Raw genomic sequence first — 137,859 nt, 5'->3', positions numbered from 1 at the left:
AGTTCCTGAAGAGAAGTCCCTGAACCTTTTAGATCTTTAAAGAGACGTCCCTGAACCTTTTAGTTCTATGACGAGAAGTCCCTGAACCTTTTAGTTCCTGAAGAGAAGTTTGTGAACCTTTTAGTTCCTGAGGAGAAGTCCCTGAACCTGTTAGGTCTATAAAGAGAGGTCCCTGAACCTTTTAGTTCTTGGAAGAGAAGTCCCTGAACCTTTTAGTTCTATGAAGAGATGTCGCTGAACCTTTTAGTTCCTGAAGAGAAGTTCCTGAACCTTTTAGATCTTTAAAGAGAAGTCCCTGAACCTTTTAGTTCTATGACAAGAAGTCCCTGAACCTTTTAGTTCCTGAAGAGAAGTCCATGAACCTTTTAAGTCTATGAAGAGAAGTCCCTGAACCTTTTAGTTCTTGGAAGAGAAGTCCCTGAACCTTTAAGTTCTTTGAAGAGAAGTTCCTGAAACTTTTAGTTTCTGAAGAGAAGTTCCTGAACCTTTCAGATCTTTAAAGAGAAGTCCCTGAACCTTTTATTTCTATGAAGAGATGTCCCTGAACCTTTTAGTTCTATGAAGAGATGTCCCTGAACCTTTTATTTCGATGAAGAGATGTCCCTGAACCTTTTAGTTCCTGAAGAGAAGTCCCTGAACCTTATAGATCTTTAAAGAGACGTCCCTGAACCTTTAAGTTCTATGACGAGAAGTCCCTTAACCTTTAAGTTCTTTGAAGAGAAGTTCCTGAACATTTTAGTTTCTGAAGAGAAGTTCCTGAACCTTTCAGATCTTTAAAGAGAAGTCCCTGAACCTTTTAGTTCTATGAAGAGATGTCCCTGAACCTTTTAGTTCTATGAAGAGATGTCCCTGAACCTTTTAGTTCGATGAAGAGATGTCCCTGAACCTTTTAGTTCCTGAAGAGAAGTCCATGAACCTTATAGATCTTTAAAGAGAAGTCCCTGAACCTTTTAGTTCTATGAAGAGAAGTCCCTGAACCTTTTAGTTCTATGAAGAGAAGTCCCTGAACCTTTTAGTTCTTGGAAAAGAAGTCCCTGAAGCTTTTAGTTCTTGGAAGAGAAGTTCCTGAACCTTTTAATTCTCAGAAGAGAAGTCCCTGAACCTTTTAGTTCCTAAAGAGAAGTCCTTGAACCTTTTAGTTCTTGAAAGAGAAGTCCCTGAACCTTTTAGTTCTATGAAGAGAAGTCCGTGAACCTTTTAGTTCTTTAAAGAGAAGTCCCTGAACCGTTTAGTTCTTTAAAGAGAAGTCCCTGAACATTTTAATTCTATGAAGAGAAGTCCCTGAACCTTTTAGTTCTATGAAGAGAAGTCCCTGAACCTTTCAGATCTTTAAAGAGAAGTCCCTGAACCTTTTAGTTCCTGAAGAAAAGTCCCTGAACCTTTTAGTTCTTTGAAGAGAAGTCCCTGAACCTTTTAGTTCTATGAAGAGAAGTCCCTGAACCTTTTAGTTCCTGAAGAGAAGTCCCTGAACCTTTTAGATCTTTAAAGAGAAGTCCCTGAACCTTTTAGTTCCTGAAGAGAAGTCCCTGCACCTTTTAGTTCTATGAAGAGATGTCCCTGAACCTTTTAGTTCTATGAAGAGATGTCCCTGAACCTTTTAGTTCAATGAAGAGATGTCCCTGAACCTTTTAGTTCCTGAAGAGAAGTCCCTGAACCTTTTAGATCTTTAAAGAGACGTCCCTGAACCTTTTAGTTCTATGACGAGAAGTCCCTGAACCTTTTAGTTCCTGAAGAGAAGTTTGTGAACCTTTTAGTTCCTGAGGAGAAGTCCCTGAACCTGTTAGGTCTATAAAGAGAGGTCCCTGAACCTTTTAGTTCTTGGAAGAGAAGTCCCTGAACCTTTTAGTTCTATGAAGAGATGTCGCTGAACCTTTTAGTTCCTGAAGAGAAGTTCCTGAACCTTTTAGGTCTTTAAAGAGAAGTCCCTGAACCTTTTAGTTCTATGACAAGAAGTCCCTGAACCTTTTAGTTCCTGAAGAGAAGTCCATGAACCTTTTAAGTCTATGAAGAGAAGTCCCTGAACCTTTTAGTTCTTTGAAGAGAAGTCCCTGAACCTTTAAGTTCTTTGAAGAGAAGTTCCTGAAACTTTTAGTTTCTGAAGAGAAGTTCCTGAACCTTTCAGATCTTTAAAGAGAAGTCCCTGAACCTTTTAGTTCTATGAAGAGATGTCCCTGAACCTTTTAGTTCTATGAAGAGATGTCCCTGAACCTTTTAGTTCGATGAAGAGATGTCCCTGAACCTTTTAGTTCCTGAAGAGAAGTCCCTGAACCTTTTAGATCTTTAAAGAGACATCCCTGAACCTTTTAGTTCTATGACGAGAAGTCCCTGAACCTTTTAGTTTCTGAAGAGAAGTCTGTGAACCTTTTAGTTCCTGAAGAGAAGTCTCTGAACCTGTTAGGTCTATGAAGAGAAGTCCCTGAACCTTTTTGTTCTTGGAAGAGAAGTCCCTGAACCTTTTAGTTCCTGAAGAGACGTCCCTGAACCTTTCAGAGCTTTAAAGAGAAGTCCCTGAACCTTTTAGTTCTATGAAGAGAAGTCCCTGAACCTTTTGAGTTGCTGAAGAGAAGTCCTTGAAACTTTTAGATCTATTAAGAGAAGTCCCTGAACCTTTTAATTCTATGAATAAAAGTCCCTGAACACTTTAGTTCTACGAAGAGACATCCCTGAACTTTTCAGTTCATGAAGAGAAGTTCCTGAACCTTTTAGTTCCAGAAGAGAAGTCCTTGAACCTTTAAGTTCTGTAAAGAGACGTCCCTGAACCTTTGAGTTCTATGAAGAGAAGTCCCTGAACCTTTTAGTTCTATGAAGAGAAGTCCCTGAACCTTTTAGTTCTATGAAGAGAAGTCCCTGAACCTTTTAGTTCTTGGAAAAGAAGTCCCTGAAGCTTTTAGTTCTTGGAAGAGAAGTTCCTGAACCTTTTAATTCTCAGAAGAGAAGTCCCTGAACCTTTTAGTTCCTGAAGAGAAGTCCTTGAACCTTTTAGTTCTTGAAAGAGAAGTCCCTGAACCGTTTAGTTCTTTAAAGAGAAGTCCCTGAACATTTTAATTCTATGAAGAGAAGTCCCTGAACCTTTTAGTTCTATGAAGAGAAGTCCCTGAACCTTTCAGATCTTTAAAGAGAAGTCCCTGAACCTTTTAGTTCCTGAAGAAAAGTCCCTGAACCTTTTAGTTCTTTGAAGAGAAGTCCCTGAACCTTTTAGTTCTGAGATGAGAAGTCCATGAACCTTTTTGTTCCTGAAGAGAAGTCCCTGAACCTTTTAGTTCTTTGAAGAGAAGTCCCTGAACCTTTTAGTTCTATGAAGAGAAGTCCCTGAACCTTTTTGTTCCTGAATAGAAGTCTGTGAACCTTTTAGTTCCTGAAGAGAAGTCCCTGAACCTCTTAGGTCGATGAAGAGAAGTCCCTGAACCTTTTTGTTCTTGGAAGAGAAGTCCCTGAACCTTTTAGTTCCTGAAGAGACGTCCCTGAACCTTTCAGATCTTTAAAGAGAAGTCCCTGAACCTTTTAGTTCTATGAAGAGAAGTCCCTGAACCTTTTGAGTTGCTGAAGAGAAGTCCTTGAAACTTTTAGATCTATTAAGAGAAGTCCCTGAACCTTTTAATTCTATGAATAGAAGTCCCTGAACACTTTAGTTCTACGAAGAGACATCCCTGAACTTTTCAGTTCATGAAGAGAAGTTCCTGAACCTTTTAGTTCCTGAGGAGAAGTCCCTGAACCTTTTAGTTCTATGAAGAGAAGTCCATGAACCTTTTAGTTCTTTAAAGAGAAGTCCCTGAACATTTTAGTTCCATGAAGAGAAGTCCCTGAACCTTTTAGTTCTATGAAGAGAAGTCCCTGAACCTTTAAGTTCCTGAAGAGAAGTCCCTGAACCTTTTAGTTCTATGAAGAGAAGTCCCTGAACCTTTCAGATCTTTAAAGAGAAGTCCCTGAACCTTTTAGTTCCTGAAGAGAAGTCCCTGAACCTTTTAGTTCTTTAAAGAGAAGTCCCTGAACCATTTAGTTCTATTAAGATGTCCCTGAACCTTTTAGTTCTATGAAGAGAAGTCCCTGAACCTTTTAGTTCAATGAATAGAAGTCCTTGAACCTTTTAGTTCTATGATGAGAAGTCCCTGAACCTTTTAGTTCTATGATGAGAAGTCCCTGAACCTTTTAGTTCCTGAAGAGAAGTCCCTGAACCTTTTAGATCTTTAAAGAGACGTCCCTGAACCTTTTAGTTCTATGATGAGAAGTCCCTGAACCTTTTAGTTCCTGAAGAGAAGTTTGTGAACCTTTTAGTTCCTGAGGAGAAGTCCCTGAACCTGTTAGGTCTATAAAGAGAGGTCCCTGAACCTTTTAGTTCTTGGAAGAGAAGTCCCTGAACCTTTTAGTTCTATGAAGAGATGTCGCTGAACCTTTTAGTTCCTGAAGAGAAGTTCCTGAACCTTTTAGGTCTTTAAAGAGAAGTCCCTGAACCTTTTAGTTCTATGACAAGAAGTCCCTGAACCTTTTAGTTCCTGAAGAGAAGTCCATGAACCTTTTAAGTCTATGAAGAGAAGTCCCTGAACCTTTTAGTTCTTTGAAGAGAAGTCCCTGAACCTTTAAGTTCTTTGAAGAGAAGTTCCTGAAACTTTTAGTTTCTGAAGAGAAGTTCCTGAACCTTTCAGATCTTTAAAGAGAAGTCCCTGAACCTTTTAGTTCTATGAAGAGATGTCCCTGAACCTTTTAGTTCTATGAAGAGATGTCCCTGAACCTTTTAGTTCGATGAAGAGATGTCCCTGAACCTTTTAGTTCCTGAAGAGAAGTCCCTGAACCTTTTAGATCTTTAAAGAGACATCCCTGAACCTTTTAGTTCTATGACGAGAAGTCCCTGAACCTTTTAGTTTCTGAAGAGAAGTCTGTGAACCTTTTAGTTCCTGAAGAGAAGTCCCTGAACCTGTTAGGTCTATGAAGAGAAGTCCCTGAACCTTTTTGTTCTTGGAAGAGAAGTCCCTGAACCTTTTAGTTCCTGAAGAGACGTCCCTGAACCTTTCAGAGCTTTAAAGAGAAGTCCCTGAACCTTTTAGTTCTATGAAGAGAAGTCCCTGAACCTTTTGAGTTGCTGAAGAGAAGTCCTTGAAACTTTTAGATCTATTAAGAGAAGTCCCTGAACCTTTTAATTCTATGAATAAAAGTCCCTGAACACTTTAGTTCTACGAAGAGACATCCCTGAACTTTTCAGTTCATGAAGAGAAGTTCCTGAACCTTTTAGTTCCAGAAGAGAAGTCCTTGAACCTTTAAGTTCTGTAAAGAGACGTCCCTGAACCTTTGAGTTCTATGAAGAGAAGTCCCTGAACCTTTTAGTTCTATGAAGAGAAGTCCCTGAACCTTTTAGTTCTATGAAGAGAAGTCCCTGAACCTTTTAGTTCTTGGAAAAGAAGTCCCTGAAGCTTTTAGTTCTTGGAAGAGAAGTTCCTGAACCTTTTAATTCTCAGAAGAGAAGTCCCTGAACCTTTTAGTTCCTAAAGAGAAGTCCTTGAACCTTTTAGTTCTTGAAAGAGAAGTCCCTGAACCTTTTAGTTCTATGAAGAGAAGTCCGTGAACCTTTTAGTTCTTTAAAGAGAAGTCCCTGAACCGTTTAGTTCTTTAAAGAGAAGTCCCTGAACATTTTAATTCTATGAAGAGAAGTCCCTGAACCTTTTAGTTCTATGAAGAGAAGTCCCTGAACCTTTCAGATCTTTAAAGAGAAGTCCCTGAACCTTTTAGTTCCTGAAGAAAAGTCCCTGAACCTTTTAGTTCTTTGAAGAGAAGTCCCTGAACCTTTTAGTTCTGAGATGAGAAGTCCATGAACCTTTTTGTTCCTGAAGAGAAGTCCCTGAACCTTTTAGTTCTTTGAAGAGAAGTCCCTGAACCTTTTAGTTCTATGAAGAGAAGTCCCTGAACCTTTTTGTTCCTGAATAGAAGTCTGTGAACCTTTTAGTTCCTGAAGAGAAGTCCCTGAACCTCTTAGGTCGATGAAGAGAAGTCCCTGAACCTTTTTGTTCTTGGAAGAGAAGTCCCTGAACCTTTTAGTTCCTGAAGAGACGTCCCTGAATCTTTCAGATCTTTAAAGAGAAGTCCCTGAACCTTTTAGTTCTATGAAGAGAAGTCCCTGAACCTTTTGAGTTGCTGAAGAGAAGTCCTTGAAACTTTTAGATCTATTAAGAGAAGTCCCTGAACCTTTTAATTCTATGAATAGAAGTCCCTGAACACTTTAGTTCTACGAAGAGACATCCCTGAACTTTTCAGTTCATGAAGAGAAGTTCCTGAACCTTTTAGTTCCTGAGGAGAAGTCCCTGAACCTTTTAGTTCTATGAAGAGAAGTCCATGAACCTTTTAGTTCTTTAAAGAGAAGTCCCTGAACATTTTAGTTCCATGAAGAGAAGTCCCTGAACCTTTTAGTTCTATGAAGAGAAGTCCCTGAACCTTTAAGTTCCTGAAGAGAAGTCCCTGAACCTTTTAGTTCTATGAAGAGAAGTCCCTGAACCTTTCAGATCTTTAAAGAGAAGTCCCTGAACCTTTTAGTTCCTGAAGAGAAGTCCCTGAACCTTTTAGTTCTTTAAAGAGAAGTCCCTGAACCATTTAGTTCTATTAAGATGTCCCTGAACCTTTTAGTTCTATGAAGAGAAGTCCCTGAACCTTTTAGTTCAATGAATAGAAGTCCTTGAACCTTTTAGTTCTATGATGAGAAGTCCCTGAACCTTTTAGTTCTATGATGAGAAGTCCCTGAACCTTTTAGTTCCTGAAGAGAAGTCCCTGAACCTTTTAGTTCTTTAAAGAGAAGACCCTGAACCTTTTATTTCCTGAAGAGAAGTTTCTGAACCTTTTAGATCTTCAAAGAGAAGTCCCTGAACCTTTTAGTTCTTTGAAGAGAAGTCCCTGAACCTTTTAGTTCCATAAAGAGAAGTCCCTGAACCTTTTAGTTCTTTGAAGAGAAGTCCCTGATCCTTTTAGTTCTGAGATGAGAAGTCCATGAACCTTTTAGTTCTATGAAGAGAAGTCCCTGAACCTTTTTGTTCCTGAAGAGAAGTTTCTGAACCTTTTAGATCTTCAAAGAGAAGTCCCTGAACCTTTTAGTTCCATAAAGAGAAGTCCCTGAACCTTTTAGTTCTTTGAAGAGAAGTCCCTGAACCTTTTAGTTCTGAGATGAGAAGTCCATGAACCTTTTTGTTCCTGAAGAGAAGTCCCTGAACCTGTTAGGTCTATGAAGAGAAACCCCTGAACCTTTTAGTTCTATGAAGAGAAGTCCCTGAACCTTTTGAGTTGCTGAAGAGAAGTCCTTGAAACTTTTAGATCTATTAAAAGAAGTCCCTGAACCTTTTAATTCTAAGAATAGAAGTCCCTGAACACTTTAGTTATACGAAGAGACATCCCTGAACTTTTCAGTTCATGAAGAGAAGTTCCTGAACCTTTTAGTTCCAGAAGAGAAGTCCTTGAACCTTTAAATTCTGTAAAGAGACGTCCCTGAACGTTTGAGTTCTATGAAGAGAAGTCCCTGAACCTTTTAGTTCTATGAAGAGAAGTCCCTGAACCTTTTAGTTCTATGAAGAGAAGTCCCTGAACCTTTTAGTTCTTGGAAAAGAAGTCCCTGAACCTTTTAGTTCTTGGAAGAGAAGTTCCTGAACCTTTTAATTCTGAGAAGAGAAGTCCCTGAACCTTTTAGTTCCTGAAGAGAAGTCCCTGAACCTTTTAGTTCTTTAAAGAGAAGTCCCTGAACCTTTTAGTTCTATGAAGAGAAGTCCCTGAACCTTTTAGTTCTATGAAGAGAAGTCCCTGAGCCTTTTAGTTCTATGAAGAGAAGTCCCTGAACCTTTTAGTTCTTTAAAGAGAAGTCCCTGAACCTTTTAGTTCTATGAAGAGAAGTCCCTGAACCTTTTAGTTCTATGAAGAGAAGTCCCTGAACCTTTTAGTTCTATGAAGAGAAGTCCCTGAACCTTTTAGTTCCTGAAGAGAAGTCCCTGAACCTTTTAGTTCTTTAAAGAGAAGTCCCTGAACCGTTTAGTTCCTGAAGAGAAGTCCCTGAACCTTTTAGATCTTTAAAGAGAAGTCCCTGAACCTTTTAGTTCCTGAAGAGAAGTCCCTGCACCTTTTAGTTCTATGAAGAGATGTCCCTGAACCTTTTAGTTATATGAAGAGATGTCCCTGAACCTTTTAGTTCGATGAAGAGATGTCCCTGAACCTTTTAGTTCCTGAAGAGAAGTCCCTGAACCTTTTAGATCTTTAAAGAGACGTCCCTGAACCTTTTAGTTCTATGACGAGAAGTCCCTGAACCTTTTAGTTCCTGAAGAGAAGTTTGTGAACCTTTTAGTTCCTGAGGAGAAGTCCCTGAACCTGTTAGGTCTATAAAGAGAGGTCCCTGAACCTTTTAGTTCTTGGAAGAGAAGTCCCTGAACCTTTTAGTTCTATGAAGAGATGTCGCTGAACCTTTTAGTTCCTGAAGAGAAGTTCCTGAACCTTTTAGATCTTTAAAGAGAAGTCCCTGAACCTTTTAGTTCTATGACAAGAAGTCCCTGAACCTTTTAGTTCCTGAAGAGAAGTCCATGAACCTTTTAAGTCTATGAAGAGAAGTCCCTGAACCTTTTAGTTCTTGGAAGAGAAGTCCCTGAACCTTTAAGTTCTTTGAAGAGAAGTTCCTGAAACTTTTAGTTTCTGAAGAGAAGTTCCTGAACCTTTCAGATCTTTAAAGAGAAGTCCCTGAACCTTTTATTTCTATGAAGAGATGTCCCTGAACCTTTTAGTTCTATGAAGAGATGTCCCTGAACCTTTTATTTCGATGAAGAGATGTCCCTGAACCTTTTAGTTCCTGAAGAGAAGTCCCTGAACCTTATAGATCTTTAAAGAGACGTCCCTGAACCTTTAAGTTCTATGACGAGAAGTCCCTTAACCTTTAAGTTCTTTGAAGAGAAGTTCCTGAACATTTTAGTTTCTGAAGAGAAGTTCCTGAACCTTTCAGATCTTTAAAGAGAAGTCCCTGAACCTTTTAGTTCTATGAAGAGATGTCCCTGAACCTTTTAGTTCTATGAAGAGATGTCCCTGAACCTTTTAGTTCGATGAAGAGATGTCCCTGAACCTTTTAGTTCCTGAAGAGAAGTCCATGAACCTTATAGATCTTTAAAGAGAAGTCCCTGAACCTTTTAGTTCTATGAAGAGAAGTCCCTGAACCTTTTAGTTCTATGAAGAGAAGTCCCTGAACCTTTTAGTTCTTGGAAAAGAAGTCCCTGAAGCTTTTAGTTCTTGGAAGAGAAGTTCCTGAACCTTTTAATTCTCAGAAGAGAAGTCCCTGAACCTTTTAGTTCCTAAAGAGAAGTCCTTGAACCTTTTAGTTCTTGAAAGAGAAGTCCCTGAACCTTTTAGTTCTATGAAGAGAAGTCCGTGAACCTTTTAGTTCTTTAAAGAGAAGTCCCTGAACCGTTTAGTTCTTTAAAGAGAAGTCCCTGAACATTTTAATTCTATGAAGAGAAGTCCCTGAACCTTTTAGTTCTATGAAGAGAAGTCCCTGAACCTTTCAGATCTTTAAAGAGAAGTCCCTGAACCTTTTAGTTCCTGAAGAAAAGTCCCTGAACCTTTTAGTTCTTTGAAGAGAAGTCCCTGAACCTTTTAGTTCTGAGATGAGAAGTCCATGAACCTTTTTGTTCCTGAAGAGAAGTCCCTGAACCTTTTAGTTCTTTGAAGAGAAGTCCCTGAACCTTTTAGTTCTATGAAGAGAAGTCCCTGAACCTTTTAGTTCTATGAAGAGAAGTCCCTGAACCTTTTAGTTCTTGGAAAAGAAGTCCCTGAAGCTTTTAGTTCTTGGAAGAGAAGTTCCTGAACCTTTTAATTCTCAGAAGAGAAGTCCCTGAACCTTTTAGTTCCTAAAGAGAAGTCCTTGAACCTTTTAGTTCTTGAAAGAGAAGTCCCTGAACCTTTTAGTTCTATGAAGAGAAGTCCGTGAACCTTTTAGTTCTTTAAAGAGAAGTCCCTGAACCGTTTAGTTCTTTAAAGAGAAGTCCCTGAACATTTTAATTCTATGAAGAGAAGTCCCTGAACCTTTTAGTTCTATGAAGAGAAGTCCCTGAACCTTTCAGATCTTTAAAGAGAAGTCCCTGAACCTTTTAGTTCCTGAAGAAAAGTCCCTGAACCTTTTAGTTCTTTGAAGAGAAGTCCCTGAACCTTTTAGTTCTGAGATGAGAAGTCCATGAACCTTTTTGTTCCTGAAGAGAAGTCCCTGAACCTTTTAGTTCTTTGAAGAGAAGTCCCTGAACCTTTTAGTTCTATGAAGAGAAGTCCCTGAACCTTTTTGTTCCTGAATAGAAGTCTGTGAACCTTTTAGTTCCTGAAGAGAAGTCCCTGAACCTCTTAGGTCGATGAAGAGAAGTCCCTGAACCTTTTTGTTCTTGGAAGAGAAGTCCCTGAACCTTTTAGTTCCTGAAGAGACGTCCCTGAACCTTTCAGATCTTTAAAGAGAAGTCCCTGAACCTTTTAGTTCTATGAAGAGAAGTCCCTGAACCTTTTGAGTTGCTGAAGAGAAGTCCTTGAAACTTTTAGATCTATTAAGAGAAGTCCCTGAACCTTTTAATTCTATGAATAGAAGTCCCTGAACACTTTAGTTCTACGAAGAGACATCCCTGAACTTTTCAGTTCATGAAGAGAAGTTCCTGAACCTTTTAGTTCCTGAGGAGAAGTCCCTGAACCTTTTAGTTCTATGAAGAGAAGTCCATGAACCTTTTAGTTCTTTAAAGAGAAGTCCCTGAACATTTTAGTTCCATGAAGAGAAGTCCCTGAACCTTTTAGTTCTATGAAGAGAAGTCCCTGAACCTTTAAGTTCCTGAAGAGAAGTCCCTGAACCTTTTAGTTCTATGAAGAGAAGTCCCTGAACCTTTCAGATCTTTAAAGAGAAGTCCCTGAACCTTTTAGTTCCTGAAGAGAAGTCCCTGAACCTTTTAGTTCTTTAAAGAGAAGTCCCTGAACCATTTAGTTCTATTAAGAAGTCCCTGAACCTTTTAGTTCTTTGAAGAGAAGTCCCTGAACCTTTTAGTTCTATGAAGAGAAGTCCCTGAACCTTTTAGTTCTATGAAGAGAAGTCCCTGAACCTTTTAGTTCTTGGAAAAGAAGTCCCTGAAGCTTTTAGTTCTTGGAAGAGAAGTTCCTGAACCTTTTAATTCTCAGAAGAGAAGTCCCTGAACCTTTTAGTTCCTAAAGAGAAGTCCTTGAACCTTTTAGTTCTTGAAAGAGAAGTCCCTGAACCTTTTAGTTCTATGAAGAGAAGTCCGTGAACCTTTTAGTTCTTTAAAGAGAAGTCCCTGAACCGTTTAGTTCTTTAAAGAGAAGTCCCTGAACATTTTAATTCTATGAAGAGAAGTCCCTGAACCTTTTAGTTCTATGAAGAGAAGTCCCTGAACCTTTCAGATCTTTAAAGAGAAGTCCCTGAACCTTTTAGTTCCTGAAGAAAAGTCCCTGAACCTTTTAGTTCTTTGAAGAGAAGTCCCTGAACCTTTTAGTTCTGAGATGAGAAGTCCATGAACCTTTTTGTTCCTGAAGAGAAGTCCCTGAACCTTTTAGTTCTTTGAAGAGAAGTCCCTGAACCTTTTAGTTCTATGAAGAGAAGTCCCTGAACCTTTTTGTTCCTGAATAGAAGTCTGTGAACCTTTTAGTTCCTGAAGAGAAGTCCCTGAACCTCTTAGGTCGATGAAGAGAAGTCCCTGAACCTTTTTGTTCTTGGAAGAGAAGTCCCTGAACCTTTTAGTTCCTGAAGAGACGTCCCTGAACCTTTCAGATCTTTAAAGAGAAGTCCCTGAACCTTTTAGTTCTATGAAGAGAAGTCCCTGAACCTTTTGAGTTGCTGAAGAGAAGTCCTTGAAACTTTTAGATCTATTAAGAGAAGTCCCTGAACCTTTTAATTCTATGAATAGAAGTCCCTGAACACTTTAGTTCTACGAAGAGACATCCCTGAACTTTTCAGTTCATGAAGAGAAGTTCCTGAACCTTTTAGTTCCTGAGGAGAAGTCCCTGAACCTTTTAGTTCTATGAAGAGAAGTCCATGAACCTTTTAGTTCTTTAAAGAGAAGTCCCTGAACATTTTAGTTCCATGAAGAGAAGTCCCTGAACCTTTTAGTTCTATGAAGAGAAGTCCCTGAACCTTTAAGTTCCTGAAGAGAAGTCCCTGAACCTTTTAGTTCTATGAAGAGAAGTCCCTGAACCTTTCAGATCTTTAAAGAGAAGTCCCTGAACCTTTTAGTTCCTGAAGAGAAGTCCCTGAACCTTTTAGTTCTTTAAAGAGAAGTCCCTGAACCATTTAGTTCTATTAAGATGTCCCTGAACCTTTTAGTTCTATGAAGAGAAGTCCCTGAACCTTTTAGTTCAATGAATAGAAGTCCTTGAACCTTTTAGTTCTATGATGAGAAGTCCCTGAACCTTTTAGTTCTATGATGAGAAGTCCCTGAACCTTTTAGTTCCTGAAGAGAAGTCCCTGAACCTTTTAGTTCTTTAAAGAGAAGACCCTGAACCTTTTATTTCCTGAAGAGAAGTTTCTGAACCTTTTAGATCTTCAAAGAGAAGTCCCTGAACCTTTTAGTTCTTTGAAGAGAAGTCCCTGAACCTTTTAGTTCCATAAAGAGAAGTCCCTGAACCTTTTAGTTCTTTGAAGAGAAGTCCCTGATCCTTTTAGTTCTGAGATGAGAAGTCCATGAACCTTTTAGTTCTATGAAGAGAAGTCCCTGAACCTTTTTGTTCCTGAAGAGAAGTTTCTGAACCTTTTAGATCTTCAAAGAGAAGTCCCTGAACCTTTTAGTTCCATAAAGAGAAGTCCCTGAACCTTTTAGTTCTTTGAAGAGAAGTCCCTGAACCTTTTAGTTCTGAGATGAGAAGTCCATGAACCTTTTTGTTCCTGAAGAGAAGTCCCTGAACCTGTTAGGTCTATGAAGAGAAACCCCTGAACCTTTTAGTTCTATGAAGAGAAGTCCCTGAACCTTTTGAGTTGCTGAAGAGAAGTCCTTGAAACTTTTAGATCTATTAAAAGAAGTCCCTGAACCTTTTAATTCTAAGAATAGAAGTCCCTGAACACTTTAGTTATACGAAGAGACATCCCTGAACTTTTCAGTTCATGAAGAGAAGTTCCTGAACCTTTTAGTTCCAGAAGAGAAGTCCTTGAACCTTTAAATTCTGTAAAGAGACGTCCCTGAACGTTTGAGTTCTATGAAGAGAAGTCCCTGAACCTTTTAGTTCTATGAAGAGAAGTCCCTGAACCTTTTAGTTCTATGAAGAGAAGTCCCTGAACCTTTTAGTTCTTGGAAAAGAAGTCCCTGAACCTTTTAGTTCTTGGAAGAGAAGTTCCTGAACCTTTTAATTCTGAGAAGAGAAGTCCCTGAACCTTTTAGTTCCTGAAGAGAAGTCCCTGAACCTTTTAGTTCTTTAAAGAGAAGTCCCTGAACCTTTTAGTTCTATGAAGAGAAGTCCCTGAACCTTTTAGTTCTATGAAGAGAAGTCCCTGAGCCTTTTAGTTCTATGAAGAGAAGTCCCTGAACCTTTTAGTTCTTTAAAGAGAAGTCCCTGAACCTTTTAGTTCTATGAAGAGAAGTCCCTGAACCTTTTAGTTCTATGAAGAGAAGTCCCTGAACCTTCTAGTTCTATGAAGAGAAGTCCCTGAACCTTTTAGTTCCTGAAGAGAAGTCCCTGAACCTTTTAGTTCTTTAAAGAGAAGTCCCTGAACCGTTTAGTTCTATTAAGAGATGTCCCTGAACCTTTTAGTTCTATGAAGAGAAGTCCCTGAACCTTTTAGTTCCTGAAGAGAAGTCCCTGAACCTTTTAGATCTTTAAAGAGAAGTCCCTGAACCTTTTAGTTCCTGAAGAGAAGTCCCTGCACCTTTTAGTTCTATGAAGAGATGTCCCTGAACCTTTTAGTTATATGAAGAGATGTCCCTGAACCTTTTAGTTCGATGAAGAGATGTCCCTGAACCTTTTAGTTCCTGAAGAGAAGTCCCTGAACCTTTTAGATCTTTAAAGAGACGTCCCTGAACCTTTTAGTTCTATGACGAGAAGTCCCTGAACCTTTTAGTTCCTGAAGAGAAGTTTGTGAACCTTTTAGTTCCTGAGGAGAAGTCCCTGAACCTGTTAGGTCTATAAAGAGAGGTCCCTGAACCTTTTAGTTCTTGGAAGAGAAGTCCCTGAACCTTTTAGTTCTATGAAGAGATGTCGCTGAACCTTTTAGTTCCTGAAGAGAAGTTCCTGAACCTTTTAGATCTTTAAAGAGAAGTCCCTGAACCTTTTAGTTCTATGACAAGAAGTCCCTGAACCTTTTAGTTCCTGAAGAGAAGTCCATGAACCTTTTAAGTCTATGAAGAGAAGTCCCTGAACCTTTTAGTTCTTGGAAGAGAAGTCCCTGAACCTTTAAGTTCTTTGAAGAGAAGTTCCTGAAACTTTTAGTTTCTGAAGAGAAGTTCCTGAACCTTTCAGATCTTTAAAGAGAAGTCCCTGAACCTTTTATTTCTATGAAGAGATGTCCCTGAACCTTTTAGTTCTATGAAGAGATGTCCCTGAACCTTTTATTTCGATGAAGAGATGTCCCTGAACCTTTTAGTTCCTGAAGAGAAGTCCCTGAACCTTATAGATCTTTAAAGAGACGTCCCTGAACCTTTAAGTTCTATGACGAGAAGTCCCTTAACCTTTAAGTTCTTTGAAGAGAAGTTCCTGAACATTTTAGTTTCTGAAGAGAAGTTCCTGAACCTTTCAGATCTTTAAAGAGAAGTCCCTGAACCTTTTAGTTCTATGAAGAGATGTCCCTGAACCTTTTAGTTCTATGAAGAGATGTCCCTGAACCTTTTAGTTCGATGAAGAGATGTCCCTGAACCTTTTAGTTCCTGAAGAGAAGTCCATGAACCTTATAGATCTTTAAAGAGAAGTCCCTGAACCTTTTAGTTCTATGAAGAGAAGTCCCTGAACCTTTTAGTTCTATGAAGAGAAGTCCCTGAACCTTTTAGTTCTTGGAAAAGAAGTCCCTGAAGCTTTTAGTTCTTGGAAGAGAAGTTCCTGAACCTTTTAATTCTCAGAAGAGAAGTCCCTGAACCTTTTAGTTCCTAAAGAGAAGTCCTTGAACCTTTTAGTTCTTGAAAGAGAAGTCCCTGAACCTTTTAGTTCTATGAAGAGAAGTCCGTGAACCTTTTAGTTCTTTAAAGAGAAGTCCCTGAACCGTTTAGTTCTTTAAAGAGAAGTCCCTGAACATTTTAATTCTATGAAGAGAAGTCCCTGAACCTTTTAGTTCTATGAAGAGAAGTCCCTGAACCTTTCAGATCTTTAAAGAGAAGTCCCTGAACCTTTTAGTTCCTGAAGAAAAGTCCCTGAACCTTTTAGTTCTTTGAAGAGAAGTCCCTGAACCTTTTAGTTCTGAGATGAGAAGTCCATGAACCTTTTTGTTCCTGAAGAGAAGTCCCTGAACCTTTTAGTTCTTTGAAGAGAAGTCCCTGAACCTTTTAGTTCTATGAAGAGAAGTCCCTGAACCTTTTTGTTCCTGAATAGAAGTCTGTGAACCTTTTAGTTCCTGAAGAGAAGTCCCTGAACCTCTTAGGTCGATGAAGAGAAGTCCCTGAACCTTTTTGTTCTTGGAAGAGAAGTCCCTGAACCTTTTAGTTCCTGAAGAGACGTCCCTGAACCTTTCAGATCTTTAAAGAGAAGTCCCTGAACCTTTTAGTTCTATGAAGAGAAGTCCCTGAACCTTTTGAGTTGCTGAAGAGAAGTCCTTGAAACTTTTAGATCTATTAAGAGAAGTCCCTGAACCTTTTAATTCTATGAATAGAAGTCCCTGAACACTTTAGTTCTACGAAGAGACATCCCTGAACTTTTCAGTTCATGAAGAGAAGTTCCTGAACCTTTTAGTTCCTGAGGAGAAGTCCCTGAACCTTTTAGTTCTATGAAGAGAAGTCCATGAACCTTTTAGTTCTTTAAAGAGAAGTCCCTGAACATTTTAGTTCCATGAAGAGAAGTCCCTGAACCTTTTAGTTCTATGAAGAGAAGTCCCTGAACCTTTAAGTTCCTGAAGAGAAGTCCCTGAACCTTTTAGTTCTATGAAGAGAAGTCCCTGAACCTTTCAGATCTTTAAAGAGAAGTCCCTGAACCTTTTAGTTCCTGAAGAGAAGTCCCTGAACCTTTTAGTTCTTTAAAGAGAAGTCCCTGAACCATTTAGTTCTATTAAGATGTCCCTGAACCTTTTAGTTCTATGAAGAGAAGTCCCTGAACCTTTTAGTTCAATGAATAGAAGTCCTTGAACCTTTTAGTTCTATGATGAGAAGTCCCTGAACCTTTTAGTTCTATGATGAGAAGTCCCTGAACCTTTTAGTTCCTGAAGAGAAGTCCCTGAACCTTTTAGTTCTTTAAAGAGAAGACCCTGAACCTTTTATTTCCTGAAGAGAAGTTTCTGAACCTTTTAGATCTTCAAAGAGAAGTCCCTGAACCTTTTAGTTCTTTGAAGAGAAGTCCCTGAACCTTTTAGTTCCATAAAGAGAAGTCCCTGAACCTTTTAGTTCTTTGAAGAGAAGTCCCTGATCCTTTTAGTTCTGAGATGAGAAGTCCATGAACCTTTTAGTTCTATGAAGAGAAGTCCCTGAACCTTTTTGTTCCTGAAGAGAAGTTTCTGAACCTTTTAGATCTTCAAAGAGAAGTCCCTGAACCTTTTAGTTCCATAAAGAGAAGTCCCTGAACCTTTTAGTTCTTTGAAGAGAAGTCCCTGAACCTTTTAGTTCTGAGATGAGAAGTCCATGAACCTTTTTGTTCCTGAAGAGAAGTCCCTGAACCTGTTAGGTCTATGAAGAGAAACCCCTGAACCTTTTAGTTCTATGAAGAGAAGTCCCTGAACCTTTTGAGTTGCTGAAGAGAAGTCCTTGAAACTTTTAGATCTATTAAAAGAAGTCCCTGAACCTTTTAATTCTAAGAATAGAAGTCCCTGAACACTTTAGTTATACGAAGAGACATCCCTGAACTTTTCAGTTCATGAAGAGAAGTTCCTGAACCTTTTAGTTCCAGAAGAGAAGTCCTTGAACCTTTAAATTCTGTAAAGAGACGTCCCTGAACGTTTGAGTTCTATGAAGAGAAGTCCCTGAACCTTTTAGTTCTATGAAGAGAAGTCCCTGAACCTTTTAGTTCTATGAAGAGAAGTCCCTGAACCTTTTAGTTCTTGGAAAAGAAGTCCCTGAACCTTTTAGTTCTTGGAAGAGAAGTTCCTGAACCTTTTAATTCTGAGAAGAGAAGTCCCTGAACCTTTTAGTTCCTGAAGAGAAGTCCCTGAACCTTTTAGTTCTTTAAAGAGAAGTCCCTGAACCTTTTAGTTCTATGAAGAGAAGTCCCTGAACCTTTTAGTTCTATGAAGAGAAGTCCCTGAGCCTTTTAGTTCTATGAAGAGAAGTCCCTGAACCTTTTAGTTCTTTAAAGAGAAGTCCCTGAACCTTTTAGTTCTATGAAGAGAAGTCCCTGAACCTTTTAGTTCTATGAAGAGAAGTCCCTGAACCTTTTAGTTCTATGAAGAGAAGTCCCTGAACCTTTTAGTTCCTGAAGAGAAGTCCCTGAACCTTTTAGTTCTTTAAAGAGAAGTCCCTGAACCGTTTAGTTCTATTAAGAGATGTCCCTGAACCTTTTAGTTCTATGAAGAGAAGTCCCTGAACCTTTTAGTTCCTGAAGAGAAGTCCCTGAACCTTTTAGATCTTTAAAGAGAAGTCCCTGAACCTTTTAGTTCCTGAAGAGAAGTCCCTGCACCTTTTAGTTCTATGAAGAGATGTCCCTGAACCTTTTAGTTCTATGAAGAGATGTCCCTGAACCTTTTAGTTCGATGAAGAGATGTCCCTGAACCTTTTAGTTCCTGAAGAGAAGTCCCTGAACCTTTTAGATCTTTAAAGAGACGTCCCTGAACCTTTTAGTTCTATGACGAGAAGTCCCTGAACCTTTTAGTTCCTGAAGAGAAGTTTGTGAACCTTTTAGTTCCTGAGGAGAAGTCCCTGAACCTGTTAGGTCTATAAAGAGAGGTCCCTGAACCTTTTAGTTCTTGGAAGAGAAGTCCCTGAACCTTTTAGTTCTATGAAGAGATGTCGCTGAACCTTTTAGTTCCTGAAGAGAAGTTCCTGAACCTTTTAGATCTTTAAAGAGAAGTCCCTGAACCTTTTAGTTCTATGACAAGAAGTCCCTGAACCTTTTAGTTCCTGAAGAGAAGTCCATGAACCTTTTAAGTCTATGAAGAGAAGTCCCTGAACCTTTTAGTTCTTGGAAGAGAAGTCCCTGAACCTTTAAGTTCTTTGAAGAGAAGTTCCTGAAACTTTTAGTTTCTGAAGAGAAGTTCCTGAACCTTTCAGATCTTTAAAGAGAAGTCCCTGAACCTTTTATTTCTATGAAGAGATGTCCCTGAACCTTTTAGTTCTATGAAGAGATGTCCCTGAACCTTTTATTTCGATGAAGAGATGTCCCTGAACCTTTTAGTTCCTGAAGAGAAGTCCCTGAACCTTATAGATCTTTAAAGAGACGTCCCTGAACCTTTTAGTTCTATGAAGAGATGTCCCTGAACCTTTTAGTTCTATGAAGAGATGTCCCTGAACCTTTTAGTTCGATGAAGAGATGTCCCTGAACCTTTTAGTTCCTGAAGAGAAGTCCATGAACCTTATAGATCTTTAAAGAGACGTCCCTGAACCTTTAAGTTCTATGACGAGAAGTCCCTGAACCTTTTAGTTCCTGAAGAGAAGTCTTTGAACCTTTTAGTTCCTGAGGAGAAGTCCCTGAACCTGTTAGGTCTATGAAGAGAAGTCCCTGAACCTTTTAGTTCTATGAAGAGATGTCAGTGAACCTTTTAGTTCCTGAAGAGAAGTTCCTGAACCTTTTAGATCTTTAAAGAGAAGTTCCTGAACCTTTTAGTTCTATGACGAGAAGTCCCTGAACCTTTTAGTTCCTGAAGAGAAGTCCATGAACCTTTTAAGTCTATGAAGAGAAGTCCCTGAACCTTTTAGTTCTTGGAAGAGAAGTCCCTGAACCTTTTAGTTCTTGGAAGAGAAGTTCCTGAACCTTTTAATTCTGAGAAGAGAAGTCCCTGAACCTTTTAGTTCCTGAAGAGAAGTCCCTGAACCTTTTAGTTCTTTAAAGAGAAGTCCCTGAACCTTTTAGTTCTATGAAGAGAAGTCCCTGAACCTTTTAGTTCTTGAAAGAGAAGTCCCTGAACCTTTTAGTTCCTGAAGAGAAGTTTCTGAACCTTTTAGATCCTGAAGAGAAATCTGTGAACCTTTTAGTTCCTGAGGAGAAGTCCCTGAACCTGTTAGGTCTATGAAGAGAAGTCCCTGAACCTTTTAGTTCTTGGAAGAGAAGTCCCTGAACCTTTTAGTTCTATGAAGAGATGTCCCTGAACCTTTTAGTTACTGAAGAGAAGTTCCTGAACCTTTTAGATCTTTAAAGAGAAGTCCCTGAACCTTTTAGTTCTATGACAAGATGTCCCTGAACCTTTTAGTTCCTGAAGAGAAGTCCCTGAACCTTTTAGTTCTTGGAAGAGAAGTTCCTGAACCTTTTATTTCTGAGAAGAGAAGTCCCTGAACCTTTTAGTTCCTGAAGAGAAGTCCCTGAACCTTTTAGTTTTTTAAAGTGAAGTCCCTGAACCATTTAGTTCTATTAAGAGATGTCCCTGAACCTTTTAGTTCTATGAAGAGAAGTCCCTGAACCTTTTAGTTCCTGAAGAGAAGTCCCTGAACCTTTTAGTTCTATGAAGAGAAGTCCCTGAACCTTTTAGTTCAATGAAGAGAAGTCCTTGAACCTTTTAGTTCTATGATGAGAAGTCCCTGAACCTTTTAGTTCCTGAAGAGAAGTCCCTGAACCTTTTAGTTCTTTAAAGAGAAGTCCCTGAACCTTTTAGTTCCTAAAGAGAAGTTTCTGAACCTTTTAGATCTTCAAAGAGAAGTCCCTGAACCTTTTAGTTCTTTGAAGATAAGTCTGTGAACCTTTTAGTTCCATAAAGGGAAGTCCCTGAACCTTCTAGTTCCTGAAGAGAAGTCCCTGAACCTTTTAGTTCTTTGAAGAGATGTCCCTGAACCTTTTAGTTCTGAGATGAGAAGTCCATGAACCTTTTAGTTCTATGAAGAGAAGTCCCTGAACCTTTTTGTTTCTGAAGAGAAGTCTGTGAACCTTTTAGTTCCTGAAGAGAAGTCCCTGAACCTGTTAGGTCTATGAAGAGAAACCCCTGAACCTTTTAGTTCTATGAAGAGAAGTCCCTGAACCTTTTGAGTTGCTGAAGAGAAGTCCTTGAAACTTTTAGATCTATTAAGAGAAGTCCCTGAACCTTTTAATTCTAAGAATAGAAGTCCCTGAACACTTTAGTTATACGAAGAGACATCCCTGAACTTTTCAGTTCATGAAGAGAAGTTCCTGAACCTTTTAGTTCCAGAAGAGAAGTCCTTGAACCTTTAAATTCTGTAAAGAGACGTCCCTGAACGTTTGAGTTCTATGAAGAGAAGTCCCTGAACCTTTTAGTTCTATGAAGAGAAGTCCCTGAACCTTTTAGTTCTATGAAGAGAAGTCCCTGAACCTTTTAGTTCTTGGAAAAGAAGTCCCTGAACCTTTTAGTTCTTGGAAGAGAAGTTCCTGAACCTTTTAATTCTGAGAAGAGAAGTCCCTGAACCTTTTAGTTCCTGAAGAGAAGTCCCTGAACCTTTTAGTTCTTTAAAGAGAAGTCCCTGAACCTTTTAGTTCTATGAAGAGAAGTCCCTGAACCCTTTAGTTCTATGAAGAGAAGTCCCTGAGCCTTTTAGTTCTATGAAGAGAAGTCCCTGAACCTTTTAGTTCTTTAAAGAGAAGTCCCTGAACCTTTTAGTTCTATGAAGAGAAGTCCCTGAACCTTTTAGTTCTATGAAGAGAAGTCCCTGAACCTTTTAGTTCTATGAAGAGAAGTCCCTGAACCTTTTAGTTCCTGAAGAGAAGTCCCTGAACCTTTTAGTTCTTTAAAGAGAAGTCCCTGAACCGTTTAGTTCTATTAAGAGATGTCCCTGAACCTTTTAGTTCTATGAAGAGAAGTCCCTGAACCTTTTAGTTCCTGAAGAGAAGTCCCTGAACCTTTTAGATCTTTAAAGAGAAGTCCCTGAACCTTTTAGTTCCTGAAGAGAAGTCCCTGCACCTTTTAGTTCTATGAAGAGATGTCCCTGAACCTTTTAGTTCTATGAAGAGATGTCCCTGAACCTTTTAGTTCGATGAAGAGATGTCCCTGAACCTTTTAGTTCCTGAAGAGAAGTCCCTGAACCTTTTAGATCTTTAAAGAGACGTCCCTGAACCTTTTAGTTCTATGACGAGAAGTCCCTGAACCTTTTAGTTCCTGAAGAGAAGTTTGTGAACCTTTTAGTTCCTGAGGAGAAGTCCCTGAACCTGTTAGGTCTATAAAGAGAGGTCCCTGAACCTTTTAGTTCTTGGAAGAGAAGTCCCTGAACCTTTTAGTTCTATGAAGAGATGTCGCTGAACCTTTTAGTTCCTGAAGAGAAGTTCCTGAACCTTTTAGGTCTTTAAAGAGAAGTCCCTGAACCTTTTAGTTCTATGACAAGAAGTCCCTGAACCTTTTAGTTCCTGAAGAGAAGTCCATGAACCTTTTAAGTCTATGAAGAGAAGTCCCTGAACCTTTTAGTTCTTTGAAGAGAAGTCCATGAACCTTTAAGTTCTTTGAAGAGAAGTTCCTGAAACTTTTAGTTTCTGAAGAGAAGTTCCTGAACCTTTCAGATCTTTAAAGAGAAGTCCCTGAACCTTTTAGTTCTATGAAGAGATGTCCCTGAACCTTTTAGTTCTATGAAGAGATGTCCCTGAACATTTTAGTTCGATGAAGAGATGTCCCTGAACCTTTTAGTTCCTGAAGAGAAGTCCCTGAACCTTTTAGATCTTTAAAGAGACATCCCTGAACCTTTTAGTTCTATGACGAGAAGTCCCTGAACCTTTTAGTTTCTGAAGAGAAGTCTGTGAACCTTTTAGTTCCTGAAGAGAAGTCCCTGAACCTGTTAGGTCTATGAAGAGAAGTCCCTGAACCTTTTTGTTCTTGGAAGAGAAGTCCCTGAACCTTTTAGTTCCTGAAGAGACGTCCCTGAACCTTTCAGAGCTTTAAAGAGAAGTCCCTGAACCTTTTAGTTCTATGAAGAGAAGTCCCTGAACCTTTTGAGTTGCTGAAGAGAAGTCCTTGAAACTTTTAGATCTATTAAAAGAAGTCCCTGAACCTTTTAATTCTATGAATAAAAGTCCCTGAACACTTTAGTTCTACGAAGAGACATCCCTGAACTTTTCAGTTCATGAAGAGAAGTTCCTGAACCTTTTAGTTCCAGAAGAGAAGTCCTTGAACCTTTAAGTTCTGTAAAGAGACGTCCCTGAACCTTTGAGTTCTATGAAGAGAAGTCCCTGAACCTTTTAGTTCTATGAAGAGAAGTCCCTGAACCTTTTAGTTCTATGAAGAGAAGTCCCTGAACCTTTTACTTCTTGGAAAAGAAGTCCCTGAAGCTTTCAGTTCTTGGAAGAGAAGTTCCTGAACCTTTTAATTCTCAGAAGAGAAGTCCCTGAACCTTTTAGTTCCTGAAGAGAAGTCCTTGAACCTTTTAGTTCTTGAAAGAGAAGTCCCTGAACCTTTTAGTTCTATGAAGAGAAGTCCGTGAACCTTTTAGTTCTTTAAAGAGAAGTCCCTGAACCGTTTAGTTCTTTAAAGAGAAGTCCCTGAACATTTTAGTTCTATGAAGAGAAGTCCCTGAACCTTTTAGTTCTATGAAGAGAAGTCCCTGAACCTTTCAGATCTTTAAAGAGAAGTCCCTGAACCTTTTAGTTCCTGAAGAAAAGTCCCTGAACCTTTTAGTTCTTTGAAGAGAAGTCCCTGAACCTTTTAGTTCTGAGATGAGAAGTCCATGAACCTTTTTGTTCCTGAAGAGAAGTCCCTGAACCTTTTAGTTCTTTGAAGAGAAGTCCCTGAACCTTTTAGTTCTATGAAGAGAAGTCCCTGAACCTTTTTGTTCCTGAATAGAAGTCTGTGAACCTTTTAGTTCCTGAAGAGAAGTCCCTGAACCTGTTAGGTCGATGAAGAGAAGTCCCTGAACCTTTTTGTTCTTGGAAGAGAAGTCCCTGAACCTTTTAGTTCCTGAAGAGACGTCCCTGAACCTTTCAGATCTTTAAAGAGAAGTCCCTGAACCTTTTAGTTCTATGAAGAGAAGTCCCTGAACCTTTTGAATTGCTGAAGAGAAGTCCTTGAAACTTTTAGATCTATTAAGAGAAGTCCCTGAACCTTTTAATTCTATGAATAGAAGTCCCTGAACACTTTAGTTCTACGAAGAGACATCCCTGAACTTTTCAGTTCATGAAGAGAAGTTCCTGAACCTTTTAGTTCCTGAGGAGAAGTCCCTGAACCTTTTAGTTCTATGAAGAGAAGTCCATGAACCTTTTAGTTCTTTAAAGAGAAGTCCCTGAACATTTTAGTTCCATGAAGAGAAGTCACTGAACCTTTTAGTTCTATGAAGAGAAGTCCCTGAACCTTTAAGTTCCTGAAGAGAAGTCCCTGAACCTTTTAGTTCTATGAAGAGAAGTCCCTGAACCTTTCAGATCTTTAAAGAGAAGTCCCTGAACCTTTTAGTTCCTGAAGAGAAGTCCCTGAACCTTTTAGTTCTTTAAAGAGAAGTCCCTGAACCATTTAGTTCTATTAAGATGTCCCTGAACCTTTTAGTTCTATGAAGAGAAGTCCCTGAACCTTTTAGTTCAATGAATAGAAGTCCTTGAACCTTTTAGTTCTATGATGAGAAGTCCCTGAACCTTTTAGTTCTATTATGAGAAGTCCCTGAACCTTTTAGTTCCTGAAGAGAAGTCCCTGAACCTTTTAGTTCTTTAAAGAGAAGACCCTGAACCTTTTATTTCCTGAAGAGAAGTTTCTGAACCTTTTAGATCTTCAAAGAGAAGTCCCTGAACCTTTTAGTTCTTTGAAGAGAAGTCCCTGAACCTTTTAGTTCCATAAAGAGAAGTCCCTGAACCTTTTAGTTCTTTGAAGAGAAGTCCCTGATCCTTTTAGTTCTGAGATGAGAAGTCCATGAACCTTTTAGTTCTATGAAGAGAAGTCCCTGAACCTTTTTGTTCCTGAAGAGAAGTTTCTGAACCTTTTAGATCTTCAAAGAGAAGTCCCTGAACCTTTTAGTTCCATAAAGAGAAGTCCCTGAACCTTTTAGTTCTTTGAAGAGAAGTCCCTGAACCTTTTAGTTCTGAGATGAGAAGTCCATGAACCTTTTTGTTCCTGAAGAGAAGTCCCTGAACCTTTTAGTTCTTTGAAGAGAAGTCCCTGAACCTTTTAGTTCTGAGATGAGAAGTCCATGAACCTTTTAGTTCTATGAAGAGAAGTCCCTGATCCTTTTTGTTCCTGAATAGAAGTCTGTGAACCTTTTAGTTCCTGAAGAGAAGTCCCTGAACCTGTTAGGTCTATGAAGAGAAGTCCCTGAACCTTTTTGTTCTTGGAAGAGAAGTCCCTGAACCTTTTAGTTCCTGAAGAGACGTCCCTGAACCTTTCAGATCTTTAAAGAGAAGTCCCTGAACCTTTTAGTTCTATGAAGAGAAGTCCCTGAACCTTTTGAGTTGCTGAAGAGAAGTCCTTGAAACTTTTAATTCTATGAATAGAAGTCCCTGAACACTTTAGTTCTACGAAGAGACATCCCTGAACTTTTCAGTTCATGAAGAGAAGTTCTTGAACCTTTTAGTTCCAGAAGAGAAGTCCTTGAACCTTTAAGTTCTGTAAAGAGACGTCCCTGAACCTTTTAGTTCCTGAAGAGAAGTCCCTGAACCTTTTAGTTCTTTAAAGAGAAGTCCCTGAACCTTTTAGTTCTGAGATGAGAAGTCCATGAACCTTTTTGTTCCTGAAGAGAAGTCCCTGAACCTTTTAGTTCTTTGAAGAGAAGTCCCTGAACCTTTTAGTTCTGAGATGAGAAGTCCATGAACCTTTTAGTTCTATGAAGAGAAGTCCCTGAACCTTTTTGTTCCTGAAGAGAAGTCTGTGAACCTTTTAGTTCCTGAAGAGAAGTCCCTGAACCTGTTAGGTCTATGAAGAGAAGTCCCTGAACCTTTTTGTTCTTGGAAGAGAAGTCCCTGAACCTTTTAGTTCCTGAAGAGACGTCCCTGAACCTTTCAGATCTTTAAAGAGAAGTCCCTGAACCTTTTAGTTCCTGAAGAGAAGTCCCTGAACCTTTTAGTTCCTGAAGAGAAGTCTGTGAACCTTTTAGTTCCTGAGGAGAAGTCCCTGAACCTTTTAGTTCTATGAAGAGAAGTCCATGAACCTTTTAGTTCTTTAAAGAGAAGTCCCTGAACATTTTAGTTCTATGAAGAGAAGTCCCTGAACCTTTTAGTTCTATGAAGAGAAGTCCCTGAACCTTTCATATCTTTAAAGAGAAGTCCCTGAACCTTTTAGTTCCTGAAGAGAAGTCCCTGAACCTTTTAGATCTTTAAAGAGAAGTCCCTGAACCATTTAGTTCTATTAAGAGATGTCCCTGAACCTTTTAGTTCTATGAAGAGAAGTCCCTGAACCTTTTAGTTCCTGAAGAGAAGTCCCTGAACCTTTTAGTTCTATGAAGAGAAGTCCCTGAACCTTTCAGATCTTTAAAGAGAAGTCCCTGAACCTTTTAGTTCCTGAAGAGATGTCCCTGAACCTTTTAGTTCTTTAAAGAGAAGTCCCTGAACCATTTAGTTCTATTAAGATGTCCCTGAACCTTTTAGTTCTATGATGAGAAGTCCCTGAATCTTTTAGTTCTATGATGAGAAGTCCCTGAACCTTTTAGTTCCTGAAGAGAAGTCCCTGAACCTTTTAGTTCTTCAAAGAGAAGTCCCTGAACCTTTTAGTTCTTTGAAGATAAGTCTGTGAACCTTTTAGTTCCATAAAGGGAAGTCCCTGAACCTTCTAGTTCCTGAAGAGAAGTCCCTGAACCTTTTAGTTCTTTGAAGAGATGTCCCTGAACCTTTTAGTTCTGAGATGAGAAGTCCATGAACCTTTTAGTTCTATGAAGAGAAGTCCCTGAACCTTTTTGTTTCTGAAGAGAAGTCTGTGAACCTTTTAGTTCCTGAAGAGAAGTCCCTGAACCTGTTAGGTCTATGAAGAGAAACCCCTGAACCTTTTAGTTCTATGAAGAGAAGTCCCTGAACCTTTTGAGTTGCTGAAGAGAAGTCCTTGAAACTTTTAGATCTATTAAGAGAAGTCCCTGAACCTTTTAATTCTAAGAATAGAAGTCCCTGAACACTTTAGTTATACGAAGAGACATCCCTGAACTTTTCAGTTCATGAAGAGAAGTTCCTGAACCTTTTAGTTCCAGAAGAGAAGTCCTTGAACCTTTAAATTCTGTAAAGAGACGTCCCTGAACGTTTGAGTTCTATGAAGAGAAGTCCCTGAACCTTTTAGTTCTATGAAGAGAAGTCCCTGAACCTTTTAGTTCTATGAAGAGAAGTCCCTGAACCTTTTAGTTCTTGGAAAAGAAGTCCCTGAACCTTTTAGTTCTTGGAAGAGAAGTTCCTGAACCTTTTAATTCTGAGAAGAGAAGTCCCTGAACCTTTTAGTTCCTGAAGAGAAGTCCCTGAACCTTTTAGTTCTTTAAAGAGAAGTCCCTGAACCTTTTAGTTCTATGAAGAGAAGTCCCTAAACCCTTTAGTTCTATGAAGAGAAGTCCCTGAGCCTTTTAGTTCTATGAAGAGAAGTCCCTGAACCTTTTAGTTCTTTAAAGAGAAGTCCCTGAACCTTTTAGTTCTATGAAGAGAAGTCCCTGAACCTTTTAGTTCTATGAAGAGAAGTCCCTGAACCTTTTAGTTCTATGAAGAGAAGTCCCTGAACCTTTTAGTTCCTGAAGAGAAGTCCCTGAACCTTTTAGTTCTTTAAAGAGAAGTCCCTGAACCGTTTAGTTCTATTAAGAGATGTCCCTGAACCTTTTAGTTCTATGAAGAGAAGTCCCTGAACCTTTTAGTTCCTGAAGAGAAGTCCCTGAACCTTTTAGATCTTTAAAGAGAAGTCCCTGAACCTTTTAGTTCCTGAAGAGAAGTCCCTGCACCTTTTAGTTCTATGAAGAGATGTCCCTGAACCTTTTAGTTCTATGAAGAGATGTCCCTGAACCTTTTAGTTCGATGAAGAGATGTCCCTGAACCTTTTAGTTCCTGAAGAGAAGTCCCTGAACCTTTTAGATCTTTAAAGAGACGTCCCTGAACCTTTTAGTTCTATGACGAGAAGTCCCTGAACCTTTTAGTTCCTGAAGAGAAGTTTGTGAACCTTTTAGTTCCTGAGGAGAAGTCCCTGAACCTGTTAGGTCTATAAAGAGAGGTCCCTGAACCTTTTAGTTCTTGGAAGAGAAGTCCCTGAACCTTTTAGTTCTATGAAGAGATGTCGCTGAACCTTTTAGTTCCTGAAGAGAAGTTCCTGAACCTTTTAGGTCTTTAAAGAGAAGTCCCTGAACCTTTTAGTTCTATGACAAGAAGTCCCTGAACCTTTTAGTTCCTGAAGAGAAGTCCATGAACCTTTTAAGTCTATGAAGAGAAGTCCCTGAACCTTTTAGTTCTTTGAAGAGAAGTCCATGAACCTTTAAGTTCTTTGAAGAGAAGTTCCTGAAACTTTTAGTTTCTGAAGAGAAGTTCCTGAACCTTTCAGATCTTTAAAGAGAAGTCCCTGAACCTTTTAGTTCTATGAAGAGATGTCCCTGAACCTTTTAGTTCTATGAAGAGATGTCCCTGAACATTTTAGTTCGATGAAGAGATGTCCCTGAACCTTTTAGTTCCTGAAGAGAAGTCCCTGAACCTTTTAGATCTTTAAAGAGACATCCCTGAACCTTTTAGTTCTATGACGAGAAGTCCCTGAACCTTTTAGTTTCTGAAGAGAAGTCTGTGAACCTTTTAGTTCCTGAAGAGAAGTCCCTGAACCTGTTAGGTCTATGAAGAGAAGTCCCTGAACCTTTTTGTTCTTGGAAGAGAAGTCCCTGAACCTTTTAGTTCCTGAAGAGACGTCCCTGAACCTTTCAGAGCTTTAAAGAGAAGTCCCTGAACCTTTTAGTTCTATGAAGAGAAGTCCCTGAACCTTTTGAGTTGCTGAAGAGAAGTCCTTGAAACTTTTAGATCTATTAAAAGAAGTCCCTGAACCTTTTAATTCTATGAATAAAAGTCCCTGAACACTTTAGTTCTACGAAGAGACATCCCTGAACTTTTCAGTTCATGAAGAGAAGTTCCTGAACCTTTTAGTTCCAGAAGAGAAGTCCTTGAACCTTTAAGTTCTGTAAAGAGACGTCCCTGAACCTTTGAGTTCTATGAAGAGAAGTCCCTGAACCTTTTAGTTCTATGAAGAGAAGTCCCTGAACCTTTTAGTTCTATGAAGAGAAGTCCCTGAACCTTTTAGTTCTTGGAAAAGAAGTCCCTGAAGCTTTTAGTTCTTGGAAGAGAAGTTCCTGAACCTTTTAATTCTCAGAAGAGAAGTCCCTGAACCTTTTAGTTCCTGAAGAGAAGTCCTTGAACCTTTTAGTTCTTGAAAGAGAAGTCCCTGAACCTTTTAGTTCTATGAAGAGAAGTCCGTGAACCTTTTAGTTCTTTAAAGAGAAGTCCCTGAACCGTTTAGTTCTTTAAAGAGAAGTCCCTGAACATTTTAGTTCTATGAAGAGAAGTCCCTGAACCTTTTAGTTCTATGAAGAGAAGTCCCTGAACCTTTCAGATCTTTAAAGAGAAGTCCCTGAACCTTTTAGTTCCTGAAGAAAAGTCCCTGAACCTTTTAGTTCTTTGAAGAGAAGTCCCTGAACCTTTTAGTTCTGAGATGAGAAGTCCATGAACCTTTTTGTTCCTGAAGAGAAGTCCCTGAACCTTTTAGTTCTTTGAAGAGAAGTCCCTGAACCTTTTAGTTCTATGAAGAGAAGTCCCTGAACCTTTTTGTTCCTGAATAGAAGTCTGTGAACCTTTTAGTTCCTGAAGAGAAGTCCCTGAACCTTTTAGATCTTTAAAGAGAAGTCCCTGAACCTTTTAGTTCCTGAAGAGAAGTCCCTGCACCTTTTAGTTCTATGAAGAGATGTCCCTGAACCTTTTAGTTCTATGAAGAGATGTCCCTGAACCTTTTAGTTCGATGAAGAGATGTCCCTGAACCTTTTAGTTCCTGAAGAGAAGTCCCTGAACCTTTTAGATCTTTAAAGAGACGTCCCTGAACCTTTTAGTTCTATGACGAGAAGTCCCTGAACCTTTTAGTTCCTGAAGAGAAGTTTGTGAACCTTTTAGTTCCTGAGGAGAAGTCCCTGAACCTGTTAGGTCTATAAAGAGAGGTCCCTGAACCTTTTAGTTCTTGGAAGAGAAGTCCCTGAACCTTTTAGTTCTATGAAGAGATGTCGCTGAACCTTTTAGTTCCTGAAGAGAAGTTCCTGAACCTTTTAGGTCTTTAAAGAGAAGTCCCTGAACCTTTTAGTTCTATGACAAGAAGTCCCTGAACCTTTTAGTTCCTGAAGAGAAGTCCATGAACCTTTTAAGTCTATGAAGAGAAGTCCCTGAACCTTTTAGTTCTTTGAAGAGAAGTCCATGAACCTTTAAGTTCTTTGAAGAGAAGTTCCTGAAACTTTTAGTTTCTGAAGAGAAGTTCCTGAACCTTTCAGATCTTTAAAGAGAAGTCCCTGAACCTTTTAGTTCTATGAAGAGATGTCCCTGAACCTTTTAGTTCTATGAAGAGATGTCCCTGAACATTTTAGTTCGATGAAGAGATGTCCCTGAACCTTTTAGTTCCTGAAGAGAAGTCCCTGAACCTTTTAGATCTTTAAAGAGACATCCCTGAACCTTTTAGTTCTATGACGAGAAGTCCCTGAACCTTTTAGTTTCTGAAGAGAAGTCTGTGAACCTTTTAGTTCCTGAAGAGAAGTCCCTGAACCTGTTAGGTCTATGAAGAGAAGTCCCTGAACCTTTTTGTTCTTGGAAGAGAAGTCCCTGAACCTTTTAGTTCCTGAAGAGACGTCCCTGAACCTTTCAGAGCTTTAAAGAGAAGTCCCTGAACCTTTTAGTTCTATGAAGAGAAGTCCCTGAACCTTTTGAGTTGCTGAAGAGAAGTCCTTGAAACTTTTAGATCTATTAAAAGAAGTCCCTGAACCTTTTAATTCTATGAATAAAAGTCCCTGAACACTTTAGTTCTACGAAGAGACATCCCTGAACTTTTCAGTTCATGAAGAGAAGTTCCTGAACCTTTTAGTTCCAGAAGAGAAGTCCTTGAACCTTTAAGTTCTGTAAAGAGACGTCCCTGAACCTTTGAGTTCTATGAAGAGAAGTCCCTGAACCTTTTAGTTCTATGAAGAGAAGTCCCTGAACCTTTTAGTTCTATGAAGAGAAGTCCCTGAACCTTTTAGTTCTTGGAAAAGAAGTCCCTGAAGCTTTTAGTTCTTGGAAGAGAAGTTCCTGAACCTTTTAATTCTCAGAAGAGAAGTCCCTGAACCTTTTAGTTCCTGAAGAGAAGTCCTTGAACCTTTTAGTTCTTGAAAGAGAAGTCCCTGAACCTTTTAGTTCTATGAAGAGAAGTCCGTGAACCTTTTAGTTCTTTAAAGAGAAGTCCCTGAACCGTTTAGTTCTTTAAAGAGAAGTCCCTGAACATTTTAGTTCTATGAAGAGAAGTCCCTGAACCTTTTAGTTCTATGAAGAGAAGTCCCTGAACCTTTCAGATCTTTAAAGAGAAGTCCCTGAACCTTTTAGTTCCTGAAGAAAAGTCCCTGAACCTTTTAGTTCTTTGAAGAGAAGTCCCTGAACCTTTTAGTTCTGAGATGAGAAGTCCATGAACCTTTTTGTTCCTGAAGAGAAGTCCCTGAACCTTTTAGTTCTTTGAAGAGAAGTCCCTGAACCTTTTAGTTCTATGAAGAGAAGTCCCTGAACCTTTTTGTTCCTGAATAGAAGTCTGTGAACCTTTTAGTTCCTGAAGAGAAGTCCCTGAACCTGTTAGGTCGATGAAGAGAAGTCCCTGAACCTTTTTGTTCTTGGAAGAGAAGTCCCTGAACCTTTTAGTTCCTGAAGAGACGTCCCTGAACCTTTCAGATCTTTAAAGAGAAGTCCCTGAACCTTTTAGTTCTATGAAGAGAAGTCCCTGAACCTTTTGAATTGCTGAAGAGAAGTCCTTGAAACTTTTAGATCTATTAAGAGAAGTCCCTGAACCTTTTAATTCTATGAATAGAAGTCCCTGAACACTTTAGTTCTACGAAGAGACATCCCTGAACTTTTCAGTTCATGAAGAGAAGTTCCTGAACCTTTTAGTTCCTGAGGAGAAGTCCCTGAACCTTTTAGTTCTATGAAGAGAAGTCCATGAACCTTTTAGTTCTTTAAAGAGAAGTCCCTGAACATTTTAGTTCCATGAAGAGAAGTCCCTGAACCTTTTAGTTCTATGAAGAGAAGTCCCTGAACCTTTAAGTTCCTGAAGAGAAGTCCCTGAACCTTTTAGTTCTATGAAGAGAAGTCCCTGAACCTTTCAGATCTTTAAAGAGAAGTCCCTGAACCTTTTAGTTCCTGAAGAGAAGTCCCTGAACCTTTTAGTTCTTTAAAGAGAAGTCCCTGAACCATTTAGTTCTATTAAGATGTCCCTGAACCTTTTAGTTCTATGAAGAGAAGTCCCTGAACCTTTTAGTTCAATGAATAGAAGTCCTTGAACCTTTTAGTTCTATGATGAGAAGTCCCTGAACCTTTTAGTTCTATTATGAGAAGTCCCTGAACCTTTTAGTTCCTGAAGAGAAGTCCCTGAACCTTTTAGTTCTTTAAAGAGAAGACCCTGAACCTTTTATTTCCTGAAGAGAAGTTTCTGAACCTTTTAGATCTTCAAAGAGAAGTCCCTGAACCTTTTAGTTCTTTGAAGAGAAGTCCCTGAACCTTTTAGTTCCATAAAGAGAAGTCCCTGAACCTTTTAGTTCTTTGAAGAGAAGTCCCTGATCCTTTTAGTTCTGAGATGAGAAGTCCATGAACCTTTTAGTTCTATGAAGAGAAGTCCCTGAACCTTTTTGTTCCTGAAGAGAAGTTTCTGAACCTTTTAGATCTTCAAAGAGAAGTCCCTGAACCTTTTAGTTCCATAAAGAGAAGTCCCTGAACCTTTTAGTTCTTTGAAGAGAAGTCCCTGAACCTTTTAGTTCTGAGATGAGAAGTCCATGAACCTTTTTGTTCCTGAAGAGAAGTCCCTGAACCTTTTAGTTCTTTGAAGAGAAGTCCCTGAACCTTTTAGTTCTGAGATGAGAAGTCCATGAACCTTTTAGTTCTATGAAGAGAAGTCCCTGATCCTTTTTGTTCCTGAATAGAAGTCTGTGAACCTTTTAGTTCCTGAAGAGAAGTCCCTGAACCTGTTAGGTCTATGAAGAGAAGTCCCTGAACCTTTTTGTTCTTGGAAGAGAAGTCCCTGAACCTTTTAGTTCCTGAAGAGACGTCCCTGAACCTTTCAGATCTTTAAAGAGAAGTCCCTGAACCTTTTAGTTCTATGAAGAGAAGTCCCTGAACCTTTTGAGTTGCTGAAGAGAAGTCCTTGAAACTTTTAATTCTATGAATAGAAGTCCCTGAACACTTTAGTTCTACGAAGAGACATCCCTGAACTTTTCAGTTCATGAAGAGAAGTTCCTGAACCTTTTAGTTCCAGAAGAGAAGTCCTTGAACCTTTAAGTTCTGTAAAGAGACGTCCCTGAACCTTTTAGTTCCTGAAGAGAAGTCCCTGAACCTTTTAGTTCTTTAAAGAGAAGTCCCTGAACCTTTTAGTTCTGAGATGAGAAGTCCATGAACCTTTTTGTTCCTGAAGAGAAGTCCCTGAACCTTTTAGTTCTTTGAAGAGAAGTCCCTGAACCTTTTAGTTCTGAGATGAGAAGTCCATGAACCTTTTAGTTCTATGAAGAGAAGTCCCTGAACCTTTTTGTTCCTGAAGAGAAGTCTGTGAACCTTTTAGTTCCTGAAGAGAAGTCCCTGAACCTGTTAGGTCTATGAAGAGAAGTCCCTGAACCTTTTTGTTCTTGGAAGAGAAGTCCCTGAACCTTTTAGTTCCTGAAGAGACGTCCCTGAACCTTTCAGATCTTTAAAGAGAAGTCCCTGAACCTTTTAGTTCCTGAAGAGAAGTCCCTGAACCTTTTAGTTCCTGAAGAGAAGTCTGTGAACCTTTTAGTTCCTGAGGAGAAGTCCCTGAACCTTTTAGTTCTATGAAGAGAAGTCCATGAACCTTTTAGTTCTTTAAAGAGAAGTCCCTGAACATTTTAGTTCTTTAAAGAGAAGTCCCTGAACCATTTAGTTCTATTAAGAGATGTCCCTGAACCTTTTAGTTCTATGAAGAGAAGTCCCTGAACCTTTTAGTTCCTGAAGAGAAGTCCCTGAACCTTTTAGTTCTATGAAGAGAAGTCCCTGAACCTTTCAGATCTTTAAAGAGAAGTCCCTGAACCTTTTAGTTCCTGAAGAGAAGTCCCTGAACCTTTTAGTTCTTTAAAGAGAAGTCCCTGAACCATTTAGTTCTATTAAGATGTCCCTGAACCTTTTAGTTCTATGATGAGAAGTCCCTGAATCTTTTAGTTCTATGATGAGAAGTCCCTGAACCTTTTAGTTCCTGAAGAGAAGTCCCTGAACCTTTTAGTTCTATGATGAGAAGTCCCTGAATCTTTTAGTTCTATGATGAGAAGTCCCTGAACCTTTTAGTTCCTGAAGAGAAGTCCCTGAACCTTTTAGTTCTTCAAAGAGAAGTCCCTGAACCTTTTAGTTCTTTGAAGAGAAGTCCCTGAACCTTTTAGTTCCTGAAGAGAAGTCTGTGAACCTTTTAGTTCCTGAGGAGAAGTCCCTGAACCTTTTAGTTCTATGAAGAGAAGTCCATGAACCTTTTAGTTCTTTAAAGAGAAGTCCCTGAACATTTTAGTTCTATGAAGAGAAGTCTCTGAACCTTTTAGTTCTATGAAGAGAAGTCCCTGAACCTTTCAGATCTTTAAAGAGAAGTCCCTGAACCTTTTAGTTCCTGAAGAGAAGTCCCTGAACCTTTTAGTTCTTTAAAGAGAAGTCCCTGAACCATTTAGTTCTATTAAGAGATGTCCCTGAACCTTTTAGTTCTATGAAGAGAAGTCCCTGAACCTTTTAGTTCCTGAAGAGAAGTCCCTGAACCTTTTAGTTCTATGAAGAGAAGTCCCTGAACCTTTCAGATCTTTAAAGAGAAGTCCCTGAACCTTTTAGTTCCTGAAGAGAAGTCCCTGAACCTTTTAGTTCTTTAAAGAGAAGTCCCTGAACCATTTAGTTCTATTAAGATGTCCCTGAACCTTTTAGTTCTATGAAGAGAAGTCCCTGAACCTTTTAGTTCAATGAATAGAAGTCCTTGAACCTTTTAGTTCTATGATGAGAAGTCCCTGAACCTTTTAGTTCTATGATGAGAAGTCCATGAACCTTTTAGTTCTATGAAGAGAAGTCCCTGAACCTTTTAGTTCTATGAAGAGAAGTCCCTGAACCTTTTAGTTCTTTGAAGAGAAGTCCCTGAACCTTTTAGTTCCATAAAGAGAAGTCCCTGAACCTTTTAGTTCTTTGAAGAGAAGTCCCTGATCCCTTTAGTTCTGAGATGAGAAGTCCATGAACCTTTTAGTTCTATGAAGAGAAGTCCCTGAACCTTTTAGTTCCTGAAGAGAAGTCCCTGAACCTTTTAGTTCTATGAAGAGAAGTCCCTGAACCTTTCAGATCTTTAAAGAGTAGTCCCTGAACCTTTTAGTTCCTGAAGAGAAGTCCCTGAACCTTTTAGTTCTTTAAAGAGAAGTCCCTGAACCATTTAGTTCTATTAAGATGTCCCTGAACCTTTTAGTTCTATGAAGAGAAGTCCCTGAACCTTTTAGTTCAATGAATAGAAGTCCTTGAACCTTTTAGTTCTATGATGAGAAGTCCCTGAACCTTTTAGTTCTATGATGAGAAGTCCCTGAACCTTTTAGTTCCTGAAGAGAAGTCCCTGAACCTTTTAGTTCTTTAAAGAGAAGTCCCTGAACCTTTTATTTCCTGAAGAGAAGTTTCTGAACCTTTTGAGTTGCTGAAGAGAAGTCCTTGAAACTTTTAGATCTATTAAGAGAAGTCCCGGAACCTTTTAATTCTATGAATAGAAGTCCCTGAACACTTTAGTTCTACGAAGAGACATCCCTGAACTTTTCAGTTCATGAAGAGAAGTTCCTGAACCTTTTAGTTCCAGAAGAGAAGTCCTTGAACCTTTAAGTTCTGCAAAGAGACGTCCCTGAACCTTTTAGTTCCTGAAGAGAAGTCCCTGAACCTTTTAGTTCTTTAAAGAGAAGTCCCTGAACCTTTTAGTTCTGAGATGAGAAGTCCATGAACCTTTTAGTTCTATGAAGAGAAGTCCCTGAACCTTTTTGTTCCTGAAGAGAAGTCCCTGAACCTTTTAGTTCTTTAAAGAGAAGTCCCTGAACCATTTAGTTCTATTAAGAGATGTCCCTGAACCTTTTAGTTCTATGAAGAGAAGTCCCTGAACCTTTTAGTTCCTGAAGAGAAGTCCCTGAACCTTTTAGTTCTATGAAGAGAAGTCCCTGAACCTTTCAGATCTTTAAAGAGAAGTCCCTGAACCTTTTAGTTCCTGAAGAGAAGTCCCTGAACCTTTTAGTTCTTTAAAGAGAAGTCCCTGAACCATTTAGTTCTATTAAGATGTCCCTGAACCTTTTAGTTCTATGAAGAGAAGTCCCTGAACCTTTTAGTTCTATGAAGAGAAGTCCCTGAACCTTTCAGATCTTTAAAGAGAAGTCCCTGAACCTTTTAGTTCCTGAAGAGAAGTCCCTGAACCTTTTAGTTCTTTAAAGAGAAGTCCCTGAACCATTTAGTTCTATTAAGATGTCCCTGAACCTTTTAGTTCTATGAAGAGAAGTCCCTGAACCTTTTAGTTCAATGAATAGAAGTCCTTGAACCTTTTAGTTCTATGATGAGAAGTCCCTGAACCTTTTAGTTCTATGATGAGAAGTCCATGAACCTTTTAGTTCTATGAAGAGAAGTCCCTGAACCTTTTAGTTCTATGAAGAGAAGTCCCTGAACCTTTTAGTTCTTTGAAGAGAAGTCCCTGAACCTTTTAGTTCCATAAAGAGAAGTCCCTGAACCTTTTAGTTCTTTGAAGAGAAGTCCCTGATCCCTTTAGTTCTGAGATGAGAAGTCCATGAACCTTTTAGTTCTATGAAGAGAAGTCCCTGAACCTTTTTGTTCCTGAAGAGAAGTCTGTGAACCTTTTAGTTCCTGAAGAGAAGTCCCTGAACCTGTTAGGTCTATGAAGAGAAGTCCCTGAACCTTTTTGTTCTTGGAAGAGAAGTCCCTGAACCTTTTAGTTCCTGAAGAGACGTCCCTGAACCTTTCAGATCTTTAAAGAGAAGTCCCTGAACCTTTTAGTTCCTGAAGAGAAGTCCCTGAACCTTTTAGTTCCTGAAGAGAAGTCTGTGAACCTTTTAGTTCCTGAGGAGAAGTCCCTGAACCTTTTAGTTCTATGAAGAGAAGTCCATGAACCTTTTAGTTCTTTAAAGAGAAGTCCCTGAACATTTTAGTTCTATGAAGAGAAGTCCCTGAACCTTTTAGTTCTATGAAGAGAAGTCCCTGAACCTTTCAGATCTTTAAAGAGAAGTCCCTGAACCTTTTAGTTCCTGAAGAGAAGTCCCTGAACCTTTTAGATCTTTAAAGAGAAGTCCCTGAACCATTTAGTTCTATTAAGAGATGTCCCTGAACCTTTTAGTTCTATGAAGAGAAGTCCCTGAACCTTTTAGTTCCTGAAGAGAAGTCCCTGAACCTTTTAGTTCTATGAAGAGAAGTCCCTGAACCTTTCAGATCTTTAAAGAGAAGTCCCTGAACCTTTTAGTTCCTGAAGAGATGTCCCTGAACCTTTTAGTTCTTTAAAGAGAAGTCCCTGAACCATTTAGTTCTATTAAGATGTCCCTGAACCTTTTAGTTCTATGATGAGAAGTCCCTGAATCTTTTAGTTCTATGATGAGAAGTCCCTGAACCTTTTAGTTCCTGAAGAGAAGTCCCTGAACCTTTTAGTTCTTCAAAGAGAAGTCCCTGAACCTTTTAGTTCTTTGAAGAGAAGTCCCTGAACCTTTTAGTTCCATAAAGAGAAGTCCCTGAACCTTTTAGTTCTTTGAAGAGAAGTCCCTGATCCTTTTAGTTCTGAGATGAGAAGTCCATGAACCTTTTAGTTCTATGAAGAGAAGTCCCTGAACCTTTTTGTTCCTGAAGAGAAGTTTCTGAACCTTTTAGATCTTCAAAGAGAAGTCCCTGAACCTTTTAGTTCCATAAAGAGAAGTCCCTGAACCTTTTAGTTCTTTGAAGAGAAGTCCCTGAACCTTTTAGTTCTGAGATGAGAAGTCCATGAACCTTTTTGTTCCTGAAGAGAAGTCCCTGAACCTTTTAGTTCTTTGAAGAGAAGACCCTGAACCTTTTAGTTCTGAGATGAGAAGTCCATGAACCTTTTAGTTCTATGAAGAGAAGTCCCTGAACCTTTTTGTTCCTGAATAGAAGTCTGTGAACCTTTTAGTTCCTGAAGAGAAGTCCCTGAACCTGTTAGGTCTATGAAGAGAAGTCCCTGAACCTTTTTGTTCTTGGAAGAGAAGTCCCTGAACCTTTTAGTTCCTGAAGAGACGTCCCTGAACCTTTCAGATCTTTAAAGAGAAGTCCCTGAACCTTTTAGTTCTATGAAGAGAAGTCCCTGAACCTTTTGAGTTGCTGAAGAGAAGTCCTTGAAACTTTTAGATCTATTAAGAGAAGTCCCTGAACCTTTTAATTCTATGAATAGAAGTCCCTGAACACTTTAGTTCTACGAAGAGACATCCCTGAACTTTTCAGTTCATGAAGATAAGTTCCTGAACCTTTTAGTTCCAGAAGAGAAGTCCTTGAACCTTTAAGTTCTGTAAAGAGACGTCCCTGAACCTTTTAGTTCCTGAAGAGAAGTCCCTGAACCTTTTAGTTCTTTAAAGAGAAGTCCCTGAACCTTTTAGTTCTGAGATGAGAAGTCCATGAACCTTTTTGTTCCTGAAGAGAAGTCCCTGAACCTTTTAGTTCTATGAAGAGAAGTCCCTGAACCTTTTAGTTCTGAGATGAGAAGTCCATGAACCTTTTAGTTCTATGAAGAGAAGTCCCTGAACCTTTTTGTTCCTGAAGAGAAGTCTGTGAACCTTTTAGTTCCTGAAGAGAAGTCCCTGAACCTGTTAGGTCTATGAAGAGAAGTCCCTGAACCTTTTTGTTCTTGGAAGAGAAGTCCCTGAACCTTTTAGTTCCTGAAGAGACGTCCCTGAACCTTTCAGATCTTTAAAGAGAAGTCCCTGAACCTTTTAGTTCCTGAAGAGAAGTCCCTGAACCTTTTAGTTCCTGAAGAGAAGTCTGTGAACCTTTTAGTTCTTGAGGAGAAGTCCCTGAACCTTTTAGTTCTATGAAGAGAAGTCCCTGAACCTTTCAGATCTTTAAAGAGAAGTCCCTGAACCTTTTAGTTCCTGAAGAGAAGTCCCTTAACCTTTTAGTTCTTTAAAGAGAAGTCCCTGAACCATTTAGTTCTATTAAGAGATGTCCCTGAACCTTTTAGTTCTATGAAGAGAAGTCCCTGAACCTTTTAGTTCCTGAAGAGAAGTCCCTGAACCTTTTAGTTCCTGAAGAGAAGTCCCTGAACCTTTTAGTTCTATGAAGAGAAGTCCCTGAACCTTTTAGTTCCTGAAGAGAAGTCCCTGAACCTTTTAGTTCTTTAAAGAGAAGTCCCTTAACCATTTAGTTCTATTAAGATGTCCCTGAACCTTTTAGTTCTATGAAGAGAAGTCCCTGAACCTTTTAGTTCAATGAATAGAAGTCCCTGAACCTTTTAGTTCTATGATGAGAAGTCCCTGAACCTTTTAGTTCTATGATGAGAAGTCCCTGAACCTTTTAGTTCCTGAAGAGAAGTCCCTGAACCTTTTAGTTCTTCAAAGAGAAGTCCCTGAACCTTTTAGTTCTTTGAAGAGAAGTCCCTGAACCTTTTAGTTCCATAAAGAGAAGTCCCTGAACCTTTTAGTTCTGAGATGAGAAGTCCATGAACCTTTTAGTTCTATGAAGAGAAGTCCCTGAACCTTTTTGTTCCTGAAGAGAAGTTTCTGAACCTTTTAGATCTTCAAAGAGAAGTCCCTGAACCTTTTAGTTCCATAAAGAGAAGTCCCTGAACCTTTTAGTTCTTTGAAGAGAAGTCCCTGAACCTTTTAGTTCTGAGATGAGAAGTCCATGAACCTTTTTGTTCCTGAAGAGAAGTCCCTGAACCTTTTAGTTCTTTGAAGAGAAGTCCCTGAACCTTTTAGTTCTGAGATGAGAAGTCCATGAACCTTTTAGTTCTATGAAGAGAAGTCCCTGAACCTTTTTGTTCCTGAATAGAAGTCTGTGAACCTTTTAGTTCCTGAAGAGAAGTCCCTGAACCTGTTAGGTCTATGAAGAGAAGTCCCTGAACCTTTTTGTTCTTGGAAGAGAAGTCCCTGAACCTTTTAGTTCCTGAAGAGACGTCCCTGAACCTTTCAGATCTTTAAAGAGAAGTCCCTGAACCTTTTAGTTCTATGAAGAGAAGTCCCTGAACCTTTTGAGTTGCTGAAGAGAAGTCCTTGAAACTTTTAGATCTATTAAGAGAAGTCCCTGAACCTTTTAATTCTATGAATAGAAGTCCCTGAACACTTTAGTTCTACGAAGAGACATCCCTGAACTTTTAAGTTCATGAAGAGAAGTTCCTGAACCTTTTAGTTCCAGAAGAGAAGTCCTTGAACCTTTAAGTTCTGCAAAGAGACGTCCCTGAACCTTTTAGTTCCTGAAGAGAAGTCCCTGAACCTTTTAGTTCTTTAAAGAGAAGTCCCTGAACCTTTTAGTTCTGAGATGAGAAGTCCATGAACCTTTTTGTTCCTGAAGAGAAGTCCCTGAACCTTTTAGTTCTTTGAAGAGAAGTCCCTGAACCTTTTAGTTCTGAGATGAGAAGTCCATGAACCTTTTAGTTCTATGAAGAGAAGTCCCTGAACCTTTTTGTTCCTGAAGAGAAGTCTGTGAACCTTTTAGTTCCTGAAGAGAAGTCCCTGAACCTGTTAGGTCTATGAAGAGAAGTCCCTGAACCTTTTTGTTCTTGGAAGAGAAGTCCCTGAACCTTTTAGTTCCTGAAGAGACGTCCCTGAACCTTTCAGATCTTTAAAGAGAAGTCCCTGAACCTTTTAGTTCCTGAAGAGAAGTCCCTGAACCTTTTAGTTCCTGAAGAGAAGTCTGTGAACCTTTTAGTTCCTGAGGAGAAGTCCCTGAACCTTTTAGTTCTATGAAGAGAAGTCCATGAACCTTTTAGTTCTTTAAAGAGAAGTCCCTGAACATTTTAGTTCTTTAAAGAGAAGTCCCTGAACCATTTAGTTCTATTAAGAGATGTCCCTGAACCTTTTAGTTCTATGAAGAGAAGTCCCTGAACCTTTTAGTTCCTGAAGAGAAGTCCCTGAACCTTTTAGTTCTATGAAGAGAAGTCCCTGAACCTTTCAGATCTTTAAAGAGAAGTCCCTGAACCTTTTAGTTCCTGAAGAGAAGTCCCTGAACCTTTTAGTTCTTTAAAGAGAAGTCCCTGAACCATTTAGTTCTATTAAGATGTCCCTGAACCTTTTAGTTCTATGATGAGAAGTCCCTGAATCTTTTAGTTCTATGATGAGAAGTCCCTGAACCTTTTAGTTCCTGAAGAGAAGTCCCTGAACCTTTTAGTTCTATGATGAGAAGTCCCTGAATCTTTTAGTTCTATGATGAGAAGTCCCTGAACCTTTTAGTTCCTGAAGAGAAGTCCCTGAACCTTTTAGTTCTTCAAAGAGAAGTCCCTGAACCTTTTAGTTCTTTGAAGAGAAGTCCCTGAACCTTTTAGTTCCTGAAGAGAAGTCTGTGAACCTTTTAGTTCCTGAGGAGAAGTCCCTGAACCTTTTAGTTCTATGAAGAGAAGTCCATGAACCTTTTAGTTCTTTAAAGAGAAGTCCCTGAACATTTTAGTTCTATGAAGAGAAGTCTCTGAACCTTTTAGTTCTATGAAGAGAAGTCCCTGAACCTTTCAGATCTTTAAAGAGAAGTCCCTGAACCTTTTAGTTCCTGAAGAGAAGTCCCTGAACCTTTTAGTTCTTTAAAGAGAAGTCCCTGAACCATTTAGTTCTATTAAGAGATGTCCCTGAACCTTTTAGTTCTATGAAGAGAAGTCCCTGAACCTTTTAGTTCCTGAAGAGAAGTCCCTGAACCTTTTAGTTCTATGAAGAGAAGTCCCTGAACCTTTCAGATCTTTAAAGAGAAGTCCCTGAACCTTTTAGTTCCTGAAGAGAAGTCCCTGAACCTTTTAGTTCTTTAAAGAGAAGTCCCTGAACCATTTAGTTCTATTAAGATGTCCCTGAACCTTTTAGTTCTATGAAGAGAAGTCCCTGAACCTTTTAGTTCAATGAATAGAAGTCCTTGAACCTTTTAGTTCTATGATGAGAAGTCCCTGAACCTTTTAGTTCTATGATGAGAAGTCCATGAACCTTTTAGTTCTATGAAGAGAAGTCCCTGAACCTTTTAGTTCTATGAAGAGAAGTCCCTGAACCTTTTAGTTCTTTGAAGAGAAGTCCCTGAACCTTTTAGTTCCATAAAGAGAAGTCCCTGAACCTTTTAGTTCTTTGAAGAGAAGTCCCTGATCCCTTTAGTTCTGAGATGAGAAGTCCATGAACCTTTTAGTTCTATGAAGAGAAGTCCCTGAACCTTTTAGTTCCTGAAGAGAAGTCCCTGAACCTTTTAGTTCTATGAAGAGAAGTCCCTGAACCTTTCAGATCTTTAAAGAGTAGTCCCTGAACCTTTTAGTTCCTGAAGAGAAGTCCCTGAACCTTTTAGTTCTTTAAAGAGAAGTCCCTGAACCATTTAGTTCTATTAAGATGTCCCTGAACCTTTTAGTTCTATGAAGAGAAGTCCCTGAACCTTTTAGTTCAATGAATAGAAGTCCTTGAACCTTTTAGTTCTATGATGAGAAGTCCCTGAACCTTTTAGTTCTATGATGAGAAGTCCCTGAACCTTTTAGTTCCTGAAGAGAAGTCCCTGAACCTTTTAGTTCTTTAAAGAGAAGTCCCTGAACCTTTTATTTCCTGAAGAGAAGTTTCTGAACCTTTTGAGTTGCTGAAGAGAAGTCCTTGAAACTTTTAGATCTATTAAGAGAAGTCCCGGAACCTTTTAATTCTATGAATAGAAGTCCCTGAACACTTTAGTTCTACGAAGAGACATCCCTGAACTTTTCAGTTCATGAAGAGAAGTTCCTGAACCTATTAGTTCCAGAAGAGAAGTCCTTGAACCTTTAAGTTCTGCAAAGAGACGTCCCTGAACCTTTTAGTTCCTGAAGAGAAGTCCCTGAACCTTTTAGTTCTTTAAAGAGAAGTCCCTGAACCTTTTAGTTCTGAGATGAGAAGTCCATGAACCTTTTTGTTCCTGAAGAGAAGTCCCTGAACCTTTTAGTTCTTTGAAGAGAAGTCCCTGAACCTTTTAGTTCTGAGATGAGAAGTCCATGAACCTTTTAGTTCTATGAAGAGAAGTCCCTGAACCTTTTTGTTCCTGAAGAGAAGTCCCTGAACCTTTTAGTTCTTTAAAGAGAAGTCCCTGAACCATTTAGTTCTATTAAGAGATGTCCCTGAACCTTTTAGTTCTATGAAGAGAAGTCCCTGAACCTTTTAGTTCCTGAAGAGAAGTCCCTGAACCTTTTAGTTCTATGAAGAGAAGTCCCTGAACCTTTCAGATCTTTAAAGAGAAGTCCCTGAACCTTTTAGTTCCTGAAGAGAAGTCCCTGAACCTTTTAGTTCTTTAAAGAGAAGTCCCTGAACCATTTAGTTCTATTAAGATGTCCCTGAACCTTTTAGTTCTATGAAGAGAAGTCCCTGAACCTTTTAGTTCTATGAAGAGAAGTCCCTGAACCTTTCAGATCTTTAAAGAGAAGTCCCTGAACCTTTTAGTTCCTGAAGAGAAGTCCCTGAACCTTTTAGTTCTTTAAAGAGAAGTCCCTGAACCATTTAGTTCTATTAAGATGTCCCTGAACCTTTTAGTTCTATGAAGAGAAGTCCCTGAACCTTTTAGTTCAATGAATAGAAGTCCTTGAACCTTTTAGTTCTATGATGAGAAGTCCCTGAACCTTTTAGTTCTATGATGAGAAGTCCATGAACCTTTTAGTTCTATGAAGAGAAGTCCCTGAACCTTTTAGTTCTATGAAGAGAAGTCCCTGAACCTTTTAGTTCTTTGAAGAGAAGTCCCTGAACCTTTTAGTTCCATAAAGAGAAGTCCCTGAACCTTTTAGTTCTTTGAAGAGAAGTCCCTGATCCCTTTAGTTCTGAGATGAGAAGTCCATGAACCTTTTAGTTCTATGAAGAGAAGTCCCTGAACCTTTTAGTTCCTGAAGAGAAGTCCCTGAACCTTTTAGTTCTATGAAGAGAAGTCCCTGAACCTTTCAGATCTTTAAAGAGTAGTCCCTGAACCTTTTAGTTCCTGAAGAGAAGTCCCTGAACCTTTTAGTTCTATGAAGAGAAGTCCCTGAACCTTTTAGTTCAATGAATAGAAGTCCTTGAACCTTTTAGTTCTATGATGAGAAGTCCCTGAACCTTTTAGTTCTATGATGAGAAGTCCCTGAACCTTTTAGTTCCTGAAGAGAAGTCCCTGAACCTTTTAGTTCTTTAAAGAGAAGTCCCTGAACCTTTTATTTCCTGAAGAGAAGTTTCTGAACCTTTTGAGTTGCTGAAGAGAAGTCCTTGAAACTTTTAGATCTATTAAGAGAAGTCCCGGAACCTTTTAATTCTATGAATAGAAGTCCCTGAACACTTTAGTTCTACGAAGAGACATCCCTGAACTTTTCAGTTCATGAAGAGAAGTTCCTGAACCTTTTAGTTCCAGAAGAGAAGTCCTTGAACCATTAAGTTCTGCAAAGAGACGTCCCTGAACCTTTTAGTTCCTGAAGAGAAGTCCCTGAACCTTTTAGTTCTTTAAAGAGAAGTCCCTGAACCTTTTAGTTCTGAGATGAGAAGTCCATGAACCTTTTTGTTCCTGAAGAGAAGTCCCTGAACCTTTTAGTTCTTTGAAGAGAAGTCCCTGAACCTTTTAGTTCTGAGATGAGAAGTCCATGAACCTTTTAGTTCTATGAAGAGAAGTCCCTGAACCTTTTTGTTCCTGAAGAGAAGTCCCTGAACCTTTTAGTTCTTTAAAGAGAAGTCCCTGAACCATTTAGTTCTATTAAGAGATGTCCCTGAACCTTTTAGTTCTATGAAGAGAAGTCCCTGAACCTTTTAGTTCCTGAAGAGAAGTCCCTGAACCTTTTAGTTCTATGAAGAGAAGTCCCTGAACCTTTCAGATCTTTAAAGAGAAGTCCCTGAACCTTTTAGTTCCTGAAGAGAAGTCCCTGAACCTTTTAGTTCTTTAAAGAGAAGTCCCTGAACCATTTAGTTCTATTAAGATGTCCCTGAACCTTTTAGTTCTATGAAGAGAAGTCCCTGAACCTTTTAGTTCAATGAATAGAAGTCCTTGAACCTTTTAGTTCTATGATGAGAAGTCCCTGAACCTTTTAGTTCTATGATGAGAAGTCCCTGAACCTTTTAGTTCCTGAAGAGAAGTCCCTGAACCTTTTAGTTCTTTAAAGAGAAGTCCCTGAACCTTTTATTTAAAGAAGAGAAGTTTCTGAACCTTTTAGATCTTCAAAGAGAAGTCCCTGAACCTTTTAGTTCTTTGAAGAGAAGTCCCTGAACCTTTTAGTTCCATAAAGAGAAGTCCCTGAACCTTTTAGTTCTTTGAAGAGAAGTCCCTGATCCTTTTAGTTCTGAGATGAGAAGTCCATGAAGCTTTTAGTTCTATGAAGAGAAGTCCCTGAACCTTTTTGTTCCTGAAGAGAAGTTTCTGAACCTTTTAGATCTTCAAAGAGAAGTCCCTGAACCTTTTAGTTCCATAAAGAGAAGTCCCTGAACCTTTTAGTTCTTTGAAGAGAAGTCCCTGAACCTTTTAGTTCTGAGATGAGAAGTCCATGAACCTTTTTGTTTCTTAAGAGAAGTCCCTGAACCTTTTAGTTCTTTGAAGAGAAGTCCCTGAACCTTTTAGTTCTGAGATGAGAAGTCCATGAACCTTTTAGTTCTATGAAGAGAAGTCCCTGAACCTTTTTGTTCCTGAATAGAAGTCTGTGAACCTTTTAGTTCCTGAAGAGAAGTCCCTGAACCTGTTAGGTCTATGAAGAGAAGTCCCTGAACCTTTTTGTTCTTGGAAGAGAAGTCCCTGAACCTTTTAGTTCCTGAAGAGACGTCCCTGAACCTTTCAGATCTTTAAAGAGAAGTCCCTGAACCTTTTAGTTCTATGAAGAGAAGTCCCTGAACCTTTTGAGTTGCTGAAGAGAAGTCCTTGAAACTTTTAGATGTATTAAGAGAAGTCCCTGAACCTTTTAGTTCTTGGAAAAGAAGTCCCTGAACCTTTTAGTTCTTGGAAGAGAAGTTCCTGAACCTTTTAATTCTGAGAAGAGACGTCCCCGAACCTTTTAGTTCCTGAAGAGAAGTCCCTGAACCTTTTAGTTCAATGAAGAGAAGTCCCTGAACCTTTTAGTTCTTTAAAGAGAAGTCCCTGAACCTTTTAGTTCTATGAAGAGAAATCCCTGAACCTTTTAGTTCTATGAAGAGAAGTCCCTGAACCTTTTAGTTCCTGAAGAGAAGTCCCTGAACCTTTTAGTTCCTGAAGAGAAGTCTGTGAACCTTTTAGTTCCTGAGGAGAAGTCCCTGCACCTTTTAGATCTTTAAAGAGAAGTCCCTGAACCTTTTAGTTCCTGAAGAGAAGTCCCTGCACCTTTTAGTTCTATGAAGAGATGTCCCTGAACCTTTTAGTTCTATGAAGAGATGTCCCTGAACCTTTTAGTTCGATGAAGAGATGTCCCTGAACCTTTTAGTTCCTGAAGAGAAGTCCCTGAACCTTTTAGATCTTTAAAGAGACGTCCCTGAACCTTTTAGTTCTATGACGAGAAGTCCCTGAACCTTTTAGTTCCTGAAGAGAAGTTTGTGAACCTTTTAGTTCCTGAGGAGAAGTCCCTGAACCTGTTAGGTCTATAAAGAGAGGTCCCTGAACCTTTTAGTTCTTGGAAGAGAAGTCCCTGAACCTTTTAGTTCTATGAAGAGATGTCGCTGAACCTTTTAGTTCCTGAAGAGAAGTTCCTGAACCTTTTAGATCTTTAAAGAGAAGTCCCTGAACCTTTTAGTTCTATGACAAGAAGTCCCTGAACCTTTTAGTTCCTGAAGAGAAGTCCATGAACCTTTTAAGTCTATGAAGAGAAGTCCCTGAACCTTTTAGTTCTTGGAAGAGAAGTCCCTGAACCTTTAAGTTCTTTGAAGAGAAGTTCCTGAAACTTTTAGTTTCTGAAGAGAAGTTCCTGAACCTTTCAGATCTTTAAAGAGAAGTCCCTGAACCTTTTATTTCTATGAAGAGATGTCCCTGAACCTTTTAGTTCTATGAAGAGATGTCCCTGAACCTTTTATTTCGATGAAGAGATGTCCCTGAACCTTTTAGTTCCTGAAGAGAAGTCCCTGAACCTTATAGATCTTTAAAGAGACGTCCCTGAACCTTTAAGTTCTATGACGAGAAGTCCCTTAACCTTTAAGTTCTTTGAAGAGAAGTTCCTGAACATTTTAGTTTCTGAAGAGAAGTTCCTGAACCTTTCAGATCTTTAAAGAGAAGTCCCTGAACCTTTTAGTTCTATGAAGAGATGTCCCTGAACCTTTTAGTTCTATGAAGAGATGTCCCTGAACCTTTTAGTTCGATGAAGAGATGTCCCTGAACCTTTTAGTTCCTGAAGAGAAGTCCATGAACCTTATAGATCTTTAAAGAGACGTCCCTGAACCTTTAAGTTCTATGACGAGAAGTCCCTGAACCTTTTAGTTCCTGAAGAGAAGTCTTTGAACCTTTTAGTTCCTGAGGAGAAGTCCCTGAACCTGTAGGTCTATGAAGAGAAGTCCCTGAACCTTTTAGTTCTATGAAGAGATGTCAGTGAACCTTTTAGTTCCTGAAGAGAAGTTCCTGAACCTTTTAGATCTTTAAAGAGAAGTTCCTGAACCTTTTAGTTCTATGACGAGAAGTCCCTGAACCTTTTAGTTCCTGAAGAGAAGTCCATGAACCTTTTAAGTCTATGAAGAGAAGTCCCTGAACCTTTTAGTTCTTGGAAGAGAAGTCCCTGAACCTTTTAGTTCTTGGAAGAGAAGTTCCTGAACCTTTTAATTCTGAGAAGAGAAGTCCCTGAACCTTTTAGTTCCTGAAGAGAAGTCCCTGAACCTTTTAGTTCTTTAAAGAGAAGTCCCTGAACCTTTTAGTTCTATGAAGAGAAGTCCCTGAACCTTTTAGTTCTTGAAAGAGAAGTCCCTGAACCTTTTAGTTCCTGAAGAGAAGTTTCTGAACCTTTTAGATCCTGAAGAGAAATCTGTGAACCTTTTAGTTCCTGAGGAGAAGTCCCTGAACCTGTTAGGTCTATGAAGAGAAGTCCCTGAACCTTTCAGTTCTTGGAAGAGAAGTCCCTGAACCTTTTAGTTCTATGAAGAGATGTCCCTGAACCTTTTAGTTACTGAAGAGAAGTTCCTGAACCTTTTAGATCTTTAAAGAGAAGTCCCTGAACCTTTTAGTTCTATGACAAGATGTCCCTGAACCTTTTAGTTCCTGAAGAGAAGTCCCTGAACCTTTTAGTTCTTGGAAGAGAAGTTCCTGAACCTTTTATTTCTGAGAAGAGAAGTCCCTGAACCTTTTAGTTCCTGAAGAGAAGTCCCTGAACCTTTTAGTTTTTTAAAGTGAAGTCCCTGAACCATTTAGTTCTATTAAGAGATGTCCCTGAACCTTTTAGTTCTATGAAGAGAAGTCCCTGAACCTTTTAGTTCCTGAAGAGAAGTCCCTGAACCTTTTAGTTCTATGAAGAGAAGTCCCTGAACCTTTTAGTTCAATGAAGAGAAGTCCTTGAACCTTTTAGTTCTATGATGAGAAGTCCCTGAACCTTTTAGTTCCTGAAGAGAAGTCCCTGAACCTTTTAGTTCTTTAAAGAGAAGTCCCTGAACCTTTTAGTTCCTAAAGAGAAGTTTCTGAACCTTTTAGATCTTCAAAGAGAAGTCCCTGAACCTTTTAGTTCTTTGAAGATAAGTCTGTGAACCTTTTAGTTCCATAAAGGGAAGTCCCTGAACCTTCTAGTTCCTGAAGAGAAGTCCCTGAACCTTTTAGTTCTTTGAAGAGATGTCCCTGAACCTTTTAGTTCTGAGATGAGAAGTCCATGAACCTTTTAGTTCTATGAAGAGAAGTCCCTGAACCTTTTTGTTTCTGAAGAGAAGTCTGTGAACCTTTTAGTTCCTGAAGAGAAGTCCCTGAACCTGTTAGGTCTATGAAGAGAAACCCCTGAACCTTTTAGTTCTATGAAGAGAAGTCCCTGAACCTTTTGAGTTGCTGAAGAGAAGTCCTTGAAACTTTTAGATCTATTAAGAGAAGTCCCTGAACCTTTTAATTCTAAGAATAGAAGTCCCTGAACACTTTAGTTATACGAAGAGACATCCCTGAACTTTTCAGTTCATGAAGAGAAGTTCCTGAACCTTTTAGTTCCAGAAGAGAAGTCCTTGAACCTTTAAATTCTGTAAAGAGACGTCCCTGAACGTTTGAGTTCTATGAAGAGAAGTCCCTGAACCTTTTAGTTCTATGAAGAGAAGTCCCTGAACCTTTTAGTTCTATGAAGAGAAGTCCCTGAACCTTTTAGTTCTTGGAAAAGAAGTCCCTGAACCTTTTAGTTCTTGGAAGAGAAGTTCCTGAACCTTTTAATTCTGAGAAGAGAAGTCCCTGAACCTTTTAGTTCCTGAAGAGAAGTCCCTGAACCTTTTAGTTCTTTAAAGAGAAGTCCCTGAACCTTTTAGTTCTATGAATAGAAGTCCCTGAACCCTTTAGTTCTATGAAGAGAAGTCCCTGAGCCTTTTAGTTCTATGAAGAGAAGTCCCTGAACCTTTTAGTTCTTTAAAGAGAAGTCCCTGAACCTTTTAGTTCTATGAAGAGAAGTCCCTGAACCTTTTAGTTCTATGAAGAGAAGTCCCTGAACCTTTTAGTTCTATGAAGAGAAGTCCCTGAACCTTTTAGTTCCTGAATAGAAGTCCCTGAACACTTTAGTTCTACGAAGAGACATCCCTGAACTTTTAAGTTCATGAAGAGAAGTTCCTGAACCTTTTAGTTCCAGAAGAGAAGTCCTTGAACCTTTAAGTTCTGCAAAGAGACGTCCCTGAACCTTTTAGTTCCTGAAGAGAAGTCCCTGAACCTTTTAGTTCTTTAAAGAGAAGTCCCTGAACCTTTTAGTTCTGAGATGAGAAGTCCATGAACCTTTTTGTTCCTGAAGAGAAGTCCCTGAACCTTTTAGTTCTTTGAAGAGAAGTCCCTGAACCTTTTAGTTCTGAGATGAGAAGTCCATGAACCTTTTAGTTCTATGAAGAGAAGTCCCTGAACCTTTTTGTTCCTGAAGAGAAGTCTGTGAACCTTTTAGTTCCTGAAGAGAAGTCCCTGAACCTGTTAGGTCTATGAAGAGAAGTCCCTGAACCTTTTTGTTCTTGGAAGAGAAGTCCCTGAACCTTTTAGTTCCTGAAGAGACGTCCCTGAACCTTTCAGATCTTTAAAGAGAAGTCCCTGAACCTTTTAGTTCCTGAGGAGAAGTCCCTGAACCTTTTAGTTCTATGAAGAGAAGTCCCTGAACCTTTCAGATCTTTAAAGAGAAGTCCCTGAACCTTTTAGTTCCTGAAGAGAAGTCCCTTAACCTTTTAGTTCTTTAAAGAGAAGTCCCTGAACCATTTAGTTCTATTAAGAGATGTCCCTGAACCTTTTAGTTCTATGAAGAGAAGTCCCTGAACCTTTTAGTTCCTGAAGAGAAGTCCCTGAACCTTTTAGTTCCTGAAGAGAAGTCCCTGAACCTTTTAGTTCTATGAAGAGAAGTCCCTGAACCTTTTAGTTCCTGAAGAGAAGTCCCTGAACCTTTTAGTTCTTTAAAGAGAAGTCCCTTAACCATTTAGTTCTATTAAGATGTCCCTGAACCTTTTAGTTCTATGAAGAGAAGTCCCTGAACCTTTTAGTTCAATGAATAGAAGTCCCTGAACCTTTTAGTTCTATGATGAGAAGTCCCTGAACCTTTTAGTTCTATGATGAGAAGTCCCTGAACCTTTTAGTTCCTGAAGAGAAGTCCCTGAACCTTTTAGTTCTTCAAAGAGAAGTCCCTGAACCTTTTAGTTCTTTGAAGAGAAGTCCCTGAACCTTTTAGTTCCATAAAGAGAAGTCCCTGAACCTTTTAGTTCTGAGATGAGAAGTCCATGAACCTTTTAGTTCTATGAAGAGAAGTCCCTGAACCTTTTTGTTCCTGAAGAGAAGTTTCTGAACCTTTTAGATCTTCAAAGAGAAGTCCCTGAACCTTTTAGTTCCATAAAGAGAAGTCCCTGAACCTTTTAGTTCTGAGATGAGAAGTCCATGAACCTTTTAGTTCTATGAAGAGAAGTCCCTGAACCTTTTTGTTCCTGAATAGAAGTCTGTGAACCTTTTAGTTCCTGAAGAGAAGTCCCTGAACCTGTTAGGTCTATGAAGAGAAGTCCCTGAACCTTTTTGTTCTTGGAAGAGAAGTCCCTGAACCTTTTAGTTCCTGAAGAGACGTCCCTGAACCTTTCAGATCTTTAAAGAGAAGTCCCTGAACCTTTTAGTTCTATGAAGAGAAGTCCCTGAACCTTTTGAGTTGCTGAAGAGAAGTCCTTGAAACTTTTAGATCTATTAAGAGAAGTCCCTGAACCTTTTAATTCTATGAATAGAAGTCCCTGAACACTTTAGTTCTACGAAGAGACATCCCTGAACTTTTAAGTTCATGAAGAGAAGTTCCTGAACCTTTTAGTTCCAGAAGAGAAGTCCTTGAACCTTTAAGTTCTGCAAAGAGACGTCCCTGAACCTTTTAGTTCCTGAAGAGAAGTCCCTGAACCTTTTAGTTCTTTAAAGAGAAGTCCCTGAACCTTTTAGTTCTGAGATGAGAAGTCCATGAACCTTTTTGTTCCTGAAGAGAAGTCCCTGAACCTTTTAGTTCTTTGAAGAGAAGTCCCTGAACCTTTTAGTTCTGAGATGAGAAGTCCATGAACCTTTTAGTTCTATGAAGAGAAGTCCCTGAACCTTTTTGTTCCTGAAGAGAAGTCTGTGAACCTTTTAGTTCCTGAAGAGAAGTCCCTGAACCTGTTAGGTCTATGAAGAGAAGTCCCTGAACCTTTTTGTTCTTGGAAGAGAAGTCCCTGAACCTTTTAGTTCCTGAAGAGACGTCCCTGAACCTTTCAGATCTTTAAAGAGAAGTCCCTGAACCTTTTAGTTCCTGAAGAGAAGTCCCTGAACCTTTTAGTTCCTGAAGAGAAGTCTGTGAACCTTTTAGTTCCTGAGGAGAAGTCCCTGAACCTTTTAGTTCTATGAAGAGAAGTCCATGAACCTTTTAGTTCTTTAAAGAGAAGTCCCTGAACATTTTAGTTCTTTAAAGAGAAGTCCCTGAACCATTTAGTTCTATTAAGAGATGTCCCTGAACCTTTTAGTTCTATGAAGAGAAGTCCCTGAACCTTTTAGTTCCTGAAGAGAAGTCCCTGAACCTTTTAGTTCTATGAAGAGAAGTCCCTGAACCTTTCAGATCTTTAAAGAGAAGTCCCTGAACCTTTTAGTTCCTGAAGAGAAGTCCCTGAACCTTTTAGTTCTTTAAAGAGAAGTCCCTGAACCATTTAGTTCTATTAAGATGTCCCTGAACCTTTTAGTTCTATGATGAGAAGTCCCTGAATCTTTTAGTTCTATGATGAGAAGTCCCTGAACCTTTTAGTTCCTGAAGAGAAGTCCCTGAACCTTTTAGTTCTATGATGAGAAGTCCCTGAATCTTTTAGTTCTATGATGAGAAGTCCCTGAACCTTTTAGTTCCTGAAGAGAAGTCCCTGAACCTTTTAGTTCTTCAAAGAGAAGTCCCTGAACCTTTTAGTTCTTTGAAGAGAAGTCCCTGAACCTTTTAGTTCCTGAAGAGAAGTCTGTGAACCTTTTAGTTCCTGAGGAGAAGTCCCTGAACCTTTTAGTTCTATGAAGAGAAGTCCATGAACCTTTTAGTTCTTTAAAGAGAAGTCCCTGAACATTTTAGTTCTATGAAGAGAAGTCTCTGAACCTTTTAGTTCTATGAAGAGAAGTCCCTGAACCTTTCAGATCTTTAAAGAGAAGTCCCTGAACCTTTTAGTTCCTGAAGAGAAGTCCCTGAACCTTTTAGTTCTTTAAAGAGAAGTCCCTGAACCATTTAGTTCTATTAAGAGATGTCCCTGAACCTTTTAGTTCTATGAAGAGAAGTCCCTGAACCTTTTAGTTCCTGAAGAGAAGTCCCTGAACCTTTTAGTTCTATGAAGAGAAGTCCCTGAACCTTTCAGATCTTTAAAGAGAAGTCCCTGAACCTTTTAGTTCCTGAAGAGAAGTCCCTGAACCTTTTAGTTCTTTAAAGAGAAGTCCCTGAACCATTTAGTTCTATTAAGATGTCCCTGAACCTTTTAGTTCTATGAAGAGAAGTCCCTGAACCTTTTAGTTCAATGAATAGAAGTCCTTGAACCTTTTAGTTCTATGATGAGAAGTCCCTGAACCTTTTAGTTCTATGATGAGAAGTCCATGAACCTTTTAGTTCTATGAAGAGAAGTCCCTGAACCTTTTAGTTCTATGAAGAGAAGTCCCTGAACCTTTTAGTTCTTTGAAGAGAAGTCCCTGAACCTTTTAGTTCCATAAAGAGAAGTCCCTGAACCTTTTAGTTCTTTGAAGAGAAGTCCCTGATCCCTTTAGTTCTGAGATGAGAAGTCCATGAACCTTTTAGTTCTATGAAGAGAAGTCCCTGAACCTTTTAGTTCCTGAAGAGAAGTCCCTGAACCTTTTAGTTCTATGAAGAGAAGTCCCTGAACCTTTCAGATCTTTAAAGAGTAGTCCCTGAACCTTTTAGTTCCTGAAGAGAAGTCCCTGAACCTTTTAGTTCTTTAAAGAGAAGTCCCTGAACCATTTAGTTCTATTAAGATGTCCCTGAACCTTTTAGTTCTATGAAGAGAAGTCCCTGAACCTTTTAGTTCAATGAATAGAAGTCCTTGAACCTTTTAGTTCTATGATGAGAAGTCCCTGAACCTTTTAGTTCTATGATGAGAAGTCCCTGAACCTTTTAGTTCCTGAAGAGAAGTCCCTGAACCTTTTAGTTCTTTAAAGAGAAGTCCCTGAACCTTTTATTTCCTGAAGAGAAGTTTCTGAACCTTTTGAGTTGCTGAAGAGAAGTCCTTGAAACTTTTAGATCTATTAAGAGAAGTCCCGGAACCTTTTAATTCTATGAATAGAAGTCCCTGAACACTTTAGTTCTACGAAGAGACATCCCTGAACTTTTCAGTTCATGAAGAGAAGTTCCTGAACCTATTAGTTCCAGAAGAGAAGTCCTTGAACCTTTAAGTTCTGCAAAGAGACGTCCCTGAACCTTTTAGTTCCTGAAGAGAAGTCCCTGAACCTTTTAGTTCTTTAAGGAGAAGTCCCTGAACCTTTTAGTTCTGAGATGAGAAGTCCATGAACCTTTTTGTTCCTGAAGAGAAGTCCCTGAACCTTTTAGTTCTTTGAAGAGAAGTCCCTGAACCTTTTAGTTCTGAGATGAGAAGTCCATGAACCTTTTAGTTCTATGAAGAGAAGTCCCTGAACCTTTTTGTTCCTGAAGAGAAGTCCCTGAACCTTTTAGTTCTTTAAAGAGAAGTCCCTGAACCATTTAGTTCTATTGAGAGATGTCCCTGAACCTTTTAGTTCTATGAAGAGAAGTCCCTGAACCTTTTAGTTCCTGAAGAGAAGTCCCTGAACCTTTTAGTTCTATGAAGAGAAGTCCCTGAACCTTTCAGATCTTTAAAGAGAAGTCCCTGAACCTTTTAGTTCCTGAAGAGAAGTCCCTGAACCTTTTAGTTCTTTAAAGAGAAGTCCCTGAACCATTTAGTTCTATTAAGATGTCCCTGAACCTTTTAGTTCTATGAAGAGAAGTCCCTGAACCTTTTAGTTCTATGAAGAGAAGTCCCTGAACCTTTCAGATCTTTAAAGAGAAGTCCCTGAACCTTTTAGTTCCTGAAGAGAAGTCCCTGAACCTTTTAGTTCTTTAAAGAGAAGTCCCTGAACCATTTAGTTCTATTAAGATGTCCCTGAACCTTTTAGTTCTATGAAGAGAAGTCCCTGAACCTTTTAGTTCAATGAATAGAAGTCCTTGAACCTTTTAGTTCTATGATGAGAAGTCCCTGAACCTTTTAGTTCTATGATGAGAAGTCCATGAACCTTTTAGTTCTATGAAGAGAAGTCCCTGAACCTTTTAGTTCTATGAAGAGAAGTCCCTGAACCTTTTAGTTCTTTGAAGAGAAGTCCCTGAACCTTTTAGTTCCATAAAGAGAAGTCCCTGAACCTTTTAGTTCTTTGAAGAGAAGTCCCTGATCCCTTTAGTTCTGAGATGAGAAGTCCATGAACCTTTTAGTTCTATGAAGAGAAGTCCCTGAACCTTTTAGTTCCTGAAGAGAAGTCCCTGAACCTTTTAGTTCTATGAAGAGAAGTCCCTGAACCTTTCAGATCTTTAAAGAGTAGTCCCTGAACCTTTTAGTTCCTGAAGAGAAGTCCCTGAACCTTTTAGTTCTTTAAAGAGAAGTCCCTGAACCTTTTAGTTCTATGAAGAGAAGTCCCTGAACCTTTTAGTTCAATGAATAGAAGTCCTTGAACCTTTTAGTTCTATGATGAGAAGTCCCTGAACCTTTTAGTTCTATGATGAGAAGTCCCTGAACCTTTTAGTTCCTGAAGAGAAGTCCCTGAACCTTTTAGTTCTTTAAAGAGAAGTCCCTGAACCTTTTATTTCCTGAAGAGAAGTTTCTGAACCTTTTGAGTTGCTGAAGAGAAGTCCTTGAAACTTTTAGATCTATTAAGAGAAGTCCCGGAACCTTTTAATTCTATGAATAGAAGTCCCTGAACACTTTAGTTCTACGAAGAGACATCCCTGAACTTTTCAGTTCATGAAGAGAAGTTCCTGAACCTTTTAGTTCCAGAAGAGAAGTCCTTGAACCATTAAGTTCTGCAAAGAGACGTCCCTGAACCTTTTAGTTCCTGAAGAGAAGTCCCTGAACCTTTTAGTTCTTTAAAGAGAAGTCCCTGAACCTTTTAGTTCTGAGATGAGAAGTCCATGAACCTTTTTGTTCCTGAAGAGAAGTCCCTGAACCTTTTAGTTCTTTGAAGAGAAGTCCCTGAACCTTTTAGTTCTGAGATGAGAAGTCCATGAACCTTTTAGTTCTATGAAGAGAAGTCCCTGAACCTTTTTGTTCCTGAAGAGAAGTCCCTGAACCTTTTAGTTCTTTAAAGAGAAGTCCCTGAACCATTTAGTTCTATTAAGAGATGTCCCTGAACCTTTTAGTTCTATGAAGAGAAGTCCCTGAACCTTTTAGTTCCTGAAGAGAAGTCCCTGAACCTTTTAGTTCTATGAAGAGAAGTCCCTGAACCTTTCAGATCTTTAAAGAGAAGTCCCTGAACCTTTTAGTTCCTGAAGAGAAGTCCCTGAACCTTTTAGTTCTTTAAAGAGAAGTCCCTGAACCATTTAGTTCTATTAAGATGTCCCTGAACCTTTTAGTTCTATGAAGAGAAGTCCCTGAACCTTTTAGTTCAATGAATAGAAGTCCTTGAACCTTTTAGTTCTATGATGAGAAGTCCCTGAACCTTTTAGTTCTATGATGAGAAGTCCCTGAACCTTTTAGTTCCTGAAGAGAAGTCCCTGAACCTTTTAGTTCTTTAAAGAGAAGTCCCTGAACCTTTTATTTAAAGAAGAGAAGTTTCTGAACCTTTTAGATCTTCAAAGAGAAGTCCCTGAACCTTTTAGTTCTTTGAAGAGAAGTCCCTGAACCTTTTAGTTCCATAAAGAGAAGTCCCTGAACCTTTTAGTTCTTTGAAGAGAAGTCCCTGATCCTTTTAGTTCTGAGATGAGAAGTCCATGAAGCTTTTAGTTCTATGAAGAGAAGTCCCTGAACCTTTTTGTTCATGAAGAGAAGTTTCTGAACCTTTTAGATCTTCAAAGAGAAGTCCCTGAACCTTTTAGTTCCATAAAGAGAAGTCCCTGAACCTTTTAGTTCTTTGAAGAGAAGTCCCTGAACCTTTTAGTTCTGAGATGAGAAGTCCATGAACCTTTTTGTTTCTTAAGAGAAGTCCCTGAACCTTTTAGTTCTTTGAAGAGAAGTCCCTGAACCTTTTAGTTCTGAGATGAGAAGTCCATGAACCTTTTAGTTCTATGAAGAGAAGTCCCTGAACCTTTTTGTTCCTGAATAGAAGTCTGTGAACCTTTTAGTTCCTGAAGAGAAGTCCCTGAACCTGTTAGGTCTATGAAGAGAAGTCCCTGAACCTTTTTGTTCTTGGAAGAGAAGTCCCTGAACCTTTTAGTTCCTGAAGAGACGTCCCTGAACCTTTCAGATCTTTAAAGAGAAGTCCCTGAACCTTTTAGTTCTATGAAGAGAAGTCCCTGAACCTTTTGAGTTGCTGAAGAGAAGTCCTTGAAACTTTTAGATGTATTAAGAGAAGTCCCTGAACCTTTTAGTTCTTGGAAAAGAAGTCCCTGAACCTTTTAGTTCTTGGAAGAGAAGTTCCTGAACCTTTTAATTCTGAGAAGAGACGTCCCCGAACCTTTTAGTTCCTGAAGAGAAGTCCCTGAACCTTTTAGTTCAATGAAGAGAAGTCCCTGAACCTTTTAGTTCTTTAAAGAGAAGTCCCTGAACCTTTTAGTTCTATGAAGAGAAATCCCTGAACCTTTTAGTTCTATGAAGAGAAGTCCCTGAACCTTTTAGTTCCTGAAGAGAAGTCCCTGAACCTTTTAGTTCCTGAAGAGAAGTCTGTGAACCTTTTAGTTCCTGAGGAGAAGTCCCTGCACCTTTTAGATCTTTAAAGAGAAGTCCCTGAACCTTTTAGTTCCTGAAGAGAAGTCCCTGCACCTTTTAGTTCTATGAAGAGATGTCCCTGAACCTTTTAGTTCTATGAAGAGATGTCCCTGAACCTTTTAGTTCGATGAAGAGATGTCCCTGAACCTTTTAGTTCCTGAAGAGAAGTCCCTGAACCTTTTAGATCTTTAAAGAGACGTCCCTGAACCTTTTAGTTCTATGACGAGAAGTCCCTGAACCTTTTAGTTCCTGAAGAGAAGTTTGTGAACCTTTTAGTTCCTGAGGAGAAGTCCCTGAACCTGTTAGGTCTATAAAGAGAGGTCCCTGAACCTTTTAGTTCTTGGAAGAGAAGTCCCTGAACCTTTTAGTTCTATGAAGAGATGTCGCTGAACCTTTTAGTTCCTGAAGAGAAGTTCCTGAACCTTTTAGATCTTTAAAGAGAAGTCCCTGAACCTTTTAGTTCTATGACAAGAAGTCCCTGAACCTTTTAGTTCCTGAAGAGAAGTCCATGAACCTTTTAAGTCTATGAAGAGAAGTCCCTGAACCTTTTAGTTCTTGGAAGAGAAGTCCCTGAACCTTTAAGTTCTTTGAAGAGAAGTTCCTGAAACTTTTAGTTTCTGAAGAGAAGTTCCTGAACCTTTCAGATCTTTAAAGAGAAGTCCCTGAACCTTTTATTTCTATGAAGAGATGTCCCTGAACCTTTTAGTTCTATGAAGAGATGTCCCTGAACCTTTTATTTCGATGAAGAGATGTCCCTGAACCTTTTAGTTCCTGAAGAGAAGTCCCTGAACCTTATAGATCTTTAAAGAGACGTCCCTGAACCTTGAAGTTCTATGACGAGAAGTCCCTTAACCTTTAAGTTCTTTGAAGAGAAGTTCCTGAACATTTTAGTTTCTGAAGAGAAGTTCCTGAACCTTTCAGATCTTTAAAGAGAAGTCCCTGAACCTTTTAGTTCTATGAAGAGATGTCCCTGAACCTTTTAGTTCTATGAAGAGATGTCCCTGAACCTTTTAGTTCGATGAAGAGATGTCCCTGAACCTTTTAGTTCCTGAAGAGAAGTCCATGAACCTTATAGATCTTTAAAGAGACGTCCCTGAACCTTTAAGTTCTATGACGAGAAGTCCCTGAACCTTTTAGTTCCTGAAGAGAAGTCTTTGAACCTTTTAGTTCCTGAGGAGAAGTCCCTGAACCTGTAGGTCTATGAAGAGAAGTCCCTGAACCTTTTAGTTCTATGAAGAGATGTCAGTGAACCTTTTAGTTCCTGAAGAGAAGTTCCTGAACCTTTTAGATCTTTAAAGAGAAGTTCCTGAACCTTTTAGTTCTATGACGAGAAGTCCCTGAACCTTTTAGTTCCTGAAGAGAAGTCCATGAACCTTTTAAGTCTATGAAGAGAAGTCCCTGAACCTTTTAGTTCTTGGAAGAGAAGTCCCTGAACCTTTTAGTTCTTGGAAGAGAAGTTCCTGAACCTTTTAATTCTGAGAAGAGAAGTCCCTGAACCTTTTAGTTCCTGAAGAGAAGTCCCTGAACCTTTTAGTTCTTTAAAGAGAAGTCCCTGAACCTTTTAGTTCTATGAAGAGAAGTCCCTGAACCTTTTAGTTCTTGAAAGAGAAGTCCCTGAACCTTTTAGTTCCTGAAGAGAAGTTTCTGAACCTTTTAGATCCTGAAGAGAAATCTGTGAACCTTTTAGTTCCTGAGGAGAAGTCCCTGAACCTGTTAGGTCTATGAAGAGAAGTCCCTGAACCTTTTAGTTCTTGGAAGAGAAGTCCCTGAACCTTTTAGTTCTATGAAGAGATGTCCCTGAACCTTTTAGTTACTGAAGAGAAGTTCCTGAACCTTTTAGATCTTTAAAGAGAAGTCCCTGAACCTTTTAGTTCTATGACAAGATGTCCCTGAACCTTTTAGTTCCTGAAGAGAAGTCCCTGAACCTTTTAGTTCTTGGAAGAGAAGTTCCTGAACCTTTTATTTCTGAGAAGAGAAGTCCCTGAACCTTTTAGTTCCTGAAGAGAAGTCCCTGAACCTTTTAGTTTTTTAAAGTGAAGTCCCTGAACCATTTAGTTCTATTAAGAGATGTCCCTGAACCTTTTAGTTCTATGAAGAGAAGTCCCTGAACCTTTTAGTTCCTGAAGAGAAGTCCCTGAACCTTTTAGTTCTATGAAGAGAAGTCCCTGAACCTTTTAGTTCAATGAAGAGAAGTCCTTGAACCTTTTAGTTCTATGATGAGAAGTCCCTGAACCTTTTAGTTCCTGAAGAGAAGTCCCTGAACCTTTTAGTTCTTTAAAGAGAAGTCCCTGAACCTTTTAGTTCCTAAAGAGAAGTTTCTGAACCTTTTAGATCTTCAAAGAGAAGTCCCTGAACCTTTTAGTTCTTTGAAGATAAGTCTGTGAACCTTTTAGTTCCATAAAGGGAAGTCCCTGAACCTTCTAGTTCCTGAAGAGAAGTCCCTGAACCTTTTAGTTCTTTGAAGAGATGTCCCTGAACCTTTTAGTTCTGAGATGAGAAGTCCATGAACCTTTTAGTTCTATGAAGAGAAGTCCCTGAACCTTTTTGTTTCTGAAGAGAAGTCTGTGAACCTTTTAGTTCCTGAAGAGAAGTCCCTGAACCTGTTAGGTCTATGAAGAGAAACCCCTGAACCTTTTAGTTCTATGAAGAGAAGTCCCTGAACCTTTTGAGTTGCTGAAGAGAAGTCCTTGAAACTTTTAGATCTATTAAGAGAAGTCCCTGAACCTTTTAATTCTAAGAATAGAAGTCCCTGAACACTTTAGTTATACGAAGAGACATCCCTGAACTTTTCAGTTCATGAAGAGAAGTTCCTGAACCTTTTAGTTCCAGAAGAGAAGTCCTTGAACCTTTAAATTCTGTAAAGAGACGTCCCTGAACGTTTGAGTTCTATGAAGAGAAGTCCCTGAACCTTTTAGTTCTATGAAGAGAAGTCCCTGAACCTTTTAGTTCTATGAAGAGAAGTCCCTGAACCTTTTAGTTCTTGGAAAAGAAGTCCCTGAACCTTTTAGTTCTTGGAAGAGAAGTTCCTGAACCTTTTAATTCTGAGAAGAGAAGTCCCTGAACCTTTTAGTTCCTGAAGAGAAGTCCCTGAACCTTTTAGTTCTTTAAAGAGAAGTCCCTGAACCTTTTAGTTCTATGAAGAGAAGTCCCTGAACCCTTTAGTTCTATGAAGAGAAGTCCCTGAGCCTTTTAGTTCTATGAAGAGAAGTCCCTGAACCTTTTAGTTCTTTAAAGAGAAGTCCCTGAACCTTTTAGTTCTATGAAGAGAAGTCCCTGAACCTTTTAGTTCTATGAAGAGAAGTCCCTGAACCTTTTAGTTCTATGAAGAGAAGTCCCTGAACCTTTTAGTTCCTGAATAGAAGTCCCTGAACACTTTAGTTCTACGAAGAGACATCCCTGAACTTTTAAGTTCATGAAGAGAAGTTCCTGAACCTTTTAGTTCCAGAAGAGAAGTCCTTGAACCTTTAAGTTCTGCAAAGAGACGTCCCTGAACCTTTTAGTTCCTGAAGAGAAGTCCCTGAACCTTTTAGTTCTTTAAAGAGAAGTCCCTGAACCTTTTAGTTCTGAGATGAGAAGTCCATGAACCTTTTTGTTCCTGAAGAGAAGTCCCTGAACCTTTTAGTTCTTTGAAGAGAAGTCCCTGAACCTTTTAGTTCTGAGATGAGAAGTCCATGAACCTTTTAGTTCTATGAAGAGAAGTCCCTGAACCTTTTTGTTCCTGAAGAGAAGTCTGTGAACCTTTTAGTTCCTGAAGAGAAGTCCCTGAACCTGTTAGGTCTATGAAGAGAAGTCCCTGAACCTTTTTGTTCTTGGAAGAGAAGTCCCTGAACCTTTTAGTTCCTGAAGAGACGTCCCTGAACCTTTCAGATCTTTAAAGAGAAGTCCCTGAACCTTTTAGTTCCTGAAGAGAAGTCCCTGAACCTTTTAGTTCCTGAAGAGAAGTCTGTGAACCTTTTAGTTCCTGAGGAGAAGTCCCTGAACCTTTTAGTTCTATGAAGAGAAGTCCATGAACCTTTTAGTTCTTTAAAGAGAAGTCCCTGAACATTTTAGTTCTTTAAAGAGAAGTCCCTGAACCTGTTAGGTCTATAAAGAGAGGTCCCTGAACCTTTTAGTTCTTGGAAGAGAAGTCCCTGAACCTTTTAGTTCTATGAAGAGATGTCGCTGAACCTTTTAGTTCCTGAAGAGAAGTTCCTGAACCTTTTAGATCTTTAAAGAGAAGTCCCTGAACCTTTTAGTTCTATGACAAGAAGTCCCTGAACCTTTTAGTTCCTGAAGAGAAGTCCATGAACCTTTTAAGTCTATGAAGAGAAGTCCCTGAACCTTTTAGTTCTTGGAAGAGAAGTCCCTGAACCTTTAAGTTCTTTGAAGAGAAGTTCCTGAAACTTTTAGTTTCTGAAGAGAAGTTCCTGAACCTTTCAGATCTTTAAAGAGAAGTCCCTGAACCTTTTATTTCTATGAAGAGATGTCCCTGAACCTTTTAGTTCTATGAAGAGATGTCCCTGAACCTTTTATTTCGATGAAGAGATGTCCCTGAACCTTTTAGTTCCTGAAGAGAAGTCCCTGAACCTTATAGATCTTTAAAGAGACGTCCCTGAACCTTTAAGTTCTATGACGAGAAGTCCCTTAACCTTTAAGTTCTTTGAAGAGAAGTTCCTGAACATTTTAGTTTCTGAAGAGAAGTTCCTGAACCTTTCAGATCTTTAAAGAGAAGTCCCTGAACCTTTTAGTTCTATGAAGAGATGTCCCTGAACCTTTTAGTTCTATGAAGAGATGTCCCTGAACCTTTTAGTTCGATGAAGAGATGTCCCTGAACCTTTTAGTTCCTGAAGAGAAGTCCATGAACCTTATAGATCTTTAAAGAGACGTCCCTGAACCTTTAAGTTCTATGACGAGAAGTCCCTGAACCTTTTAGTTCCTGAAGAGAAGTCTTTGAACCTTTTAGTTCCTGAGGAGAAGTCCCTGAACCTGTAGGTCTATGAAGAGAAGTCCCTGAACCTTTTAGTTCTATGAAGAGATGTCAGTGAACCTTTTAGTTCCTGAAGAGAAGTTCCTGAACCTTTTAGATCTTTAAAGAGAAGTTCCTGAACCTTTTAGTTCTATGACGAGAAGTCCCTGAACCTTTTAGTTCCTGAAGAGAAGTCCATGAACCTTTTAAGTCTATGAAGAGAAGTCCCTGAACCTTTTAGTTCTTGGAAGAGAAGTCCCTGAACCTTTTAGTTCTTGGAAGAGAAGTTCCTGAACCTTTTAATTCTGAGAAGAGAAGTCCCTGAACCTTTTAGTTCCTGAAGAGAAGTCCCTGAACCTTTTAGTTCTTTAAAGAGAAGTCCCTGAACCTTTTAGTTCTATGAAGAGAAGTCCCTGAACCTTTTAGTTCTTGAAAGAGAAGTCCCTGAACCTTTTAGTTCCTGAAGAGAAGTTTCTGAACCTTTTAGATCCTGAAGAGAAATCTGTGAACCTTTTAGTTCCTGAGGAGAAGTCCCTGAACCTGTTAGGTCTATGAAGAGAAGTCCCTGAACCTTTTAGTTCTTGGAAGAGAAGTCCCTGAACCTTTTAGTTCTATGAAGAGATGTCCCTGAACCTTTTAGTTACTGAAGAGAAGTTCCTGAACCTTTTAGATCTTTAAAGAGAAGTCCCTGAACCTTTTAGTTCTATGACAAGATGTCCCTGAACCTTTTAGTTCCTGAAGAGAAGTCCCTGAACCTTTTAGTTCTTGGAAGAGAAGTTCCTGAACCTTTTATTTCTGAGAAGAGAAGTCCCTGAACCTTTTAGTTCCTGAAGAGAAGTCCCTGAACCTTTTAGTTTTTTAAAGTGAAGTCCCTGAACCATTTAGTTCTATTAAGAGATGTCCCTGAACCTTTTAGTTCTATGAAGAGAAGTCCCTGAACCTTTTAGTTCCTGAAGAGAAGTCCCTGAACCTTTTAGTTCTATGAAGAGAAGTCCCTGAACCTTTTAGTTCAATGAAGAGAAGTCCTTGAACCTTTTAGTTCTATGATGAGAAGTCCCTGAACCTTTTAGTTCCTGAAGAGAAGTCCCTGAACCTTTTAGTTCTTTAAAGAGAAGTCCCTGAACCTTTTAGTTCCTAAAGAGAAGTTTCTGAACCTTTTAGATCTTCAAAGAGAAGTCCCTGAACCTTTTAGTTCTTTGAAGATAAGTCTGTGAACCTTTTAGTTCCATAAAGGGAAGTCCCTGAACCTTCTAGTTCCTGAAGAGAAGTCCCTGAACCTTTTAGGTCTATGAAGAGAAACCCCTGAACCTTTTAGTTCTATGAAGAGAAGTCCCTGAACCTTTTGAGTTGCTGAAGAGAAGTCCTTGAAACTTTTAGATCTATTAAGAGAAGTCCCTGAACCTTTTAATTCTAAGAATAGAAGTCCCTGAACACTTTAGTTATACGAAGAGACATCCCTGAACTTTTCAGTTCATGAAGAGAAGTTCCTGAACCTTTTAGTTCCAGAAGAGAAGTCCTTGAACCTTTAAATTCTGTAAAGAGACGTCCCTGAACGTTTGAGTTCTATGAAGAGAAGTCCCTGAACCTTTTAGTTCTATGAAGAGAAGTCCCTGAACCTTTTAGTTCTATGAAGAGAAGTCCCTGAACCTTTTAGTTCTTGGAAAAGAAGTCCCTGAACCTTTTAGTTCTTGGAAGAGAAGTTCCTGAACCTTTTAATTCTGAGAAGAGAAGTCCCTGAACCTTTTAGTTCCTGAAGAGAAGTCCCTGAACCTTTTAGTTCTTTAAAGAGAAGTCCCTGAACCTTTTAGTTCTATGAAGAGAAGTCCCTGAACCCTTTAGTTCTATGAAGAGAAGTCCCTGAGCCTTTTAGTTCTATGAAGAGAAGTCCCTGAACCTTTTAGTTCTTTAAAGAGAAGTCCCTGAACCTTTTAGTTCTATGAAGAGAAGTCCCTGAACCTTTTAGTTCTATGAAGAGAAGTCCCTGAACCTTTTAGTTCTATGAAGAGAAGTCCCTGAACCTTTTAGTTCCTGAATAGAAGTCCCTGAACACTTTAGTTCTACGAAGAGACATCCCTGAACTTTTAAGTTCATGAAGAGAAGTTCCTGAACCTTTTAGTTCCAGAAGAGAAGTCCTTGAACCTTTAAGTTCTGCAAAGAGACGTCCCTGAACCTTTTAGTTCCTGAAGAGAAGTCCCTGAACCTTTTAGTTCTTTAAAGAGAAGTCCCTGAACCTTTTAGTTCTGAGATGAGAAGTCCATGAACCTTTTTGTTCCTGAAGAGAAGTCCCTGAACCTTTTAGTTCTTTGAAGAGAAGTCCCTGAACCTTTTAGTTCTGAGATGAGAAGTCCATGAACCTTTTAGTTCTATGAAGAGAAGTCCCTGAACCTTTTTGTTCCTGAAGAGAAGTCTGTGAACCTTTTAGTTCCTGAAGAGAAGTCCCTGAACCTGTTAGGTCTATGAAGAGAAGTCCCTGAACCTTTTTGTTCTTGGAAGAGAAGTCCCTGAACCTTTTAGTTCCTGAAGAGACGTCCCTGAACCTTTCAGATCTTTAAAGAGAAGTCCCTGAACCTTTTAGTTCCTGAAGAGAAGTCCCTGAACCTTTTAGTTCCTGAAGAGAAGTCTGTGAACCTTTTAGTTCCTGAGGAGAAGTCCCTGAACCTTTTAGTTCTATGAAGAGAAGTCCATGAACCTTTTAGTTCTTTAAAGAGAAGTCCCTGAACATTTTAGTTCTTTAAAGAGAAGTCCCTGAACCATTTAGTTCTATTAAGAGATGTCCCTGAACCTTTTAGTTCTATGAAGAGAAGTCCCTGAACCTTTTAGTTCCTGAAGAGAAGTCCCTGAACCTTTTAGTTCTATGAAGAGAAGTCCCTGAACCTTTCAGATCTTTAAAGAGAAGTCCCTGAACCTTTTAGTTCCTGAAGAGAAGTCCCTGAACCTTTTAGTTCTTTAAAGAGAAGTCCCTGAACCATTTAGTTCTATTAAGATGTCCCTGAACCTTTTAGTTCTATGATGAGAAGTCCCTGAATCTTTTAGTTCTATGATGAGAAGTCCCTGAACCTTTTAGTTCCTGAAGAGAAGTCCCTGAACCTTTTAGTTCTATGATGAGAAGTCCCTGAATCTTTTAGTTCTATGATGAGAAGTCCCTGAACCTTTTAGTTCCTGAAGAGAAGTCCCTGAACCTTTTAGTTCTTCAAAGAGAAGTCCCTGAACCTTTTAGTTCTTTGAAGAGAAGTCCCTGAACCTTTTAGTTCCTGAAGAGAAGTCTGTGAACCTTTTAGTTCCTGAGGAGAAGTCCCTGAACCTTTTAGTTCTATGAAGAGAAGTCCATGAACCTTTTAGTTCTTTAAAGAGAAGTCCCTGAACATTTTAGTTCTATGAAGAGAAGTCTCTGAACCTTTTAGTTCTATGAAGAGAAGTCCCTGAACCTTTCAGATCTTTAAAGAGAAGTCCCTGAACCTTTTAGTTCCTGAAGAGAAGTCCCTGAACCTTTTAGTTCTTTAAAGAGAAGTCCCTGAACCATTTAGTTCTATTAAGAGATGTCCCTGAACCTTTTAGTTCTATGAAGAGAAGTCCCTGAACCTTTTAGTTCCTGAAGAGAAGTCCCTGAACCTTTTAGTTCTATGAAGAGAAGTCCCTGAACCTTTCAGATCTTTAAAGAGAAGTCCCTGAACCTTTTAGTTCCTGAAGAGAAGTCCCTGAACCTTTTAGTTCTTTAAAGAGAAGTCCCTGAACCATTTAGTTCTATTAAGATGTCCCTGAACCTTTTAGTTCTATGAAGAGAAGTCCCTGAACCTTTTAGTTCAATGAATAGAAGTCCTTGAACCTTTTAGTTCTATGATGAGAAGTCCCTGAACCTTTTAGTTCTATGATGAGAAGTCCATGAACCTTTTAGTTCTATGAAGAGAAGTCCCTGAACCTTTTAGTTCTATGAAGAGAAGTCCCTGAACCTTTTAGTTCTTTGAAGAGAAGTCCCTGAACCTTTTAGTTCCATAAAGAGAAGTCCCTGAACCTTTTAGTTCTTTGAAGAGAAGTCCCTGATCCCTTTAGTTCTGAGATGAGAAGTCCATGAACCTTTTAGTTCTATGAAGAGAAGTCCCTGAACCTTTTAGTTCCTGAAGAGAAGTCCCTGAACCTTTTAGTTCTATGAAGAGAAGTCCCTGAACCTTTCAGATCTTTAAAGAGTAGTCCCTGAACCTTTTAGTTCCTGAAGAGAAGTCCCTGAACCTTTTAGTTCTTTAAAGAGAAGTCCCTGAACCATTTAGTTCTATTAAGATGTCCCTGAACCTTTTAGTTCTATGAAGAGAAGTCCCTGAACCTTTTAGTTCAATGAATAGAAGTCCTTGAACCTTTTAGTTCTATGATGAGAAGTCCCTGAACCTTTTAGTTCTATGATGAGAAGTCCCTGAACCTTTTAGTTCCTGAAGAGAAGTCCCTGAACCTTTTAGTTCTTTAAAGAGAAGTCCCTGAACCATTTAGTTCTATTAAGAGATGTCCCTGAACCTTTTAGTTCTATGAAGAGAAGTCCCTGAACCTTTTAGTTCCTGAAGAGAAGTCCCTGAACCTTTTAGTTCTATGAAGAGAAGTCCCTGAACCTTTCAGATCTTTAAAGAGAAGTCCCTGAACCTTTTAGTTCCTGAAGAGAAGTCCCTGAACCTTTTAGTTCTTTAAAGAGAAGTCCCTGAACCATTTAGTTCTATTAAGATGTCCCTGAACCTTTTAGTTCTATGATGAGAAGTCCCTGAACCTTTTAGTTCCTGAAGAGAAGTCCCTGAACCTTTTAGTTCTATGATGAGAAGTCCCTGAATCTTTTAGTTCTATGATGAGAAGTCCCTGAACCTTTTAGTTCCTGAAGAGAAGTCCCTGAACCTTTTAGTTCTTCAAAGAGAAGTCCCTGAACCTTTTAGTTCTTTGAAGAGAAGTCCCTGAACCTTTTAGTTCCTGAAGAGAAGTCTGTGAACCTTTTAGTTCCTGAGGAGAAGTCCCTGAACCTTTTAGTTCTATGAAGAGAAGTCCATGAACCTTTTAGTTCTTTAAAGAGAAGTCCCTGAACATTTTAGTTCTATGAAGAGAAGTCTCTGAACCTTTTAGTTCTATGAAGAGAAGTCCCTGAACCTTTCAGATCTTTAAAGAGAAGTCCCTGAACCTTTTAGTTCCTGAAGAGAAGTCCCTGAACCTTTTAGTTCTTTAAAGAGAAGTCCCTGAACCATTTAGTTCTATTAAGAGATGTCCCTGAACCTTTTAGTTCTATGAAGAGAAGTCCCTGAACCTTTTAGTTCCTGAAGAGAAGTCCCTGAACCTTTTAGTTCTATGAAGAGAAGTCCCTGAACCTTTCAGATCTTTAAAGAGAAGTCCCTGAACCTTTTAGTTCCTGAAGAGAAGTCCCTGAACCTTTTAGTTCTTTAAAGAGAAGTCCCTGAACCATTTAGTTCTATTAAGATGTCCCTGAACCTTTTAGTTCTATGAAGAGAAGTCCCTGAACCTTTTAGTTCAATGAATAGAAGTCCTTGAACCTTTTAGTTCTATGATGAGAAGTCCCTGAACCTTTTAGTTCTATGATGAGAAGTCCATGAACCTTTTAGTTCTATGAAGAGAAGTCCCTGAACCTTTTAGTTCTATGAAGAGAAGTCCCTGAACCTTTTAGTTCTTTAAAGAGAAGTCCCTGAACCTTTTAGTTCCATAAAGAGAAGTCCCTGAACCTTTTAGTTCTTTGAAGAGAAGTCCCTGATCCCTTTAGTTCTGAGATGAGAAGTCCATGAACCTTTTAGTTCTATGAAGAGAAGTCCCTGAACCTTTTAGTTCCTGAAGAGAAGTCCCTGAACCTTTTAGTTCTATGAAGAGAAGTCCCTGAACCTTTCAGATCTTTAAAGAGTAGTCCCTGAACCTTTTAGTTCCTGAAGAGAAGTCCCTGAACCTTTTAGTTCTTTAAAGAGAAGTCCCTGAACCATTTAGTTCTATTAAGATGTCCCTGAACCTTTTAGTTCTATGAAGAGAAGTCCCTGAACCTTTTAGTTCAATGAATAGAAGTCCTTGAACCTTTTAGTTCTATGATGAGAAGTCCCTGAACCTTTTAGTTCCTGAAGAGAAGTCCCTGAACCTTTTAGTTCTTTAAAGAGAAGTCCCTGAACCTTTTATTTCCTGAAGAGAAGTTTCTGAACCTTTTGAGTTGCTGAAGAGAAGTCCTTGAAACTTTTAGATCTATTAAGAGAAGTCCCGGAACCTTTTAATTCTATGAATAGAAGTCCCTGAACACTTTAGTTCTACGAAGAGACATCCCTGAACTTTTCAGTTCATGAAGAGAAGTTCCTGAACCTTTTAGTTCCAGAAGAGAAGTCCTTGAACCTTTAAGTTCTGCAAAGAGACGTCCCTGAACCTTTTAGTTCCTGAAGAGAAGTCCCTGAACCTTTTAGTTCTTTAAAGAGAAGTCCCTGAACCTTTTAGTTCTGAGATGAGAAGTCCATGAACCTTTTTGTTCCTGAAGAGAAGTCCCTGAACCTTTTAGTTCTTTGAAGAGAAGTCCCTGAACCTTTTAGTTCTGAGATGAGAAGTCCATGAACCTTTTAGTTCTATGAAGAGAAGTCCCTGAACCTTTTTGTTCCTGAAGAGAAGTCCCTGAACCTTTTAGTTCTTTAAAGAGAAGTCCCTGAACCATTTAGTTCTATTAAGAGATGTCCCTGAACCTTTTAGTTCTATGAAGAGAAGTCCCTGAACCTTTTAGTTCCTGAAGAGAAGTCCCTGAACCTTTTAGTTCTATGAAGAGAAGTCCCTGAACCTTTCAGATCTTTAAAGAGAAGTCCCTGAACCTTTTAGTTCCTGAAGAGAAGTCCCTGAACCTTTTAGTTCTTTAAAGAGAAGTCCCTGAACCATTTAGTTCTATTAAGATGTCCCTGAACCTTTTAGTTCTATGAAGAGAAGTCCCTGAACCTTTTAGTTCTATGAAGAGAAGTCCCTGAACCTTTCAGATCTTTAAAGAGAAGTCCCTGAACCTTTTAGTTCCTGAAGAGAAGTCCCTGAACCTTTTAGTTCTTTAAAGAGAAGTCCCTGAACCATTTAGTTCTATTAAGATGTCCCTGAACCTTTTAGTTCTATGAAGAGAAGTCCCTGAACCTTTTAGTTCAATGAATAGAAGTCCTTGAACCTTTTAGTTCTATGATGAGAAGTCCCTGAACCTTTTAGTTCTATGATGAGAAGTCCATGAACCTTTTAGTTCTATGAAGAGAAGTCCCTGAACCTTTTAGTTCTATGAAGAGAAGTCCCTGAACCTTTTAGTTCTTTAAAGAGAAGTCCCTGAACCTTTTAGTTCCATAAAGAGAAGTCCCTGAACCTTTTAGTTCTTTGAAGAGAAGTCCCTGATCCCTTTAGTTCTGAGATGAGAAGTCCATGAACCTTTTAGTTCTATGAAGAGAAGTCCCTGAACCTTTTAGTTCCTGAAGAGAAGTCCCTGAACCTTTTAGTTCTATGAAGAGAAGTCCCTGAACCTTTCAGATCTTTAAAGAGTAGTCCCTGAACCTTTTAGTTCCTGAAGAGAAGTCCCTGAACCTTTTAGTTCTTTAAAGAGAAGTCCCTGAACCATTTAGTTCTATTAAGATGTCCCTGAACCTTTTAGTTCTATGAAGAGAAGTCCCTGAACCTTTTAGTTCAATGAATAGAAGTCCTTGAACCTTTTAGTTCTATGATGAGAAGTCCCTGAACCTTTTAGTTCTATGATGAGAAGTCCCTGAACCTTTTAGTTCCTGAAGAGAAGTCCCTGAACCTTTTAGTTCTTTAAAGAGAAGTCCCTGAACCTTTTATTTCCTGAAGAGAAGTTTCTGAACCTTTTGAGTTGCTGAAGAGAAGTCCTTGAAACTTTTAGATCTATTAAGAGAAGTCCCGGAACCTTTTAATTCTATGAATAGAAGTCCCTGAACACTTTAGTTCTACGAAGAGACATCCCTGAACTTTTCAGTTCATGAAGAGAAGTTCCTGAACCTTTTAGTTCCAGAAGAGAAGTCCTTGAACCTTTAAGTTCTGCAAAGAGACGTCCCTGAACCTTTTAGTTCCTGAAGAGAAGTCCCTGAACCTTTTAGTTCTTTAAAGAGAAGTCCCTGAACCTTTTAGTTCTGAGATGAGAAGTCCATGAACCTTTTTGTTCCTGAAGAGAAGTCCCTGAACCTTTTAGTTCTTTGAAGAGAAGTCCCTGAACCTTTTAGTTCTGAGATGAGAAGTCCATGAACCTTTTAGTTCTATGAAGAGAAGTCCCTGAACCTTTTTGTTCCTGAAGAGAAGTCCCTGAACCTTTTAGTTCTTTAAAGAGAAGTCCCTGAACCATTTAGTTCTATTAAGAGATGTCCCTGAACCTTTTAGTTCTATGAAGAGAAGTCCCTGAACCTTTTAGTTCCTGAAGAGAAGTCCCTGAACCTTTTAGTTCTATGAAGAGAAGTCCCTGAACCTTTCAGATCTTTAAAGAGAAGTCCCTGAACCTTTTAGTTCCTGAAGAGAAGTCCCTGAACCTTTTAGTTCTTTAAAGAGAAGTCCCTGAACCATTTAGTTCTATTAAGATGTCCCTGAACCTTTTAGTTCTATGAAGAGAAGTCCCTGAACCTTTTAGTTCTATGAAGAGAAGTCCCTGAACCTTTCAGATCTTTAAAGAGAAGTCCCTGAACCTTTTAGTTCCTGAAGAGAAGTCCCTGAACCTTTTAGTTCTTTAAAGAGAAGTCCCTGAACCATTTAGTTCTATTAAGATGTCCCTGAACCTTTTAGTTCTATGAAGAGAAGTCCCTGAACCTTTTAGTTCAATGAATAGAAGTCCTTGAACCTTTTAGTTCTATGATGAGAAGTCCCTGAACCTTTTAGTTCTATGATGAGAAGTCCATGAACCTTTTAGTTCTATGAAGAGAAGTCCCTGAACCTTTTAGTTCTATGAAGAGAAGTCCCTGAACCTTTTAGTTCTTTGAAGAGAAGTCCCTGAACCTTTTAGTTCCATAAAGAGAAGTCCCTGAACCTTTTAGTTCTTTGAAGAGAAGTCCCTGATCCCTTTAGTTCTGAGATGAGAAGTCCATGAACCTTTTAGTTCTATGAAGAGAAGTCCCTGAACCTTTTTGTTCCTGAAGAGAAGTCTGTGAACCTTTTAGTTCCTGAAGAGAAGTCCCTGAACCTGTTAGGTCTATGAAGAGAAGTCCCTGAACCTTTTTGTTCTTGGAAGAGAAGTCCCTGAACCTTTTAGTTCCTGAAGAGACGTCCCTGAACCTTTCAGATCTTTAAAGAGAAGTCCCTGAACCTTTTAGTTCCTGAAGAGAAGTCCCTGAACCTTTTAGTTCCTGAAGAGAAGTCTGTGAACCTTTTAGTTCCTGAGGAGAAGTCCCTGAACCTTTTAGTTCTATGAAGAGAAGTCCATGAACCTTTTAGTTCTTTAAAGAGAAGTCCCTGAACATTTTAGTTCTATGAAGAGAAGTCCCTGAACCTTTTAGTTCTATGAAGAGAAGTCCCTGAACCTTTCAGATCTTTAAAGAGAAGTCCCTGAACCTTTTAGTTCCTGAAGAGAAGTCCCTGAACCTTTTAGATCTTTAAAGAGAAGTCCCTGAACCATTTAGTTCTATTAAGAGATGTCCCTGAACCTTTTAGTTCTATGAAGAGAAGTCCCTGAACCTTTTAGTTCCTGAAGAGAAGTCCCTGAACCTTTTAGTTCTATGAAGAGAAGTCCCTGAACCTTTCAGATCTTTAAAGAGAAGTCCCTGAACCTTTTAGTTCCTGAAGAGATGTCCCTGAACCTTTTAGTTCTTTAAAGAGAAGTCCCTGAACCATTTAGTTCTATTAAGATGTCCCTGAACCTTTTAGTTCTATGATGAGAAGTCCCTGAATCTTTTAGTTCTATGTTGAGAAGTCCCTGAACCTTTTAGTTCCTGAAGAGAAGTCCCTGAATCTTTTAGTTCTATGATGAGAAGTCCCTGAACCTTTTAGTTCCTGAAGAGAAGTCCCTGAACCTTTTAGTTCTTCAAAGAGAAGTCCCTGAACCTTTTAGTTCTTTGAAGAGAAGTCCCTGAACCTTTTAGTTCCATAAAGAGAAGTCCCTGAACCTTTTAGTTCTTTGAAGAGAAGTCCCTGATCCTTTTAGTTCTGAGATGAGAAGTCCATGAACCTTTTAGTTCTATGAAGAGAAGTCCCTGAACCTTTTTGTTCCTGAAGAGAAGTTTCTGAACCTTTTAGATCTTCAAAGAGAAGTCCCTGAACCTTTTAGTTCCATAAAGAGAAGTCCCTGAACCTTTTAGTTCTTTGAAGAGAAGTCCCTGAACCTTTTAGTTCTGAGATGAGAAGTCCATGAACCTTTTTGTTCCTGAAGAGAAGTCCCTGAACCTTTTAGTTCTTTGAAGAGAAGACCCTGAACCTTTTGAGTTGCTGAAGAGAAGTCCTTGAAACTTTTAGATCTATTAAGAGAAGTCCCTGAACCTTTTAATTCTATGAATAGAAGTCCCTGAACACTTTAGTTCTACGAAGAGACATCCCTGAACTTTTCAGTTCATGAAGATAAGTTCCTGAACCTTTTAGTTCCAGAAGAGAAGTCCTTGAACCTTTAAGTTCTGTAAAGAGACGTCCCTGAACCTTTTAGTTCCTGAAGAGAAGTCCCTGAACCTGTTAGGTCTATGAAGAGAAGTCCCTGAACCTTTTTGTTCTTGGAAGAGAAGTCCCTGAACCTTTTAGTTCCTGAAGAGACGTCCCTGAACCTTTCAGATCTTTAAAGAGAAGTCCCTGAACCTTTTAGTTCCTGAAGAGAAGTCCCTGAACCTTTTAGTTCCTGAAGAGAAGTCTGTGAACCTTTTAGTTCCTGAGGAGAAGTCCCTGAACCTTTTAGTTCTATGAAGAGAAGTCCCTGAACCTTTCAGATCTTTAAAGAGAAGTCCCTGAACCTTTTAGTTCCTGAAGAGAAGTCCCTTAACCTTTTAGTTCTTTAAAGAGAAGTCCCTGAACCATTTAGTTCTATTAAGAGATGTCCCTGAACCTTTTAGTTCTATGAAGAGAAGTCCCTGAACCTTTTAGTTCCTGAAGAGAAGTCCCTGAACCTTTTAGTTCCTGAAGAGAAGTCCCTGAACCTTTTAGTTCTATGAAGAGAAGTCCCTGAACCTTTCAGATCTTTAAAGAGAAGTCCCTGAACCTTTTAGTTCCTGAAGAGAAGTCCCTGAACCTTTTAGTTCTTTAAAGAGAAGTCCCTTAACCATTTAGTTCTATTAAGATGTCCCTGAACCTTTTAGTTCTATGAAGAGAAGTCCCTGAACCTTTTAGTTCAATGAATAGAAGTCCCTGAACCTTTTAGTTCTATGATGAGAAGTCCCTGAACCTTTTAGTTCTATGATGAGAAGTCCCTGAACCTTTTAGTTCCTGAAGAGAAGTCCCTGAACCTTTTAGTTCTTCAAAGAGAAGTCCCTGAACCTTTTAGTTCTTTGAAGAGAAGTCCCTGAACCTTTTAGTTCCATAAAGAGAAGTCCCTGAACCTTTTAGTTCTGAGATGAGAAGTCCATGAACCTTTTAGTTCTATGAAGAGAAGTCCCTGAACCTTTTTGTTCCTGAAGAGAAGTTTCTGAACCTTTTAGATCTTCAAAGAGAAGTCCCTGAACCTTTTAGTTCCATAAAGAGAAGTCCCTGAACCTTTTAGTTCTTTGAAGAGAAGTCCCTGAACCTTTTAGTTCTGAGATGAGAAGTCCATGAACCTTTTTGTTCCTGAAGAGAAGTCCCTGAACCTTTTAGTTCTTTGAAGAGAAGTCCCTGAACCTTTTAGTTCTGAGATGAGAAGTCCATGAACCTTTTAGTTCTATGAAGAGAAGTCCCTGAACCTTTTTGTTCCTGAATAGAAGTCTGTGAACCTTTTAGTTCCTGAAGAGAAGTCCCTGAACCTGTTAGGTCTATGAAGAGAAGTCCCTGAACCTTTTTGTTCTTGGAAGAGAAGTCCCTGAACCTTTTAGTTCCTGAAGAGACGTCCCTGAACCTTTCAGATCTTTAAAGAGAAGTCCCTGAACCTTTTAGTTCTATGAAGAGAAGTCCCTGAACCTTTTGAGTTGCTGAAGAGAAGTCCTTGAAACTTTTAGATCTATTAAGAGAAGTCCCTGAACCTTTTAATTCTATGAATAGAAGTCCCTGAACACTTTAGTTCTACGAAGAGACATCCCTGAACTTTTAAGTTCATGAAGAGAAGTTCCTGAACCTTTTAGTTCCAGAAGAGAAGTCCTTGAACCTTTAAGTTCTGCAAAGAGACGTCCCTGAACCTTTTAGTTCCTGAAGAGAAGTCCCTGAACCTTTTAGTTCTTTAAAGAGAAGTCCCTGAACCTTTTAGTTCTGAGATGAGAAGTCCATGAACCTTTTTGTTCCTGAAGAGAAGTCCCTGAACCTTTTAGTTCTTTGAAGAGAAGTCCCTGAACCTTTTAGTTCTGAGATGAGAAGTCCATGAACCTTTTAGTTCTATGAAGAGAAGTCCCTGAACCTTTTTGTTCCTGAAGAGAAGTCTGTGAACCTTTTAGTTCCTGAAGAGAAGTCCCTGAACCTGTTAGGTCTATGAAGAGAAGTCCCTGAACCTTTTTGTTCTTGGAAGAGAAGTCCCTGAACCTTTTAGTTCCTGAAGAGACGTCCCTGAACCTTTCAGATCTTTAAAGAGAAGTCCCTGAACCTTTTAGTTCCTGAAGAGAAGTCCCTGAACCTTTTAGTTCCTGAAGAGAAGTCTGTGAACCTTTTAGTTCTATGAAGAGAAGTCCATGAACCTTTTAGTTCTTTAAAGAGAAGTCCCTGAACATTTTAGTTCTTTAAAGAGAAGTCCCTGAACCATTTAGTTCTATTAAGAGATGTCCCTGAACCTTTTAGTTCTATGAAGAGAAGTCCCTGAACCTTTTAGTTCCTGAAGAGAAGTCCCTGAACCTTTTAGTTCTATGAAGAGAAGTCCCTGAACCTTTCAGATCTTTAAAGAGAAGTCCCTGAACCTTTTAGTTCCTGAAGAGAAGTCCCTGAACCTTTTAGTTCTTTAAAGAGAAGTCCCTGAACCATTTAGTTCTATTAAGATGTCCCTGAACCTTTTAGTTCTATGATGAGAAGTCCCTGAATCTTTTAGTTCTATGATGAGAAGTCCCTGAACCTTTTAGTTCCTGAAGAGAAGTCCCTGAACCTTTTAGTTCTATGATGAGAAGTCCCTGAATCTTTTAGTTCTATGATGAGAAGTCCCTGAACCTTTTAGTTCCTGAAGAGAAGTCCCTGAACCTTTTAGTTCTTCAAAGAGAAGTCCCTGAACCTTTTAGTTCTTTGAAGAGAAGTCCCTGAACCTTTTAGTTCCTGAAGAGAAGTCTGTGAACCTTTTAGTTCCTGAGGAGAAGTCCCTGAACCTTTTAGTTCTATGAAGAGAAGTCCATGAACCTTTTAGTTCTTTAAAGAGAAGTCCCTGAACATTTTAGTTCTATGAAGAGAAGTCTCTGAACCTTTTAGTTCTATGAAGAGAAGTCCCTGAACCTTTCAGATCTTTAAAGAGAAGTCCCTGAACCTTTTAGTTCCTGAAGAGAAGTCCCTGAACCTTTTAGTTCTTTAAAGAGAAGTCCCTGAACCATTTAGTTCTATTAAGAGATGTCCCTGAACCTTTTAGTTCTATGAAGAGAAGTCCCTGAACCTTTTAGTTCCTGAAGAGAAGTCCCTGAACCTTTTAGTTCTATGAAGAGAAGTCCCTGAACCTTTCAGATCTTTAAAGAGTAGTCCCTGAACCTTTTAGTTCCTGAAGAGAAGTCCCTGAACCTTTTAGTTCTTTAAAGAGAAGTCCCTGAACCATTTAGTTCTATTAAGATGTCCCTGAACCTTTTAGTTCTATGAAGAGAAGTCCCTGAACCTTTTAGTTCAATGAATAGAAGTCCTTGAACCTTTTAGTTCTATGATGAGAAGTCCCTGAACCTTTTAGTTCTATGATGAGAAGTCCATGAACCTTTTAGTTCTGTGAAGAGAAGTCCCTGAACCTTTTAGTTCTATGAAGAGAAGTCCCTGAACCTTTTAGTTCTTTGAAGAGAAGTCCCTGAACCTTTTAGTTCTTTAAAGAGAAGTCCCTGAACCTTTTAGTTCAATGAATAGAAGTCCTTGAACCTTTTAGTTCTATGATGAGAAGTCCCTGAACCTTTTAGTTCTATGATGAGAAGTCCATGAACCTTTTAGTTCTATGAAGAGAAGTCCCTGAACCTTTTAGTTCTATGAAGAGAAGTCCCTGAACCTTTTAGTTCTTTGAAGAGAAGTCCCTGAACCTTTTAGTTCCATAAAGAGAAGTCCCTGAACCTTTTAGTTCTTTGAAGAGAAGTCCCTGATCCCTTTAGTTCTGAGATGAGAAGTCCATGAACCTTTTAGTTCTATGAAGAGAAGTCCCTGAACCTTTTAGTTCCTGAAGAGAAGTCCCTGAACCTTTTAGTTCTATGAAGAGAAGTCCCTGAACCTTTCAGATCTTTAAAGAGTAGTCCCTGAACCTTTTAGTTCCTGAAGAGAAGTCCCTGAACCTTTTAGTTCTTTAAAGAGAAGTCCCTGAACCATTTAGTTCTATTAAGATGTCCCTGAACCTTTTAGTTCTATGAAGAGAAGTCCCTGAACCTTTTAGTTCAATGAATAGAAGTCCTTGAACCTTTTAGTTCTATGATGAGAAGTCCCTGAACCTTTTAGTTCTATGATGAGAAGTCCCTGAACCTTTTAGTTCCTGAAGAGAAGTCCCTGAACCTTTTAGTTCTTTAAAGAGAAGTCCCTGAACCTTTTATTTCCTGAAGAGAAGTTTCTGAACCTTTTGAGTTGCTGAAGAGAAGTCCTTGAAACTTTTAGATCTATTAAGAGAAGTCCCGGAACCTTTTAATTCTATGAATAGAAGTCCCTGAACACTTTAGTTCTACGAAGAGACATCCCTGAACTTTTCAGTTCATGAAGAGAAGTTCCTGAACCTATTAGTTCCAGAAGAGAAGTCCTTGAACCTTTAAGTTCTGCAAAGAGACGTCCCTGAACCTTTTAGTTCCTGAAGAGAAGTCCCTGAACCTTTTAGTTCTTTAAAGAGAAGTCCCTGAACCTTTTAGTTCTGAGATGAGAAGTCCATGAACCTTTTTGTTCCTGAAGAGAAGTCCCTGAACCTTTTAGTTCTTTGAAGAGAAGTCCCTGAACCTTTTCGTTCTGAGATGAGAAGTCCATGAACCTTTTAGTTCTATGAAGAGAAGTCCCTGAACCTTTTTGTTCCTGAAGAGAAGTCCCTGAACCTTTTAGTTCTTTAAAGAGAAGTCCCTGAACCATTTAGTTCTATTAAGAGATGTCCCTGAACCTTTTAGTTCTATGAAGAGAAGTCCCTGAACCTTTTAGTTCCTGAAGAGAAGTCCCTGAACCTTTTAGTTCTATGAAGAGAAGTCCCTGAACCTTTCAGATCTTTAAAGAGAAGTCCCTGAACCTTTTAGTTCCTGAAGAGAAGTCCCTGAACCTTTTAGTTCTTTAAAGAGAAGTCCCTGAACCATTTAGTTCTATTAAGATGTCCCTGAACCTTTTAGTTCTATGAAGAGAAGTCCCTGAACCTTTTAGTTCTATGAAGAGAAGTCCCTGAACCTTTCAGATCTTTAAAGAGAAGTCCCTGAACCTTTTAGTTCCTGAAGAGAAGTCCCTGAACCTTTTAGTTCTTTAAAGAGAAGTCCCTGAACCATTTAGTTCTATTAAGATGTCCCTGAACCTTTTAGTTCTATGAAGAGAAGTCCCTGAACCTTTTAGTTCAATGAATAGAAGTCCTTGAACCTTTTAGTTCTATGATGAGAAGTCCCTGAACCTTTTAGTTCTATGATGAGAAGTCCATGAACCTTTTAGTTCTATGAAGAGAAGTCCCTGAACCTTTTAGTTCTATGAAGAGAAGTCCCTGAACCTTTTAGTTCTTTGAAGAGAAGTCCCTGAACCTTTTAGTTCCATAAAGAGAAGTCCCTGAACCTTTTAGTTCTTTGAAGAGAAGTCCCTGATCCCTTTAGTTCTGAGATGAGAAGTCCCTGAACCTTTTAGTTCCTGAAGAGAAGTCCCTGAACCTTTTAGTTCTATGAAGAGAAGTCACTGAACCTTTCAGATCTTTAAAGAGTAGTCCCTGAACCTTTTAGTTCCTGAAGAGAAGTCCCTGAACCTTTTAGTTCTTTAAAGAGAAGTCCCTGAACCTTTTAGTTCTATGAAGAGAAGTCCCTGAACCTTTTAGTTCAATGAATAGAAGTCCTTGAACCTTTTAGTTCTATGATGAGAAGTCCCTGAACCTTTTAGTTCTATGATGAGAAGTCCCTGAACCTTTTAGTTCCTGAAGAGAAGTCCCTGAACCTTTTAGTTCTTTAAAGAGAAGTCCCTGAACCTTTTATTTCCTGAAGAGAAGTTTCTGAACCTTTTGAGTTGCTGAAGAGAAGTCCTTGAAACTTTTAGATCTATTAAGAGAAGTCCCGGAACCTTTTAATTCTATGAATAGAAGTCCCTGAACACTTTAGTTCTACGACGAGACATCCCTGAACTTTTCAGTTCATGAAGAGAAGTTCCTGAACCTTTTAGTTCCAGAAGAGAAGTCCTTGAACCATTAAGTTCTGCAAAGAGACGTCCCTGAACCTTTTAGTTCCTGAAGAGAAGTCCCTGAACCTTTTAGTTCTTTAAAGAGAAGTCCCTGAACCTTTTAGTTCTGAGATGAGAAGTCCATGAACCTTTTTGTTCCTGAAGAGAAGTCCCTGAACCTTTTAGTTCTTTGAAGAGAAGTCCCTGAACCTTTTAGTTCTGAGATGAGAAGTCCATGAACCTTTTAGTTCTATGAAGAGAAGTCCCTGAACCTTTTTGTTCCTGAAGAGAAGTCCCTGAACCTTTTAGTTCTTTAAAGAGAAGTCCCTGAACCATTTAGTTCTATTAAGAGATGTCCCTGAACCTTTTAGTTCTATGAAGAGAAGTCCCTGAACCTTTTAGTTCCTGAAGAGAAGTCCCTGAACCTTTTAGTTCTATGAAGAGAAGTCCCTGAACCTTTCAGATCTTTAAAGAGAAGTCCCTGAACCTTTTAGTTCCTGAAGAGAAGTCCCTGAACCTTTTAGTTCTTTAAAGAGAAGTACCTGAACCATTTAGTTCTATTAAGATGTCCCTGAACCTTTTAGTTCTATGAAGAGAAGTCCCTGAACCTTTTAGTTCAATGAATAGAAGTCCTTGAACCTTTTAGTTCTATGATGAGAAGTCCCTGAACCTTTTAGTTCTATGATGAGAAGTCCCTGAACCTTTTAGTTCCTGAAGAGAAGTCCCTGAACCTTTTAGTTCTTTAAAGAGAAGTCCCTGAACCTTTTATTTAAAGAAGAGAAGTTTCTGAACCTTTTAGATCTTCAAAGAGAAGTCCCTGAACCTTTTAGTTCTTTGAAGAGAAGTCCCTGAACCTTTTAGTTCCATAAAGAGAAGTCCCTGAACCTTTTAGTTCTTTGAAGAGAAGTCCCTGATCCTTTTAGTTCTGAGATGAGAAGTCCATGAAGCTTTTAGTTCTATGAAGAGAAGTCCCTGAACCTTTTTGTTCCTGAAGAGAAGTTTCTGAACCTTTTAGATCTTCAAAGAGAAGTCCCTGAACCTTTTAGTTCCATAAAGAGAAGTCCCTGAACCTTTTAGTTCTTTGAAGAGAAGTCCCTGAACCTTTTAGTTCTGAGATGAGAAGTCCATGAACCTTTTTGTTTCTTAAGAGAAGTCCCTGAACCTTTTAGTTCTTTGAAGAGAAGTCCCTGAACCTTTTAGTTCTGAGATGAGAAGTCCATGAACGTTTTAGTTCTATGAAGAGAAGTCCCTGAACCTTTTTGTTCCTGAATAGAAGTCTGTGAACCTTTTAGTTCCTGAAGAGAAGTCCCTGAACCTGTTAGGTCTATGAAGAGAAGTCCCTGAACCTTTTTGTTCTTGGAAGAGAAGTCCCTGAACCTTTTAGTTCCTGAAGAGACGTCCCTGAACCTTTCAGATCTTTAAAGGGAAGTCCCTGAACCTTTTAGTTCTATGAAGAGAAGTCCCTGAACCTTTTGAGTTGCTGAAGAGAAGTCCTTGAAACTTTTAGATGTATTAAGAGAAGTCCCTGAACCTTTTAGTTCTTGGAAAAGAAGTCCCTGAACCTTTTTGTTCTTGGAAGAGAAGTTCCTGAACCTTTTAATTCTGAGAAGAGACGTCCCCGAACCTTTTAGTTCCTGAAGAGAAGTCCCTGAACCTTTTAGTTCAATGAAGAGAAGTCCCTGAACCTTTTAGTTCTTTAAAGAGAAGTCCCTGAACCTTTTAGTTCTATGAAGAGAAATCCCTGAACCTTTTAGTTCTATGAAGAGAAGTCCCTGAACCTTTTAGTTCCTGAAGAGAAGTCCCTGAACCTTTTAGTTCCTGAAGAGAAGTCTGTGAACCTTTTAGTTCCTGAGGAGAAGTCCCTGCACCTTTTAGATCTTTAAAGAGAAGTCCCTGAACCTTTTAGTTCCTGAAGAGAAGTCCCTGCACCTTTTAGTTCTATGAAGAGATGTCCCTGAACCTTTTAGTTCTATGAAGAGATGTCCCTGAACCTTTTAGTTCGATGAAGAGATGTCCCTGAACCTTTTAGATCTTTAAAGAGACGTCCCTGAACCTTTTAGTTCTATGACGAGAAGTCCCTGAACCTTTTAGTTCCTGAGGAGAAGTCCCTGAACCTGTTAGGTCTATAAAGAGAGGTCCCTGAACCTTTTAGTTCTTGGAAGAGAAGTCCCTGAACCTTTTAGTTCTATGAAGAGATGTCGCTGAACCTTTTAGTTCCTGAAGAGAAGTTCCTGAACCTTTTAGATCTTTAAAGAGAAGTCCCTGAACCTTTTAGTTCTATGACAAGAAGTCCCTGAACCTTTTAGTTCCTGAAGAGAAGTCCATGAACCTTTTAAGTCTATGAAGAGAAGTCCCTGAACCTTTTAGTTCTTGGAAGAGAAGTCCCTGAACCTTTAAGTTCTTTGAAGAGAAGTTCCTGAAACTTTTAGTTTCTGAAGAGAAGTTCCTGAACCTTTCAGATCTTTAAAGAGAAGTCCCTGAACCTTTTATTTCTATGAAGAGATGTCCCTGAACCTTTTAGTTCTATGAAGAGATGTCCCTGAACCTTTTATTTCGATGAAGAGATGTCCCTGAACCTTTTAGTTCCTGAAGAGAAGTCCCTGAACCTTATAGATCTTTAAAGAGACGTCCCTGAACCTTTAAGTTCTATGACGAGAAGTCCCTTAACCTTTAAGTTCTTTGAAGAGAAGTTCCTGAACATTTTAGTTTCTGAAGAGAAGTTCCTGAACCTTTCAGATCTTTAAAGAGAAGTCCCTGAACCTTTTAGTTCTATGAAGAGATGTCCCTGAACCTTTTAGTTCTATGAAGAGATGTCCCTGAACCTTTTAGTTCGATGAAGAGATGTCCCTGAACCTTTTAGTTCCTGAAGAGAAGTCCATGAACCTTATAGATCTTTAAAGAGACGTCCCTGAACCTTTAAGTTCTATGACGAGAAGTCCCTGAACCTTTTAGTTCCTGAAGAGAAGTCTTTGAACCTTTTAGTTCCTGAGGAGAAGTCCCTGAACCTGTAGGTCTATGAAGAGAAGTCCCTGAACCTTTTAGTTCTATGAAGAGATGTCAGTGAACCTTTTAGTTCCTGAAGAGAAGTTCCTGAACCTTTTAGATCTTTAAAGAGAAGTTCCTGAACCTTTTAGTTCTATGACGAGAAGTCCCTGAACCTTTTAGTTCCTATAGAGAAGTCCATGAACCTTTTAAGTCTATGAAGAGAAGTCCCTGAACCTTTTAGTTCTTGGAAGAGAAGTCCCTGAACCTTTTAGTTCTTGGAAGAGAAGTTCCTGAACCTTTTAATTCTGAGAAGAGAAGTCCCTGAACCTTTTAGTTCCTGAAGAGAAGTCCCTGAACCTTTTAGTTCTTTAAAGAGAAGTCCCTGAACCTTTTAGTTCTATGAAGAGAAGTCCCTGAACCTTTTAGTTCTTGAAAGAGAAGTCCCTGAACCTTTTAGTTCCTGAAGAGAAGTTTCTGAACCTTTTAGATCCTGAAGAGAAATCTGTGAACCTTTTAGTTCCTGAGGAGAAGTCCCTGAACCTGTTAGGTCTATGAAGAGAAGTCCCTGAACCTTTTAGTTCTTGGAAGAGAAGTCCCTGAACCTTTTAGTTCTATGAAGAGATGTCCCTGAACCTTTTAGTTACTGAAGAGAAGTTCCTGAACCTTTTAGATCTTTAAAGAGAAGTCCCTGAACCTTTTAGTTCTATGACAAGATGTCCCTGAACCTTTTAGTTCCTGAAGAGAAGTCCCTGAACCTTTTAGTTCTTGGAAGAGAAGTTCCTGAACCTTTTATTTCTGAGAAGAGAAGTCCCTGAACCTTTTAGTTCCTGAAGAGAAGTCCCTGAACCTTTTAGTTTTTTAAAGTGAAGTCCCTGAACCATTTAGTTCTATTAAGAGATGTCCCTGAACCTTTTAGTTCTATGAAGAGAAGTCCCTGAACCTTTTAGTTCCTGAAGAGAAGTCCCTGAACCTTTTAGTTCTATGAAGAGAAGTCCCTGAACCTTTTAGTTCAATGAAGAGAAGTCCTTGAACCTTTTAGTTCTATGATGAGAAGTCCCTGAACCTTTTAGTTCCTGAAGAGAAGTCCCTGAACCTTTTAGTTCTTTAAAGAGAAGTCCCTGAACCTTTTAGTTCCTAAAGAGAAGTTTCTGAACCTTTTAGATCTTCAAAGAGAAGTCCCTGAACCTTTTAGTTCTTTGAAGATAAGTCTGTGAACCTTTTAGTTCCATAAAGGGAAGTCCCTGAACCTTCTAGTTCCTGAAGAGAAGTCCCTGAACCTTTTAGTTCTTTGAAGAGATGTCCCTGAACCTTTTAGTTCTGAGATGAGAAGTCCATGAACCTTTTAGTTCTATGAAGAGAAGTCCCTGAACCTTTTTGTTTCTGAAGAGAAGTCTGTGAACCTTTCAGATCTTTAAAGAGAAGTCCCTGAACCTTTTAGTTCCTGAAGAGAAGTCCCTGAACCTTTTAGTTCCTGAAGAGAAGTCTGTGAACCTTTTAGTTCCTGAGGAGAAGTCCCTGAACCTTTTAGTTCTATGAAGAGAAGTCCATGAACCTTTTAGTTCTTTAAAGAGAAGTCCCTGAACATTTTAGTTCTATGAAGAGAAGTCCCTGAACCTTTTAGTTCTATGAAGAGAAGTCCCTGAACCTTTCAGATCTTTAAAGAGAAGTCCCTGAACCTTTTAGTTCCTGAAGAGAAGTCCCTGAACCTTTTAGATCTTTAAAGAGAAGTCCCTGAACCATTTAGTTCTATTAAGAGATGTCCCTGAACCTTTTAGTTCTATGAAGAGAAGTCCCTGAACCTTTTAGTTCCTGAAGAGAAGTCCCTGAACCTTTTAGTTCTATGAAGAGAAGTCCCTGAACCTTTCAGATCTTTAAAGAGAAGTCCCTGAACCTTTTAGTTCCTGAAGAGAAGTCCCTGAACCTTTTAGTTCTTTAAAGAGAAGTCCCTGAACCATTTAGTTCTATTAAGATGTCCCTGAACCTTTTAGTTCTATGAAGAGAAGTCCCTGAACCTTTTAGTTCTTGGAAGAGAAGTCCCTGAACCTTTAAGTTCTTTGAAGAGAAGTTCCTGAAACTTTTAGTTTCTGAAGAGAAGTTCCTGAACCTTTCAGATCTTTAAAGAGAAGTCCCTGAACCTTTTATTTCTATGAAGAGATGTCCCTGAACCTTTTAGTTCTATGAAGAGATGTCCCTGAACCTTTTATTTCGATGAAGAGATGTCCCTGAACCTTTTAGTTCCTGAAGAGAAGTCCCTGAACCTTATAGATCTTTAAAGAGACGTCCCTGAACCTTTAAGTTCTATGACGAGAAGTCCCTTAACCTTTAAGTTCTTTGAAGAGAAGTTCCTGAACATTTTAGTTTCTGAAGAGAAGTTCCTGAACCTTTCAGATCTTTAAAGAGAAGTCCCTGAACCTTTTAGTTCTATGAAGAGATGTCCCTGAACCTTTTAGTTCTATGAAGAGATGTCCCTGAACCTTTTAGTTCGATGAAGAGATGTCCCTGAACCTTTTAGTTCCTGAAGAGAAGTCCATGAACCTTATAGATCTTTAAAGAGACGTCCCTGAACCTTTAAGTTCTATGACGAGAAGTCCCTGAACCTTTTAGTTCCTGAAGAGAAGTCTTTGAACCTTTTAGTTCCTGAGGAGAAGTCCCTGAACCTGTAGGTCTATGAAGAGAAGTCCCTGAACCTTTTAGTTCTATGAAGAGATGTCAGTGAACCTTTTAGTTCCTGAAGAGAAGTTCCTGAACCTTTTAGATCTTTAAAGAGAAGTTCCTGAACCTTTTAGTTCTATGACGAGAAGTCCCTGAACCTTTTAGTTCCTATAGAGAAGTCCATGAACCTTTTAAGTCTATGAAGAGAAGTCCCTGAACCTTTTAGTTCTTGGAAGAGAAGTCCCTGAACCTTTTAGTTCTTGGAAGAGAAGTTCCTGAACCTTTTAATTCTGAGAAGAGAAGTCCCTGAACCTTTTAGTTCCTGAAGAGAAGTCCCTGAACCTTTTAGTTCTTTAAAGAGAAGTCCCTGAACCTTTTAGTTCTATGAAGAGAAGTCCCTGAACCTTTTAGTTCTTGAAAGAGAAGTCCCTGAACCTTTTAGTTCCTGAAGAGAAGTTTCTGAACCTTTTAGATCCTGAAGAGAAATCTGTGAACCTTTTAGTTCCTGAGGAGAAGTCCCTGAACCTGTTAGGTCTATGAAGAGAAGTCCCTGAACCTTTTAGTTCTTGGAAGAGAAGTCCCTGAACCTTTTAGTTCTATGAAGAGATGTCCCTGAACCTTTTAGTTACTGAAGAGAAGTTCCTGAACCTTTTAGATCTTTAAAGAGAAGTCCCTGAACCTTTTAGTTCTATGACAAGATGTCCCTGAACCTTTTAGTTCCTGAAGAGAAGTCCCTGAACCTTTTAGTTCTTGGAAGAGAAGTTCCTGAACCTTTTATTTCTGAGAAGAGAAGTCCCTGAACCTTTTAGTTCCTGAAGAGAAGTCCCTGAACCTTTTAGTTTTTTAAAGTGAAGTCCCTGAACCATTTAGTTCTATTAAGAGATGTCCCTGAACCTTTTAGTTCTATGAAGAGAAGTCCCTGAACCTTTTAGTTCCTGAAGAGAAGTCCCTGAACCTTTTAGTTCTATGAAGAGAAGTCCCTGAACCTTTTAGTTCAATGAAGAGAAGTCCTTGAACCTTTTAGTTCTATGATGAGAAGTCCCTGAAAATTTTTAGTTCCTGAAGAGAAGTCCCTGAACCTTTTAGTTCTTTAAAGAGAAGTCCCTGAACCTTTTAGTTCCTAAAGAGAAGTTTCTGAACCTTTTAGATCTTCAAAGAGAAGTCCCTGAACCTTTTAGTTCTTTGAAGATAAGTCTGTGAACCTTTTAGTTCCATAAAGGGAAGTCCCTGAACCTTCTAGTTCCTGAAGAGAAGTCCCTGAACCTTTTAGTTCTTTGAAGAGATGTCCCTGAACCTTTTAGTTCTGAGATGAGAAGTCCATGAACCTTTTAGTTCTATGAAGAGAAGTCCCTGAACCTTTTTGTTTCTGAAGAGAAGTCTGTGAACCTTTTAGTTCCTGAAGAGAAGTCCCTGAACCTGTTAGGTCTATGAAGAGAAACCCCTGAACCTTTTAGTTCTATGAAGAGAAGTCCCTGAACCTTTTGAGTTGCTGAAGAGAAGTCCTTGAAACTTTTAGATCTATTAAGAGAAGTCCCTGAACCTTTTAATTCTAAGAATAGAAGTCCCTGAACACTTTAGTTATACGAAGAGACATCCCTGAACTTTTCAGTTCATGAAGAGAAGTTCCTGAACCTTTTAGTTCCAGAAGAGAAGTCCTTGAACCTTTAAATTCTGTAAAGAGACGTCCCTGAACGTTTGAGTTCTATGAAGAGAAGTCCCTGAACCTTTTAGTTCTATGAAGAGAAGTCCCTGAACCTTTTAGTTCTATGAAGAGAAGTCCCTGAACCTTTTAGTTCTTGGAAAAGAAGTCCCTGAACCTTTTAGTTCTTGGAAGAGAAGTTCCTGAACCTTTTAATTCTGAGAAGAGAAGTCCCTGAACCTTTTAGTTCCTGAAGAGAAGTCCCTGAACCTTTTAGTTCTTTAAAGAGAAGTCCCTGAACCTTTTAGTTCTATGAAGAGAAGTCCCTGAACCCTTTAGTTCTATGAAGAGAAGTCCCTGAGCCTTTTAGTTCTATGAAGAGAAGTCCCTGAACCTTTTAGTTCTTTAAAGAGAAGTCCCTGAACCTTTTAGTTCTATGAAGAGAAGTCCCTGAACCTTTTAGTTCTATGAAGAGAAGTCCCTGAACCTTTTAGTTCCTGAAGAGAAGTCCCTGAACCTTTTAGTTCTTTAAAGAGAAGTCCCTGAACCGTTTAGTTCTATTAAGAGATGTCCCTGAACCTTTTAGTTCTATGAAGAGAAGTCCCTGAACCTTTTAGTTCCTGAAGAGAAGTCCCTGAACCTTTTAGATCTTTAAAGAGAAGTCCCTGAACCTTTTAGTTCCTGAAGAGAAGTCCCTGCACCTTTTAGTTCTATGAAGAGATGTCCCTGAACCTTTTAGTTCTATGAAGAGATGTCCCTGAACCTTTTAGTTTGATGAAGAGATGTCCCTGAACCTTTTAGTTCCTGAAGAGAAGTCCCTGAACCTTTTAGATCTTTAAAGAGACGTCCCTGAACCTTTTAGTTCTATGACGAGAAGTCCCTGAACCTTTTAGTTCCTGAAGAGAAGTTTGTGAACCTTTTAGTTCCTGAGGAGAAGTCCCTGAACCTGATAGGTCTATAAAGAGAGGTCCCTGAACCTTTTAGTTCTTGGAAGAGAAGTCCCTGAACCTTTTAGTTCTATGAAGAGATGTCGCTGAACCTTTTAGTTCCTGAAGAGAAGTTCCTGAACCTTTTAGGTCTTTAAAGAGAAGTCCCTGAACCTTTTAGTTCTATGACAAGAAGTCCCTGAACCTTTTAGTTCCTGAAGAGAAGTCCATGAACCTTTTAAGTCTATGAAGAGAAGTCCCTGAACCTTTTAGTTCTTTGAAGAGAAGTTCCTGAAACTTTTAGTTTCTGAAGAGAAGTTCCTGAACCTTTCAGATCTTTAAAGAGAAGTCCCTGAACCTTTTAGTTCTATGAAGAGATGTCCCTGAACCTTTTAGTTTTTTAAAGTGAAGTCCCTGAACCATTTAGTTCTATTAAGCGATGTCCCTGAACCTTTTAGTTCTATGAAGAGAAGTCCCTGAACCTTTTAGTTCCTGAAGAGAAGTCCCTGAACCTTTTAGTTCTATGAAGAGAAGTCCCTGAACCTTTTAGTTCAATGAAGAGAAGTCCTTGAACCTTTTAGTTCTATGATGAGAAGTCCCTGAACCTTTTAGTTCCTGAAGAGAAGTCCCTGAACCTTTTAGTTCTTTAAAGAGAAGTCCCTGAACCTTTTAGTTCCTAAAGAGAAGTTTCTGAACCTTTTAGATCTTCAAAGAGAAGTCCCTGAACCTTTTAGTTCTTTGAAGATAAGTCTGTGAACCTTTTAGTTCCATAAAGGGAAGTCCCTGAACCTTCTAGTTCCTGAAGAGAAGTCCCTGAACCTTTTAGTTCTTTGAAGAGATGTCCCTGAACCTTTTAGTTCTGAGATGAGAAGTCCATGAACCTTTTAGTTCTATGAAGAGAGGTCCCTGAACCTTTTTGTTTCTGAAGAGAAGTCTGTGAACCTTTTAGTTCCTGAAGAGAAGTCCCTGAACCTGTTAGGTCTATGAAGAGAAACCCCTGAACCTTTTAGTTCATGAAGAGAAGTTCCTGAACCTTTTAGTTCCAGAAGAGAAGTCCTTGAACCTTTAAATTCTGTAAAGAGACGTCCCTGAACGTTTGAGTTCTATGAAGAGAAGTCCCTGAACCTTTTAGTTCTATGAAGAGAAGTCCCTGAACCTTTTAGTTCTATGAAGAGAAGTCCCTGAACCTTTTAGTTCTTGGAAAAGAAGTCCCTGAACCTTTTAGTTCTTGGAAGAGAAGTTCCTGAACCTTTTAATTCTGAGAAGAGAAGTCCCTGAACCTTTTAGTTCCTGAAGAGAAGTCCCTGAACCTTTTAGTTCTTTAAAGAGAAGTCCCTGAACCTTTTAGTTCTATGAAGAGAAGTCCCTGAACCCTTTAGTTCTATGAAGAGAAGTCCCTGAGCCTTTTAGTTCTATGAAGAGAAGTCCCTGAACCTTTTAGTTCTTTAAAGAGAAGTCCCTGAACCTTTTAGTTCTATGAAGAGAAGTCCCTGAACCTTTTAGTTCTATGAAGAGAAGTCCCTGAACCTTTTAGTTCTATGAAGAGAAGTCCCTGAACCTTTTAGTTCCTGAAGAGAAGTCCCTGAACCTTTTAGTTCTTTAAAGAGAAGTCCCTGAACCGTTTAGTTCTATTAAGAGATGTCCCTGAACCTTTTAGTTCTATGAAGAGAAGTCCCTGAACCTTTTAGTTCCTGAAGAGAAGTCCCTGAACCTTTTAGATCTTTAAAGAGAAGTCCCTGAACCTTTTAGTTCCTGAAGAGAAGTCCCTGCACCTTTTAGTTCTATGAAGAGATGTCCCTGAACCTTTTAGTTCTATGAAGAGATGTCCCTGAACCTTTTAGTTCGATGAAGAGATGTCCCTGAACCTTTTAGTTCCTGAAGAGAAGTCCCTGAACCTTTTAGATCTTTAAAGAGACGTCCCTGAACCTTTTAGTTCTATGACGAGAAGTCCCTGAACCTTTTAGTTCCTGAAGAGAAGTTTGTGAACCTTTTAGTTCCTGAGGAGAAGTCCCTGAACCTGTTAGGTCTATAAAGAGAGGTCCCTGAACCTTTTAGTTCTATGACAAGAAGTCCCTGAACCTTTTAGTTCCTGAAGAGAAGTCCATGAACCTTTTAAGTCTATGAAGAGAAGTCCCTGAACCTTTTAGTTCTTTGAAGAGAAGTCCATGAACCTTTAAGTTCTTTGAAGAGAAGTTCCTGAAACTTTTAGTTTCTGAAGAGAAGTTCCTGAACCTTTCAGATCTTTAAAGAGAAGTCCCTGAACCTTTTAGTTCTATGAAGAGATGTCCCTGAACCTTTTAGTTCTATGAAGAGATGTCCCTGAACATTTTAGTTCGATGAAGAGATGTCCCTGAACCTTTTAGTTCCTGAAGAGAAGTCCCTGAACCTTTTAGATCTTTAAAGAGACATCCCTGAACCTTTTAGTTCTATGACGAGAAGTCCCTGAACCTTTTAGTTTCTGAAGAGAAGTCTGTGAACCTTTTAGTTCCTGAAGAGAAGTCCCTGAACCTGTTAGGTCTATGAAGAGAAGTCCCTGAACCTTTTTGTTCTTGGAAGAGAAGTCCCTGAACCTTTTAGTTCCTGAAGAGACGTCCCTGAACCTTTCAGAGCTTTAAAGAGAAGTCCCTGAACCTTTTAGTTCTATGAAGAGAAGTCCCTGAACCTTTTGAGTTGCTGAAGAGAAGTCCTTGAAACTTTTAGATCTATTAAAAGAAGTCCCTGAACCTTTTAATTCTATGAATAAAAGTCCCTGAACACTTTAGTTCTACGAAGAGACATCCCTGAACTTTTCAGTTCATGAAGAGAAGTTCCTGAACCTTTTAGTTCCAGAAGAGAAGTCCTTGAACCTTTAAGTTCTGTAAAGAGACGTCCCTGAACCTTTGAGTTCTATGAAGAGAAGTCCCTGAACCTTTTAGTTCTATGAAGAGAAGTCCCTGAACCTTTTAGTTCTATGAAGAGAAGTCCCTGAACCTTTTAGTTCTTGGAAAAGAAGTCCCTGAAGCTTTTAGTTCTTGGAAGAGAAGTTCCTGAACCTTTTAATTCTCAGAAGAGAAGTCCCTGAACCTTTTAGTTCCTGAAGAGAAGTCCTTGAACCTTTTAGTTCTTGAAAGAGAAGTCCCTGAACCTTTTAGTTCTATGAAGAGAAGTCCGTGAACCTTTTAGTTCTTTAAAGAGAAGTCCCTGAACCGTTTAGTTCTTTAAAGAGAAGTCCCTGAACATTTTAGTTCTATGAAGAGAAGTCCCTGAACCTTTTAGTTCTATGAAGAGAAGTCCCTGAACCTTTCAGATCTTTAAAGAGAAGTCCCTGAACCTTTTAGTTCCTGAAGAAAAGTCCCTGAACCTTTTAGTTCTTTGAAGAGAAGTCCCTGAACCTTTTAGTTCTGAGATGAGAAGTCCATGAACCTTTTTGTTCCTGAAGAGAAGTCCCTGAACCTTTTAGTTCTTTGAAGAGAAGTCCCTGAACCTTTTAGTTCTATGAAGAGAAGTCCCTGAACCTTTTTGTTCCTGAATAGAAGTCTGTGAACCTTTTAGTTCCTGAAGAGAAGTCCCTGAACCTGTTAGGTCGATGAAGAGAAGTCCCTGAACCTTTTTGTTCTTGGAAGAGAAGTCCCTGAACCTTTTAGTTCCTGAAGAGACGTCCCTGAACCTTTCAGATCTTTAAAGAGAAGTCCCTGAACCTTTTAGTTCTATGAAGAGAAGTCCCTGAACCTTTTGAATTGCTGAAGAGAAGTCCTTGAAACTTTTAGATCTATTAAGAGAAGTCCCTGAACCTTTTAATTCTATGAATAGAAGTCCCTGAACACTTTAGTTCTACGAAGAGACATCCCTGAACTTTTCAGTTCATGAAGAGAAGTTCCTGAACCTTTTAGTTCCTGAGGAGAAGTCCCTGAACCTTTTAGTTCTATGAAGAGAAGTCCATGAACCTTTTAGTTCTTTAAAGAGAAGTCCCTGAACATTTTAGTTCCATGAAGAGAAGTCCCTGAACCTTTTAGTTCTATGAAGAGAAGTCCCTGAACCTTTAAGTTCCTGAAGAGAAGTCCCTGAACCTTTTAGTTCTATGAAGAGAAGTCCCTGAACCTTTCAGATCTTTAAAGAGAAGTCCCTGAACCTTTTAGTTCCTGAAGAGAAGTCCCTGAACCTTTTAGTTCTTTAAAGAGAAGTCCCTGAACCATTTAGTTCTATTAAGATGTCCCTGAACCTTTTAGTTCTATGAAGAGAAGTCCCTGAACCTTTTAGTTCAATGAATAGAAGTCCTTGAACCTTTTAGTTCTATGATGAGAAGTCCCTGAACCTTTTAGTTCTATTATGAGAAGTCCCTGAACCTTTTAGTTCCTGAAGAGAAGTCCCTGAACCTTTTAGTTCTTTAAAGAGAAGACCCTGAACCTTTTATTTCCTGAAGAGAAGTTTCTGAACCTTTTAGATCTTCAAAGAGAAGTCCCTGAACCTTTTAGTTCTTTGAAGAGAAGTCCCTGAACCTTTTAGTTCCATAAAGAGAAGTCCCTGAACCTTTTAGTTCTTTGAAGAGAAGTCCCTGATCCTTTTAGTTCTGAGATGAGAAGTCCATGAACCTTTTAGTTCTATGAAGAGAAGTCCCTGAACCTTTTTGTTCCTGAAGAGAAGTTTCTGAACCTTTTAGATCTTCAAAGAGAAGTCCCTGAACCTTTTAGTTCCATAAAGAGAAGTCCCTGAACCTTTTAGTTCTTTGAAGAGAAGTCCCTGAACCTTTTAGTTCTGAGATGAGAAGTCCATGAACCTTTTTGTTCCTGAAGAGAAGTCCCTGAACCTTTTAGTTCTTTGAAGAGAAGTCCCTGAACCTTTTAGTTCTGAGATGAGAAGTCCATGAACCTTTTAGTTCTATGAAGAGAAGTCCCTGAACCTTTTTGTTCCTGAATAGAAGTCTGTGAACCTTTTAGTTCCTGAAGAGAAGTCCCTGAACCTGTTAGGTCTATGAAGAGAAGTCCCTGAACCTTTCAGATCTTTAAAGAGAAGTCCCTGAACCTTTTAGTTCCTGAAGAGAAGTCCCTGAACCTTTTAGTTCTATGAAGAGAAGTCCCTGAACCTTTCAGATCTTTAAAGAGAAGTCCCTGAACCTTTTAGTTCCTGAAGAGAAGTCCCTGAACCTTTTAGTTCTTTAAAGAGAAGTACCTGAACCATTTAGTTCTATTAAGATGTCCCTGAACCTTTTAGTTCTATGAAGAGAAGTCCCTGAACCTTTTAGTTCAATGAATAGAAGTCCTTGAACCTTTTAGTTCTATGATGAGAAGTCCCTGAACCTTTTAGTTCTATGATGAGAAGTCCCTGAACCTTTTAGTTCCTGAAGAGAAGTCCCTGAACCTTTTAGTTCTTTAAAGAGAAGTCCCTGAACCTTTTATTTAAAGAAGAGAAGTTTCTGAACCTTTTAGATCTTCAAAGAGAAGTCCCTGAACCTTTTAGTTCTTTGAAGAGAAGTCCCTGAACCTTTTAGTTCCATAAAGAGAAGTCCCTGAACCTTTTAGTTCTTTGAAGAGAAGTCCCTGATCCTTTTAGTTCTGAGATGAGAAGTCCATGAAGCTTTTAGTTCTATGAAGAGAAGTCCCTGAACCTTTTTGTTCCTGAAGAGAAGTTTCTGAACCTTTTAGATCTTCAAAGAGAAGTCCCTGAACCTTTTAGTTCCATAAAGAGAAGTCCCTGAACCTTTTAGTTCTTTGAAGAGAAGTCCCTGAACCTTTTAGTTCTGAGATGAGAAGTCCATGAACCTTTTTGTTTCTTAAGAGAAGTCCCTGAACCTTTTAGTTCTTTGAAGAGAAGTCCCTGAACCTTTTAGTTCTGAGATGAGAAGTCCATGAACGTTTTAGTTCTATGAAGAGAAGTCCCTGAACCTTTTTGTTCCTGAATAGAAGTCTGTGAACCTTTTAGTTCCTGAAGAGAAGTCCCTGAACCTGTTAGGTCTATGAAGAGAAGTCCCTGAACCTTTTTGTTCTTGGAAGAGAAGTCCCTGAACCTTTTAGTTCCTGAAGAGACGTCCCTGAACCTTTCAGATCTTTAAAGGGAAGTCCCTGAACCTTTTAGTTCTATGAAGAGAAGTCCCTGAACCTTTTGAGTTGCTGAAGAGAAGTCCTTGAAACTTTTAGATGTATTAAGAGAAGTCCCTGAACCTTTTAGTTCTTGGAAAAGAAGTCCCTGAACCTTTTTGTTCTTGGAAGAGAAGTTCCTGAACCTTTTAATTCTGAGAAGAGACGTCCCCGAACCTTTTAGTTCCTGAAGAGAAGTCCCTGAACCTTTTAGTTCAATGAAGAGAAGTCCCTGAACCTTTTAGTTCTTTAAAGAGAAGTCCCTGAACCTTTTAGTTCTATGAAGAGAAATCCCTGAACCTTTTAGTTCTATGAAGAGAAGTCCCTGAACCTTTTAGTTCCTGAAGAGAAGTCCCTGAACCTTTTAGTTCCTGAAGAGAAGTCTGTGAACCTTTTAGTTCCTGAGGAGAAGTCCCTGCACCTTTTAGATCTTTAAAGAGAAGTCCCTGAACCTTTTAGTTCCTGAAGAGAAGTCCCTGCACCTTTTAGTTCTATGAAGAGATGTCCCTGAACCTTTTAGTTCTATGAAGAGATGTCCCTGAACCTTTTAGTTCGATGAAGAGATGTCCCTGAACCTTTTAGATCTTTAAAGAGACGTCCCTGAACCTTTTAGTTCTATGACGAGAAGTCCCTGAACCTTTTAGTTCCTGAGGAGAAGTCCCTGAACCTGTTAGGTCTATAAAGAGAGGTCCCTGAACCTTTTAGTTCTTGGAAGAGAAGTCCCTGAACCTTTTAGTTCTATGAAGAGATGTCGCTGAACCTTTTAGTTCCTGAAGAGAAGTTCCTGAACCTTTTAGATCTTTAAAGAGAAGTCCCTGAACCTTTTAGTTCTATGACAAGAAGTCCCTGAACCTTTTAGTTCCTGAAGAGAAGTCCATGAACCTTTTAAGTCTATGAAGAGAAGTCCCTGAACCTTTTAGTTCTTGGAAGAGAAGTCCCTGAACCTTTAAGTTCTTTGAAGAGAAGTTCCTGAAACTTTTAGTTTCTGAAGAGAAGTTCCTGAACCTTTCAGATCTTTAAAGAGAAGTCCCTGAACCTTTTATTTCTATGAAGAGATGTCCCTGAACCTTTTAGTTCTATGAAGAGATGTCCCTGAACCTTTTATTTCGATGAAGAGATGTCCCTGAACCTTTTAGTTCCTGAAGAGAAGTCCCTGAACCTTATAGATCTTTAAAGAGACGTCCCTGAACCTTTAAGTTCTATGACGAGAAGTCCCTTAACCTTTAAGTTCTTTGAAGAGAAGTTCCTGAACATTTTAGTTTCTGAAGAGAAGTTCCTGAACCTTTCAGATCTTTAAAGAGAAGTCCCTGAACCTTTTAGTTCTATGAAGAGATGTCCCTGAACCTTTTAGTTCTATGAAGAGATGTCCCTGAACCTTTTAGTTCGATGAAGAGATGTCCCTGAACCTTTTAGTTCCTGAAGAGAAGTCCATGAACCTTATAGATCTTTAAAGAGACGTCCCTGAACCTTTAAGTTCTATGACGAGAAGTCCCTGAACCTTTTAGTTCCTGAAGAGAAGTCTTTGAACCTTTTAGTTCCTGAGGAGAAGTCCCTGAACCTGTAGGTCTATGAAGAGAAGTCCCTGAACCTTTTAGTTCTATGAAGAGATGTCAGTGAACCTTTTAGTTCCTGAAGAGAAGTTCCTGAACCTTTTAGATCTTTAAAGAGAAGTTCCTGAACCTTTTAGTTCTATGACGAGAAGTCCCTGAACCTTTTAGTTCCTATAGAGAAGTCCATGAACCTTTTAAGTCTATGAAGAGAAGTCCCTGAACCTTTTAGTTCTTGGAAGAGAAGTCCCTGAACCTTTTAGTTCTTGGAAGAGAAGTTCCTGAACCTTTTAATTCTGAGAAGAGAAGTCCCTGAACCTTTTAGTTCCTGAAGAGAAGTCCCTGAACCTTTTAGTTCTTTAAAGAGAAGTCCCTGAACCTTTTAGTTCTATGAAGAGAAGTCCCTGAACCTTTTAGTTCTTGAAAGAGAAGTCCCTGAACCTTTTAGTTCCTGAAGAGAAGTTTCTGAACCTTTTAGATCCTGAAGAGAAATCTGTGAACCTTTTAGTTCCTGAGGAGAAGTCCCTGAACCTGTTAGGTCTATGAAGAGAAGTCCCTGAACCTTTTAGTTCTTGGAAGAGAAGTCCCTGAACCTTTTAGTTCTATGAAGAGATGTCCCTGAACCTTTTAGTTACTGAAGAGAAGTTCCTGAACCTTTTAGATCTTTAAAGAGAAGTCCCTGAACCTTTTAGTTCTATGACAAGATGTCCCTGAACCTTTTAGTTCCTGAAGAGAAGTCCCTGAACCTTTTAGTTCTTGGAAGAGAAGTTCCTGAACCTTTTATTTCTGAGAAGAGAAGTCCCTGAACCTTTTAGTTCCTGAAGAGAAGTCCCTGAACCTTTTAGTTTTTTAAAGTGAAGTCCCTGAACCATTTAGTTCTATTAAGAGATGTCCCTGAACCTTTTAGTTCTATGAAGAGAAGTCCCTGAACCTTTTAGTTCCTGAAGAGAAGTCCCTGAACCTTTTAGTTCTATGAAGAGAAGTCCCTGAACCTTTTAGTTCAATGAAGAGAAGTCCTTGAACCTTTTAGTTCTATGATGAGAAGTCCCTGAACCTTTTAGTTCCTGAAGAGAAGTCCCTGAACCTTTTAGTTCTTTAAAGAGAAGTCCCTGAACCTTTTAGTTCCTAAAGAGAAGTTTCTGAACCTTTTAGATCTTCAAAGAGAAGTCCCTGAACCTTTTAGTTCTTTGAAGATAAGTCTGTGAACCTTTTAGTTCCATAAAGGGAAGTCCCTGAACCTTCTAGTTCCTGAAGAGAAGTCCCTGAACCTTTTAGTTCTTTGAAGAGATGTCCCTGAACCTTTTAGTTCTGAGATGAGAAGTCCATGAACCTTTTAGTTCTATGAAGAGAAGTCCCTGAACCTTTTTGTTTCTGAAGAGAAGTCTGTGAACCTTTCAGATCTTTAAAGAGAAGTCCCTGAACCTTTTAGTTCCTGAAGAGAAGTCCCTGAACCTTTTAGTTCCTGAAGAGAAGTCTGTGAACCTTTTAGTTCCTGAGGAGAAGTCCCTGAACCTTTTAGTTCTATGAAGAGAAGTCCATGAACCTTTTAGTTCTTTAAAGAGAAGTCCCTGAACATTTTAGTTCTATGAAGAGAAGTCCCTGAACCTTTTAGTTCTATGAAGAGAAGTCCCTGAACCTTTCAGATCTTTAAAGAGAAGTCCCTGAACCTTTTAGTTCCTGAAGAGAAGTCCCTGAACCTTTTAGATCTTTAAAGAGAAGTCCCTGAACCATTTAGTTCTATTAAGAGATGTCCCTGAACCTTTTAGTTCTATGAAGAGAAGTCCCTGAACCTTTTAGTTCCTGAAGAGAAGTCCCTGAACCTTTTAGTTCTATGAAGAGAAGTCCCTGAACCTTTCAGATCTTTAAAGAGAAGTCCCTGAACCTTTTAGTTCCTGAAGAGAAGTCCCTGAACCTTTTAGTTCTTTAAAGAGAAGTCCCTGAACCATTTAGTTCTATTAAGATGTCCCTGAACCTTTTAGTTCTATGAAGAGAAGTCCCTGAACCTTTTAGTTCTTGGAAGAGAAGTCCCTGAACCTTTAAGTTCTTTGAAGAGAAGTTCCTGAAACTTTTAGTTTCTGAAGAGAAGTTCCTGAACCTTTCAGATCTTTAAAGAGAAGTCCCTGAACCTTTTATTTCTATGAAGAGATGTCCCTGAACCTTTTAGTTCTATGAAGAGATGTCCCTGAACCTTTTATTTCGATGAAGAGATGTCCCTGAACCTTTTAGTTCCTGAAGAGAAGTCCCTGAACCTTATAGATCTTTAAAGAGACGTCCCTGAACCTTTAAGTTCTATGACGAGAAGTCCCTTAACCTTTAAGTTCTTTGAAGAGAAGTTCCTGAACATTTTAGTTTCTGAAGAGAAGTTCCTGAACCTTTCAGATCTTTAAAGAGAAGTCCCTGAACCTTTTAGTTCTATGAAGAGATGTCCCTGAACCTTTTAGTTCTATGAAGAGATGTCCCTGAACCTTTTAGTTCGATGAAGAGATGTCCCTGAACCTTTTAGTTCCTGAAGAGAAGTCCATGAACCTTATAGATCTTTAAAGAGACGTCCCTGAACCTTTAAGTTCTATGACGAGAAGTCCCTGAACCTTTTAGTTCCTGAAGAGAAGTCTTTGAACCTTTTAGTTCCTGAGGAGAAGTCCCTGAACCTGTAGGTCTATGAAGAGAAGTCCCTGAACCTTTTAGTTCTATGAAGAGATGTCAGTGAACCTTTTAGTTCCTGAAGAGAAGTTCCTGAACCTTTTAGATCTTTAAAGAGAAGTTCCTGAACCTTTTAGTTCTATGACGAGAAGTCCCTGAACCTTTTAGTTCCTATAGAGAAGTCCATGAACCTTTTAAGTCTATGAAGAGAAGTCCCTGAACCTTTTAGTTCTTGGAAGAGAAGTCCCTGAACCTTTTAGTTCTTGGAAGAGAAGTTCCTGAACCTTTTAATTCTGAGAAGAGAAGTCCCTGAACCTTTTAGTTCCTGAAGAGAAGTCCCTGAACCTTTTAGTTCTTTAAAGAGAAGTCCCTGAACCTTTTAGTTCTATGAAGAGAAGTCCCTGAACCTTTTAGTTCTTGAAAGAGAAGTCCCTGAACCTTTTAGTTCCTGAAGAGAAGTTTCTGAACCTTTTAGATCCTGAAGAGAAATCTGTGAACCTTTTAGTTCCTGAGGAGAAGTCCCTGAACCTGTTAGGTCTATGAAGAGAAGTCCCTGAACCTTTTAGTTCTTGGAAGAGAAGTCCCTGAACCTTTTAGTTCTATGAAGAGATGTCCCTGAACCTTTTAGTTACTGAAGAGAAGTTCCTGAACCTTTTAGATCTTTAAAGAGAAGTCCCTGAACCTTTTAGTTCTATGACAAGATGTCCCTGAACCTTTTAGTTCCTGAAGAGAAGTCCCTGAACCTTTTAGTTCTTGGAAGAGAAGTTCCTGAACCTTTTATTTCTGAGAAGAGAAGTCCCTGAACCTTTTAGTTCCTGAAGAGAAGTCCCTGAACCTTTTAGTTTTTTAAAGTGAAGTCCCTGAACCATTTAGTTCTATTAAGAGATGTCCCTGAACCTTTTAGTTCTATGAAGAGAAGTCCCTGAACCTTTTAGTTCCTGAAGAGAAGTCCCTGAACCTTTTAGTTCTATGAAGAGAAGTCCCTGAACCTTTTAGTTCAATGAAGAGAAGTCCTTGAACCTTTTAGTTCTATGATGAGAAGTCCCTGAAAATTTTTAGTTCCTGAAGAGAAGTCCCTGAACCTTTTAGTTCTTTAAAGAGAAGTCCCTGAACCTTTTAGTTCCTAAAGAGAAGTTTCTGAACCTTTTAGATCTTCAAAGAGAAGTCCCTGAACCTTTTAGTTCTTTGAAGATAAGTCTGTGAACCTTTTAGTTCCATAAAGGGAAGTCCCTGAACCTTCTAGTTCCTGAAGAGAAGTCCCTGAACCTTTTAGTTCTTTGAAGAGATGTCCCTGAACCTTTTAGTTCTGAGATGAGAAGTCCATGAACCTTTTAGTTCTATGAAGAGAAGTCCCTGAACCTTTTTGTTTCTGAAGAGAAGTCTGTGAACCTTTTAGTTCCTGAAGAGAAGTCCCTGAACCTGTTAGGTCTATGAAGAGAAACCCCTGAACCTTTTAGTTCTATGAAGAGAAGTCCCTGAACCTTTTGAGTTGCTGAAGAGAAGTCCTTGAAACTTTTAGATCTATTAAGAGAAGTCCCTGAACCTTTTAATTCTAAGAATAGAAGTCCCTGAACACTTTAGTTATACGAAGAGACATCCCTGAACTTTTCAGTTCATGAAGAGAAGTTCCTGAACCTTTTAGTTCCAGAAGAGAAGTCCTTGAACCTTTAAATTCTGTAAAGAGACGTCCCTGAACGTTTGAGTTCTATGAAGAGAAGTCCCTGAACCTTTTAGTTCTATGAAGAGAAGTCCCTGAACCTTTTAGTTCTATGAAGAGAAGTCCCTGAACCTTTTAGTTCTTGGAAAAGAAGTCCCTGAACCTTTTAGTTCTTGGAAGAGAAGTTCCTGAACCTTTTAATTCTGAGAAGAGAAGTCCCTGAACCTTTTAGTTCCTGAAGAGAAGTCCCTGAACCTTTTAGTTCTTTAAAGAGAAGTCCCTGAACCTTTTAGTTCTATGAAGAGAAGTCCCTGAACCCTTTAGTTCTATGAAGAGAAGTCCCTGAGCCTTTTAGTTCTATGAAGAGAAGTCCCTGAACCTTTTAGTTCTTTAAAGAGAAGTCCCTGAACCTTTTAGTTCTATGAAGAGAAGTCCCTGAACCTTTTAGTTCTATGAAGAGAAGTCCCTGAACCTTTTAGTTCCTGAAGAGAAGTCCCTGAACCTTTTAGTTCTTTAAAGAGAAGTCCCTGAACCGTTTAGTTCTATTAAGAGATGTCCCTGAACCTTTTAGTTCTATGAAGAGAAGTCCCTGAACCTTTTAGTTCCTGAAGAGAAGTCCCTGAACCTTTTAGATCTTTAAAGAGAAGTCCCTGAACCTTTTAGTTCCTGAAGAGAAGTCCCTGCACCTTTTAGTTCTATGAAGAGATGTCCCTGAACCTTTTAGTTCTATGAAGAGATGTCCCTGAACCTTTTAGTTTGATGAAGAGATGTCCCTGAACCTTTTAGTTCCTGAAGAGAAGTCCCTGAACCTTTTAGATCTTTAAAGAGACGTCCCTGAACCTTTTAGTTCTATGACGAGAAGTCCCTGAACCTTTTAGTTCCTGAAGAGAAGTTTGTGAACCTTTTAGTTCCTGAGGAGAAGTCCCTGAACCTGATAGGTCTATAAAGAGAGGTCCCTGAACCTTTTAGTTCTTGGAAGAGAAGTCCCTGAACCTTTTAGTTCTATGAAGAGATGTCGCTGAACCTTTTAGTTCCTGAAGAGAAGTTCCTGAACCTTTTAGGTCTTTAAAGAGAAGTCCCTGAACCTTTTAGTTCTATGACAAGAAGTCCCTGAACCTTTTAGTTCCTGAAGAGAAGTCCATGAACCTTTTAAGTCTATGAAGAGAAGTCCCTGAACCTTTTAGTTCTTTGAAGAGAAGTTCCTGAAACTTTTAGTTTCTGAAGAGAAGTTCCTGAACCTTTCAGATCTTTAAAGAGAAGTCCCTGAACCTTTTAGTTCTATGAAGAGATGTCCCTGAACCTTTTAGTTTTTTAAAGTGAAGTCCCTGAACCATTTAGTTCTATTAAGCGATGTCCCTGAACCTTTTAGTTCTATGAAGAGAAGTCCCTGAACCTTTTAGTTCCTGAAGAGAAGTCCCTGAACCTTTTAGTTCTATGAAGAGAAGTCCCTGAACCTTTTAGTTCAATGAAGAGAAGTCCTTGAACCTTTTAGTTCTATGATGAGAAGTCCCTGAACCTTTTAGTTCCTGAAGAGAAGTCCCTGAACCTTTTAGTTCTTTAAAGAGAAGTCCCTGAACCTTTTAGTTCCTAAAGAGAAGTTTCTGAACCTTTTAGATCTTCAAAGAGAAGTCCCTGAACCTTTTAGTTCTTTGAAGATAAGTCTGTGAACCTTTTAGTTCCATAAAGGGAAGTCCCTGAACCTTCTAGTTCCTGAAGAGAAGTCCCTGAACCTTTTAGTTCTTTGAAGAGATGTCCCTGAACCTTTTAGTTCTGAGATGAGAAGTCCATGAACCTTTTAGTTCTATGAAGAGAGGTCCCTGAACCTTTTTGTTTCTGAAGAGAAGTCTGTGAACCTTTTAGTTCCTGAAGAGAAGTCCCTGAACCTGTTAGGTCTATGAAGAGAAACCCCTGAACCTTTTAGTTCATGAAGAGAAGTTCCTGAACCTTTTAGTTCCAGAAGAGAAGTCCTTGAACCTTTAAATTCTGTAAAGAGACGTCCCTGAACGTTTGAGTTCTATGAAGAGAAGTCCCTGAACCTTTTAGTTCTATGAAGAGAAGTCCCTGAACCTTTTAGTTCTATGAAGAGAAGTCCCTGAACCTTTTAGTTCTTGGAAAAGAAGTCCCTGAACCTTTTAGTTCTTGGAAGAGAAGTTCCTGAACCTTTTAATTCTGAGAAGAGAAGTCCCTGAACCTTTTAGTTCCTGAAGAGAAGTCCCTGAACCTTTTAGTTCTTTAAAGAGAAGTCCCTGAACCTTTTAGTTCTATGAAGAGAAGTCCCTGAACCCTTTAGTTCTATGAAGAGAAGTCCCTGAGCCTTTTAGTTCTATGAAGAGAAGTCCCTGAACCTTTTAGTTCTTTAAAGAGAAGTCCCTGAACCTTTTAGTTCTATGAAGAGAAGTCCCTGAACCTTTTAGTTCTATGAAGAGAAGTCCCTGAACCTTTTAGTTCTATGAAGAGAAGTCCCTGAACCTTTTAGTTCCTGAAGAGAAGTCCCTGAACCTTTTAGTTCTTTAAAGAGAAGTCCCTGAACCGTTTAGTTCTATTAAGAGATGTCCCTGAACCTTTTAGTTCTATGAAGAGAAGTCCCTGAACCTTTTAGTTCCTGAAGAGAAGTCCCTGAACCTTTTAGATCTTTAAAGAGAAGTCCCTGAACCTTTTAGTTCCTGAAGAGAAGTCCCTGCACCTTTTAGTTCTATGAAGAGATGTCCCTGAACCTTTTAGTTCTATGAAGAGATGTCCCTGAACCTTTTAGTTCGATGAAGAGATGTCCCTGAACCTTTTAGTTCCTGAAGAGAAGTCCCTGAACCTTTTAGATCTTTAAAGAGACGTCCCTGAACCTTTTAGTTCTATGACGAGAAGTCCCTGAACCTTTTAGTTCCTGAAGAGAAGTTTGTGAACCTTTTAGTTCCTGAGGAGAAGTCCCTGAACCTGTTAGGTCTATAAAGAGAGGTCCCTGAACCTTTTAGTTCTATGACAAGAAGTCCCTGAACCTTTTAGTTCCTGAAGAGAAGTCCATGAACCTTTTAAGTCTATGAAGAGAAGTCCCTGAACCTTTTAGTTCTTTGAAGAGAAGTCCATGAACCTTTAAGTTCTTTGAAGAGAAGTTCCTGAAACTTTTAGTTTCTGAAGAGAAGTTCCTGAACCTTTCAGATCTTTAAAGAGAAGTCCCTGAACCTTTTAGTTCTATGAAGAGATGTCCCTGAACCTTTTAGTTCTATGAAGAGATGTCCCTGAACATTTTAGTTCGATGAAGAGATGTCCCTGAACCTTTTAGTTCCTGAAGAGAAGTCCCTGAACCTTTTAGATCTTTAAAGAGACATCCCTGAACCTTTTAGTTCTATGACGAGAAGTCCCTGAACCTTTTAGTTTCTGAAGAGAAGTCTGTGAACCTTTTAGTTCCTGAAGAGAAGTCCCTGAACCTGTTAGGTCTATGAAGAGAAGTCCCTGAACCTTTTTGTTCTTGGAAGAGAAGTCCCTGAACCTTTTAGTTCCTGAAGAGACGTCCCTGAACCTTTCAGAGCTTTAAAGAGAAGTCCCTGAACCTTTTAGTTCTATGAAGAGAAGTCCCTGAACCTTTTGAGTTGCTGAAGAGAAGTCCTTGAAACTTTTAGATCTATTAAAAGAAGTCCCTGAACCTTTTAATTCTATGAATAAAAGTCCCTGAACACTTTAGTTCTACGAAGAGACATCCCTGAACTTTTCAGTTCATGAAGAGAAGTTCCTGAACCTTTTAGTTCCAGAAGAGAAGTCCTTGAACCTTTAAGTTCTGTAAAGAGACGTCCCTGAACCTTTGAGTTCTATGAAGAGAAGTCCCTGAACCTTTTAGTTCTATGAAGAGAAGTCCCTGAACCTTTTAGTTCTATGAAGAGAAGTCCCTGAACCTTTTAGTTCTTGGAAAAGAAGTCCCTGAAGCTTTTAGTTCTTGGAAGAGAAGTTCCTGAACCTTTTAATTCTCAGAAGAGAAGTCCCTGAACCTTTTAGTTCCTGAAGAGAAGTCCTTGAACCTTTTAGTTCTTGAAAGAGAAGTCCCTGAACCTTTTAGTTCTATGAAGAGAAGTCCGTGAACCTTTTAGTTCTTTAAAGAGAAGTCCCTGAACCGTTTAGTTCTTTAAAGAGAAGTCCCTGAACATTTTAGTTCTATGAAGAGAAGTCCCTGAACCTTTTAGTTCTATGAAGAGAAGTCCCTGAACCTTTCAGATCTTTAAAGAGAAGTCCCTGAACCTTTTAGTTCCTGAAGAAAAGTCCCTGAACCTTTTAGTTCTTTGAAGAGAAGTCCCTGAACCTTTTAGTTCTGAGATGAGAAGTCCATGAACCTTTTTGTTCCTGAAGAGAAGTCCCTGAACCTTTTAGTTCTTTGAAGAGAAGTCCCTGAACCTTTTAGTTCTATGAAGAGAAGTCCCTGAACCTTTTTGTTCCTGAATAGAAGTCTGTGAACCTTTTAGTTCCTGAAGAGAAGTCCCTGAACCTGTTAGGTCGATGAAGAGAAGTCCCTGAACCTTTTTGTTCTTGGAAGAGAAGTCCCTGAACCTTTTAGTTCCTGAAGAGACGTCCCTGAACCTTTCAGATCTTTAAAGAGAAGTCCCTGAACCTTTTAGTTCTATGAAGAGAAGTCCCTGAACCTTTTGAATTGCTGAAGAGAAGTCCTTGAAACTTTTAGATCTATTAAGAGAAGTCCCTGAACCTTTTAATTCTATGAATAGAAGTCCCTGAACACTTTAGTTCTACGAAGAGACATCCCTGAACTTTTCAGTTCATGAAGAGAAGTTCCTGAACCTTTTAGTTCCTGAGGAGAAGTCCCTGAACCTTTTAGTTCTATGAAGAGAAGTCCATGAACCTTTTAGTTCTTTAAAGAGAAGTCCCTGAACATTTTAGTTCCATGAAGAGAAGTCCCTGAACCTTTTAGTTCTATGAAGAGAAGTCCCTGAACCTTTAAGTTCCTGAAGAGAAGTCCCTGAACCTTTTAGTTCTATGAAGAGAAGTCCCTGAACCTTTCAGATCTTTAAAGAGAAGTCCCTGAACCTTTTAGTTCCTGAAGAGAAGTCCCTGAACCTTTTAGTTCTTTAAAGAGAAGTCCCTGAACCATTTAGTTCTATTAAGATGTCCCTGAACCTTTTAGTTCTATGAAGAGAAGTCCCTGAACCTTTTAGTTCAATGAATAGAAGTCCTTGAACCTTTTAGTTCTATGATGAGAAGTCCCTGAACCTTTTAGTTCTATTATGAGAAGTCCCTGAACCTTTTAGTTCCTGAAGAGAAGTCCCTGAACCTTTTAGTTCTTTAAAGAGAAGACCCTGAACCTTTTATTTCCTGAAGAGAAGTTTCTGAACCTTTTAGATCTTCAAAGAGAAGTCCCTGAACCTTTTAGTTCTTTGAAGAGAAGTCCCTGAACCTTTTAGTTCCATAAAGAGAAGTCCCTGAACCTTTTAGTTCTTTGAAGAGAAGTCCCTGATCCTTTTAGTTCTGAGATGAGAAGTCCATGAACCTTTTAGTTCTATGAAGAGAAGTCCCTGAACCTTTTTGTTCCTGAAGAGAAGTTTCTGAACCTTTTAGATCTTCAAAGAGAAGTCCCTGAACCTTTTAGTTCCATAAAGAGAAGTCCCTGAACCTTTTAGTTCTTTGAAGAGAAGTCCCTGAACCTTTTAGTTCTGAGATGAGAAGTCCATGAACCTTTTTGTTCCTGAAGAGAAGTCCCTGAACCTTTTAGTTCTTTGAAGAGAAGTCCCTGAACCTTTTAGTTCTGAGATGAGAAGTCCATGAACCTTTTAGTTCTATGAAGAGAAGTCCCTGAACCTTTTTGTTCCTGAATAGAAGTCTGTGAACCTTTTAGTTCCTGAAGAGAAGTCCCTGAACCTGTTAGGTCTATGAAGAGAAGTCCCTGAACCTTTTTGTTCTTGGAAGAGAAGTCCCTGAACCTTTTAGTTCCTGAAGAGACGTCCCTGAACCTTTCAGATCTTTAAAGAGAAGTCCCTGAACCTTTTAGTTCTATGAAGATAAGTCCCTGAACCTTTTGAGTTGCTGAAGAGAAATCCTTGAAACTTTTAATTCTATGAATAGAAGTCCCTGAACACTTTAGTTCTACGAAGAGACATCCCTGAACTTTTCAGTTCATGAAGAGAAGTTCCTGAACCTTTTAGTTCCAGAAGAGAAGTCCTTGAACCTTTAAGTTCTGTAAAGAGACGTCCCTGAACCTTTTAGTTCCTGAAGAGAAGTCCCTGAACCTTTTAGTTCTTTAAAGAGAAGTCCCTGAACCTTTTAGTTCTGAGATGAGAAGTCCATGAACCTTTTTGTTCCTGAAGAGAAGTCCCTGAACCTTTTAGTTCTTTGAAGAGAAGTCCCTGAACCTTTTAGTTCTGAGATGAGAAGTCCATGAACCTTTTAGTTCTATGAAGAGAAGTCCCTGAACCTTTTTGTTCCTGAAGAGAAGTCTGTGAACCTTTTAGTTCCTGAAGAGAAGTCCCTGAACCTGTTAGGTCTATGAAGAGAAGTCCCTGAACCTTTTTGTTCTTGGAAGAGAAGTCCCTGAACCTTTTAGTTCCTGAAGAGACGTCCCTGAACCTTTCAGATCTTTAAAGAGAAGTCCCTGAACCTTTTAGTTCCTGAAGAGAAGTCCCTGAACCTTTTAGTTCCTGAAGAGAAGTCTGTGAACCTTTTAGTTCCTGAGGAGAAGTCCCTGAACCTTTTAGTTCTATGAAGAGAAGTCCATGAACCTTTTAGTTCTTTAAAGAGAAGTCCCTGAACATTTTAGTTCTATGAAGAGAAGTCCCTGAACCTTTTAGTTCTATGAAGAGAAGTCCCTGAACCTTTCAGATCTTTAAAGAGAAGTCCCTGAACCTTTTAGTTCCTGAAGAGAAGTCCCTGAACCTTTTAGATCTTTAAAGAGAAGTCCCTGAACCATTTAGTTCTATTAAGAGATGTCCCTGAACCTTTTAGTTCTATGAAGAGAAGTCCCTGAACCTTTTAGTTCCTGAAGAGAAGTCCCTGAACCTTTTAGTTCTATGAAGAGAAGTCCCTGAACCTTTCAGATCTTTAAAGAGAAGTCCCTGAACCTTTTAGTTCCTGAAGAGAAGTCCCTGAACCTTTTAGTTCTTTAAAGAGAAGTCCCTGAACCATTTAGTTCTATTAAGATGTCCCTGAACCTTTTAGTTCTATGATGAGAAGTCCCTGAATCTTTTAGTTCTATGATGAGAAGTCCCTGAACCTTTTAGTTCCTGAAGAGAAGTCCCTGAACCTTTTAGTTCTTCAAAGAGAAGTCCCTGAACCTTTTAGTTCTTTGAAGAGAAGTCCCTGAACCTTTTAGTTCCATAAAGAGAAGTCCCTGAACCTTTTAGTTCTTTGAAGAGAAGTCCCTGATCCTTTTAGTTCTGAGATGAGAAGTCCATGAACCTTTTAGTTCTATGAAGAGAAGTCCCTGAACCTTTTTGTTCCTGAAGAGAAGTTTCTGAACCTTTTAGATCTTCAAAGAGAAGTCCCTGAACCTTTTAGTTCCATAAAGAGAAGTCCCTGAACCTTTTAGTTCTTTGAAGAGAAGTCCCTGAACCTTTTAGTTCTGAGATGAGAAGTCCATGAACCTTTTTCTTCCTGAAGAGAAGTCCCTGAACCTTTTAGTTCTTTGAAGAGAAGACCCTGAACCTTTTAGTTCTGAGATGAGAAGTCCATGAACCTTTTAGTTCTATGAAGAGAAGTCCCTGAACCTTTTTGTTCCTGAATAGAAGTCTGTGAACCTTTTAGTTCCTGAAGAGAAGTCCCTGAACCTGTTAGGTCTATGAAGAGAAGTCCCTGAACCTTTTTGTTCTTGGAAGAGAAGTCCCTGAACCTTTTAGTTCCTGAAGAGACGTCCCTGAACCTTTCAGATCTTTAAAGAGAAGTCCCTGAACCTTTTGAGTTGCTGAAGAGAAGTCCTTGAAACTTTTAGATCTATTAAGAGAAGTCCCTGAACCTTTTAATTCTATGAATAGAAGTCCCTGAACACTTTAGTTCTACGAAGAGACATCCCTGAACTTTTCAGTTCATGAAGAGAAGTTCCTGAACCTTTTAGTTCCCGAAGAGAAGTCCTTGAACCTTTAAGTTCTATAAAGAGACGTCCCTGAACCTTTTAGTTCCTGAAGAGAAGTCCCTGAACCTTTTAGTTCTTTAAAGAGAAGTCCCTGAACCTTTTAGTTCTGAGATGAGAAGTCCATGAACCTTTTTGTTCCTGAAGAGAAGTCCCTGAACCTTTTAGTTCTATGAAGAGAAGTCCCTGAACCTTTTAGTTCTGAGATGAGAAGTCCATGAACCTTTTAGTTCTATGAAGAGAAGTCCCTGAACCTTTTTGTTCCTGAAGAGAAGTCTGTGAACCTTTTAGTTCCTGAAGAGAAGTCCCTGAACCTGTTAGGTCTATGAAGAGAAGTCCCTGAACCTTTTTGTTCTTGGAAGAGAAGTCCCTGAACCTTTTAGTTCCTGAAGAGACGTCCCTGAACCTTTCAGATCTTTAAAGAGAAGTCCCTGAACCTTTTAGTTCCTGAAGAGAAGTCCCTGAACCTTTTAGTTCCTGAAGAGAAGTCTGTGAACCTTTTAGTTCCTGAGGAGAAGTCCCTGAACCTTTTAGTTCTATGAAGAGAAGTCCATGAACCTTTTAGTTCTTTAAAGAGAAGTCCCTGAACATTTTAGTTCTATGAAGAGAAGTCCCTGAACCTTTTAGTTCTATGAAGAGAAGTCCCTGAACCTTTCAGATCTTTAAAGAGAAGTCCCTGAACCTTTTAGTTCCTGAAGAGAAGTCCCTGAACCTTTTAGTTCTTTAAAGAGAAGTCCCTGAACCATTTAGTTCTATTAAGAGATGTCCCTGAACCTTTTAGTTCTATGAAGAGAAGTCCCTGAACCTTTTAGTTCCTGAAGAGAAGTCCCTGAACCTTTTAGTTCCTGAAGAGAAGTCCCTGAACCTTTTAGTTCTATGAAGAGAAGTCCCTGAACCTTTCAGATCTTTAAAGAGAAGTCCCTGAACCTTTTAGTTCCTGAAGAGAAGTCCCTGAACCTTTTAGTTCTTTAAAGAGAAGTCCCTGAACCATTTAGTTCTATTAAGATGTCCCTGAACCTTTTAGTTCTATGAAGAGAAGTCCCTGAACCTTTTAGTTCAATGAATAGAAGTCCCTGAACCTTTTAGATCTTTAAAGAGAAGTTCCTGAACCTTTTAGTTCTATGACGAGAAGTCCCTGAACCTTTTAGTTCCTATAGAGAAGTCCATGAACCTTTTAAGTCTATGAAGAGAAGTCCCTGAACCTTTTAGTTCTTGGAAGAGAAGTCCCTGAACCTTTTAGTTCTTGGAAGAGAAGTTCCTGAACCTTTTAATTCTGAGAAGAGAAGTCCCTGAACCTTTTAGTTCCTGAAGAGAAGTCCCTGAACCTTTTAGTTCTTTAAAGAGAAGTCCCTGAACCTTTTAGTTCTATGAAGAGAAGTCCCTGAACCTTTTAGTTCTTGAAAGAGAAGTCCCTGAACCTTTTAGTTCCTGAAGAGAAGTTTCTGAACCTTTTAGATCCTGAAGAGAAATCTGTGAACCTTTTAGTTCCTGAGGAGAAGTCCCTGAACCTGTTAGGTCTATGAAGAGAAGTCCCTGAACCTTTTAGTTCTTGGAAGAGAAGTCCCTGAACCTTTTAGTTCTATGAAGAGATGTCCCTGAACCTTTTAGTTACTGAAGAGAAGTTCCTGAACCTTTTAGATCTTTAAAGAGAAGTCCCTGAACCTTTTAGTTCTATGACAAGATGTCCCTGAACCTTTTAGTTCCTGAAGAGAAGTCCCTGAACCTTTTAGTTCTTGGAAGAGAAGTTCCTGAACCTTTTATTTCTGAGAAGAGAAGTCCCTGAACCTTTTAGTTCCTGAAGAGAAGTCCCTGAACCTTTTAGTTTTTTAAAGTGAAGTCCCTGAACCATTTAGTTCTATTAAGAGATGTCCCTGAACCTTTTAGTTCTATGAAGAGAAGTCCCTGAACCTTTTAGTTCCTGAAGAGAAGTCCCTGAACCTTTTAGTTCTATGAAGAGAAGTCCCAGAACCTTTTAGTTCAATGAATAGAAGTCCCTGAACCTTTTAGATCTTTAAAGAGAAGTTCCTGAACCTTTTAGTTCTATGACGAGAAGTCCCTGAACCTTTTAGTTCCTATAGAGAAGTCCATGAACCTTTTAAGTCTATGAAGAGAAGTCCCTGAACCTTTTAGTTCTTGGAAGAGAAGTCCCTGAACCTTTTAGTTCTTGGAAGAGAAGTTCCTGAACCTTTTAATTCTGAGAAGAGAAGTCCCTGAACCTTTTAGTTCCTGAAGAGAAGTCCCTGAACCTTTTAGTTCTTTAAAGAGAAGTCCCTGAACCTTTTAGTTCTATGAAGAGAAGTCCCTGAACCTTTTAGTTCTTGAAAGAGAAGTCCCTGAACCTTTTAGTTCCTGAAGAGAAGTTTCTGAACCTTTTAGATCCTGAAGAGAAATCTGTGAACCTTTTAGTTCCTGAGGAGAAGTCCCTGAACCTGTTAGGTCTATGAAGAGAAGTCCCTGAACCTTTTAGTTCTTGGAAGAGAAGTCCCTGAACCTTTTAGTTCTATGAAGAGATGTCCCTGAACCTTTTAGTTACTGAAGAGAAGTTCCTGAACCTTTTAGATCTTTAAAGAGAAGTCCCTGAACCTTTTAGTTCTATGACAAGATGTCCCTGAACCTTTTAGTTCCTGAAGAGAAGTCCCTGAACCTTTTAGTTCTTGGAAGAGAAGTTCCTGAACCTTTTATTTCTGAGAAGAGAAGTCCCTGAACCTTTTAGTTCCTGAAGAGAAGTCCCTGAACCTTTTAGTTTTTTAAAGTGAAGTCCCTGAACCATTTAGTTCTATTAAGAGATGTCCCTGAACCTTTTAGTTCTATGAAGAGAAGTCCCTGAACCTTTTAGTTCCTGAAGAGAAGTCCCTGAACCTTTTAGTTCTATGAAGAGAAGTCCCTGAACCTTTTAGTTCAATGAAGAGAAGTCCTTGAACCTTTTAGTTCTATGATGAGAAGTCCCTGAACCTTTTAGTTCCTGAAGAGAAGTCCCTGAACCTTTTAGTTCTTTAAAGAGAAGTCCCTGAACCTTTTAGTTCCTAAAGAGAAGTTTCTGAACCTTTTAGATCTTCAAAGAGAAGTCCCTGAACCTTTTAGTTCTTTGAAGATAAGTCTGTGAACCTTTTAGTTCCATAAAGGGAAGTCCCTGAACCTTCTAGTTCCTGAAGAGAAGTCCCTGAACCTTTTAGTTCTTTGAAGAGATGTCCCTGAACCTTTTAGTTCTGAGATGAGAAGTCCATGAACCTTTTAGTTCTATGAAGAGAAGTCCCTGAACCTTTTTGTTTCTGAAGAGAAGTCTGTGAACCTTTTAGTTCCTGAAGAGAAGTCCCTGAACCTGTTAGGTCTATGAAGAGAAACCCCTGAACCTTTTAGTTCTATGAAGAGAAGTCCCTGAACCTTTTGAGTTGCTGAAGAGAAGTCCTTGAAACTTTTAGATCTATTAAGAGAAGTCCCTGAACCTTTTAATTCTAAGAATAGAAGTCCCTGAACACTTTAGTTATACGAAGAGACATCCCTGAACTTTTCAGTTCATGAAGAGAAGTTCCTGAACCTTTTAGTTCCAGAAGAGAAGTCCTTGAACCTTTAAATTCTGTAAAGAGACGTCCCTGAACGTTTGAGTTCTATGAAGAGAAGTCCCTGAACCTTTTAGTTCTATGAAGAGAAGTCCCTGAACCTTTTAGTTCTATGAAGAGAAGTCCCTGAACCTTTTAGTTCTTGGAAAAGAAGTCCCTGAACCTTTTAGTTCTTGGAAGAGAAGTTCCTGAACCTTTTAATTCTGAGAAGAGAAGTCCCTCAACCTTTTAGTTCCTGAAGAGAAGTCCCTGAACCTTTTAGTTCTTTAAAGAGAAGTCCCTGAACCTTTTAGTTCTATGAAGAGAAGTCCCTGAACCCTTTAGTTCTATGAAGAGAAGTCCCTGAGCCTTTTAGTTCTATGAAGAGAAGTCCCTGAACCTTTTAGTTCTTTAAAGAGAAGTCCCTGAACCTTTTAGTTCTATGAAGAGAAGTCCCTGAACCTTTTAGTTCTATGAAGAGAAGTCCCTGAACCTTTTAGTTCTATGAAGAGAAGTCCCTGAACCTTTTAGTTCCTGAAGAGAAGTCCCTGAACCTTTTAGTTCTTTAAAGAGAAGTCCCTGAACCGTTTAGTTCTATTAAGAGATGTCCCTGAACCTTTTAGTTCTATGAAGAGAAGTCCCTGAACCTTTTAGTTCCTGAAGAGAAGTCCCTGAACCTTTTAGATCTTTAAAGAGAAGTCCCTGAACCTTTTAGTTCCTGAAGAGAAGTCCCTGCACCTTTTAGTTCTATGAAGAGATGTCCCTGAACCTTTTAGTTCTATGAAGAGATGTCCCTGAACCTTTTAGTTCGATGAAGAGATGTCCCTGAACCTTTTAGTTCCTGAAGAGAAGTCCCTGAACCTTTTAGATCTTTAAAGAGACGTCCCTGAACCTTTTAGTTCTATGACGAGAAGTCCCTGAACCTTTTAGTTCCTGAAGAGAAGTTTGTGAACCTTTTAGTTCCTGAGGAGAAGTCCCTGAACCTGTTAGGTCTATAAAGAGAGGTCCCTGAACCTTTTAGTTCTATGACAAGAAGTCCCTGAACCTTTTAGTTCCTGAAGAGAAGTCCATGAACCTTTTAAGTCTATGAAGAGAAGTCCCTGAACCTTTTAGTTCTTTGAAGAGAAGTCCATGAACCTTTAAGTTCTTTGAAGAGAAGTTCCTGAAACTTTTAGTTTCTGAAGAGAAGTTCCTGAACCTTTCAGATCTTTAAAGAGAAGTCCCTGAACCTTTTAGTTCTATGAAGAGATGTCCCTGAACCTTTTAGTTCTATGAAGAGATGTCCCTGAACATTTTAGTTCGATGAAGAGATGTCCCTGAACCTTTTAGTTCCTGAAGAGAAGTCCCTGAACCTTTTAGATCTTTAAAGAGACATCCCTGAACCTTTTAGTTCTATGACGAGAAGTCCCTGAACCTTTTAGTTTCTGAAGAGAAGTCTGTGAACCTTTTAGTTCCTGAAGAGAAGTCCCTGAACCTGTTAGGTCTATGAAGAGAAGTCCCTGAACCTTTTTGTTCTTGGAAGAGAAGTCCCTGAACCTTTTAGTTCCTGAAGAGACGTCCCTGAACCTTTCAGAGCTTTAAAGAGAAGTCCCTGAACCTTTTAGTTCTATGAAGAGAAGTCCCTGAACCTTTTGAGTTGCTGAAGAGAAGTCCTTGAAACTTTTAGATCTATTAAAAGAAGTCCCTGAACCTTTTAATTCTATGAATAAAAGTCCCTGAACACTTTAGTTCTACGAAGAGACATCCCTGAACTTTTCAGTTCATGAAGAGAAGTTCCTGAACCTTTTAGTTCCAGAAGAGAAGTCCTTGAACCTTTAAGTTCTGTAAAGAGACGTCCCTGAACCTTTGAGTTCTATGAAGAGAAGTCCCTGAACCTTTTAGTTCTATGAAGAGAAGTCCCTGAACCTTTTAGTTCTATGAAGAGAAGTCCCTGAACCTTTTAGTTCTTGGAAAAGAAGTCCCTGAAGCTTTTAGTTCTTGGAAGAGAAGTTCCTGAACCTTTTAATTCTCAGAAGAGAAGTCCCTGAACCTTTTAGTTCCTGAAGAGAAGTCCTTGAACCTTTTAGTTCTTGAAAGAGAAGTCCCTGAACCTTTTAGTTCTATGAAGAGAAGTCCGTGAACCTTTTAGTTCTTTAAAGAGAAGTCCCTGAACCGTTTAGTTCTTTAAAGAGAAGTCCCTGAACATTTTAGTTCTATGAAGAGAAGTCCCTGAACCTTTTAGTTCTATGAAGAGAAGTCCCTGAACCTTTCAGATCTTTAAAGAGAAGTCCCTGAACCTTTTAGTTCCTGAAGAAAAGTCCCTGAACCTTTTAGTTCTTTGAAGAGAAGTCCCTGAACCTTTTAGTTCTGAGATGAGAAGTCCATGAACCTTTTTGTTCCTGAAGAGAAGTCCCTGAACCTTTTAGTTCTTTGAAGAGAAGTCCCTGAACCTTTTAGTTCTATGAAGAGAAGTCCCTGAACCTTTTTGTTCCTGAATAGAAGTCTGTGAACCTTTTAGTTCCTGAAGAGAAGTCCCTGAACCTTTTAGTTCCTGAAGAGAAGTCCCTGAACCTTTTAGTTCTATGAAGAGAAGTCCCTGAACCTTTTAGTTCTTGGAAAAGAAGTCCCTGAAGCTTTTAGTTCTTGGAAGAGAAGTTCCTGAACCTTTTAATTCTCAGAAGAGAAGTCCCTGAACCTTTTAGTTCCTGAAGAGAAGTCCTTGAACCTTTTAGTTCTTGAAAGAGAAGTCCCTGAACCTTTTAGTTCTATGAAGAGAAGTCCGTGAACCTTTTAGTTCTTTAAAGAGAAGTCCCTGAACCGTTTAGTTCTTTAAAGAGAAGTCCCTGAACATTTTAGTTCTATGAAGAGAAGTCCCTGAACCTTTTAGTTCTATGAAGAGAAGTCCCTGAACCTTTCAGATCTTTAAAGAGAAGTCCCTGAACCTTTTAGTTCCTGAAGAAAAGTCCCTGAACCTTTTAGTTCTTTGAAGAGAAGTCCCTGAACCTTTTAGTTCTGAGATGAGAAGTCCATGAACCTTTTTGTTCCTGAAGAGAAGTCCCTGAACCTTTTAGTTCTTTGAAGAGAAGTCCCTGAACCTTTTAGTTCTATGAAGAGAAGTCCCTGAACCTTTTTGTTCCTGAATAGAAGTCTGTGAACCTTTTAGTTCCTGAAGAGAAGTCCCTGAACCTGTTAGGTCGATGAAGAGAAGTCCCTGAACCTTTTTGTTCTTGGAAGAGAAGTCCCTGAACCTTTTAGTTCCTGAAGAGACGTCCCTGAACCTTTCAGATCTTTAAAGAGAAGTCCCTGAACCTTTTAGTTCTATGAAGAGAAGTCCCTGAACCTTTTGAATTGCTGAAGAGAAGTCCTTGAAACTTTTAGATCTATTAAGAGAAGTCCCTGAACCTTTTAATTCTATGAATAGAAGTCCCTGAACACTTTAGTTCTACGAAGAGACATCCCTGAACTTTTCAGTTCATGAAGAGAAGTTCCTGAACCTTTTAGTTCCTGAGGAGAAGTCCCTGAACCTTTTAGTTCTATGAAGAGAAGTCCATGAACCTTTTAGTTCTTTAAAGAGAAGTCCCTGAACATTTTAGTTCCATGAAGAGAAGTCCCTGAACCTTTTAGTTCTATGAAGAGAAGTCCCTGAACCTTTAAGTTCCTGAAGAGAAGTCCCTGAACCTTTTAGTTCTATGAAGAGAAGTCCCTGAACCTTTCAGATCTTTAAAGAGAAGTCCCTGAACCTTTTAGTTCCTGAAGAGAAGTCCCTGAACCTTTTAGTTCTTTAAAGAGAAGTCCCTGAACCATTTAGTTCTATTAAGATGTCCCTGAACCTTTTAGTTCTATGAAGAGAAGTCCCTGAACCTTTTAGTTGAATGAATAGAAGTCCTTGAACCTTTTAGTTCTATGATGAGAAGTCCCTGAACCTTTTAGTTCTATTATGAGAAGTCCCTGAACCTTTTAGTTCCTGAAGAGAAGTCCCTGAACCTTTTAGTTCTTTAAAGAGAAGACCCTGAACCTTTTATTTCCTGAAGAGAAGTTTCTGAACCTTTTAGATCTTCAAAGAGAAGTCCCTGAACCTTTTAGTTCTTTGAAGAGAAGTCCCTGAACCTTTTAGTTCCATAAAGAGAAGTCCCTGAACCTTTTAGTTCTTTGAAGAGAAGTCCCTGATCCTTTTAGTTCTGAGATGAGAAGTCCATGAACCTTTTAGTTCTATGAAGAGAAGTCCCTGAACCTTTTTGTTCCTGAAGAGAAGTTTCTGAACCTTTTAGATCTTCAAAGAGAAGTCCCTGAACCTTTTAGTTCCATAAAGAGAAGTCCCTGAACCTTTTAGTTCTTTGAAGAGAAGTCCCTGAACCTTTTAGTTCTGAGATGAGAAGTCCATGAACCTTTTTGTTCCTGAAGAGAAGTCCCTGAACCTTTTAGTTCTTTGAAGAGAAGTCCCTGAACCTTTTAGTTCTGAGATGAGAAGTCCATGAACCTTTTAGTTCTATGAAGAGAAGTCCCTGAACCTTTTTGTTCCTGAATAGAAGTCTGTGAACCTTTTAGTTCCTGAAGAGAAGTCCCTGAACCTGTTAGGTCTATGAAGAGAAGTCCCTGAACCTTTTTGTTCTTGGAAGAGAAGTCCCTGAACCTTTTAGTTCCTGAAGAGACGTCCCTGAACCTTTCAGATCTTTAAAGAGAAGTCCCTGAACCTTTTAGTTCTATGAAGATAAGTCCCTGAACCTTTTGAGTTGCTGAAGAGAAATCCTTGAAACTTTTAATTCTATGAATAGAAGTCCCTGAACACTTTAGTTCTACGAAGAGACATCCCTGAACTTTTCAGTTCATGAAGAGAAGTTCCTGAACCTTTTAGTTCCAGAAGAGAAGTCCTTGAACCTTTAAGTTCTGTAAAGAGACGTCCCTGAACCTTTTAGTTCCTGAAGAGAAGTCCCTGAACCTTTTAGTTCTTTAAAGAGAAGTCCCTGAACCTTTTAGTTCTGAGATGAGAAGTCCATGAACCTTTTTGTTCCTGAAGAGAAGTCCCTGAACCTTTTAGTTCTTTGAAGAGAAGTCCCTGAACCTTTTAGTTCTGAGATGAGAAGTCCATGAACCTTTTAGTTCTATGAAGAGAAGTCCCTGAACCTTTTTGTTCCTGAAGAGAAGTCTGTGAACCTTTTAGTTCCTGAAGAGAAGTCCCTGAACCTGTTAGGTCTATGAAGAGAAGTCCCTGAACCTTTTTGTTCTTGGAAGAGAAGTCCCTGAACCTTTTAGTTCCTGAAGAGACGTCCCTGAACCTTTCAGATCTTTAAAGAGAAGTCCCTGAACCTTTTAGTTCCTGAAGAGAAGTCCCTGAACCTTTTAGTTCCTGAAGAGAAGTCTGTGAACCTTTTAGTTCCTGAGGAGAAGTCCCTGAACCTTTTAGTTCTATGAAGAGAAGTCCATGAACCTTTTAGTTCTTTAAAGAGAAGTCCCTGAACATTTTAGTTCTATGAAGAGAAGTCCCTGAACCTTTTAGTTCTATGAAGAGAAGTCCCTGAACCTTTCAGATCTTTAAAGAGAAGTCCCTGAACCTTTTAGTTCCTGAAGAGAAGTCCCTGAACCTTTTAGATCTTTAAAGAGAAGTCCCTGAACCATTTAGTTCTATTAAGAGATGTCCCTGAACCTTTTAGTTCTATGAAGAGAAGTCCCTGAACCTTTTAGTTCCTGAAGAGAAGTCCCTGAACCTTTTAGTTCTATGAAGAGAAGTCCCTGAACCTTTCAGATCTTTAAAGAGAAGTCCCTGAACCTTTTAGTTCCTGAAGAGAAGTCCCTGAACCTTTTAGTTCTTTAAAGAGAAGTCCCTGAACCATTTAGTTCTATTAAGATGTCCCTGAACCTTTTAGTTCTATGATGAGAAGTCCCTGAATCTTTTAGTTCTATGATGAGAAGTCCCTGAACCTTTTAGTTCCTGAAGAGAAGTCCCTGAACCTTTTAGTTCTTCAAAGAGAAGTCCCTGAACCTTTTAGTTCTTTGAAGAGAAGTCCCTGAACCTTTTAGTTCCATAAAGAGAAGTCCCTGAACCTTTTAGTTCTTTGAAGAGAAGTCCCTGATCCTTTTAGTTCTGAGATGAGAAGTCCATGAACCTTTTAGTTCTATGAAGAGAAGTCCCTGAACCTTTTTGTTCCTGAAGAGAAGTTTCTGAACCTTTTAGATCTTCAAAGAGAAGTCCCTGAACCTTTTAGTTCCATAAAGAGAAGTCCCTGAACCTTTTAGTTCTTTGAAGAGAAGTCCCTGAACCTTTTAGTTCTGAGATGAGAAGTCCATGAACCTTTTTCTTCCTGAAGAGAAGTCCCTGAACCTTTTAGTTCTTTGAAGAGAAGACCCTGAACCTTTTAGTTCTGAGATGAGAAGTCCATGAACCTTTTAGTTCTATGAAGAGAAGTCCCTGAACCTTTTTGTTCCTGAATAGAAGTCTGTGAACCTTTTAGTTCCTGAAGAGAAGTCCCTGAACCTGTTAGGTCTATGAAGAGAAGTCCCTGAACCTTTTTGTTCTTGGAAGAGAAGTCCCTGAACCTTTTAGTTCCTGAAGAGACGTCCCTGAACCTTTCAGATCTTTAAAGAGAAGTCCCTGAACCTTTTGAGTTGCTGAAGAGAAGTCCTTGAAACTTTTAGATCTATTAAGAGAAGTCCCTGAACCTTTTAATTCTATGAATAGAAGTCCCTGAACACTTTAGTTCTACGAAGAGACATCCCTGAACTTTTCAGTTCATGAAGAGAAGTTCCTGAACCTTTTAGTTCCCGAAGAGAAGTCCTTGAACCTTTAAGTTCTATAAAGAGACGTCCCTGAACCTTTTAGTTCCTGAAGAGAAGTCCCTGAACCTTTTAGTTCTTTAAAGAGAAGTCCCTGAACCTTTTAGTTCTGAGATGAGAAGTCCATGAACCTTTTTGTTCCTGAAGAGAAGTCCCTGAACCTTTTAGTTCTATGAAGAGAAGTCCCTGAACCTTTTAGTTCTGAGATGAGAAGTCCATGAACCTTTTAGTTCTATGAAGAGAAGTCCCTGAACCTTTTTGTTCCTGAAGAGAAGTCTGTGAACCTTTTAGTTCCTGAAGAGAAGTCCCTGAACCTGTTAGGTCTATGAAGAGAAGTCCCTGAACCTTTTTGTTCTTGGAAGAGAAGTCCCTGAACCTTTTAGTTCCTGAAGAGACGTCCCTGAACCTTTCAGATCTTTAAAGAGAAGTCCCTGAACCTTTTAGTTCCTGAAGAGAAGTCCCTGAACCTTTTAGTTCCTGAAGAGAAGTCTGTGAACCTTTTAGTTCCTGAGGAGAAGTCCCTGAACCTTTTAGTTCTATGAAGAGAAGTCCATGAACCTTTTAGTTCTTTAAAGAGAAGTCCCTGAACATTTTAGTTCTATGAAGAGAAGTCCCTGAACCTTTTAGTTCTATGAAGAGAAGTCCCTGAACCTTTCAGATCTTTAAAGAGAAGTCCCTGAACCTTTTAGTTCCTGAAGAGAAGTCCCTGAACCTTTTAGTTCTTTAAAGAGAAGTCCCTGAACCATTTAGTTCTATTAAGAGATGTCCCTGAACCTTTTAGTTCTATGAAGAGAAGTCCCTGAACCTTTTAGTTCCTGAAGAGAAGTCCCTGAACCTTTTAGTTCCTGAAGAGAAGTCCCTGAACCTTTTAGTTCTATGAAGAGAAGTCCCTGAACCTTTCAGATCTTTAAAGAGAAGTCCCTGAACCTTTTAGTTCCTGAAGAGAAGTCCCTGAACCTTTTAGTTCTTTAAAGAGAAGTCCCTGAACCATTTAGTTCTATTAAGATGTCCCTGAACCTTTTAGTTCTATGAAGAGAAGTCCCTGAACCTTTTAGTTCAATGAATAGAAGTCCCTGAACCTTTTAGTTCTATGATGAGAAGTCCCTGAACCTTTTAGTTCTATGATGAGAAGTCCCTGAACCTTTTAGTTCCTGAAGAGAAGTCCCTGAACCTTTTAGTTCTTCAAAGAGAAGTCTCTGAACCTTTTAGTTCTTTGAAGAGAAGTCCCTGAACCTTTTAGTTCCATAAAGAGAAGTCCCTGAACCTTTTAGTTCTGAGATGAGAAGTCCATGAACCTTTTAGTTCTATGAAGAGAAGTCCCTGAACCTTTTTGTTCCTGAAGAGAAGTTTCTGAACCTTTTAGATCTTCAAAGAGAAGTCCCTGAACCTTTTAGTTCCATAAAGAGAAGTCCCTGAACCTTTTAGTTCTTTGAAGAGAAGTCCCTGAACCTTTTAGTTCTGAGATGAGAAGTCCATGAACCTTTTTGTTCCTGAAGAGAAGTCCCTGAACCTTTTAGTTCTTTGAAGAGAAGTCCCTGAACCTTTTAGTTCTGAGATGAGAAGTCCATGAACCTTTTAGTTCTATGAAGAGAAGTCCCTGAACCTTTTTGTTCCTGAATAGAAGTCTGTGAACCTTTTAGTTCCTGAAGAGAAGTCCCTGAACCTGTTAGGTCTATGAAGAGAAGTCCCTGAACCTTTTTGTTCTTGGAAGAGAAGTCCCTGAACCTTTTAGTTCCTGAAGAGACGTCCCTGAACCTTTCAGATCTTTAAAGAGAAGTCCCTGAACCTTTTAGTTCTATGAAGAGAAGTCCCTGAACCTTTTGAGTTGCTGAAGAGAAGTCCTTGAAACTTTTAGATCTATTAAGAGAAGTCCCTGAACCTTTTAATTCTATGAATAGAAGTCCCTGAACACTTTAGTTCTACGAAGAGACATCCCTGAACTTTTCAGTTCATGAAGAGAAGTTCCTGAACCTTTTAGTTCCAGAAGAGAAGTCCTTGAACCTTTAAGTTCTGCAAAGAGACGTCCCTGAACCTTTTAGTTCCTGAAGAGAAGTCCCTGAACCTTTTAGTTCTTTAAAGAGAAGTCCCTGAACCTTTTAGTTCTGAGATGAGAAGTCCATGAACCTTTTTGTTCCTGAAGAGAAGTCCCTGAACCTTTTAGTTCTTTGAAGAGAAGTCCCTGAACCTTTTAGTTCTGAGATGAGAAGTCCATGAACCTTTTAGTTCTATGAAGAGAAGTCCCTGAACCTTTTTGTTCCTGAAGAGAAGTCTGTGAACCTTTTAGTTCCTGAAGAGAAGTCCCTGAACCTGTTAGGTCTATGAAGAGAAGTCCCTGAACCTTTTTGTTCTTGGAAGAGAAGTCCCTGATCCTTTTAGTTCTGAGATGAGAAGTCCATGAACCTTTTAGTTCTATGAAGAGAAGTCCCTGAACCTTTTTGTTCCTGAAGAGAAGTTTCTGAACCTTTTAGATCTTCAAAGAGAAGTCCCTGAACCTTTTAGTTCCATAAAGAGAAGTCCCTGAACCTTTTAGTTCTTTGAAGAGAAGTCCCTGAACCTTTTAGTTCTGAGATGAGAAGTCCATGAACCTTTTTCTTCCTGAAGAGAAGTCCCTGAACCTTTTAGTTCTTTGAAGAGAAGACCCTGAACCTTTTAGTTCTGAGATGAGAAGTCCATGAACCTTTTAGTTCTATGAAGAGAAGTCCCTGAACCTTTTTGTTCCTGAATAGAAGTCTGTGAACCTTTTAGTTCCTGAAGAGAAGTCCCTGAACCTGTTAGGTCTATGAAGAGAAGTCCCTGAACCTTTTTGTTCTTGGAAGAGAAGTCCCTGAACCTTTTAGTTCCTGAAGAGACGTCCCTGAACCTTTCAGATCTTTAAAGAGAAGTCCCTGAACCTTTTGAGTTGCTGAAGAGAAGTCCTTGAAACTTTTAGATCTATTAAGAGAAGTCCCTGAACCTTTTAATTCTATGAATAGAAGTCCCTGAACACTTTAGTTCTACGAAGAGACATCCCTGAACTTTTCAGTTCATGAAGAGAAGTTCCTGAACCTTTTAGTTCCCGAAGAGAAGTCCTTGAACCTTTAAGTTCTATAAAGAGACGTCCCTGAACCTTTTAGTTCCTGAAGAGAAGTCCCTGAACCTTTTAGTTCTTTAAAGAGAAGTCCCTGAACCTTTTAGTTCTGAGATGAGAAGTCCATGAACCTTTTTGTTCCTGAAGAGAAGTCCCTGAACCTTTTAGTTCTATGAAGAGAAGTCCCTGAACCTTTTAGTTCTGAGATGAGAAGTCCATGAACCTTTTAGTTCTATGAAGAGAAGTCCCTGAACCTTTTTGTTCCTGAAGAGAAGTCTGTGAACCTTTTAGTTCCTGAAGAGAAGTCCCTGAACCTGTTAGGTCTATGAAGAGAAGTCCCTGAACCTTTTTGTTCTTGGAAGAGAAGTCCCTGAACCTTTTAGTTCCTGAAGAGACGTCCCTGAACCTTTCAGATCTTTAAAGAGAAGTCCCTGAACCTTTTAGTTCCTGAAGAGAAGTCCCTGAACCTTTTAGTTCCTGAAGAGAAGTCTGTGAACCTTTTAGTTCCTGAGGAGAAGTCCCTGAACCTTTTAGTTCTATGAAGAGAAGTCCATGAACCTTTTAGTTCTTTAAAGAGAAGTCCCTGAACATTTTAGTTCTATGAAGAGAAGTCCCTGAACCTTTTAGTTCTATGAAGAGAAGTCCCTGAACCTTTCAGATCTTTAAAGAGAAGTCCCTGAACCTTTTAGTTCCTGAAGAGAAGTCCCTGAACCTTTTAGTTCTTTAAAGAGAAGTCCCTGAACCATTTAGTTCTATTAAGAGATGTCCCTGAACCTTTTAGTTCTATGAAGAGAAGTCCCTGAACCTTTTAGTTCCTGAAGAGAAGTCCCTGAACCTTTTAGTTCCTGAAGAGAAGTCCCTGAACCTTTTAGTTCTATGAAGAGAAGTCCCTGAACCTTTCAGATCTTTAAAGAGAAGTCCCTGAACCTTTTAGTTCCTGAAGAGAAGTCCCTGAACCTTTTAGTTCTTTAAAGAGAAGTCCCTGAACCATTTAGTTCTATTAAGATGTCCCTGAACCTTTTAGTTCTATGAAGAGAAGTCCCTGAACCTTTTAGTTCAATGAATAGAAGTCCCTGAACCTTTTAGTTCTATGATGAGAAGTCCCTGAACCTTTTAGTTCTATGATGAGAAGTCCCTGAACCTTTTAGTTCCTGAAGAGAAGTCCCTGAACCTTTTAGTTCTTCAAAGAGAAGTCTCTGAACCTTTTAGTTCTTTGAAGAGAAGTCCCTGAACCTTTTAGTTCCATAAAGAGAAGTCCCTGAACCTTTTAGTTCTGAGATGAGAAGTCCATGAACCTTTTAGTTCTATGAAGAGAAGTCCCTGAACCTTTTTGTTCCTGAAGAGAAGTTTCTGAACCTTTTAGATCTTCAAAGAGAAGTCCCTGAACCTTTTAGTTCCATAAAGAGAAGTCCCTGAACCTTTTAGTTCTTTGAAGAGAAGTCCCTGAACCTTTTAGTTCTGAGATGAGAAGTCCATGAACCTTTTTGTTCCTGAAGAGAAGTCCCTGAACCTTTTAGTTCTTTGAAGAGAAGTCCCTGAACCTTTTAGTTCTGAGATGAGAAGTCCATGAACCTTTTAGTTCTATGAAGAGAAGTCCCTGAACCTTTTTGTTCCTGAATAGAAGTCTGTGAACCTTTTAGTTCCTGAAGAGAAGTCCCTGAACCTGTTAGGTCTATGAAGAGAAGTCCCTGAACCTTTTTGTTCTTGGAAGAGAAGTCCCTGAACCTTTTAGTTCCTGAAGAGACGTCCCTGAACCTTTCAGATCTTTAAAGAGAAGTCCCTGAACCTTTTAGTTCTATGAAGAGAAGTCCCTGAACCTTTTGAGTTGCTGAAGAGAAGTCCTTGAAACTTTTAGATCTATTAAGAGAAGTCCCTGAACCTTTTAATTCTATGAATAGAAGTCCCTGAACACTTTAGTTCTACGAAGAGACATCCCTGAACTTTTCAGTTCATGAAGAGAAGTTCCTGAACCTTTTAGTTCCAGAAGAGAAGTCCTTGAACCTTTAAGTTCTGCAAAGAGACGTCCCTGAACCTTTTAGTTCCTGAAGAGAAGTCCCTGAACCTTTTAGTTCTTTAAAGAGAAGTCCCTGAACCTTTTAGTTCTGAGATGAGAAGTCCATGAACCTTTTTGTTCCTGAAGAGAAGTCCCTGAACCTTTTAGTTCTTTGAAGAGAAGTCCCTGAACCTTTTAGTTCTGAGATGAGAAGTCCATGAACCTTTTAGTTCTATGAAGAGAAGTCCCTGAACCTTTTTGTTCCTGAAGAGAAGTCTGTGAACCTTTTAGTTCCTGAAGAGAAGTCCCTGAACCTGTTAGGTCTATGAAGAGAAGTCCCTGAACCTTTTTGTTCTTGGAAGAGAAGTCCCTGAACCTTTTAGTTCCTGAAGAGACGTCCCTGAACCTTTCAGATCTTTAAAGAGAAGTCCCTGAACCTTTTAGTTCCTGAAGAGAAGTCCCTGAACCTTTTAGTTCCTGAAGAGAAGTCTGTGAACCTTTTAGTTCCTGAGGAGAAGTCCCTGAACCTTTTAGTTCTATGAAGAGAAGTCCATGAACCTTTTAGTTCTTTAAAGAGAAGTCCCTGAACATTTTAGTTCTATGAAGAGAAGTCTCTGAACCTTTTAGTTCTATGAAGAGAAGTCCCTGAACCTTTCAGATCTTTAAAGAGAAGTCCCTGAACCTTTTAGTTCCTGAAGAGAAGTCCCTGAACCTTTTAGTTCTTTAAAGAGAAGTCCCTGAACCATTTAGTTCTATTAAGAGATGTCCCTGAACCTTTTAGTTCTATGAAGAGAAGTCCCTGAACCTTTTAGTTCCTGAAGAGAAGTCCCTGAACCTTTTAGTTCTATGAAGAGAAGTCCCTGAACCTTTCAGATCTTTAAAGAGAAGTCCCTGAACCTTTTAGTTCCTGAAGAGAAGTCCCTGAACCTTTTAGTTCTTTAAAGAGAAGTCCCTGAACCATTTAGTTCTATTAAGATGTCCCTGAACCTTTTAGTTCTATGATGAGAAGTCCCTGAATCTTTTAGTTCTATGATGAGAAGTCCCTGAACTTTTTAGTTCCTGAAGAGAAGTCCCTGAACCTTTTAGTTCTTCAAAGAGAAGTCCCTGAACCTTTTAGTTCTTTGAAGAGAAGTCCCTGAACCTTTTAGTTCCTGAAGAGAAGTCTGTGAACCTTTTAGTTCCTGAGGAGAAGTCCCTGAACCTTTTAGTTCTATGAAGAGAAGTCCATGAACCTTTTAGTTCTTTAAAGAGAAGTCCCTGAACATTTTAGTTCTATGAAGAGAAGTCTCTGAACCTTTTAGTTCTATTAAGAGAAGTCCCTGAACCTTTCAGATCTTTAAAGAGAAGTCCCTGAACCTTTTAGTTCCTGAAGAGAAGTCCCTGAACCTTTTAGTTCTTTAAAGAGAAGTCCCTGAACCATTTAGTTTTATTAAGAGATGTCCCTGAACCTTTTAGTTCTATGAAGAGAAGTCCCTGAACCTTTTAGTTCCTGAAGAGAAGTCCCTGAACCTTTTAGTTCTATGAAGAGAAGTCCCTGAACCTTTCAGATCTTTAAAGAGAAGTCCCTGAACCTTTTAGTTCCTGAAGAGAAGTCCCTGAACCTTTTAGTTCTTTAAAGAGAAGTCCCTGAACCATTTAGTTCTATTAAGATGTCCCTGAACCTTTTAGTTCTATGAAGAGAAGTCCCTGAACCTTTTAGTTCAATGAATAGAAGTCCTTGAACCTTTTAGTTCTATGATGAGAATTCCCTGAACCTTTTAGTTCTATGATGAGAAGTCCCTGAACCTTTTAGTTCCTGAAGAGAAGTCCCTGAACCTTTTAGTTCTTTAAAGAGAAGTCCCTGAACCTTTTATTTCCTGAAGAGAAGTTTCTGAACCTTTTAGATCTTCAAAGAGAAGTCCCTGAACCTTTTAGTTCTTTGAAGAGAAGTCCCTGAACCTTTTAGTTCCATAAAGAGAAGTCCCTGAACCTTTTAGTTCTTTGAAGAGAAGTCCCTGATCCTTTTAGTTCTGAGATGAGAAGTCCATGAAGCTTTTAGTTCTATGAAGAGAAGTCCCTGAACCTTTTTGTTCCTGAAGAGAAGTTTCTGAACCTTTTAGATCTTCAAAGAGAAGTCCCTGAACCTTTTAGTTCCATAAAGAGAAGTCCCTGAACCTTTTAGTTCTTTGAAGAGAAGTCCCTGAACCTTTTAGTTCTGAGATGAGAAGTCCATGAACCTTTTTGTTTCTTAAGAGAAGTCCCTGAACCTTTTAGTTCTTTGAAGAGAAGTCCCTGAACCTTTTAGTTCTGAGATGAGAAGTCCATGAACCTTTTAGTTCTATGAAGAGAAGTCCCTGAACCTTTTTGTTCCTGAATAGAAGTCTGTGAACCTTTTAGTTCCTGAAGAGAAGTCCCTGAACCTGTTAGGTCTATGAAGAGAAGTCCCTGAACCTTTTTGTTCTTGGAAGAGAAGTCCCTGAACCTTTTAGTTCCTGAAGAGACGTCCCTGAACCTTTCAGATCTTTAAAGAGAAGTCCCTGAACCTTTTAGTTCTATGAAGAGAAGTCCCTGAACCTTTTGAGTTGCTGAAGAGAAGTCCTTGAAACTTTTAGATGTATTAAGAGAAGTCCCTGAACCTTTTAATTCTATGAATAGAAGTCCCTGAACACTTTAGTTCTACGAAGAGACATCCCTGAACTTTTCAGTTCATGAAGAGAAGTTCCTGAACCTTTTAGTTCCAGAAGAGAAGTCCTTGAACCTTTAAGTTCTGTAAAGAGACGTCCCTGAACCTTTTAGTTCCTGAAGAGAAGTCCCTGAACCTTTTAGTTCTTTAAAGAGAAGTCCCTGAACCTTTTAGTTCTGAGATGAGAAGTCCATGAACCTTTTTGTTCCTGAAGAGAAGTCCCTGAACCTTTTAGTTCTTTGAAGAGAAGTCCCTGAACCTTTTAGTTCTGAGATGAGAAGTCCATGAACCTTTTAGTTCTATGAAGAGAAGTCCCTGAACCTTTTTGTTCCTGAAGAGAAGTCTGTGAACCTTTTAGTTCCTGAAGAGAAGTCCCTGAACCTGTTAGGTCTATGAAGAGAAGTCCCTGAACCTTTTTGTTCTTGGAAGAGAAGTCCCTGAACCTTTTAGTTCCTGAAGAGACGTCCCTGAACCTTTCAGATCTTTAAAGAGAAGTCCCTGAACCTTTTAGTTCCTGAAGAGAAGTCCCTGAACCTTTTAGTTCCTGAAGAGAAGTCTGTGAACCTTTTAGTTCCTGAGGAGAAGTCCCTGAACCTTTTAGTTCTATGAAGAGAAGTCCATGAACCTTTTAGTTCTTTAAAGAGAAGTCCCTGAACATTTTAGTTCTATGAAGAGAAGTCCCTGAACCTTTTAGTTCTATGAAGAGAAGTCCCTGAACCTTTCAGATCTTTAAAGAGAAGTCCCTGAACCTTTTAGTTCCTGAAGAGAAGTCCCTGAACCTTTTAGTTCTTTAAAGAGAAGTCCCTGAACCATTTAGTTCTATTAAGAGATGTCCCTGAACCTTTTAGTTCTATGAAGAGAAGTCCCTGAACCTTTTAGTTCCTGAAGAGAAGTCCCTGAACCTTTTAGTTCTATGAAGAGAAGTCCCTCAACCTTTCAGATCTTTAAAGAGAAGTCCCTGAACCTTTTAGTTCCTGAAGAGAAGTCCATGAACCTTTTAGTTCTTTAAAGAGAAGTCCCTGAACCATTTAGTTCTATTAAGATGTCCCTGAACCTTTTAGTTCTATGAAGAGAAGTCCCTGAACCTTTTAGTTCAATGAATAGAAGTCCTTGAACCTTTTAGTTCTATGATGAGAAGTCCCTGAACCTTTTAGTTCTTTAAAGAGAAGTCCCTGAACCTTTTATTTCCTGAAGAGAAGTTTCTGAACCTTTTAGATCTTCAAAGAGAAGTCCCTGAACCTTTTAGTTCTTTGAAGAGAAGTCCCTGAACCTTTTAGTTCTGAGATGAGAAGTCCATGAACCTTTTTGTTCCTGAAGAGAAGTCCCTGAACCTTTTAGTTCTTTGAAGAGATGTCCCTGAACCTTTTAGTTCTGAGATGAGAAGTCCATGAACCTTTTAGTTCTATGAAGAGAAGTCCCTGAACCTTTTTGTTCCTGAATAGAAGTCTGTGAACCTTTTAGTTCCTGAAGAGAAGTCCCTGAACCTGTTAGGTCTATGAAGAGAAGTCCCTGAACCTTTTTGTTCTTGGAAGAGAAGTCCCTGAACCTTTTAGTTCCTGAAGAGACGTCCCTGAACCTTTCAGATCTTTAAAGAGAAGTCCCTGAACCTTTTAGTTCTATGAAGAGAAGTCCCTGAACCTTTTGAGTTGCTGAAGAGAAGTCCTTGAAACTTTTAGATCTATTAAGAGAAGTCCCTGAACCTTTTAATTCTATGAATAGAAGTCCCTGAACACTTTAGTTCTACGAAGAGACATCCCTGAACTTTTCAGTTCATGAAGAGAAGTTCCTGAACCTTTTAGTTCCAGAAGAGAAGTCCTTGAACCTTTAAGTTCTGTAAAGAGACGTCCCTGAACCTTTGAGTTCTATGAAGAGAAGTCCCTGAACCTTTTAGTTCTATGAAGAGAAGTCCCTGAACCTTTTAGTTCTATGAAGAGAAGTCCCTGAACCTTTTAGTTCTTGGAAAAGAAGTCCCTGAACCTTTTAGTTCTTGGAAGAGAAGTTCCTGAACCTTTTAATTCTGAGAAGAGACGTCCCCGAACCTTTTAGTTCCTGAAGAGAAGTCCCTGAACCTTTTAGTTCAATGAAGAGAAGTCCCTGAACCTTTTAGTTCTTTAAAGAGAAGTCCCTGAACCTTTTAGTTCTATGAAGAGAAATCCCTGAACCTTTTAGTTCTATGAAGAGAAGTCCCTGAACCTTTTAGTTCCTGAAGAGAAGTCCCTGAACCTTTTAGTTCCTGAAGAGAAGTCTGTGAACCTTTTAGTTCCTGAGGAGAAGTCCCTGCACCTTTTAGATCTTTAAAGAGAAGTCCCTGAACCTTTTAGTTCCTGAAGAGAAGTCCCTGCACCTTTTAGTTCTATGAAGAGATGTCCCTGAACCTTTTAGTTCTATGAAGAGATGTCCCTGAACCTTTTAGTTCGATGAAGAGATGTCCCTGAACCTTTTAGTTCCTGAAGAGAAGTCCCTGAACCTTTTAGATCTTTAAAGAGACGTCCCTGAACCTTTTAGTTCTATGACGAGAAGTCCCTGAACCTTTTAGTTCCTGAAGAGAAGTTTGTGAACCTTTTAGTTCCTGAGGAGAAGTCCCTGAACCTGTTAGGTCTATAAAGAGAGGTCCCTGAACCTTTTAGTTCTTGGAAGAGAAGTCCCTGAACCTTTTAGTTCTATGAAGAGATGTCGCTGAACCTTTTAGTTCCTGAAGAGAAGTTCCTGAACCTTTTAGATCTTTAAAGAGAAGTCCCTGAACCTTTTAGTTCTATGACAAGAAGTCCCTGAACCTTTTAGTTCCTGAAGAGAAGTCCCTGAACCTTTTAGTTCTATGAAGAGAAGTCCCTGAACCTTTCAGATCTTTAAAGAGAAGTCCCTGAACCTTTTAGTTCCTGAAGAGAAGTCCCTGAACCTTTTAGTTCTTTAAAGAGAAGTCCCTGAACCATTTAGTTCTATTAAGATGTCCCTGAACCTTTTAGTTCTATGATGAGAAGTCCCTGAATCTTTTAGTTCTATGATGAGAAGTCCCTGAACCTTTTAGTTCCTGAAGAGAAGTCCCTGAACCTTTTAGTTCTTCAAAGAGAAGTCCCTGAACCTTTTAGTTCTTTGAAGAGAAGTCCCTGAACCTTTTAGTTCCTGAAGAGAAGTCTGTGAACCTTTTAGTTCCTGAGGAGAAGTCCCTGAACCTTTTAGTTCTATGAAGAGAAGTCCATGAACCTTTTAGTTCTTTAAAGAGAAGTCCCTGAACATTTTAGTTCTATGAAGAGAAGTCTCTGAACCTTTTAGTTCTATTAAGAGAAGTCCCTGAACCTTTCAGATCTTTAAAGAGAAGTCCCTGAACCTTTTAGTTCCTGAAGAGAAGTCCCTGAACCTTTTAGTTCTTTAAAGAGAAGTCCCTGAACCATTTAGTTCTATTAAGAGATGTCCCTGAACCTTTTAGTTCTATGAAGAGAAGTCCCTGAACCTTTTAGTTCCTGAAGAGAAGTCCCTGAACCTTTTAGTTCTATGAAGAGAAGTCCCTGAACCTTTCAGATCTTTAAAGAGAAGTCCCTGAACCTTTTAGTTCCTGAAGAGAAGTCCCTGAACCTTTTAGTTCTTTAAAGAGAAGTCCCTGAACCATTTAGTTCTATTAAGATGTCCCTGAACCTTTTAGTTCTATGAAGAGAAGTCCCTGAACCTTTTAGTTCAATGAATAGAAGTCCTTGAACCTTTTAGTTCTATGATGAGAATTCCCTGAACCTTTTAGTTCTATGATGAGAAGTCCCTGAACCTTTTAGTTCCTGAAGAGAAGTCCCTGAACCTTTTAGTTCTTTAAAGAGAAGTCCCTGAACCTTTTATTTCCTGAAGAGAAGTTTCTGAACCTTTTAGATCTTCAAAGAGAAGTCCCTGAACCTTTTAGTTCTTTGAAGAGAAGTCCCTGAACCTTTTAGTTCCATAAAGAGAAGTCCCTGAACCTTTTAGTTCTTTGAAGAGAAGTCCCTGATCCTTTTAGTTCTGAGATGAGAAGTCCATGAAGCTTTTAGTTCTATGAAGAGAAGTCCCTGAACCTTTTTGTTCCTGAAGAGAAGTTTCTGAACCTTTTAGATCTTCAAAGAGAAGTCCCTGAACCTTTTAGTTCCATAAAGAGAAGTCCCTGAACCTTTTAGTTCTTTGAAGAGAAGTCCCTGAACCTTTTAGTTCTGAGATGAGAAGTCCATGAACCTTTTTGTTTCTTAAGAGAAGTCCCTGAACCTTTTAGTTCTTTGAAGAGAAGTCCCTGAACCTTTTAGTTCTGAGATGAGAAGTCCATGAACCTTTTAGTTCTATGAAGAGAAGTCCCTGAACCTTTTTGTTCCTGAATAGAAGTCTGTGAACCTTTTAGTTCCTGAAGAGAAGTCCCTGAACCTGTTAGGTCTATGAAGAGAAGTCCCTGAACCTTTTTGTTCTTGGAAGAGAAGTCCCTGAACCTTTTAGTTCCTGAAGAGACGTCCCTGAACCTTTCAGATCTTTAAAGAGAAGTCCCTGAACCTTTTAGTTCTATGAAGAGAAGTCCCTGAACCTTTTGAGTTGCTGAAGAGAAGTCCTTGAAACTTTTAGATGTATTAAGAGAAGTCCCTGAACCTTTTAATTCTATGAATAGAAGTCCCTGAACACTTTAGTTCTACGAAGAGACATCCCTGAACTTTTCAGTTCATGAAGAGAAGTTCCTGAACCTTTTAGTTCCAGAAGAGAAGTCCTTGAACCTTTAAGTTCTGTAAAGAGACGTCCCTGAACCTTTTAGTTCCTGAAGAGAAGTCCCTGAACCTTTTAGTTCTTTAAAGAGAAGTCCCTGAACCTTTTAGTTCTGAGATGAGAAGTCCATGAACCTTTTTGTTCCTGAAGAGAAGTCCCTGAACCTTTTAGTTCTTTGAAGAGAAGTCCCTGAACCTTTTAGTTCTGAGATGAGAAGTCCATGAACCTTTTAGTTCTATGAAGAGAAGTCCCTGAACCTTTTTGTTCCTGAAGAGAAGTCTGTGAACCTTTTAGTTCCTGAAGAGAAGTCCCTGAACCTGTTAGGTCTATGAAGAGAAGTCCCTGAACCTTTTTGTTCTTGGAAGAGAAGTCCCTGAACCTTTTAGTTCCTGAAGAGACGTCCCTGAACCTTTCAGATCTTTAAAGAGAAGTCCCTGAACCTTTTAGTTCCTGAAGAGAAGTCCCTGAACCTTTTAGTTCCTGAAGAGAAGTCTGTGAACCTTTTAGTTCCTGAGGAGAAGTCCCTGAACCTTTTAGTTCTATGAAGAGAAGTCCATGAACCTTTTAGTTCTTTAAAGAGAAGTCCCTGAACATTTTAGTTCTATGAAGAGAAGTCCCTGAACCTTTTAGTTCTATGAAGAGAAGTCCCTGAACCTTTCAGATCTTTAAAGAGAAGTCCCTGAACCTTTTAGTTCCTGAAGAGAAGTCCCTGAACCTTTTAGTTCTTTAAAGAGAAGTCCCTGAACCATTTAGTTCTATTAAGAGATGTCCCTGAACCTTTTAGTTCTATGAAGAGAAGTCCCTGAACCTTTTAGTTCCTGAAGAGAAGTCCCTGAACCTTTTAGTTCTATGAAGAGAAGTCCCTCAACCTTTCAGATCTTTAAAGAGAAGTCCCTGAACCTTTTAGTTCCTGAAGAGAAGTCCATGAACCTTTTAGTTCTTTAAAGAGAAGTCCCTGAACCATTTAGTTCTATTAAGATGTCCCTGAACCTTTTAGTTCTATGAAGAGAAGTCCCTGAACCTTTTAGTTCAATGAATAGAAGTCCTTGAACCTTTTAGTTCTATGATGAGAAGTCCCTGAACCTTTTAGTTCTTTAAAGAGAAGTCCCTGAACCTTTTATTTCCTGAAGAGAAGTTTCTGAACCTTTTAGATCTTCAAAGAGAAGTCCCTGAACCTTTTAGTTCTTTGAAGAGAAGTCCCTGAACCTTTTAGTTCTGAGATGAGAAGTCCATGAACCTTTTTGTTCCTGAAGAGAAGTCCCTGAACCTTTTAGTTCTTTGAAGAGATGTCCCTGAACCTTTTAGTTCTGAGATGAGAAGTCCATGAACCTTTTAGTTCTATGAAGAGAAGTCCCTGAACCTTTTTGTTCCTGAATAGAAGTCTGTGAACCTTTTAGTTCCTGAAGAGAAGTCCCTGAACCTGTTAGGTCTATGAAGAGAAGTCCCTGAACCTTTTTGTTCTTGGAAGAGAAGTCCCTGAACCTTTTAGTTCCTGAAGAGACGTCCCTGAACCTTTCAGATCTTTAAAGAGAAGTCCCTGAACCTTTTAGTTCTATGAAGAGAAGTCCCTGAACCTTTTGAGTTGCTGAAGAGAAGTCCTTGAAACTTTTATATCTATTAAGAGAAGTCCCTGAACCTTTTAATTCTATGAATAGAAGTCCCTGAACACTTTAGTTCTACGAAGAGACATCCCTGAACTTTTCAGTTCATGAAGAGAAGTTCCTGAACCTTTTAGTTCCAGAAGAGAAGTCCTTGAACCTTTAAGTTCTGTAAAGAGACGTCCCTGAACCTTTGAGTTCTATGAAGAGAAGTCCCTGAACCTTTTAGTTCTATGAAGAGAAGTCCCTGAACCTTTTAGTTCTATGAAGAGAAGTCCCTGAACCTTTTAGTTCTTGGAAAAGAAGTCCCTGAACCTTTTAGTTCTTGGAAGAGAAGTTCCTGAACCTTTTAATTCTGAGAAGAGACGTCCCCGAACCTTTTAGTTCCTGAAGAGAAGTCCCTGAACCTTTTAGTTCAATGAAGAGAAGTCCCTGAACCTTTTAGTTCTTTAAAGAGAAGTCCCTGAACCTTTTAGTTCTATGAAGAGAAATCCCTGAACCTTTTAGTTCTATGAAGAGAAGTCCCTGAACCTTTTAGTTCCTGAAGAGAAGTCCCTGAACCTTTTAGTTCCTGAAGAGAAGTCTGTGAACCTTTTAGTTCCTGAGGAGAAGTCCCTGCACCTTTTAGATCTTTAAAGAGAAGTCCCTGAACCTTTTAGTTCCTGAAGAGAAGTCCCTGCACCTTTTAGTTCTATGAAGAGATGTCCCTGAACCTTTTAGTTCTATGAAGAGATGTCCCTGAACCTTTTAGTTCGATGAAGAGATGTCCCTGAACCTTTTAGTTCCTGAAGAGAAGTCCCTGAACCTTTTAGATCTTTAAAGAGACGTCCCTGAACCTTTTAGTTCTATGACGAGAAGTCCCTGAACCTTTTAGTTCCTGAAGAGAAGTTTGTGAACCTTTTAGTTCCTGAGGAGAAGTCCCTGAACCTGTTAGGTCTATAAAGAGAGGTCCCTGAACCTTTTAGTTCTTGGAAGAGAAGTCCCTGAACCTTTTAGTTCTATGAAGAGATGTCGCTGAACCTTTTAGTTCCTGAAGAGAAGTTCCTGAACCTTTTAGATCTTTAAAGAGAAGTCCCTGAACCTTTTAGTTCTATGACAAGAAGTCCCTGAACCTTTTAGTTCCTGAAGAGAAGTCCATGAACCTTTTAAGTCTATGAAGAGAAGTCCCTGAACCTTTTAGTTCTTGGAAGAGAAGTCCCTGAACCTTTAAGTTCTTTGAAGAGAAGTTCCTGAAACTTTTAGTTCAATGAAGAGAAGTCCCTGAACCTTTTAGTTCTTTAAAGAGAAGTCCCTGAACCTTTTAGTTCTATGAAGAGAAATCCCTGAACCTTTTAGTTCTATGAAGAGAAGTCCCTGAACCTTTTAGTTCCTGAAGAGAAGTCCCTGAACCTTTTAGTTCCTGAAGAGAAGTCTGTGAACCTTTTAGTTCCTGAGGAGAAGTCCCTGCACCTTTTAGATCTTTAAAGAGAAGTCCCTGAACCTTTTAGTTCCTGAAGAGAAGTCCCTGCACCTTTTAGTTCTATGAAGAGATGTCCCTGAACCTTTTAGTTCTATGAAGAGATGTCCCTGAACCTTTTAGTTCGATGAAGAGATGTCCCTGAACCTTTTAGTTCCTGAAGAGAAGTCCCTGAACCTTTTAGATCTTTAAAGAGACGTCCCTGAACCTTTTAGTTCTATGACGAGAAGTCCCTGAACCTTTTAGTTCCTGAAGAGAAGTTTGTGAACCTTTTAGTTCCTGAGGAGAAGTCCCTGAACCTGTTAGGTCTATAAAGAGAGGTCCCTGAACCTTTTAGTTCTTGGAAGAGAAGTCCCTGAACCTTTTAGTTCTATGAAGAGATGTCGCTGAACCTTTTAGTTCCTGAAGAGAAGTTCCTGAACCTTTTAGATCTTTAAAGAGAAGTCCCTGAACCTTTTAGTTCTATGACAAGAAGTCCCTGAACCTTTTAGTTCCTGAAGAGAAGTCCATGAACCTTTTAAGTCTATGAAGAGAAGTCCCTGAACCTTTTAGTTCTTGGAAGAGAAGTCCCTGAACCTTTAAGTTCTTTGAAGAGAAGTTCCTGAAACTTTTAGTTTCTGAAGAGAAGTTCCTGAACCTTTCAGATCTTTAAAGAGAAGTCCCTGAACCTTTTATTGCTATGAAGAGATGTCCCTGAACCTTTTAGTTCTATGAAGAGATGTCCCTGAACCTTTTATTTCGATGAAGAGATGTCCCTGAACCTTTTAGTTCCTGAAGAGAAGTCCCTGAACCTTATAGATCTTTAAAGAGACGTCCCTGAACCTTTAAGTTCTATGACGAGAAGTCCCTTAACCTTTAAGTTCTTTGAAGAGAAGTTCCTGAACATTTTAGTTTCTGAAGAGAAGTTCCTGAACCTTTCAGATCTTTAAAGAGAAGTCCCTGAACCTTTTAGTTCTATGAAGAGATGTCCCTGAACCTTTTAGTTCTATGAAGAGATGTCCCTGAACACTTTAGTTCTACGAAGAGACATCCCTGAACTTTTCAGTTCATGAAGAGAAGTTCCTGAACCTTTTAGTTCCAGAAGAGAAGTCCTTGAACCTTTAAGTTCTGTAAAGAGACGTCCCTGAACCTTTTAGTTCCTGAAGAGAAGTCCCTGAACCTTTTAGTTCTTTAAAGAGAAGTCCCTGAACCTTTTAGTTCTGAGATGAGAAGTCCATGAACCTTTTCTTTCCTGAAGAGAAGTCTGTGAACCTTTTAGTTCCTGAAGAGAAGTCCCTGAACCTGTTAGGTCTATGAAGAGAAGTCCCTGAACCTTTTTGTTCTTGGAAGAGAAGTCCCTGAACCTTTTAGTTCCTGAAGAGACTTTCCTGAACCTTTCAGATCTTTAAAGAGAAGTCCCTGAACCTTTTAGTTCCTGAAGAGAAGTCCCTGAACCTTTTAGTTCCTGAAGAGAAGTCTGTGAACCTTTTAGTTCCTGAGGAGAAGTCCCTGAACCTTTTAGTTCTATGAAGAGAAGTCCATGAACCTTTTAGTTCTTTAAAGAGAAGTCCCTGAACATTTTAGTTCTATGAAGAGAAGTCCCTGAACCTTTTAGTTCAATGAAGAGAAGTCCCTGAACCTTTCAGATCTTTAAAGAGAAGTCCCTGAACCTTTTAGTTCCTGAAGAGAAGTCCCTGAACCTTTTAGTTCTTTAAAGAGAAGTCCCTGAACCATTTAGTTCTATTAAGAGATGTCCCTGAACCTTTTAGTTCTATGAAGAGAAGTCCCTGAACCTTTTAGTTCCTGAAGAGAAGTCCCTGAACCTTTTAGTTCTATGAAGAGAAGTCCCTGAACCTTTCAGATCTTTAAAGAGAAGTCCCTGAACCTTTTAGTTCCTGAAGAGAAGTCCCTGAACCTTTTAGTTCTTTAAAGAGAAGTCCCTGAACCATTTAGTTCTATTAAGATGTCCCTGAACCTTTTAGTTCTATGAAGAGAAGTCCCTGAACCTTTTAGTTCAATGAATAGAAGTCCTTGAACCTTTTAGTTCTATGATGAGAAGTCCCTGAACCTTTTAGTTCTATGATGAGAAGTCCTTGAACCTTTTAGTTCCTGAAGAGAAGTCCCTGAACCTTTTAGTTCTTTAAAGAGAAGTCCCTGAACCTTTTATTTCCTGAAGAGAAGTTTCTGAACCTTTTAGATCTTCAAAGAGAAGTCCCTGAACCTTTTAGTTCTTTGAAGAGAAGTCCCTGAACCTTTTAGTTCCATAAAGAGAAGTCCCTGAACCTTTTAGTTCTTTGAAGAGAAGTCCCTGATCCTTTTAGTTCTGAGATGAGAAGTCCATGAACCTTTTAGTTCTATGAAGAGAAGTCTCTGAACCTTTTAGTTCCTGAAGAGAAGTCCCTGAACCTTTTAGTTCCTGAAGAGAAGTCCCTGAACCTTTTAGTTCTTTAAAGAGAAGTCCCTGAACCATTTAGTTCTATTAAGATGTCCCTGAACCTTTTAGTTCTATGAAGAGAAGTCCCTGAACCTTTTAGTTCAATGAATAGAAGCCCTTGAACCTTTTAGTTCTATGATGAGAAGTCCCTGAACCTTTTAGTTCTATGATGAGAAGTCCCTGAACCTTTTAGTTCCTGAAGAGAAGTCCCTGAACCTTTTAGTTCTTTAAAGAGAAGTCCCTGAACCTTTTATTTCCTGAAGAGAAGTTTCTGAACCTTTTAGATCTTCAAAGAGAAGTCCCTGAACCTTTTAGTTCTTTGAAGAGAAGTCCCTGAACCTTTTAGTTCCATAAAGAGAAGTCCCTGAACCTTTTAGTTCTTTGAAGAGAAGTCCCTGATCCTTTTAGTTCTGAGATGAGAAGTCCATGAACCTTTTAGTTCTATGAAGAGAAGTCCCTGAACCTTTTTGTTCCTGAAGAGAAGTTTCTGAACCTTTTAGATCTTCAAAGAGAAGTCCCTGAACCTTTTAGTTCCATAAAGAGAAGTCCCTGAACCTTTTAGTTCTTTGAAGAGAAGTCCCTGAACCTTTTAGTTCTGAGATGAGAAGTCCATGAACCTTTTAGTTCTATGAAGAGAAGTCCCTGATCCTTTTAGTTCTGAGATGAGAAGTCCATGAACCTTTTAGTTCTATGAAGAGAAGTCCCTGAACCTTTTTGTTCCTGAAGAGAAGTCTGTGAACCTTTTAGTTCCTGAAGAGAAGTCCCTGAACCTTTTAGTTCTTTAAAGAGAAGTCCCTGAACCTTTTATTTCCTGAAGAGAAGTTTCTGAACCTTTTAGATCTTCAAAGAGAAGTCCCTGAACCTTTTTGTTCTTGGAAGAGAAGTCCCTGAACCTTTTAGTTCCTGAAGAGACTTCCCTGAACCTTTCAGATCTTTAAAGAGAAGTCCCTGAACCTTTTAGTTCCTGAAGAGAAGTCCCTGAACCTTTTAGTTCCTGAAGAGAAGTCTGTGAACCTTTTAGTTCCTGAGGAGAAGTCCCTGAACCTTTTAGTTCTATGAAGAGAAGTCCATGAACCTTTTAGTTCTTTAAAGAGAAGTCCCTGAACCTTTTAGTTCCTGAAGAGAAGTCCCTGAACCTTTTAGTTCTATGAAGAGAAGTCCCTGAACCTTTCAGATCTTTAAAGAGTAGTCCCTGAACCTTTTAGTTCCTGAAGAGAAGTCCCTGAACCTTTTAGTTCTTTAAAGAGAAGTCCCTGAACCATTTAGTTCTATTAAGATGTCCCTGAACCTTTTAGTTCTATGAAGAGAAGTCCCTGAACCTTTTAGTTCAATGAATAGAAGTCCTTGAACCTTTTAGTTCTATGATGAGAAGTCCCTGAACCTTTTAGTTCTATGATGAGAAGTCCCTGAACCTTTTAGTTCCTGAAGAGAAGTCCTTGAACCTTTTAGTTCTTTAAAGAGAAGTCCCTGAACCTTTTATTTCCTGAAGAGAAGTTTCTGAACCTTTTAGATCTTCAAAGAGAAGTCCCTGAACCTTTTAGTTCTTTGAAGAGAAGTCCCTGAACCTTTAAGTTCCATAAAGAGAAGTCCCTGAACCTTTTAGTTCTTTGAAGAGAAGTCCCTGATCCTTTTAGTTCTGAGATGAGAAGTCCATGAACCTTTTAGTTCTATGAAGAGAAGTCCCTGAACCTTTTTGTTCCTGAAGAGAAGTTTCTGAACCTTTTAGATCTTCAAAGAGAAGTCCCTGAACCTTTTAGTTCCATAAAGAGAAGTCCCTGAACCTTTTAGTTCTTTGAAGAGAAGTCCCTGAACCTTTTAGTTCTGAGATGAGAAGTCCATGAACCTTTTAGTTCTATGAAGAGAAGTCCCTGAACCTTTTAGTTCTGAGATGAGAAGTCCATGAACCTTTTAGTTCTATGAAGAGAAGTCCCTGAACCTTTTTGTTCCTGAAGAGAAGTCTGTGAACCTTTTAGTTCCTGAAGAGAAGTCCCTGAACCTGTTAGGTCTATGAAGAGAAGTCCCTGAACCTTTTTGTTCTTGGAAGAGAAGTCCCTGAACCTTTTAGTTCCTGAAGAGACTTCCCTGAACCTTTCAGATCTTTAAAGAGAAGTCCCTGAACCTTTTAGTTCCTGAAGAGAAGTCCCTGAACCTTTTAGTTCCTGAAGAGAAGTCTGTGAACCTTTTAGTTCCTGAGGAGAAGTCCCTGAACCTTTTAGTTCTATGAAGAGAAGTCCATGAACCTTTTAGTTCTTTAAAGAGAAGTCCCTGAACATTTTAGTTCTATGAAGAGAAGTCCCTGAACCTTTTAGTTCAATGAAGAGAAGTCCCTGAACCTTTTAGTTCCTGAAGAGAAGTCCCTGAACCTTTTAGTTCTTTAAAGAGAAGTCCCTGAACCATTTAGTTCTATTAAGATGTCCCTGAACCTTTTAGTTCTATGAAGAGAAGTCCCTGAACCTTTTAGTTCAATGAATAGAAGTCCTTGAACCTTTTAGTTCTATGATGAGAAGTCCCTGAACCTTTTAGTTCTATGATGAGAAGTCCCTGAACCTTTTAGTTCCTGAAGAGAAGTCCCTGAACCTTTTAGTTCTTTAAAGAGAAGTCCCTGAACCTTTTATTTCCTGAAGAGAAGTTTCTGAACCTTTTAGATCTTCAAAGAGAAGTCCCTGAACCTTTTAGTTCTTTGAAGAGAAGTCCCTGAACCTTTTAGTTCCATAAAGAGAAGTCCCTGAACCTTTTAGTTCTTTGAAGAGAAGTCCCTGATCCTTTTAGTTCTGAGATGAGAAGTCCATGAACCTTTTAGTTCTATGAAGAGAAGTCCCTGAACCTTTTAGTTCCTGAAGAGAAGTCCCTGAACCTTTTAGTTCTATGAAGAGAAGTCCCTGAACCTTTCAGATCTTTAAAGAGTAGTCCCTGAACCTTTTAGTTCCTGAAGAGAAGTCCCTGAACCTTTTAGTTCTTTAAAGAGAAGTCCCTGAACCATTTAGTTCTATTAAGATGTCCCTGAACCTTTTAGTTCTATGAAGAGAAGTCCCTGAACCTTTTGAGTTGCTGAAGAGAAGTCCTTGAAACTTTTAGATGTATTAAGAGAAGTCCCTGAACCTTTTAATTCTATGAATAGAAGTCCCTGAACACTTTAGTTCTACGAAGAGACATCCCTGAACTTTTCAGTTCATGAAGAGAAGTTCCTGAACCTTTTAGTTCCAGAAGAGAAGTCCTTGAACCTTTAAGTTCTGTAAAGAGACGTCCCTGAACCTTTTAGTTCCTGAAGAGAAGTCCCTGAACCTTTTAGTTCTTTAAAGAGAAGTCCCTGAACCTTTTAGTTCTGAGATG

The sequence above is a fragment of the Symphodus melops genome, assembly GCF_947650265.1.
Source record: "Symphodus melops genome assembly, chromosome: 4".
Classification (NCBI taxonomy): domain Eukaryota; kingdom Metazoa; phylum Chordata; class Actinopteri; order Labriformes; family Labridae; genus Symphodus; species Symphodus melops.
This window is presented reverse-complemented; position numbering follows the sequence as displayed.